General features: G+C 37.5%; 2 protein-coding genes across 5 annotated transcripts; one reads left to right on the top strand and one right to left on the bottom strand.

Annotated features, from left to right (window-relative positions):
* The first annotated feature begins 1,324 nt into the window (after positions 1-1,324).
* Positions 1,325-5,145, top strand: LOC122314144 (serine/threonine-protein kinase-like protein ACR4). Its single transcript, XM_043129560.1, has one exon. The coding sequence runs from the start codon at positions 2,069-2,071 to the stop codon at positions 4,784-4,786; it is 2,718 nt and encodes a 905-aa protein (XP_042985494.1). The 5' UTR covers positions 1,325-2,068; the 3' UTR covers positions 4,787-5,145.
* A 12,357-nt stretch (positions 5,146-17,502) lies between these two features.
* LOC122314154 (eIF-2-alpha kinase GCN2) lies at positions 17,503-85,363 on the bottom strand. Of its 4 annotated transcripts, none has more exons than XM_043129576.1 (31): positions 85,233-85,363; positions 84,719-84,924; positions 78,510-78,578; positions 78,359-78,418; positions 78,168-78,273; positions 77,534-77,638; positions 74,745-75,161; positions 74,099-74,227; positions 73,936-74,022; positions 73,777-73,863; positions 73,569-73,680; positions 69,065-69,182; positions 50,659-50,713; positions 50,233-50,402; positions 49,695-49,879; positions 47,678-47,826; positions 47,325-47,574; positions 37,109-37,388; positions 36,898-36,991; positions 29,739-29,819; positions 29,507-29,563; positions 26,986-27,117; positions 26,819-26,902; positions 26,568-26,676; positions 26,354-26,490; positions 20,489-20,596; positions 19,661-19,746; positions 19,456-19,558; positions 19,252-19,374; positions 18,336-18,477; positions 17,503-18,179 (listed from the first exon to the last, which is right to left on the bottom strand). In XM_043129576.1, exons 2-30 carry the CDS (start codon positions 84,853-84,855, stop codon positions 18,367-18,369), a joined length of 3,741 nt encoding a protein of 1,246 aa, XP_042985510.1. In that variant the 5' UTR covers positions 84,856-84,924; positions 85,233-85,363; the 3' UTR covers positions 17,503-18,179; positions 18,336-18,366. The 4 variants fall into 4 exon arrangements, with proteins under 4 accessions (XP_042985510.1, XP_042985502.1, XP_042985516.1 ...); XM_043129568.1 differs by having other exon boundaries at positions 85,081-85,318; XM_043129582.1 differs by having other exon boundaries at positions 74,745-75,158; positions 84,719-85,318.
* Between the last annotated feature and the right edge of the window lie 58,816 nt (positions 85,364-144,179).

The following is a 144,179-nucleotide window of genomic DNA, read 5'->3' on the forward strand; positions in this document are numbered from 1 at the left end:
ACTTGGTTCAATCTTGCTCTGACCTAAAACGGAGAAGACTCACGACTCTAATATAAGAAGGATGATGATATACTTACTACTATCTTATCACTTATTTATTACTTTAGTGTATTTGAATTTTTTTATTATTTTCTTTTAAATATTTTTTTAACACCCTTAACATTAAGAAAAAAAATTAAAAACTATACAACTTCACTAATAGTTACTTTCTTAACTATTAAGTAAAAAAAGAAATTAAAAATAATAAAAAAAAGGTGGTAAAAGAGTGGTAATATGATAATAAGCCTATCATTTTTCATACAAGAAAGTTTCAAAATTTTATAACATTAATATTTGAGTTTGTGCTTAACGGGTAGCGGATTTTGGGGATTAATTATTAGTATTTCTTTAATATGATGCTAATTATAATATAGCTATCGAACTCAACTGCAGCATAGGGAACACATTTTGCAAAACCCTAAGATGTCTTATTTAATTAAGATTTCATGTTCCCCTCTCTCCTTAGTAATATTTTATGCATTATTGATTCTATTTGGAGGACCAAAACCGTGCTTTAGGAACTATCAAGTACTAGTTGATCTGGACTTTAATATATATAATCCCAAGTACTATAGAATGGACCTCCAAGCTAGAGAACATAATAAATTATTAATATTTAAATTAACAAGACAAAAACTATAGAACAAAGATATATATGAATTAATTAATAAATGTGAAAGGTCGTCTGTACGTAAAACTGGCGTAGTTAAGGCCGGATCATCAGGGTGATTTATATTGATCTGTCACCAAATTAGTATAACCCTATGTAATTCAAAGGGAGTTTGCATGCTATACAAGACATGAGAGAAAATTAATTAATGAAATGGTCAAGATCACCTAAAGACATTAAAAAAATATTCTCGAAACAAAGAAAATAATTATAAAAAAATATAAAAATATATTCTAATTTAAGAAGCAAGTATCTTATAATTGGAAATAAGATATCATTTATCTTATAATTTGTCAGAAAAATATTTATAATCGGGTGATCATATTATTCATGTAATTTTCATCAGAAAAATGGGAGAAAAATTTTCAAATAAGATCAATTACTACGCAAAAAAATGAACGTTTTGCATGCAATAATACAGTGAAAATGAAATGAGTAATTACAGACAAAAGTAGACGCAAAGGTACGGAGGAAGAGCTGGAATTTATCAGAAGGAAAGACATTTCTACGGAGTAGAGATTGCACCACGGAGACTAGTAAAACAAAGAAAATTGAGACTGGTGGCCAAGCGACCAGAAATCCTGGCATGGAAAAATGAAATTGCATTAACTTTTCATTTAATGCCTTCACCTACACTTCGCCCGCATTCAGAAGCGATAGTTTTATGATATTTAATGCTCCTCTGATCTCTCTGTCTCTGTCTCTGTCTCTCTCTCTCCGCCTTCCTGCCTGCAACAGAAATATCCTTCAACTATCCATCCTTCATTTCATTTCATGCAATTTACCTCTTCACCAACTCTCTCCGAGCAAAAGCCACGCGGTGCAATGGAAAGAGACTATCAGGCATTTCCATATATATTTTGTAGATGAACCTGGGCGAAATGAGAAAATTCCATGGTTTCAAAGGTGATCTCTAGAGCTAGTAGTCGTTGTTCTGAAGTTGCTGAAATCTCTCTTGTATCTTTACTGGTAAGTATTTTCTCTTAGCAGATTCGGATAAAGGGCATAAAACTCTTCTCGCATTGTCCTTGAGAAAAATAGAAACAGAAGTTGAGTTTCTCTTTATGTTAGTATGGTTGGTATTGATAATATCCTGTCTTGGTAGGAAGTTCTGATCTGCGTCTTTGTTCGGCTGATCAGTTGCTTCTGATATGTGGGTTTTATCACGTCACTTAAACACTGCTGTTTTAACTTTTGGAAGGACTATGAATTCTTTATTCTAGCCAACATTTTCTGCTGCTTTTCTTTCTGCTACGGCACAGGTATGAGACTATATTAGTTGGGCAAACTATAAACTTTGAAAAGTTAGGTTGGCTTTTGTGGTGGGGGGTTTTGGGGAGGAGATTGCTCGTCCGGATCATGAATATGAACACGAAGAGAGCTGAATTTCTTGTCGAACTTATGGTTCTATCAGATTTATGGTGGTTAGTTTCAGGTCTAGGTTCCATGTCTTCCATTGCCATTTCTTATGGTGAAAAAGGTCCTGTTTTCTGTGGTTTGAAATCTGATGGGTCGCATCTTGTAACATGTTACGGATCAAACACCGCTATAATCTATGGAACTCCTGCTCGCTTCCCGTTCATTGGTCTTACCGCTGGCGACGGCTTTGTTTGTGGGCTTCTACTGGATTCTAACCAACCTTATTGTTGGGGTAGCAGTGGGTATATTCAAATGGGCGTTCCTCAGCCCATGATAAAAGGAGCTGAATATACAGAAATCAGTGCTGGAGATTACCATTTATGTGGTCTGCGGAAACCCTTAACTGGAAGGCGCAGAAGCACTTCTTTGGTTGATTGTTGGGGCTATAACATGACCAAAAACTATGATTTTGATGGTCAGCTTCAGTCCATTTCAGCTGGGTCTGAATTCAACTGCGGTTTGTTTTCTCTGAATAGGAGTGTTTTATGTTGGGGCGATGAGAGTAGTAGCCGGGTGATCAGCTTAATACCCAAGGGCATGAAGTTTCAGAAGATTGCAGCTGGTGGATATCACGTTTGTGGGATTTTAGAGGGGGTAAATTCTAGAGCTTTTTGTTGGGGAAGGAGTTTGGACATTGAGGAAGAAATTTCTGTGGCCTATGCTGGTCAAGGAAATGTAGAGTTGGCTCCAAATGTTCCTATGCTTTCTCTCGTGGGGGGAAAGTTTCATGCTTGCGGAATTAAGAGCTACGATCGTGGAGTGATTTGTTGGGGTTTTATCATCAAACCAAGCACCCCAGTTCCTAGTGGCATTAAGGTTTATGAAATCGCGGCTGGAAATTACTTCACCTGTGGAATTCTTGCTGAGAAATCTCTCGCACCCGTTTGTTGGGGCCTCGGATTTCCTACATCTCTTCCTTTAGCTGTCTCTCCTGGAGTTTGCAAGTCTACGCCATGTGCTCCAGGTTTATATGAAGTTGGTCGTGAGAATGCCCCATGCAAGTCTTCTGCTTCCCGTGTCTGCATGCCATGCAGCAATGGCTGCACTGACGAAATGTACCAAAGTTCTGAATGCACTTTGAAGTCTGATAGGCAGTGTGCATATAATTGTACAAGTTGTCTCTCAGCTGAATGCTTCTCAAATTGTACTTCATATTCCCATGCTACTAATGGAAAGAAGAATGAAAGGTTTTGGTCACTGCAATTGCCAGTCATCATTGCTGAGATTGCCTTCACTGTTTTCTTGGTGAGTGTAGTCTCTTTAACGGCACTATTATATGTTCGCTACAAGTTACGAAAATGTCAGTGCTCAGCAAAGGAATCAAAGTCCAACAAAAATAACAGGAGCGGTTCTGAATTCCAAAAGGACACAAGGAAGATTGGTCCTGAGTTGGAGGAGCTGAAGATAAGAAGGGCCCAGATGTTCACTTACGAGGAACTTGAGAGAGCCACAGGTGGGTTTAAAGAAGAATCCGTTGTGGGAAAGGGAAGTTTTTCATGTGTTTTTAAAGGGGTTTTGAAGGATGGGACTGTAGTTGCTGTTAAAAGGGCTATAACATCTCCCGACAAGCAGAAGAATTCCAAAGAGTTTCATACAGAGCTTGATCTACTTTCGAGATTGAACCATGCCCATTTGCTTAGTTTACTTGGATATTGTGAAGAAGGTGGAGAGAGGCTTCTTGTTTATGAATACATGGCTCACGGATCATTGCACCAACACCTTCATGGGAAGAGCAAGGCCCTGAAAGAGCAACTGGATTGGGTTAGAAGGGTCACAATAGCAGTCCAAGCAGCTCGGGGAATTGAATACTTGCATGGTTATGCTTGCCCACCTGTAATTCACCGAGACATCAAGTCTTCAAACATCCTCATTGATGAAGAACACAATGCCCGAGTGGCTGATTTTGGTTTGTCATTATTGGGACCTGCAGATGGTAGTTCCCCTTTGGCAGAGTTACCAGCTGGAACTCTTGGATATCTTGATCCTGAGTACTACAGGCTCCACTACCTTACAACCAAATCTGATGTCTATGGCTTTGGTGTTTTGCTGCTGGAGATTCTTAGTGGGAGGAAAGCAATTGATATGCAATATGAAGAAGGGAATATAGTCGAGTGGGCAGTTCCTTTGATTAAATCTGGAGACATTAATGCAATGCTAGATCCAGCTTTGAAACCTCCATCTGATCTTGATGCCCTGAAAAGGATCGCAAATGTGGCTTGTAAATGTGTGAGAATGAGAGGGAAGGAGAGGCCATCAATGGATAAAGTGACAACAGCTTTAGAGCGAGCGCTCGCACAATTAATGGGTAGCCCTTGCAACGAGCAACCAATTTTGCCAACTGAGGTAGTTTTGGGAAGTAGTAGATTGCACAAGAAATCCTCCCAAAGATCTTCCAATCGTTCCATATCAGAGACTGATGTGGCAGAAGCCGAGGACCAAAGGTTTGAGTTCAGAGCACCTTCATGGATAACTTTTCCTAGTGTTACTTCTTCCCAGAGGAGGAAATCATCAGTCTCGGATGCAGATGTTGATGCGAAAAACTCAGAAGCAAAAAATCAGGGAAATGCAGGAATAAATGGTGATGGATTGAGGAGTTTGGAGGAAGAGATTGGTCCTGCTTCTCCTCAAGAGAATTTGTTCTTGCAGCACAATTTCTAAAATTCTCTTAAGAACTAGAACTTCTGAAGCGGGGACATATTTAATTTTTTATTGGTCTTGGGGAATTTGGATTTAGTTTCTTAGAGGCTGATATGTAAAGTGAAGAATGTGAGGTTTGAATTTCCTGATTACTTGTGCTACCACCACCACTACCATCAATCACTGGATGACTTTCATCTAGTTTCTTATGTACTACTAATTTCCGACAATTTGTAGTTTCCAATCTCTATGACCCTAGTTTTAGCATCTTACTGCTTGCATTCTTTTCTGCCACTGCACTGCTTGTAATTCTTTCCATTTCATTTTTGGCTATTTCTTTGTTAAGCTTAACTAATTGGAGTTGTTCTGATTGTTGATTACCTGTCCGTCTTTTGGGAAAGAATGCGTTTGTGTGATGAACAAGTTGTAAGCATATCTGCCTCTCTCTCTCTCTTCTTCTTTCTGTGCCAAAAAGTTGTATGCATCTCAATTATGTGAAAACTGGATTATAAGTAGGCTGATGAAGTAGAGGCGTGCAGTTTTGGATGGTAAATTCCTCCCAGAATGCTTACAACTTTGAAGAATCAATTTAGCTTTGGTACCATGTGTTACTAACCACTGAGTTGCCTTTAGTGGTAAAGGCTTTAGATTTTGGGGTATGTTCTTCCAGATTAAAGTTTAAATCGTATTGAGTGCAAACAATCTTTAAAGTTCATCGGATTCGAGGATTTTTTTAGTCAGAATGTTCTTGGACTACTGGTGTCAATTTAAAAAAAAAAAAAAAAACGTGTTACAGCCCTCCCTTTGATTACACTTGGACTGTGCAACATTACTACTAGAAATTCTCTTAATTGCATTTAATAAAGTAGAAAATTAGTGCCAAACAAGATGAGATTGATTTGGAAATGCAGTTGAAGCAGGTGGGGTATCCTTGCATTTAAGACACAGAGAGATGCACGGACCAATTACCCATAAAAAAGGGTCTTAACAGTGAATATGAAACACCGACATGGATTTGGTTGAGTTTTCACCATTTTAAAACAATCCAAGTGACCCTATAATATACGAAGAGCGGTGCCATCTGCCTCTGGTCTTTCTTACTGTTAGTATATTTTAAGATTTTATTTTTTAGTTCTTCTTTTTGTATATTTTTAATATATTTAAATATTTTTAAAAAATAAAAAATATAATAATATTTTAAAAATCATTTCTTTAATTATTAAATAAAAAAATATTTGATGAGCAGTCGAATGGAATGATCACATTGGAGCGGCACGGTAGTTTTATTTATATAAGAAATAATTTATATAAAACCTTAAAAGCTATTCTTAAATATATATATATATATATATATATGTTTGATAAATTTATATAAAAAAAAAAATATTTTAACGCTTATAAAAAGTTGGTGGAAGTCGGGTCGAATATCCCCTTATAGAAATGGGCCCGACCCATGTTATCGGAGAAAACCACAAACCCAAAATCGAGAGCTTGCTCGGTAAATCTAGAGTTCGAAATGCTAAAATACATTAACGTGCAATTCAAATCAAAGCAGTATTAATAGCGATTAATTAGCGCAACGGATGAGCTATCTTGGAGACATACCCACCCATGACATTCGTCCATCATATCAATTCCTTCTCTGATTGACAATAGATTCGAAGCCCTAACAATCCTCCGTCTAGTAAGGATTAGAGAATGTCAAGCCTAAAGACACGCCATATAACTTTTGAACAGGTATAACTAGAGGTCAAAGAACAGGTATATAATAACTTTTGAACTATTTGAAAATTATAATATTCTCCGCACTCCATGCTAACTTAGGTATCGAAGGTGCTCCCCACCACATAGAACCTTCTCATCTTCTTGTTGTAGGTTAGTATTAAGTCACTAGTAGGAATACAACATATGTCCACAACATCCACTTTTTTAAAAATTACCAAATTGAAACTTTTGTTAACAAGTTCATAAAGATAAGGCTGCATTTTTTTTTTAAAATTACCGTAACTAACTTTAAAAGAACTTTAGATACATTTTTATATAAAAACAATGAAAAATAATTTCTAAAGGATTTGAATTAATTCATCAAAAATGCTAGGGACAAGCGGCATGCATAACCACTGCGCAAACATTGCCTAGGTGAAAAATGAAATGGTTCGTTTTGGGCTTAGATGAAACAGCTCGTTTTGGCTCCCATTCTCACTCCCTCGTTTTCCCCATTCTCCCCCACCTCCGTCTCTCCCCCATCTTTCTTCAAACCTGTTCTACCCTGCGAATCGTTCCTTGCCCCTACTCCCTTCCTTAGACTTGCCCTCCCTTTTCCCTCCCTCCGAATCGTTCTCTCCCCCAGCTCCCTTCGAAGTATAGAAAGTGAGAAAGTGACCTCCTTTCATCTTCAACAAACTCTTCCTCTCTTTGTCTTCCAGAAACTCTCCCTCCCTTCCAGAGACTGTCCCTGAATCGAAATCTCTTTTCCCCGTCATCCAAAAACCCTAATCCTTCATCCCGAAGCTGGTAATTAGTCACCCCTATTTAGGTGGAAGGCTTCAATCTTAGAGTATTTATGTATTTCTCAGATTATTATTTCATATTTGACTTAGAGTATTTCTGTATTTCAATCTGTATTATTTCAAGCATAGTCATTCTATATTTTATTGAAGAACATTGCAACTTTTTTCCAATTTTGCAATCTTACTTGATGAGTTAGGGAGAATAACTACTAATTGTGTTATTGTATCTAGTGACACTAGAATGACTAGTAATTTGGACCTGTAATGGAGAATCCCTTGTGTGGCTATGTGCACGCCAGTAGTGATTCAATTAAGAATGTCTAAATTAGCTGCATAACACTCAGTAGCTCTGTTTTCTTGTGATTAATATTAGCCAATGTGGATGCATTTCCACCAAAAGAATGTGTAGGTTTTGTATGATTTAGGTATACTCTAGTGCATGCTTTTGTTTAATATGCTATACTTAATAAAAATATTTTTCCAACTCTTCAATCTTATAGTAAGTTATTAATTCTTCAAAAGAATTAAATCTCATCCCCGACTTTGGTTCCTCAATCATATCACCACCATCCTAAGATGTCCAGCAGTCCCATCGTCGGTTTTCCGTGAATCTGATCTATCCTCTTTACTTGTTTCATCAACTCTAGAGGAGGTACATGGCGCTTTAGTTTCCATACCATCGGGTGTATCGGAATTACCAACTCTTTCGCCCGTTGCAGAGCTTGTAATGATGAGTGGAGTTAGACGTCTCATCCTATATTGAAATAGATAACCAGCATTCTGCTTAAAACATAAAAATGAAAGAAATTAAACTTCCAAAAAATGAAAACTTATTAAAAAATAAAATAAAAAACCAAGTTGCATCACCACTTGAATGTTGCTTAGATATTGGCTGCCATCTAGATACAGTAGAAAAGCCGTTGACCATACAGGCACTGGTCTATAGTAATCGTGCATGTAGTTTGCAAAGTTTGGAGCAATTTGTGGGATGTCCTAACATAAAAAGAATAATGATAATTAGCAATCATTTGGTTGATGTATTCAACCAAATTTTGAAAATAATATTAACATACTGCAGTTGGTGGATTTGGGCTATATGGTGTTGGCGGAGATGGATGTTTTTCACCTTTATCCATGATGATAATCCAAAGAAGAACTACATAAAATAGTTCTTTATTGTTTTTTGCAAAATTACATGAAAAAAAAAAGCAACTCTACAAAGAATCCAAAGATAAAATGTGTTTTGAGCGAGCCCGGATATTGCAGGATCAATTCAATGTGAGCATGAACAATGTATCCCACAAGTTAATACCACTGACATGTACATTAGCTTGTGGCAGATAAAAGAAACTTAAGAAGATCGAAAGTAGTAAGAAAGCTAACACAAAATAATCGTAAAGAAGACAACACTAACCATAGATTCACCTTCTAACTCATCTCATTCGTCACTGTAATGCTATAAAAATATTAAAATTTATTTGAAATTTTAATTAAATTTTATATAATTTTAAGTAGTGTGATGGAAGATAACAAAAAAATTGGTTTTTTCCTTCTACTAACAGCTATCAAAGCTTTCTTTTACACAATGAGATGTAGACATCTTACCAATGAACCTTAAATGAAGTTGCCCATGGAGAAGACCCACACGAAGCTCTTACCAGTTTGCACCAAATGTTCCAACAAGAAGAGATCTACCAAGTATGGAAACAGACGATGCTGAAGACAAAGATGACTTCCAAATCCAATTTTTCTCTACTTTGTTTCAATGCACAATGTGAAGAACACATGAAGAAGACGACCATGCTGAAACACACAAAGCCAAAGCACAATGTGAACAAACTCTGAATCTCTATTTGAAGAACAAGTCTTAGACCGTACGAATGTAAGATGGGTTTTGTATATTTCGTTTGCTTGAAGAACAAGCCAAAACCCATGCAGAATCTCTTTTCAGATTTCTTTTCTTGCATTTATTCTCTTTCTCTCTCTCTCCCCCTCTCTCTCTCTCAAAGCAACGTTTGACATGAGCCGATTGCCCACCATTTGCGCGGTTCAACTACCCTAGAAAAACTGTTTATTTATTTCATATAGGACATAAGGTGTTTAGCAAAAGCTTACTTTATTCTTTAAATCTCGTTTTTGGCTAACATGACAAACTAAATCTTTTATTGTTTAACTAACTCATAACCCCAAGATACTTTTATTTTTTTCTAGAAAGATAATCTCTGACTTCTCTCTAGAAAAAAAAAAATCATATTTCCATTCAGTTTTGCCAGAGGCTCTACCTTCCTTTTCATCTCCTTTTCCTTTTCCCTTTCATTTTCCTTTTCCTTTTCCTTTTCCTTTCCATTAGCCATATGTGAATATGCATATAAGGTAGTTTATTTTCGCCAATTCAGATTTTCTCAGATCTGTTGCATCCCGGCCATGAAAAGTTGACATGCGCCTTGTGATGCTCCCAAATTTCGTTTGGGATCGGACGGACATTTGAAGCGTCGAGACATGCAGCACAAGGTTACCTGCCCCCGTTCATGACATATAAGATGCAATGTTCCTAACATGCATCTAAAATTATGCAATATTCGCAGCAGATAAATTTTTTTCTTTAGAAATACTATGCACCAAATTGAAATATCTCAAATGCTTAAAACATCTTTATATATAAAGACCCATTGAATAACTAAGATCACAACACTGATCCAAAATAGTTGTAATCCAAAAAGTACTGGAGATGCAACTCCATCGTACAAGTAGTAATTTACGTTAAATACTATATTGACATTGACGTCGTACCGTCGCTCAGTCAACTGTGTCTAGTTGGTCAACTCCTGATTCTCCTTCAGGTCTTATAACAAGATCTATCATTTGGGAGGAATGGTAGTTGAGACTATCATAGTGAGATTTGATTACAAATCTCAGCAAGTTAACAAAAAACTTCCATACAGGCAAATGATGCATGAATGACAGTGAAAACATGAATGCAAAATTAAATTCATAAGTAGTTAAAGCATAACTTGACGTACAACATATCATAATTGACATAACTTAAATTGAAACGTGAGTTGAACTTGACTTGATATAAATTTGATCTGAAACTTGACTTAACATGAGCTTGTTCTGAAACTTGACTTAACATGAAAAATACATACTCCACAGTTGTTGTGGCTCCATGTGTTTTACGTGTAAATACATACTCCAAAGTTGTTGTGGTTCCATATATTTTATACGTCACAATGCAGTTAAATACATACTCCACAGTTGTTGTGGTCCCATGTATTCTATGTGTAAATACATACTCCACAGTTGTTGTGGCCCCATGTATTTTACGTGTCACAATTGCTGTGTCTCACGTAGTGTATGTGTCACAATTGCTGTGACCCCATACATAAGTAATCAAGATGAAACGTGACTGGAATACGAAATGACTGAAGCCCTGACGTAACATAATGTGACTTGAACATAACTTGAAATACATGACCAACTTGAGATAGAAACATTTCGTAACATGGCATAACATATAATAGATAACATATTTAACATGACATACTTGCAACAGTGAATATTACATGACTTGACATACATGTAATAGATGACATACTTAGCATGACGTACTTGTAATGTATAGCAATATATGACAGAATATATTATATAACAGATAAAAATTAATGACAGAATAAATTCTGTATAACAGACAATTACGTGATAACTTGGCATGGCATGACATATATGATAATACACATACATACACTATAGTTCCTTTACTTAGCACACACGCTAGACTGCTAGTAAGTTAAAAACTAACTTACCTCGATCTCCGCGTTTCTTATAAAACCTCAAGCACGATCACGAGGAACTGTAATTAGTGATTCTAAAAGTTAGAACTAAATCACTAATAATTTGAAATATGGAAAATACTAACTTAAAGAGTAAAATTTCCATTTTACTCTCTACATGTAGGAAAATGACCGTTTTACCCATAACTTAAGAATTTTGCATACTAACTCCAAAAGTTATCAAAATTTACATGTCTCATGTAAATTTTATCCTCAACTCAAATATCAATTTAGAAAAATTTAAAACTAATCACAACTATAAAACTCCATAGGGCCGAAATTCCCATATGCTATTTCCATTGATTTTTGTTTCTAACTTGTTTTGATTAATCTTTTGATCTATGACTTATAAAGATGTGATCTTCAAATCAAACCATCACATGATTTAAAAAGATGTCCTAAAACATATATAAGTTTCTAATTCAAGATAACATTGTTAAACATTAACCAAAACATAAATTGAGTCAAGAACATCCACACTTTGGCCTATCCGAACATCTCTTTGCATAAAATTTCATATCTTTGAAACTAACATAAAATATCTTCAAAATAATATTATAACATGTATATAAGAGGTTTAAGATCCTTCAATAAAATCATTAAAGCCATTGAAATAGGTTTAGACCACAAAAGAGTTAAATTTTTTCAAAACAGAAACTGTTTTTCCTCTTCCAGTTTCTAAGTTTCTAGATCTAAGAAAATATTTCATCATAATCTTTAATCATGCAACAAATCCTCAACCAATAATCATATACACATGTTAACAATACTTCATAAAAATTTCAGACCAAGATAATATCTACAAAAATCATCTCAAGATATTTTTTACCTAATAATATTCACGAAATTAGGTTAAGATATTTGTATCCAATAATATCCACAAAATTAACTTAAGATATTTTTATCCAATAATATCCATAATTTTAAACTGATGTTTCGTCCGAAAATATGAAAAAGTGTTATTACTCCGTAAGACCTTAAATGACCCTCCGAGTCTAATAGCACAAACCATAATACATTTTGACACTTCTAACTATCTCCAATAATCAAAACACACTTCTGATACCATAGTAAATAATAACACTAACTATGTAGTTAGACTAAAACTTATATAATTAATGGATTTGTGAAAACTTATAGAGTCTTCATGAGGTTCCTAAAGTCAATAGAAATTCCACAATTGAATTTCTAATGGGCTGTTACACGCCCCACTATGACGTTCCCCTACCGCCAATCTACTGGGATGACGTAGAGCCATGACCAAAATGTTGGTGCTTGGACCTCACGCGCATCTTGTTTTTGCACGTGGTCTTCACGCGTCATTGCCCTCTGACAACTCTGTCGGATACATGTGCCACACCAATAGATTCTCCTCCATTCGATCCTTCATATTGGGACGATCCCACCTCAATCCCACCAGCATGTAGCCCTCATGCGCCACTTCAGAGGCATGGGTTGACTGTCCCTTAGTCACAGATCTGTTCTTTCGATGCCAGTCTATCCAAATTATTGTTTTCCCTAACCCTTGATCTTGTTGGAGGGACCAAAGATCTCTCTAAAAAATTTCTCAAGACAACGGATTGCAGTGTATCTGCTTATACCGTCTCTAGCGGTAGCTTACCTTCAGACTGTCTCTTAAGACGGTAACTTCTTTCTAAGACTTGGGTTGTGACAAATAAATTGATATCAAAATCCCTTTCTAATTTTTTTTTTCAACTTTTGCATTGTGGTTATTGTATTGGGGTATTTTTTGGGGAACCACAACCCCCTAACACGTATCATCTTTTATTTTAATGAAATTTGATTGCTTAGGGGAAAAAAAAAAAACCTTATAAACTAACGTGTGATATGAAATATTTGTTCCCAATAGAATGTAGTTACGATCATTACTTGAAATCCTTTCACATATGTTATGATTGCTACTTCCAACGAATAGATTCACTGCTTTTCTTACTGAAAATTATCTGCTTTCTTCTTATTGCCATATTTAGTTACCAAGAATGTTTGGAAACATTGAAGATTTAAAATTGAAAAATGTTTGTGATTATAATATTTGAATATTGAATTAAGATGAGACCATCTTTCATTTCAAACTGGGCCTAAGTAATATTTGAAAAGAATAAAGTTACGAGAAAAGTTGATCAATGTTCAATAATTATTATTATTATTATTATTATTATTATTATTATTATTATTATTATTATTTGTAGCCAAACAAGGCTAGCATGTTTTGTTTATGTTAAGTTCTATAGGAAAATTATAAAGTCCAAACTATCTTTACTATCAAAAACTAATTCTGACAACTATCATTTTTCATATCTTTTGTTTAACTGATATTTTTATTTATGAACAAATCGTATGATCTAGTGAGGTAAGAACCCAAAACTGAGCTTCGAATGTCAATGGGTATGTCTTGCTTTCGTGGCACCGATCTTTGTTCTCAGTCAGACTGATATCTCTAGCTATTTGCTCCAAATAAAGAGATCCATGGACGAATTGGCAGAAGTAGAGTAAACTTGTATGGTTTTAATTTCTTATAACCTCTATTTCCATATTGCAGAGAACCGTGAAGTGCATCTATTTCGCTCTGCCATGACTCCTCTCACGAAGTCTCACAGTTTCCATCGCCTGCTCAACTTTTTCAAGATAATTCAAATTTCATCTTAAGATATGTGTTAGAAAGATTTGGGTATTGATGCAATGAGCAAATGAGTTACTTCCTGCTTGAAGGAGATGTCACTTTTTCAAGATAATTCAAATTTCATCTTAAGATATGCGTTAGAAAGATTTGGGCATTGATGCAATGAGCAAATGACTTACTTCCTGCTTGAAGGAGATGTCTTTACAACATATCAAAGCACTTTTTGTAAAGCCGAAAAGAAAGGGAGAGTGAAAATGTGATGGGCTCCAAGATGGACCTAGTCTTAAAGATCCATTGCAAGTTTTAGATAGACCTATTACTCGATTAAGAGGCAAGAAGATCAATGAGGTAATGCAAAGATTAATAAAATCTACTTGGGATGAAGCTAGCAAGAGTCTAACTCTGAAGATGGGCTTGAAAGGAGGAGAACCAGTTTTGATCAATTTTTATACAAGCTATGGAAGGAAGCAACATGACTTAAAGACCTTGGGCACTTGAAGGCTTTCAACTTGTTTAATTGATTTAAATAGCTTATTTTATTAGTTTAGAATAATTAGATTTATTATGAGAATGACTTAAGGTCATATTGGAAAAATTATTATTTTGTTGAATTAAGGTTTCAAGAAATTAATGTAGCACAACACTATTCACGATATTGTAGTGCGGCACTATTCACTTAAGGATATTTTTGGAAAAGGGTCTTATTTTGGCCTAGAGTTATTTTTGTTAGAGAGTATTTAAACATTTTTGGTTGCCCACATCAAGGTTAGACAATTTGGTAAATATTCATTATGAGTTGAGTTTTATCTCCTCTTATTCTTCTTAAATTTTTGAACTTATTAAAAGTAAATCACAACTTTTGTGACATTTCTGCTTTGTAATCTAAGTTTTTGAGACATGTTCTTCAATGAATCTAGATTTTAATATAATTTAGGTTCTTAAATCGAGTTTCTCAACTGGTCTAGATTCTTTCATCTATTGACTTGATTTTGACTTTTTTATATGAGCTTTTAAATTGATTGTAGGTTCAAAGAATTACAATTTTGTGGGTTCGTATCAAAATGTTATTAAAACATTTTTATAGTAGAGAAGGAAATAAAATGATTCAAAAGCTTACTAGCACTTTTTTACGCTGTGCCCTTCATATGAAAGAGTGATGACAGAGACGATCGAGTGCAAGAAAATCAGTGCGCGCGCGTTAGGGAAAAAAAAAAAAAAAAAAAAAAATTGTCAATATTATTATGCATTTAAAGTTAGTTAATGGCCAACCGCTGATCAAGATTTTCTAATTCTTGTACGAGAGGGCTATACGAAAAAGAGATAAATATATAAAGTAGAACTTGTAATATTTATTGATCTTTACACGAATCTTTAGTGTATTTTTACATATCTTAATAAATTATTTAGTATCTGTCTCTTCCTCTAAGCTTTTCGAGTGGGATAGAAACCATAGATGATCTCTAATCTATGATGCAGTTTGGTAGAGGGTTAGATTTTTTACTAATTGTTAGTGCTCTTCCTAATTAAGAGAAATACTACAAAATTGGTTCATGTTTAGGGCAGGTTTAGATATTAAAAATACTTCAAAATATAAATAAATAGTAATGAAATTCTTTTTGAGTTAAGATACTTTATTAAATTTCAAAAAAATAAGAAATAAGAAATTGAATAAAAATATTATAAAATTAAAAAAATTATTTAAATATAATTTCTTAATATTACTTTTGTTTTGAAACTTGAAAAAACTATATTGCTTTTTGTGTTATGTTTGAAAAAATTGTAATGATTAAATAAAAAAGTTAAAAATTTAAAATTGAAAAATATTCTATAGTTAAGTGAGGTTTAGAAATGAAATAATTGAGAATATCTTATAATACATAAAAACATTTGTGTTCCTAAACGGGCATTTACCTCGTTTATTTTTACATATGAGTTGAGATTTAAAGTTAAAAGTTAAATAATATATTATTAGAATATATTTTTTTACTATTATTTTTATTTTAAAATTTGAAAAAGTTAAATTATTTATTTTATTTTGTATGAAAATTTTAAAAAAGTTATAATAATAAGATAAACTGAGAGAAGAAAATAAACCAAGCCTTGAAGTCAAGTTGCTTTTTAAACTTCCCAGTTGAACCTTTTCTCTTTGAAGTAGTAGTAGTAAGATTGATCAAATTGGTCGCTTTATCAAATATATGTTTAATGTTAAACATAAAAAACCTAAAATCTGAAAAATGTCAACATTTTTATTAATAAAACCAAACTCTACATTTATTGAAATAACAAAAAATGATTTAAAAATTAAAAATTAAAAGAGCTACCACCTCATTGTCATTTATGCAGTGCATCTTGAATCCTAATCTGAATTTTCATTGTTATTCAAACTCATCCACAACAATCACCGTTAATTTTAATAGAAATATGTATGCAAAGACAAAAATACTCTTTATAAGACTCTCCATTCCACTAAAATTAAGGTAATTTCTTATATATATTATTTTTATAGCTTATTGTATTTAGTTTTTGTGTTATTGAAGTTCAAGAAAACTAAATAGATAACAAGAAAGTCAGTAAGCAAGATAATTATATTATTAAGTCCTGATGTTAAGAAGAAAATATACAAGTAAATAACAATAGAGTTTGTGTGCAATGTAATAATGTCAAGTCCTTATTCCTTATTCCCCCGAACACCCGGTTCCAATAAAAAATGGATCATACGAAGTCACGCTAGCTTATGAGTTAACTTTTGTAAAAAAATCTCTTTATGACTATATCATTTATAGAAAGAAAATAGAACAAATAAATGTACATAATAATTTTTGGAATCCCATTTAAATTAGCTATCTTCGAGGGAGGATAATTAACTCACTCTTATTTTCTTTTCTTAGTCAAATAAACCATGGACAATTTTGGAGCATGAGATGAAACACAAAATTCTCATTTAATTTTATTTTATCTCATATCATCTTATTCTCAAACATAATTTAAATACAAAATTTTCAAACTATTATACTTGAATCTTGTACTCTATGTATATTATACTTGAATCAATATTGAAACAGGGCTCTCTTTTTACGTTATGGAGTAAATTCACCTTTAGAGAAGTCTAACAAAGTAGCTCATCTGGTAACATGGTCATCCGTGCAGCCTCGATCAGTCAACATTAGTTTTCACAACTCAATCATGTATGATAAAAAATTTGACATTTTTGAACTCTGTCTAACTCACTAGGCTCGAGAAATAAAGAGAAGATGTGTACAAGTGAGATATCCACCAACAAGAAGAAGGAAAATGATTGAATAGAGGAACTCCCGCACATTTGGCAATCTCAAATGTGTCGAAATCAAACTTTTGAAAGTGTGGACTCTGGAATACACAAACCCCTAGGAGCAAAATAACCCCAGTTTTGAGAGTAATAAAAATAGCAGCACAACATGAGAAAAGTCGACACTGTATTTAAATTATCTGTCATCTCTCTGTCTCTGTCTCTCTCTCTCTCAAGACCTTTCTCTTAACCATGTCACACTGTACTAGCAAAGTCGAAGAAGAAAGAACCATGCATAGTGCAAAAGGTTAAACTATGAGGTAGTCATGATTACAACCAATGTACCTAGTTTATATATTCAGACAAAGTAAGGTAGAACTTTATTTATAGTGCTATCAACATTAATCCCATACACATCAACTTGGGAGAAGCTAATGTAATACTATTCTATAGAAAACAGTGATGAATCGAGGTAATGAACAGGGAGAACGGATGAAAATGATAAACTATATTGAAATAGTGTTGATAACTGCTTTCTTCAAGGGAGAGCGCCTCCACAAGATTCAGAACAAACTCTGGGAATAGTCTAGATACATTTTCCTCCCCCTTTACGTATTTAACTAGATTAGAAGTCCCCTTACAAACCGCCCGTGGGCCTCAAAACAAAAGCAAGAAAATAACTAAAGAAATGGTAGGATAAAATAAAGCCTTAGCCCTTCAGAGAGCCCGAAGCCCACTTGGATTATAAGCCTCACATCTGCAACATAGCTTCAGGATTACCCAAACCTCTCACGGCCTTTAACCCAGTTCAGTTCTTATTCTCCTAAATTTCCCTTCTTCCTGCCGACATGGTTCCTTCTTCCCTTTGTTCATCTCCCCACGACGATGTATTACAGCTTAGAACTATGTACATTAAGAAAGAAAAACCGTCCTAACTCACCAGCTAATCCTATTCAACTGACTACCGTAACATTTCATATTTACTCCAATAATATGTGGCTTTAAACTATGAAGCGGAAGAAACTACACATTCTTTAGGAGAAAACCCAAACAAACATGATTGCAACACTAATACGACTGATGTGGCCAACGGGAATACGACTGATGACTTCCGGTAATAGTCTGGCCCTCTTGAAACAGAAGGGGCTGTCGTAGAAAGAAGTATGAACTGTGACAGTGATTGCAACAGTAGATTAATTGATTATAATAAACTAAATAATGACTTCTCAATTAGACAACCGATAATGACAGTTCAGAAGACCATTAATATCATTTCAAAGCATTTTAAAATGAAAGAAAAAGAGAAGCACTGTGATTTACGAACCTGAAAACGTATTGCATTGAGAGAGACAGGCCTAATTCCAAATTGAGGGGTTTCTAAATTGTGTTGCCATCGCGGCCAATAGAAATCTGACTAGGATCTCTCTTTCAACCTTCTTCTCCTTTCTGAGTTCAAGATGACGAACCTGGAGATGCAATTAAGCATTATACATCTTCACAGGTATGATCATGCATATTTCTACTTAAAAGAAGCTTCTTAAAGTTAACATGAAAATAGTGAGAGCAAACTAAAGACCAACACGACCAAGATGGACTCAAGTCAAAAGAAAATCTCAGATGATTGGAAAGTTTGATAACTGGTGCATGAACATTTGGGAAGCAAGAACACCATCAGTGTGTCCGTTATAAAAAAGAGAGTTAACATTGCCTTGAAGGTTAGGCTGCACTTATCTCCTCTTGATCCATACTAAGAACTCTCAAAATTATTATTGCAGATTTTCATTGAAAAGGATCTAGAGTTCAATAAGCCATTTTAACCATTATGAAAATGTGTACTACTGCTAGTTGTGTGTCCGGAGGTCAAGGGTTCAAATTAAAGATGCTTCCATATATAGGTGTTTGCCGTATATTTTCCCAACTGATTTGTAAAACCACTCCAATTGAACTAGCTACCAACTTCTCACTCACCTCATCTCTAACACCCCAGCTTTTGTTCCAGCCTACAGTGCCAACAGAAAATAGAGAACGAAAGCCACGAGTTGCAATTCATGGGAGTCAAGGTAGAAAAAGGGGCGACCATTAGGTAATTTCAGGAAGTCATGACAGTTTGATGTTTATGCGATATAAGTAACAATATCCTTTCATTAAGTTAATTGACAGGCTACTCTGTTACATTACTTTAATGAAATATCATTACAAGATAGTAAATTCAGAAATGGACTTCCAGACAGAAGTATCACCTTGACAGAACCCGTTTGAGATACATCCGTGTCTGTTAGGATGACAAGACATTTTATATCATGCTCATTTGCATATTCATACTGCTCTGTAAGGCTTGGATCAGGTGCAGGTACAAACTCAGCCTGATTGACACAGCCAGAAAGCCAAAAGCAACAGTTAAGCAACTTAAAGGAGACTATTTTTCTTAAAGTTAATGTTCAAACCTTGATGTTCTCCTTCCACAATTCAGCAACAAGTTCCATGCGCTCTACCAACAGACCACCTCCTCCTCGTGAACAAACAAGAATAATGGTGCTAGAATCAATTCTGCAAATGTAAATACACCTTATATGATGAGCCAAGACTTATGGGCTAGTGGAAATGAAATAGACTAAGAGAATGTAATGTAAGAGGTAAAGGACATTGCACCTAGTTGGTTTAAAATCTATTGACGAATGCTGAATTATCGTCTCTAATGCAAGGCTAGTCCCAACAGCACCTGGAGGACTTGTTTTCTGGAATATGAAAAAAATGAGAAGTAACTAATGGAGCAGAGTTAATATAATTTTCAAATCAAAGTTTATTCAATATTTCAATATGGGTAATTATATTTTGCATACCCAAACTACCATCATTTCTTCAATTTACACTGTAAACCATCACATTTCAGAAATTTGCATCCTCTCTCTCTCTCTCTCTCTCTCTCTCTCTCTCTCTCTCTCTACCTCCTCCTACGTTAAATCAAACAGAATGAAAGTCTAAAGTAACCTCCATGTTGGTGACCCATAGCCAAGGCTTTGTCTGTCTATTAGCCATGGAGACCCGGAGCCGCCCCGGGGGGGAGAGAGAAAGGGGGGGGGGGGGGGGGGGAGTCATACATCCAGCCCAGCCTCTGCTGCCAGGCAGCAGGACCATGTATGGGGTTGAGCTTGATGAGGATGGCTGGGGTTACTCGGTTGGTGTGGCTGAGTCCAACCACTTCCTTGGCTTTCATCATTAACAATATATTGTATTTTTATTTGATAGTAGGGATAAAATTTGAAATTATGCAAAATCAAGAAAAAAAATTATGGTAGTTTGAAGGTGCATAATGTATTTCCTCCAATAAATTATTTCTACAATAGGTAGAACCAAAATGAGCATCTGAAAGAAAACAAAAATTTCTGTTTATACTGTGTGAAATCTGTGCGCTCATGCATACATACAGAATTCATGGAAAATACAAAGTAACCAAATAAACTAATGGTAACAACGTACATATTCATGACCCCACAGTTGGTGAAGCAGATAGTCATATCGGCCACCAGCAGCAAGCAATGCACCATCAATAAGTGATCCAGGATTGTTCTCCTTTATTAAATATACCTTGGCAATAAGAGTGCAACATAGTTAAAACCATATTCACAAAAAGATTCTAGTTTTTATATTGTTGTAAGAGATTTTGGATGCACAAAAAACAAAAAAAAAACAAAAATGTAAAATGCTTCATTTGTTAGGGAAAAAAAAAATTATATATTCGAGTATATGTAAATGCATGAGAACCCTAAACCAGAAGTGTAATATTCCTTGCGTGGTGAAAAGTTGGAATGACACTGTTCTATGGACCAATACTCAAAAGGAAAAGCATATCAAAATCTTGTAAGCAAAATTGTGCTTTCTGTTGCTGTAAATTAGGCTTGGGGGGAGAGAAATGCCTAGAACTATGCTGTAGAGTGCAAACATGATGGTATAGTTCTGCATGAGGTAAGCCTTTGCGTCAGAAGCTGATATAACCTGTAAAAGGACTGCAGAAAACTTAACATAACAGTTGGTTGCTACAGGGCTCACTTCTTACTAAAATCTTTGACAATAGCTGATTTTGAAAATGTCTATGTACTGATAGACAGTGCTAGTATGGCTGTATAGCCATGGTGTGTTTGATGTATGCATTTTCTTTCTGAGTCTGCGCCAGCTGGTTGTAGAAATTGCTGTTGTATTACACATCACTACTAGTCCTTTGCCCAACAAGGGCTGTGTTAATATTGCAGTATAACTTGGGATGCCTCTATGCTTTTAATTATTTTTGGTTGTTGATACACCTCCAAAAAAGCAGTTATGCTTACGGGTGTTTCTGTAAATAATATTTCGATGAAAGGCATAATCAAACAGTAAGAGGTTCTTCGCAGGTGTTGGCTTGGTTTCCCTTGGGTTTTTGACTGGCTGATGTAAAAGATGAACAAACAGACCAAATGCGGAAATATAGTTATTGATAAACAAAATGGGGCTAAAATGAACAAGCAAGGCCAAACTGTATACTCCTTTCTTATTTTGTGCAATCAACTCTTTAGTGAATTTCCGCTAAATCCTCATGTTCAAATCTGGATGTCATTATCTTCTATAATCATCAAGTAATTGTCTACAAAGGTGAAGGTTGACACCAATGCCAAAAACTCTAATTGCTATTACAATAATGTGCTTTTCATCATGCAGTAAACCATCAGTCCCGAAAGCTTAAACTATCAAGAAGGGATCCTTGAATGATAGGAAACACACACTAACACACTAATACTCCTCATCTTTGGTCTGCTCGGTAACAGTAAACCAGCTCCATCCCTTACACATGCAAAACAAAAAGTAACAAAATCGAGATCATCAAGACTTGTACCAAGGACTTCAAAGACAATAACATTTGATTCCATATTATAAAGCATCTGTACTTGAAGCTCGACTAACCCATCAGAAAGGGTGGCAACAATGTATATTGAACACAAACTAACATGCTTAACAATAACACATAAACATAAGATCCAAACTTTCAATAACTACATAAATTTGTTGCTATTCTTTCTTAGGAAATTATAGGAACCTTAAAATAAAACTGAATGAAATATTTTCATGTAGTCACTAAAGGCAAGCCTACTAGAACTAGATACCAGATTTAGGTCTGTCATCAAGCCAAGTTTGAGCGAGTAGTGCGTGGTCAAACTCGGCTCGACTATTAAAAAATCAGGCTCGAGCTGAAAATCAAGCTTTATTGGATTTTCGAACCCAACTCGAACAATACATTCTCATGTCCAAACTTGAATTGAGACTCGACTAAAAATCAAACTGAGCACTCAACTAGACTCAAATCATTTATTAATTTTTTTTAAAAAATTGAATCCAATAAAATAAAAAAATAAAATAACAAAACATTCTTATAATGTACAATTTGATACAAATTTGTTCTTAACAATCACAATTCTTCACAATTATTTACAAATACAATTAAATGGCTACAAGACGGCTACTTGGTTCTTATCCAACTCAAATCAATTATACTTGTATAAGATATCTGTATATTTATAGTTTATAACATTATACAATTATATTTATAGCATACTGAATTATGTATGCATACATATATTCATTACAACTACTACATATACCATATATATAGTGAACTATATACATATCTAATATGATGTATTTTTATATATTATATACATGTGTGTAAATATATGAGTGAGTTAATAATTCGAGCTGAGCATCATACGAGCATGTTCACTAACTTTAATCGAGTCGGGCAAGTTTTATACAAGCTTGTATCCTTTAATAATTGAGTCTAATGTCTTGTTCATGAATAGCCTATTTAATAATCGAATTGAGTGGAATTCGAGTCTGATCAAGCCGAATTCGAGCTGCCTATCATGTAGTATTGTTTATTTTAAGCCCTAACCAGATTACTGCACTCTGTCATATCCTCATTAACCTTCTTTCACTAAAAGTTTGCAATCAAATCTTCCAACTACTTTCTATTATAATGTGTGGCTTCAATTTAAAAGAGGCATTCTCTGGTACAATGGTTACTCTCAGGTTGCTGAAGGAAAGTGGATGGGTTTGAATACTGAGAGCTGCTTTTCTATACAGAAAATGCTTAAGGTGACAAGTGAAACAAACCACCCTTCCTGGGACCCCAGTTAAGTGAAATCAGCATTCCATGACGAATACTTCATGGTCTTTCTTTTGTGAAAAAATTATTGTCTTGTATGCTTGGCTGCTATTTTATCATGTGTTCATTTTGAAAACATAGACATCCAACTGACTCAATAAAAAACTATGTTCAGATTATTTTCATCCTCAGTTGAGATGTAGGCAGGAAATACATATGAACAATGCTAGGCTTCCCGCTGGGATTTTTTTTTATTTTTTATTTTTTACTTCGTGATTAAAGAAATGTTTTTTAGTAATGTTGTGAATTTTTTTTAAAATATTTAAATGTTAAAAAAATGCATGTAAGAAAAAGAAAAAAATAAAAAACACTCAAAATTTTACTAGCGGGAGCCCCATCGGTGGGAGTAGCACCACCCAATACACATTCATGGTCAGTAACATGCCAACTCATTACCAAATTATTTGCAACGTGAATGTAAGATCAAAGTGAGCCAATCCCAACTGTATAATACTGGCTAGTGTTTGGCTGGGCTTAAAAATAAAGCTTCAAATAATTATAATGACCATATTCAGCTTATGATTACTATAGGCTTATGCATACCCTTTTTTGCCTTCACCTATTGTAATTAAGTTCTAGTCAAATGCTATTTGCATATATCCAGGTTGAAAATAGATCTATCTATATGTTATAGCGATTATCTTAGAGAGAGAGAGAGAGAGAGAGACAGAGAGAGAGAGAGAGAGAGTAGAGGGCAAAGAAGGGATAAAAGTAGTTTGCCAAGATTAAAGAAGATGAATGAGTAGATAAGACAAAGGATGAAGCAGCCGATTACAGGCCATGTTTGGGAAGGGAGATGAGTTGAAAACATCTCATCTCATCTCATCTCATCTCATCTCAAAACTTCTCATAATTTCATTCTCAAATATCACTCAAACACAAAATACTTTTCAATTTCAAATCTTTAACATTTTCATCTAATCATTACAAATTTCAACTCAAAGCGAGCCAATCCCAACTGTAGAATACTGGCTAGCGTTTGGCTCAGTTTAAAAATAAAGCTTCAAATAATTATAATGACCATATTCAGCTTATGATTACTATAGGCTTATGTATACCTTTTTTTGACTTCACCTATTTGATGCTTCCAACTAAAAGGATCTTAGCCAAGCCTACTTAGTGCACTAGTATTGGTTTCTATGCATATGCAAAATCACATCTTTTGGAGATTGATTTTTCCATTCAAGAAAAACTCATGCATTAAATTATGATCTTTGAGCCAAAATAATAATAAAATATTCTTATTTCATTATTATTATTTGTTCTCTTAAAATTATTAACTTTTATATATTTTGTAATTATCACCTACTATATTTGTAAAATAACATTTGTAGAGTGAATAGTAAAATAAATTTGTGGAAGGAGAGAAAAAAAGTAGTAAAATAAGATTTTGGAAGTGAATAGTGCATCTTCAAATTTGTAGAAATATTGTTCATAGCTATGCAAATTTTTAGATATGCATAATCCAATGCAGTCAATTTAAGGTTATATGCAAATACGTAGATGTATATGCAAATGCATAATCCAATGCTAGTGCTCTTACCTAGAATTAAGTTCTGGTGAAATGCTATTTGCATATATCCAAGTTAAATATAGATCTATCTACATGTTATAGCGATTATCTCAGAGAGAGAGAGCAAAGGAGGGATAAAAGTAGTTTGCCAAGATTAAAGAAGATGAATGAGTAGATAAGACAAAGGATGAAGCAGCCAATTACACTAAGGCCATGTTTGGGAAGTGAGATGGATTGAAAACAACTCATTTCATCTCATCTCAAAACTTCTCATAATTTCATTCTTAAATATCACTCAAACACAAAATACTTTTCAATTTCAAATCTTCAACATTTTCATCTAATCAATACATAATCATTACAAATTTTCCAAACTTCCAAACAAAATACAAAAACCAATACAACATTTTTAAATTTCAAAACAACACTAATATTAAAATATTATATTCAAACAATTGTTTAACTTTATAATATTTTTATTCAACTTTTTTTTTCTCTTTTCCCAAAACCAGATAAAAACATCTTAACTTAAATCATTTCATTAGTATTTACAAACAATTTCACTACTATTCACGAAATTCTCATCTCATCTCATTACCGATACATGCCCCAAGAATTTTGCAACAACACAGCTTAGGTTTATTTTTTTTTTATAAGTAAGAAGTAATTTTATTATAAACAAATGTATAGGCAAAGCCCATGTAGATAGGAAGTATACAAAAGAAAACACCTAGATACATTCTATAAAACAGAAAGCAACAACAGAAAATCATGAACACTCCATTAATCTCTAAAGCAGAAAACTAAAGCAATAAAGAGTCCACAAAAAAAATCAGGATTTGGTCCAAAGTATGCTCCTTTGCATTAAAACACCGCTCATTCCTTTTCATCCAAATGCACCGCATAAGACACAAAAGATGGTTCCTTTGTGTCTTATGCGGTGCATTTGGATGGAAAGGAATCAGGCATAAAAAAGGATTGAGCACAATCGCTCACTAATAGGAATTGGGTTCCCAGACTTCTTCCACCATTCAAAATATACCCATTACAAACAAATCAGCATACTTGGAAAACAGCCAACATAGAAAGCAGACAAACTTCCAGAATCCACTTGAACCTAAGAAACAGACAAAGCTGCCATCCCCTCCCCCTCCACTGTCCCAATGAAAGAAAAAAAAAATCAAAGAAACGTATATCATAAGACTAGGCCAAGTAAATAACTATGCCATAAGAAAAAAAGGCCAGCACATGACCGATCCCAGCCAACTTTTGCCAGTGGTGTAGGCTGGGGCCTCATTTGTTTTCAAAATGAGATGAGATGAGTTGAGATTAAAGTTAAAAATTGAATAAAATATTGTTAAAATATTATTTTTAATATTATTTTTGTTTTGGGATTTGAAAAAGTTGACTTGTTTATTTTATTTTGTGTGCGAATTTGCAAAAGTTGTAATGATTAGATGAGATGAGATGAAATGAGTTAAGATGAAATGAGTTGAGAGGAGTTGTGAAAACAAATGAGGCCTTAGTATGAATTGAAACTTCACTTGGTTAGCAATACTGGCTTATAGAATGAAAGGGTAGCTTTTGAGTAACTGACATGATTTTCAAAAATAAAAAATAACAAACGAATATATTATACCTGAAAGAACAAATCTCTATGGTAACTCTCAGTTGGGGGCATTAATGCATCTATATAAACATGTTTCTCAATCCTCCAAATTCTCAAGTAGCTACAGAGGTCTGACAATTCATCAAGTGCCTTGCGTGTAGGTTTATCTGCATTAGAATTGTAGCTAATGACATGAATATAATACCTCATAAGATTTATGTAAATAATAAACAAAAAAATCTACCAGCTGGCAACGCTCCCCTCAATCTAGGAAGTGCCTGATCAGCAGCTCCGCAGAACCTTAAACTAACAGTCTGCAGCCTATTTACAACAGCTTCTGCTAGATTGAGCTCCTGTAAATGAATAAAAATCAAGAAGAATAAATAGATAGATCCCATCTGGTTAACTATATGTATAGGAATATTACTTTTAAGATAATGATAGTTGCAGGGTAACTATATGCATAGCTCTTTTTCGTGTATATTGTCCACAAACCTGCAAAAGCTGACGCCTTATGACAACCCATTTTGATTTCCGTTCAGAAGATTGAGGACGCAGAGAACCCATCATCAAAAGAAGCTTCATTTAGAGATGGAAGCATCTGTCAGGTCAAATTTCACATTCTAAATGGTGCAAATGTCATGCGTACATTCATGATATACCTCGGCTACTTTCTGTCTATGCTCTGCCTTCACTCCTATCCAAGACCAAATTGCATCCAGAAGGTCCACATGATTTAGATGAATGTCACATGAATCTGCATTGAAAAACTGAGCTATAATGTCCATGGTCACCTGCAACAGGAGCAACAGTACAATGAATAATAGTCCTCAACCAAAGCCAAAAAGCTGAGAGGTCTAAACTTTGGACACTTAATTAGTTCTTTCTACTTAGTTTTTCCACGAGTTTCTAAACTGTAAGAGCACCAATTATTTATAAAAATCCACATCATTTACCCACAAACTTCTTTCTTTGATAGGTCCAAGTGTAAAACATTATCAAATATCTCACTTAGTTGATATGGGGTTCAAAATTTTACAAATTCTGATGGGAGTTATCTAATCCACTCACCATTATATGGCTACTGGCTGGCCTCTACAAAGCCTGGTTTGATACATTATGTCATGGGCCAGAATAAACCCATGGGGCTACATGCCTTACCAGCCAGTCCATTTTAATCTCCCATGTCGTCCTTGCTTGTTCATTGACTAAAGTGCTAGGCCACCTGGGACCAAATCATTTTTATTGTTTTCTAACATCTTGCATGTATAGGTCATGCCATATACTTCCTAAAAAAATACTCATTTCCAAGTTTCATTCCTTATTTGTAACTCAGCACCAATAAATCAATATCTGACGTGTAATATGTTTACAACGATTCAAAGGCTTTAATTAAATGAGAAGATTCTTCTTCAACCTCTATTTTTCCAGATGTAATTGAAATGGGTACTATAGTGGTGGCCTTTTGGCATTTTTAGGTCATTTAGTTTCTTGCTCACTTATAATTATACACTTACTGAGACTGCAACAAATATTCAAAGTCTAAATGAATATACATAAATATGCACTCATGGTCTTGATCTTGACCATATTTATCTTCCCTTTGCTTTTATAGAATCTCTCCTCTAAATTAGGATAACACTTTTACACAACCAAATATACTAGCCAAAATTTAATTAAGAAAAAAGGGACAGATTGAAGGGAGTTAAATGCAAAATTAAAGGTAGAAAATGCAAAACACTAAATTTATAATATAATCCTAATATAAGTTCATCGATAAAAAATATAGCCAACAACACACTCATGGGCCATATATTTTTTTTTTCTTATATTTATATATACCTATGTTTAGAAGATAGAAAGAAAGAAAGCAAGATAGAGAGAAGAAAAAAATAAAGGGGAGAGGATACAGATCTTCTCCATATAATTGGATAAAATCAAGGGGAGAGGAAGATAACAGAGGGATTGCCTTTCTCACCTCATTTACTTCCTCTCAACCTGGGAGAAAGCAAAAGTACCTTTAGATTTGAATATGTACCCAAAAGTATTAAAAGTTGTGATATGTGACTTAAACTACTTTTCAGTTTCAATGTGTGCCCTACACAGCGATGCAGTATGCACCCTAAATTACCAATGGTTTCAGTATGTAGTCTAAACTAGAATTAATGCATCAGAAAGGAGGGTGCATCTTGAAAACGATTGGTAGTTTGTGTTACATGTTGCAAATTTTCATTGTTGAGGGTACATATTAGCTATGGGGCAGTAGTTTGATGGTGTAAAATGTAATTTCCGCCTAAAACTATTATGTGAATGCAAACTTCCTTATTAAGACAGGGCCTCCTTTCTTCCTCAAGGCAACCAGATAACCAGGGGAATGTTATCTTGATCATCCCTCCCTTACATTCCTTCTCTTCCTACCCTTTCCTTTCCTTTCCCTTCCCTTTTCCATTTGGGAACCACAAATGGCATATTCTTGAGTGAAACGGACAAGGAATAGGAAGCTTCTACAAATCAAAGGATGAAAAAAACATCAAGACTCTGAAGTCAAAAGCTTTCTCTCTCTACCTCTTTTACAACCTCTAGTATTATATCTGTTTAACAATACCATGTTCAAAAAGTATCATTCACTGAGTTAAGATTTATATATTTTTTCATTTATTATTTTGTTAAAGAAAACTCAAGCACTCTAAAATACAATTAAAAATCTGTACTTTAAAATTATAAGTTTCATATTATAGTTGTTAAATATGTATTAGATAAAGTAAAGACAAATCAAAAAATGCATAAAATACCCAGAAAAGCCAGCATTTCACAAATCTCTAATACAAAATTATGTCAGAAGTCATATAAACCACTTAATATATGAAAACTACATTGGGTGTTTTAGAAGTTATTGTTAGACTGAGAGCACCAATAAAGTAATGATGATTCATAATTAAGAGCAAAAGTGACAAGCCGTGAAGACTACAGGTAATGCTTAGCACATCTAAAACTCAAGAATTACAACATTAATTTGAAGAAACCATTTTAGAAAGGGACGAAAGGTATATCGAGAGAAAAGGGACACAAAATAAACTTCTTAATCACTGAAATTACAGGAGAGTTCCATTATTCAATTCCCTGGGGATGGATGGTTAGGGAGGAAGAGAGAGAGAGAAGGGTATAAACAATGGAATACCGCACCTTGATAACCTCTGCCTCCGTCAATGCTGATGCACCTCCAATAACGTCAAAATCTCCCTGTTGAAAACAAATGCTGTATAAACAAATTCACCTAAAGAGTTAACATGGAAGCACCATTAGGAATATTCCATATGATTTTTTTTATAAGGAACATTCCATATGATTCACTTCCACAAGATGAAAAACGAACGGGATACACCCCCATGACAATTTCAATTATTATAATGCACACCTGAAGGTAGCGATTTGGTGGTGAATGCCCGATTGCTCTTCTATAGACACACGATATTTCATATCGTTTGAATGAAGATTTCTACAGCATAGAAAGTAGAAACACAAATTATTCTTTGGAATGCAATTTTTTTTTATTTTTTTGAAATGACATTGTAAATCAACCACTCAAACTTGAACAGTAGTTCACTGTACTGACTGATCTACACCTTGGAAAATTGTAAACAAGGATCAAAACTAGTCATGATTACAACTTCAAAGTCCACTTGTCAATGATTGGTGGGATGTGGGCATATGCTTTAGTAGAAGTCAACTATTCAAACTTGAACTATCGTGGCCAAAGGAAACAATTGTCACATGTATGCTATACTCCAAAAGAACAAGTCAAAGTTCCCGTGTGGGACTTAGCACCAACCTTACAATCGACCCACCCAATGTGGGACTCATCACATATCTAGATAATACATGGTGTTGTGGGGTAAACGCTGGCAGTGAGCCCCACAATAATTAAAGGAAAAGCTTTCCAGAAGTTTGATTGGACAAAACATGCATGGAGCTCGGGGGAGAAAAAGGCGAAAGTAAACAAAAAATGCTGGCAGGAGCAAGGCAAGGGGCAGCAACAAAACATAGAGAAAAAGGGATCTTATTCTTCCTCTATCTCCAATGTAATAGAGAGCCATATTGAGGGTTAAGAGCATGTATAGAAGACCATTTTTATAGTGGGTTTCACACCCGAGACTAGTGGATGTAGGCCTCAATGCCAAGCTATGTAAAATCTTTGTATCCCTTTATCTTCACTTTCCGTCATTTACTAATCTCTGCAAGCATAGATGCACACCCCAAGCACAGCCACCATCAAAGCAAAGCATAGATCATGTGACCAACTATTGGACCCAACATCAGAAAAATGCACCAACGCAAGGTATCACATACACGACAACACATTATTTATTGAGTGCTAAAAAAAACTAGCCATGAATACAACTTCAAAGTACAATTATCTCCTGATTTCTGGTGAGATTTTGGCATCTACTTGAGCTCCTGATTAAATCCTAAATACCTATATACCACGTTGATCATTTTTATAGAATATTTCTCTGGATTTACATCTTTAGAATACAAATTATCCATCGTTTCAAAAGGTTAACTCTTAAAAGATGAATTTAGCTTAAGCTGCAAGATAATTTTAGGCTCCAACCAATTCTCCCATGTAAGGGCCAAATGGGTGGAGCACTTTGCCAAGTGATGAATCTTAGGACTTGCCTGTATTCCTTTCTTGGTACTCTTTCTTCTTCCTCCCTAGTTCTTATTCGATCCTTGTTTTTAGAGCAACAAAATGAAGATCTAGAAAATTTTCTTCCCAGTTTTCCAATTGACACAAAAACTAAATCCCATTTAAAAAATAATGAAAATTCAGAAAGAAAGAACTTTGATGGAATACTTTGTGACTTTCATCTGCAATTTGTCCTTTCCCATCATTATTCCTTACGCATCTATTTTGAGCCTCTCATGCACTTGGCAGCCTTTTGTGAACATTTTTTAGTAACTCTGTCAACCACTTAAAACTGAAATTATTCAGTACTTCATGACAAACAGAACGTATATATGAATATTCCTATGAGTTATAAATCAGCATTTAGACTCAAGTATCTAAGTTGAAAAGTTGTTTTTCTATATCAGGTTGAGACCCACAAATTGTAGCAAATACACGTAGCCTTTAAAAGAGTGAATATAAAATTAAAAATTAAAAAACAAAGCCTACACCCAAGTGGTAGTCTTGCCAAATTATTGTATGCTTAGCATAATATAGAAAATCAAGATAATTTTGCCAGAGAAACAAAAACTACGAGCATAATACATATAATGAAACACCTAGTTTAAATAGGAATCCAAATATTCATATCATGCTTAATAAATGTATAGACTGTTGGAATACATATTGTAATTAAATGTATAGTGTGAGGGTATAATGGTCACTACTTGTATATGTATAGTTGATTATGCATTAATAAAACACAATACAGTTTTCTCTCTCTCTCTCTTGTTTATCGACTACATGGTATCAGTGAGTGCTCGGTTGTGGTTGTACGACGGGTTAGTGGTGTTTTTCCGGCGGGTGCTGGTGGTTGTAGTTGGTTGTTGGTGGTGTTGTGAAATTTTTGGTTGAAGTTTCGGCCGGCAACCCCTTCCGAAGTGCTTTTCCGGTGACATAAGGGGTTATCTCCGGTAATGGACACCGGAATCGAGGTCGCTGGCGTCCTCTGTCCACTCCGGTGATTTTTCGTCTCCATCGACTGCCGGAAGGACTGTGTATCGCCGGCCGGAGGAACAGTCCAGGTATGTTTGGCTGCAAGTTTTTGGCTATTCCTGGTGTGTTTTGCTATCTTATCCGTGGTTGTGCATGCCCCCAATCTGGAATAAGAACCTATTCCTATCTGGAATAGCACTTGTTTGGCATCAGGGTTAGGAATAACTTATTCCGGGTTAGGAATAACTTATTCGCGTTTTCTGATTCATTCTTGAATCTGATACGCCCGAATCCAGTACCGGCCGATACAGGCCGGTTCCGGCGAAATAGAATCGGTTCAAACCGATACAGGGCCGATACAAGCCGAAACAGTCCGAAACAGGGCCGATACAGGCCGGTTCAAGTCCTAATTCTACTTTTCCAGACTGTTTTTGACCCGTACAGATCCGAGATTTGGGTTGTTAAGTTGGTTTCTATTTTTCCAGCGTGTATTTGTTCATTTTTGATCCATATTCTCGTGTTTTTCTCCATGGAAGCTAAGTTTGAGTTATTATCTATTGCACCAAACGTTAACATGCCTATGACTACGGTGAAATTGAATGGAAAGAATTACATACTATGGTCAAAATCTGTTGAAATGTTCTTGAAAGGTAAGGGTCTTTGTCGTACCCACTTGGTTGATTCAATGCCTGAGTCAACTAGTTCTACCTTTGCTCAATGGGAGCAAGAAGATGCTCAAATCTGCTCCTTGATGTTGACTAGTATTGAGCCTAATATTTGTGCTAGTTTAGTACACTTTGACACTGCTCAGGAGATATGGAGGCATCTCAAACAAATGTACTCGGGTGTTGGAAACACAACTCGTATTTATGAGTTGTGTCAACAATTTTTTGGATTGGAACAGGGTGCTTTGGGTCTAGAAGAGTATTATTCTAAAGTGATGGGTATATGTGAAGAACTCAAAATTTATCAACCTATCACTTCTGATGTTTCAATTATGCTAAAACAACGTAAAGAGTTCAACGTTGTTCGGTTTCTAGTTGGCCTAAAACCTGAGTATGAGTCAGTTCGCTCGCAAATTCTGGCAAGCCCACAGCTCCCATCCTTTCCTGATGTGTTCTCCCAACTCCAGCGAGCCACATTATCTGGACCTGGATCTCAGTTATCTTCTGACCAGAGTAATGAGAGATCCGCTTTAGTTGCCTCTTATGTTGCTCCTGGTGGGCATGGAGGCCGGGGTGGTAGAGGTGCACGTGGGGGACGTGATGCCAGAGGTAACCGTACTCGAGGTCGTGCATCTCGTAAGTGCACCCATTGTGGTCGTACTAACCACTCGGTGGACTATTGTTGGGATCTACACGGGAGACCATCTGGGTCCGCTAATCAGGCCATTTGCCAAGACTCTACATTATAGGCAACGAGTTCCAACTTGCCTCCAGAGATGATCAGCATATCGAAGGATGAGTATGATCCGTTTTTAGTTACACGAGCGGCTTCATCTTCCAGAACTACTCTTACCCAACCAGGTACAGCATCTACATGTCTTGTCTCGTCTGCCCAAAATCCATGGATCATCGATTCAGGAGCTAATGAACATCTAACTGGTTTGTCTCATTCCTTATCTGAGTTAGGTACTATGTCATTTCCCAAGAGTGTTACTCTTGCTAATGGTTCTCTTGCTAAAGTTACAGGCATTGGATCCACCAAGCTCACTGAGTCTATATCCCTGTCATCCGTTCTATATGCTCCTAGTTGTCCATTAGTAAAATCACTCAAAACCTTCAATGTTCTGTGACATTTTTTCCTTCTGTATGTATTTTTCAGGATCTCAAGATGGGGAAGAAGATTGGTACGGGGCATGAAACTGGTGGTCTATATTACCTTGACGTCGAGCAGTCACCCACTCGAGCCCTCACTTCCTCCTCCGCTTTTGAATGGCATTGCCGTCTTGGACACCCATCCCTTTCTCTTTTGAAACGTCAAGTTAGAGATCTTGGAAATGTGTCTCCCTTTCCTTGTGAAGCATGTCAACTTAGTAAACACCACCGTGTGTCTTTTGTACCTCGAGTTGATAATCGAGCATCTTCTTCTTTTGCATTGGTTCATTCTGATATATGGGGACCATTCAACATTGTATCAAACAAGTTTCAATATTTTGATACATTTGTTGATGACTATTCTCGTATGACATGGTTATTTCTGATGAAAGCAAGATCTGAACTCCTTTCCATATTCAAAGTCTTTCAAAAAGAAATTCAAACTCAATTTGGACAAAAAGTTCAAGTTTTGCGTTCTGACAATGCTAAAGAATATCAATCTAATGCCTTTGCTGCTTACTTAAGTAATAAGGGAATTATTCATCAAACTTCATGTTCTTACACACCCCAACAAAATGGGGTGGCTGAACGTAAAAATCGTCATTTGTTAGATGTAACTCGAGCTCTTTTACTGCACATGCATGTTCCTAAACGTTTTTGGAGTGATGGTATTCTTACTGCTTGTCACTTTATCAATCGTATACCTTCATCTGTCCTCGATGGCTCCTCTCCCTTCTCCATTTTGTTTCCCTCATTTCCAACCTTTGCTCTTCCACCCAAAATCTTTGGGTGTGTTTGCTATGTTCATAATCTTGGCCCAGGCTTTGATAAACTTGATCCACGTGCTACCAAGTGTTTCTTTGTTGGTTATTCCCGAACACAAAAAGGATATCGTTGCTATAGTCCTGCTCTTCGACGCTACTTCACAAGTGCTGATGTCACTTTTTTTGAGTCCATACCCTATTTCTCAGACACGTCTTCGGTTGTTGAGTGTGATCCTCTACCATTACCTACTCTAACCCTTTCTCCTCCGCAGTCACCCACTATTACCCAACCTCCTTCAGTGCCTTCTCTTGTCCCTCTACAGGTGTACTCACGTCGCTCACGGACCCCAGCTCCCTTGCCTCCACCAACTTTGTCTCCGTCTTCAGACCCTGAGTTACTCAGTGCTTCAGAATCTCCACCTATTGCTCTCTGAAAAGGTACTCGTTCTTGTGTTACTCAACATCCGATTAGCCAATACGTCTCCTGTCATGCATTGTGTCCATCTATTTCATCTTTTACTTCTCAATTGTCAAAATTTTCTGTTCCTAAGACAGTTCAGGATGCTTTATCTGATCCGGGATGGAGGACAGCCATGGAAAATGAAATGGATGCTCTTCACCATAATGGGACATGGGATCTTGTTCCTCTGCCGCCGGGAAAACAATCTGTTGGCTGTAGATGGGTATACACAGTCAAATTCCATCCTACTGGCGCTGTGGAACGTCTGAAAGCTCGCTTGGTAGCTAAGGGTTACACTCAAATTTATGGCATTGATTACGACGAGACATTTTCTCCCGTTGCCAAAATTTCATCTGTTCGGGTATTGATCTCTCTTGCTGCTAATTTGGATTGGCCCTTATTTCAGTTGGATGTTAAAAATGCATTCCTACATGGTGACTTAAATGAGGAAGTGTATATGGAGCAACCACCTGGTTTTGTTGCTCAGGGGGAGTGTCGAGATACAGTTTGCAAGTTAAAAAAGGCATTATATGGTTTGAAACAATATCCTCGAGCATGGTTTGAGAGGTTCTCTGATAGTGTAATGGCATTTGGTCTTCATAGATGCCAAACAGACCACTCGGTATTTCATTTGCATAGTGATGTAGGTCATATCTTATTGATTGTATATATAGATGATATTGTAATTACTGGGAGTGATTCAGCTGGAATCGTCAAGTTGAAACAATTTTTACATGATCAGTTTCAGACAAAAGACTTGGGTAAACTTAGATACTTTCTTGGAATCGAAGTTAGTAGATCTAAAAAGGGCATCAACCTATCTCAGAGAAAATATGTGCTTGATCTTTTGGAAGAAACTGGCATGTTGGGTGCATGGCCTATTGACACTCCTATGGATCCAAATCGTAAACTCTTGAAAGAGGAAGGTGAGTTGTTTGGAGATCCAGGTCGGTATCAAAGACTTGTTGGAAAATTAAATTATTTGACTATCACTAGACCTGATATTTCTTATGCAGTAAGTGTACTGAGCCAATTTCTACAAACGCCTAGGGTCTCACATCAGGATGCTGTAATCCATATTCTTCGGTATCTTAAGCGAGCTCCTGACCTTGGGTTGTTGTATAGACCAAATGGGCATCTTAGAATTGAAGTTTTTTCAGATGCTGATTGGGCAGAATCTCCTTTAGATAGAAGATCGACTACTAGATAATGTACCTTTGTAGGAGGTAATTTGATTACATAGAAGAGTAAGAAGCAAACGGTAGTAGCTCGATCTAGTGCAGAGGCCGAATACAGAACAATGGCTCACACTGCTAGTGAGCTGACATGGTTGCAACACTTTCTTCATGAGATTGGGTTTCCAGCTCCTGTCCCCCTTCAGTTATTTTGTGATAATCAAGCTGCAGTACATATTGCGTCTAATCCTGTATTCCATGAGAGGACTAAACACATTGAGATTAATTGTCACTTCATTCGAGATAAGATATTCAGTGGTGACATCTCTACACCCTTTGTGAAGTTTGCTGATCAACTTGCAGATGTGTTTACCAAACCACTTTGTCATAGTCGGCTAAAGTTTATTTGTTCCAAACTAGGTTTATATGATATATATGCCCCAGCTTGAGGGGGAGTGTTGGAATACATATTGTAATTAAATGTATAGTGTGAGGGTATAATGGTCACTACTTGTATATGTATAGTTGATTATTCATTAATAAAACACAATACAGTTTTCTCTCTCTCTCTCTCTCTCTCTTGTTTATCGACTACATAGACAATTGACTTGAAATCTAAATAATTTCATGTAAGTTGGCCAAAATCAATGACGAAGGAACAAAAGCTAGCACAACTCCCTCTGATAGAGTAAATACCTGGTGGGAGATCACCCAACTAACAAAAGGAAGACGCAGCTCACGACAAAGTTCAAGCTTATCTCCTCCATGGGTCAAAAGTTTGACAGTGTTCCTTCACATAAAATATAGAAAATGAATAGCCAGCAACAACAGAATTTAGGAACAAGATGTACTGTGGGATTTGTACTGCTGTAAAAAAGATAGCATGAAGCTTGATTGAAAGAGAAACCTATTGAACTGTGGAAAATCATCCAACAAACGCATGGGTACTATTTCCAGATGCTTAGCACAATGCTGCTTGAACACTTCCCTTGTGACTTCAACAACATAATCACGAACCTCAGTATCTAAATCTGTGTACTGAATAGAGGTCTCATCTCCAGCCAACCTTGGTCTACCAGCATGACGATGGAGGTCTTTTATGCTTAACATATCTTCATCAAAGATAGCATTGACAACTTTCTCGTACGTACTTCTGTCCTCTGAAGTTTGCATTGTTCGTAGAATATCTGAAGATATGGGCAGAAAGAATTTAATTAAGATAAGAAAAGAATTATATTATTAAAAGCCACACACTACCAAGCACAATAATGGAACTAACATCAGCCACTCTAATTTGCACATTTGAAATTAACAACTTAACATATAAGTAAGCAATAAAAGAAAAGATATAAATTAATATTGGATCCAGTGACATGTAATTAAGTAAGGCAACATCAATCATATGCTAACTAAATTTCTGGGGCCAGGTTTAAATGATTTAGATCTATCTCTTAAACACTGGTTTAAGCTGAGAGTAAAGAAAACATTATTGGGGTGTGATAATAGTATATCTAAAAAAGTGTTCTTGCATGTTAGACCTCTGTATGAAATTGATCTCTTCAAGCAATGAAAGCACCCAATGCATGTGAATAGCTAGTCCGCTACATGATAAAATATAACTCAATGCTTTTTTTTTAATAGTTTGTTAGAATACATGTTTGTAATTAGTATAAGTGTGTGAGGGTATAAGGGTCAATTGCATGTAGGGTATATATATGTTTGTACACAGTGAGTAAATACAGTTTTTGTCCCATGTGTTTGTACATGGTATCAGAGAGATCCCTTTTGTCAGACAGTGGTTCACAAATCTGAGTTTGCTGTTGTTTGAACTCTTCGGAGTGTTTTCCGATGCAGTATCCAAGCTCACCATGTTTGCCATCGTCTTCCGTGCAGCTTTCTTACTAGTCGGCGGCCCAAATTGGGTTTTTCAAGTTGTTTTTTCACGTACTTGAGTTGGGTTTCTAGTTTTCCAGATCGTGTTCCCCCGTTTTTTCATATTTTGTGTGAATTTTCATCTCCAAGTAGAATTGTGATATTTTGCTGCACATATGGCAACTAAGTTTGAGTCACAATTGCTTACATCAAACTTTAATATGCCTATGACTTCAGTAAAATTGGATGGGAAGAACTATATATCATGGTCAAAATCTGCTACTATATTTTTGAAAGGTAAGGAACTTTCTAGCCACTTGGTTAATCCAAAACCCGACTCAAATAACTCTACATTTGCTCAATGGAAGCAAGAGGATGCTCAAATCTTGTCCTTGATGTTGACCAGTAAGGAGTCTAATATTTGCTCTAGTTTGATTCATTTTTACATTGTCCAAGAGGTGTGGAGCCATCTCAAGCATATGTATTCGAGTGCTAGGAACACAACCTGCATTTATGAACTATGTAAGCAGTTCTTTGGGTTGGAACAAGGTACTTTGGGCCTGGAAGAGTATTATGCTCACGTGATGAACATATGTGAAGAACTCAAGATATATTAACCTATCACTTCTGATGTTTCACGTATGCTACAACAACGTGAAGAGTTTAATTTTGTTCGGTCTCTTGTTGATTTAAAACCTAAATACGAGTAAGTGCAGTCTCAAATTTTGGCAAGTCAACAACTTCCTTCATTTCCTAATGTGTTCTCCCGACTTCAGCATGCCATGTTATCTAGGCATGGATCTCAGTTGTCTTTTGATCCGATTAGTGAGAGATCCACTTTGGTTGCCTCTTATGTTGTTCCTGGTGGACGTGGAGGCCGAGGCGTAAGAAGTGCATGTGGGGGACGTGATGCCAAAGGTAATCGCACTTGAGGTCGAGAACCTTGTAAGTGCACCCATTGTGATCACACTAACCATTCGGTAGACCATTGTTGGGATCTACATGGTAGACCATTTGGGTCTGCTAATCAAACCATTTGCTAAAATGTTTGTAATTAGTATAAGTGTGTGAGGTATAAGGGTCAATTGTATGTAGGGTACATATATGTTTGTACACAGTGAATAGATATAGTTTTTGTGCCATGTGTTTGTACATAGTTAATGATAGAATTTTATTACCATGAATAGGAAAAGCCCAAGTACACAAGAAGTATACAAAGGAAATACCTAATTCACACTAGAAACAACAAGAGGCTAAAGCAAATCATGAAAGTTATCACCATTCAATACAAGAGCCTTAGCCCAAAAATACAAAGTACTAAAGAAAAAATCCCTAAGCTCTCCCATTGAGCGTTCTCTATCTTCGAAGCACCTCCCATTCCTATCCAACCATAAGCACCACATCAAGCACAAACGAATCATGTTACATATGGCAACAATACATTTTCTCCCCCTCAAAACCTTTCTAACATGCAAGAAGATCCACCACTTCCTTAAGCATCATCCAATCAAAACCCATTTGACCAAAAATCTTATTCCACAAAGTCTTGGCCACCTGATAATGAAGAAAAAGATGGTTAATAGATTCATCATCTTTCTTGCACATGAAGCACCAATAAACTACACACATTCCATGCTTTCTTAAGTTGTCCATGGTCAGAATTTTATCAAGAGACACCGATCAACAGAAAAATACCACCTTACTAGGTCCCTTCACTCTCCAAATGCTTTTCCGAGGGTAATCAAAGCCACAATATGACAGGTTAACGCCTAATAAAAGGAACTAACCGAAAATCTGGAATTTCCAGCATTGACCCACAGCAAACTATCCTCCCTTCCTTGGGCAATCTTCAAATTATAAGTCTTCCAAAAAAATCAGAAACTACATTCACTTCCCAATCCTTCACATCTCTAACAAAATCTACATTCCATTGAAAATTGTTATTCATACAAGAAAAAGAATCAGCCACTGCAGCATCTTGATCCCTAGCAATCCTATAAAGTGAATGCTGAATCCACATACCAAAAAAGCATCCTTGTCCCATCCCCTCACCTGAAATTTAAAATGATTAACAAACTCCCCCCAACCCATCCGAATGGTCTTCAACAAACTCATCCCATACACTCCTCGTACTTCATTTGAACACCAACCCCCCACTCCCATATTTAACCTCAACAACATTTTTCCATAAGGCATCTCTCTCGATATGATAGCTTCAAAGCCATTTTTCAAGAAGCGCTTCATTAAAAAGCCTCAAATTTTGCATCCTCAAACCCCACAAGAAACCCCTTGACAAACCTTCTTCCAAATAACCAAGTGAAACTTTTTTTCCTCTCCTTTAACTCCAAACAAAAAGTTCCAAAAATCCTCTCAATCCTATTTGCCACCCTTGCCGGCAAAGGGAAAAGAGAGAGAAAATATGTAGGAAGATTAGACAACGTGCTATTAGCTACCGTTTGGATCGTGAGTTGAGATTAAAGTTGAATAAAATATTGTTAGAATATTAGTTTTTAATATTATCATTGGTTTGGGATTTGTACAAATTGAATTGTTTATTATATTTTGTGTGGGAATTTGGGAAAGTTGTAATGATAAGATAAGATGAGATAAGATGAGATATTGTTGTATCCAAATGGGGCCTTAATCAAGGTTATTCTTCCACCTTTAGACAAATATAACTTTTTCCATCTAGCTAATCTCCTCTCGATCTTCTCAATCACCCCATCCCAAGTCGTAACAGATTTACGAGGAGCACCCAAGATACTTAAAAGGCAACAAAGTTACCTTACACCCCAAAATATTGGCCAGATCTGAAATATTTGAAATACAACCTATAGGAACAATTTAAGATTTAGATAAGTTGATTCTAAGTCCTGAAACAGCTTCAAAACATAACAAAAGGGCTCTCAAAAAACAAAGATGATCTTGATTAGGCTCACTAAAAATAATGTGTCATAAGCAAAAAGAAGATGAGACTTTTAAGCTACTTTGAGACTCATCTCCCACCACAAAACTCGACAAGAAACTTCCTTCCACCTCCGTTTCAATCATTCTACTCAAAGCATCCATAACAGGAAATAAAAAAAAAAAAGGAGATAGAGGATCTCCTTGTCTCAAACCACGAGAACTGTTGAAGAACACAACTAGAGAACCATTCACCAAGATGGAAAATCTCTAAGTTGAAATGCAATGCTTAATCCACAAACACCATTTCTGTCCAAAGTCATATCTCCCAAGTAAGTACAAGAAAAACTCCCAACTAACATGGCCATAAGTCTTTTCCATATCCAATTTAACTAAAATTCCATATTCACCCAACTTGATTCTATTCTCCAAACATTCATTAGCAATTAAAACTGAATCAAGAATTTGTCTCCCACTCAAAAATGCATTTTGAGACCTCAAAAATGCATTTTGCGATCTTCTCCATCACCACACTCATGCGATTAGTTAACACCATAGAAGTAATCTTGTACACCCCATTTACCAAACTAATAGGCTGAAAATCTCTCATCTCCACAGCCCCCACCTTTTTAGGAGTGCAATAAAAGTAGCATTGAGACTTTTCTCAAATTTCATAAATGAATGAAATTCAAGAAAAACCTTTATAAAATCTTCTCGCACTATGTCCCAACAAGCTTGAAAAAAAGTCATTGAAAAAGCATCCAGACCCGGAGCCTTGTCCCATGCCATTCCTCTAACCACATTAAGAACTTCTTCAAAAACTCGCTCCAACCATTCTACACATACCCGGTCAATAGAATCAAAAAACTGCCCATCTAACTTGGGTCAGCAAGAGAAATCTTCCCAAAACAACTTCTCATAAAAATTCACAATATCTTCCTTGATAACCTCTTGATCCAAAAGAATGTTATCACCTTCATGTAGGACCTCTATAGCATTATTTCTTCGATGAGAGTTCGTCATTTGGTGAAAAAATTTTATACACTTATCACCTTCCTTCAACCACAACACATGAGATTTTTGCCTCCAAGAAATTTCTTCCATTAAAGATATTGACTCTAATTCAGCAATCACCCCTATTTTTCTCTCCATTACCTCCATGGATAAATCCCCCAACAACTCCCTATCCTCCAAACACTGCAACTGATCCAAAAGAAGCTTCCTCTTACTGTCCAAGTTCCCAAACACCTCCTTATTCCATTTCTTCAAATCTTGTTTAAGCACTTTTGAGTTTTCTAGCCAGAAAAAAACTCGAAGAATCAGAAAAAGTGTACGAAGATCACCACATCCTCACCCTATCTACAAAGCCCTCATCCTCCAGCCACATATTTTTAAATTTGAGATACCTATGCCCTCCGATAATACCCCCACAATCCAGCATAATGGAATAATGATGAGAAAAAATTCTCAGAAGTCTTATCTGACTCAAATCTGGAAAATGAGCTTCTCAAGAAGCCAAAACCAAGAATCTGTCCAGCCTAGACCATGCCCTACCATATGACCACGTAAAATCCCCTCTTGCCATTGGTAAATCAATCAAATCTAACTTGAAAAACAGATCTGAAAAGACTGTCATAGCACAAGAAAAATGAGAATCCCCCCCTCGATTGCTAGGAATTCGAGAAATATTAAAATCCCCTCCAAAACACCAAGGGAAATCCCACCAACAGCAAAGACCCGCCATTTCATCCTATAAAATACTCCTACTACTATCCAAATTCAGATCGTAAACACCAGCAAAGGTCCATTCAAAACCATCACCCACACTCTTAAAATGGCACACCACCAAATATTCTCCCACATAATGATCAATCAACTCCACCACCCTCCTATCCCACATGACAATGATACCCCCCAATGCCTCTTTCGATACTAACTCGACCCATCCCACACACTGACAACTCCACAAACTATTAACAATAGATTGATTAACAAACTTCAGTTTGGTTTCCTGTAAAGAAATAACATCAACCCTCCACTTATGAATCAAATTCCTCACCCGGAGACGTTTTCTAAAATCATTAAGCCCCCGAACATTCCAAGAAATTTTTTTTTGATAGGTAAAACATTCCAAGAAATTATCTTAGGTTTCATTCATAACCATTGGCAGCCCTCTCCTTACATTTATTTCTAAAGGCTCTTCCTCCCCTACCATCATAATTAACGGAGCATGACAATCTCTCTTCAATTCCTTCTCCTTTTTTAAAGCAGATCTAGCCAAAGAAGGTTGACTAGCCTCAATAGCAATAAGGAGGGCTCTAAATTGTTCCTCAAAGCCATCACAAGAAACTCCCACACAATCCTTTGTTTCATCGAGCTTCCTCAACACCCAATCAGATGATTTATTCCAATCAATCCCTAGAGGATGAAACACAACAGATCAGGAGCATAATCCTCATCTGATTCAAACATTTCACCAAATTCACTTGCCTCAGAATCTTCACCTCGACAAAGAGCCAGCTGCATATTTGTATCATCAAACTGGGTTCAAGGGACCCTTGAATCATGTATCTCAACAGACCTAGGAGAGTTCACCCTCAGCCCCTCACCACAATCTGCCTCCTCCACTATCACACCCACTACCACCTGCTCGACACCACCATTACATAACTGAACAGACAATAATGATTGAATTGACTCCTCACTGCCCTTCTCAAAGATAAAACCAATCTGCTGCAACCCTCTTGCTGGACAAAATCTCATCATCAGAGAGCCCCTGGAATAATCTCCTACCGCCGTCAACTCTTTCTGAGTTGCAAGCCCATACATCTGAGTTGTCTGTGTACTGGGCTAAACCTCCACACGACAGGCTCTTGGATCTCTGTCGACGAAGTATTGCCTCCGTGGAACTCGATGCCAAAATGCCTCTTGAGGATTCGCTCACCGCCGTTGATCCATAATGTGAAGACAATGCTTCCATCGGAACCGCTTTCTGCTTGGGCTGAGCCTCCACCACACCTAATGGGCTTGAAGATTTATGCTGCCCATGAAGAATCTTAGGCCTCCTAGTGGACAGACCTAGTAACTAGGCCTCTATCCAGCCCAACTCCTTTCTTAGCAACCATAGGCCGAAACAACACCCCCAATGCCTTCTTATTTTCTTTAGAAACCACCAAAACTTGGCTCAAGCGCATGAGCAAGCCCAAGCCTCCACCTACCTTTTTCAGCAGAGAATTGAACTTCTCCTTCCAGCCAATTATCTCTGCCCGTATATGCCATGGAGACCCTTCTGCTTCTCCAAGTCTCTGCAACACCTCAGAAAGCCAACCAACAACTCCACCGTCAATTTGATTCCGCCGGGACTTTACAATTGAACCATCATTCTTATTTCTTCCTTCCTACACAATCTCCTACTTCCTTTGATATCCATTTCCACCCTTCTGGTGTGAACCAGAATGCCCAGACACTAGCTTCAACAATGCCAACACATAAGAAGCTTCACTATAACAGGTTGCACCTCTAGAAGTGGCTATAAGCACCTCTCTCTGGGATCCCATGAAGCAACACCATTGTTAAAATGACTCTGTTATCATGAGCAGAAACAAAGGAAGGTGAACCGAACATCCCTCTCATATTCCTCACAAAACCAGCCCATCCACTCCCTTCCTGCCCTTCAGGATTCACTAAAATACCCTCTCCTGTACCAATACCATACTCGATCAACTTCACAAACCTACCATACAAATTATGTCCTCCTTGAACCATGAAAACTCAGTCTCCCTACCTTCTAGTCTGGTAAGAATCCATCTTTCCCGAGTTCTTCAACCAATTCTCCACTACCTTGGCCATCCAAACAACTATCCCTCCAGAAAGATAAAGAGACTTCATTATCCTCCGGCTTTTTTCAGAGATACAGAAAAAGTTGCCACCTTTTCTTCAGAACACAAACAACTTTGCTTCTATCCAAAAACTACGATCCATCTTCAACTAAACTAAGGAAAATTAAGCAATCCCCAACAAGAAATTGCTAAAAGAAATGGAAAGAGGGTTCACAAACAAAATAGCAACTGATAAAGGATTAAGGATTAATCCTGGCGAGAAGTGCCAGGAATGGAAGACAAAAAAACATAGCAACGAGAGAGAGAGAGACATACCCTTGTAACAAATTATATGATTTGTGATTCTACCAAATTGCATCGCGAACCTTAAAAGATAATATAATTAACATTCTAGTGAAGAATTTATCTGAAATACGTAGAAAAACTTGTGCTGCCAATATTACAAAAGCGCATAACTCCATGCTTGAGACAGATAAGTCTTCACTGATTTTTTTGTCAGTTTGATTAGAGGGTTATGTATGCACTCTCCACTTCATTCTCATGGAGGGAGGATGCATCATTGGGAGAACTCAAAGGCAAGAATTCATAGACTTAAAGGATGGAAAAGGAAAAGGTAAAGGTGTTCTAGTTTGAATCCCTTATGTAACAATCTAATTGGTGGGATCAGAGTGTAAACTATTGGCTAATTTTCAGAAATGGATATCACACACAAACATACCTTTTTTTTTTTTGATAAATATCACACACAAACATACCTACACAACACCTAAATATTTTTATTTGGAAAGCCATCTAAATCTCTGATACCAGACTTTCCATTCCCCAAAGATAAATTTATTTATTTCTAAATTGACCATGCATATTATGGTAAAACAAAAAAAAAAGACATTGGCTAAGGGACAAGGGTGTATGGAATTTTTTTTTTTTTTTTGTAAGGGTATATGGAATATTTTATTCTAAATATTTTATTTCTTTTGGATAAGTATAATTGTAAAGTTAACCCTTTATCAGAACCAACTAAATGCAGGGATTGAGTTTGATTCGGTTGATCGGTTTAAGGACTTTAGACAATTTGAAAATTGTCTGCAAATACAGCTTGCAAACTATTCAGGTCTCAGTCAAACTCAAGGGTGGAGAGTTTTCTTCATTCTCTGCTAGTTTATGTTTCGTTCTTGGAGGCGAGGCAATGAAGACGGGCTCTGTTGCGTCCCTTCTAAGTGAGGGGTGTTTGATGTAAGATCATTTTCTAATGTCTTATGTCCTCATAATAGCAATTCTTTCAACCCCTAGGGGTTGGCTGAGTAAAAGCCTTGGGCTTGGTAAGGTTCAAATCCCTTGAGTGCAAACAATCTCTAGGGGCCATCAAACTTAGAGATTTTCTCCTTGAATTACCCAAGGTGCACTTGCAGGAAACTCCTTTCCAATGGCCTGTGCACCTTCGGGATTAGTCGGGACGTTGTTCCTAGACACCCGGTGCCAATAAAAAAAAGAATAATAGGAACTCTTTCCCATGAAAGAATATATGGTGGAACAATACTCCTTTGAAAATTTCTTTCTGTTTTGATAGCTGTTTATGGCAGATCCCAACAGTGGACAACTTAAGAAAGCGACATTCTATTGTGGTTGATTGGTGTTGCCTATGCAAGAAGAGTGGAAAACAGTCACTCATCTATTGCTTCACAACGAGGTAAGCTACAGCTTTATGCAACTCTACTGTAGGTTTATTTGGAATAGATTGGGCATGTGCTATAGAGTGGTCAATCTTTTGACATGATGAAAAGGCCAGTTTGATTATACTTAGTTGAGTCATGATTAGAAAACAAAAAAAAAAAAAAATCCCGTCATGTGGGATAATGTAATGTCTTCAGTAGAATAGGATGAAAGGAATTTTATGGATTGTAAAAAGATCGAGGATCTGAAGGAACTCAGGTCTCTCCAACCCTCTCTAATTGAACATTAGCTGATATGCGCTTTTCTATTTTTAGCTATTAGGATTTTTCACTTATAGAAAAAAAAGCTATTAGGGCCAAGTTTGGATGGCAAAAGCCTTCCATCTCATATCATCTCATCCCATATTTTCTCAATATCCAAACACCACAAACACAAACATTTTTCAATTTCAAATCTTCAACTTTTTCATCTAATCATTACCCAATCATTACAACTTTCCCAAACTTCCAAACAAAACACAAAAAACAATTCAACCTTTTCAAATCCCAAAAGAAAAATAATATTAAAAAATTATATTCTAACAATATTTAACTTTATAATATTTTTATTCAACTTTTTTTCTCTCTCCTTTCCCAAAACTCATAAAACATCTCAACGCAAACCATTTCACTACTATTCACAAACCATTTCACTACTTTTTTTCTCACCCTTTTTTCTTTTTCTGGTTTAAGTCTATTTTTTGGATACTGTTTGTGCATCTGGGTAGTGCTGAAATTAGATGATTTATAAAGTTTGATATATCAAAATAGATTTAATACAAGTATCTTAATTACTTACTATCTAACAACTCAGATTCCATCCGTGGAGGAAAAGCATGCTGTAAAAGTTCTGTGGCAGAGGGACGATCAGATGGACTTGGGGACATTAAGCGCCGCAATAAGGATTCCTGTTCAGGAAATTCAGCAACCCAAGATGGAGGAAGTTCTCCTTTCTGTTTCAGATCATTGAGAACAATGTGCCTCTCCATTGCTGTCCCAAATGGGTGCCAAAGCTGAAAGAACACAACTCCTAAGCTGTACATATCTGCCTGTAAACCAAGATTACAAAGTAATTTTAATGAAATATTTTGGAGAAAATTAGTCATAGCAGGAGCATCAGTAGAAAGCAAATAAAGAACAATCAAAATTCACCTTTTCATCAATCTTGGGCCATCCTTGCTCAATTTCAGGTGCAGTGTAAAAATAGGTGCCAACTTGACCAGTTCCATCAAGTGAAACCCCAGCAGTATCTGAAGGATAACCTGGATCCTGATCCAACTGCTCCAACTTCAAGAACTTGGCTAAAACGAAGAGGTAGGATAGTGTACCTTAGTATCCCATTTATATTAGTTTATAAGGCTAATTCAAAGGAGAAGCCACTTATCAAATGCCATCCATGATCGCAAAGAGTACATAAAGGTGATAACAAAACTTAAATTTTGCTCAGGTATGTTATAACTGCTATGCCACAAGCACAAAGTCTGGGTACACCGAGTGGCTTGAGAAGGCTCTGAATGTTAGTCTCAGAGTCCACCATCTAAATTAACTGAGTAGTCTATACAATCCAAGAACTTGACAGTCCAAAAGGATGATTACAGGAAGAATCAAAAGAGCAGCCACAAAAATTACACTAAAACTGGAGCAATCACCCCGAGAATAGATGCACAAGGTAATGTGGTTTTAAAAGATTTGTTCATTCCCCCAAAATCTTCCAGTAAATAATATGCCTTGCCAACCATATATACTTTGTGAAAAGTAAATTGTACACAATCCAACTGCAGTCAAATCTATGAAACCAGCATTCCAAATTCAGTTCTTGGAAAGATCCAGTCAAGGCATCAATTAAATGCAACTGCTTAGACTTGGTAATCTTAAAGTTATCCATGTGAACCAAACGGATTAACAAGTGGGGGAACGAATAAGGATCTTCAGAAGCTCAGTATAGACATAAAGACCTTAGTCACAAACTCCAAACTCTAATGGCTACACTAACTGGTGATTTCATGTGATTTTTCATCATTTTCAATGCCACCACCTTTCACTTAATCTCTAATTTATGTTTGCACCCACAGTTGCAAAAATGATACAAAATATGCTTTATGGTCTGACCATGAGACCTAGTTAGCTGGTTCTAAGACAAAATTATTGGGTATGCTTGGTTAAGGTGTTTAGTGTTTGGCATGAATAATTTCAAAGTATCCCATTATGTTCCTAATTCCAGCAGCTCTTTGACTGTTAAGGTTTTAATTAATGTATGAAATGCTGATTTTTCATATAAACGGAAAGTATTGAGCTTTTTTTTTTTTTTTAATGAATAAATATGAGCTTTTTCAAAAGAAATTGATTCTATAAGGAGTTATATGAATGAAGAAAACTTGTATCCTTGGAAACAGCTTCCAAAACAGAAATTTAGGACTCTAGAAACCCTATGGGCAGGCCTGTGCCAAACCTCTCAAAGAACCTAGGGAATTTCCTTATTTGCAAATAGTAAAAAAAATTTGATTGGCACTAGGGGTCCAAGAACAATATCCCGACTAATCCCAGGGGTGCACATGCCCTCGACAAGGAGTTTCCTGCAAGTGCACCTAGGGTAATTCAAGGAGAAAATCCACCAGTCCGATAGCACCTCAGGTAGAAAGCTTTCTAGAAAATTGGAAGCTTTCTAGAAGTAGTAAAAACCTAAGTCGTCAATCTAGGAATTAATTGTAAAGACTGCCAATGTTTTCTTATTACAAGGATTGTAAACCTCATTATTTCAGTTCAGCCATAATTTCCCCTTGATGCTCACCCTCTTCAGGCCCTAAAACTTAAAAAGAAAAATTCATGAAAAAAATCCAGTTGGCCTTTGGTGATTTAGTGATTTTTCTTCAAGTTTTCTCAATTACTTTCTCCAAAACGAACAGTTAGGAAAAATGAAGATCTCCAGTATACGAAACCGCACTTCCTTTCAAAAGGTGGTTTCTGGCTTTAAGAAGATATGAACACAACTTTATGAACGCATGTTCCCAATACAATCAGTAATACCAGTATGATGTGATAGGATACCAAGGAATACCTTTGGCTTATGATATACATGAGAGTTAACAAGAATCTTAGAAGACAAATAAACAATATAGAAATGCGAGAGTTCAAAAGGGAAACAAATCAAATTAGAAAATCTAGATCTTACCAAGGCCAAAATCTCCAATTTTGATATCGTTCCGGGCATCAAAGAATATGTTATTTGGGGTTAAGTCACGATGGATGATTCCTTGTCCATGAATGTGGGCCAAGCCTTCCACAATTTGACGAAACCAATGCCATGCCAACTCTTTGTCAAAATGACTATATGATTCAAAAACCTGACGGAGCGTCCTTAAACAATAGCAACGAAATAGAATATAAGAACAAGATATGGCAAACTAACACATATTAAAATAAAACCTATATAATTTTAAAGACTTATGGAGTTAAATTTTAAAAACCAATGATAAAACCAAACATGTTTAAAACTCAGAGGTAGCCAAATACATCAAAGAAAAACATGGCATATATCATGCAATCCAGCACTCATGATTGCCAAATGAGGAATGATAGAACAATCAAACATTCACTAAGCGTCATGGAGAGTGATTCTATGAATAATGTGTGAAGATAATATACAAAAATTAAATGCTTTACCTGGAGCATTCAAATTTGAAGATAATATACAAAATTAAATGCTATACCTAGGGCAATATTCCATTTGAATATATAGATACGTCGACTCAAGCTTGTTCTCATGCCCAAGGGCATCAACTGAGCTTGTGCCTAAGTAGCTGAAACTGGAGCTTGCTGCAGTCATTGAACCCCCAGTAGTGTCACCAAAAGAACTAACAACTCCTGTTTCAAACCATGCCTGGAAGTTTTTATGATCATTACAACCATCGTATAAACAACGAATCTTTCTAATTTTGTAAAAACATTCATAGAACAAAGGTTTAGGTATAGAAATTGAAGCATCTTATCAAATAATATGAATTATCGCATCTGAAAGATGATTTCATGGTAACACAAGAACAAAATGAAAATTAAAAAAGAAAAAAAAATCCAAAAGCAAGGAGAGGACACTAGAAGTTACGTAGATATAAATCAAGAATGAAGAAAGTTCTTACCTGATAGTACCGGACAACATGTTGATGCTGCAAACGGGAAAGAGTGGCTACTTCCCTAAATACCTCACCATTAAACAAATTTTAATCATATTGCAGTAAAGATATGAGGAAAAGAGTTATGATAAAAATAAAAAGCAAAAAATAAAAGAATAAGAAAAAACACTAGTTTTATGACCAATTTCCACAAAAGTGTGGTATTATAAGGAAGGTGTGGATGACAAGAAAACAATGGGATGAAAACAAAAACTACTTAGGCTGTGTTTGTTTCATCTCTTGGTCTGTTTGGAATGGCAGAAAAGAGAGGTTAATGAAAACTGGTTAGTTCATCAATGGGAAAGTCGTGTTCATGAGGTGGAAAATGACTTACCCCGCTCCAGGAGAGTAAGTCATCTGGCACCCCTTGCTTTAGGCTTTTTTCTTCACCTAGGCAATAAATAGACATTGTTTTTCGCTCAAATAAGATATAAGAATCTTTTTGCTGAAGTAATTTTATTATTGCAAACAGTCTTAAAGATTATTAGATTTGATGTTTTCTCCCCCTTACATGCTCTCCCTCTCTCTCTCCATTCTTTCAATCTGCATTTACAGCAAATCTAAAAAATGATATTATAGCAAATAAAAAATCTTAAAAATTGCTAGGTTGATTTTCTATTTTTCTAGAATTAAATTTTGGCATGATATTTGGTGTGGAGATTGAGCCCTTAGAGCATTCCCATCCGATTCCCTAAAAGGGGCTTTTCCCTAAATTATAGCTTTTGTATTCCCCAAATACACCCTCCATCCCGTTCCCCATTTTAGGGCTTGCTATCGGGGATGCTACAGTGATTCCACATCCCCAATCCTTTCCCTTTCCTTTTCGGTTTCAACCCGTGCCAACACCCCTACTTCAAACCTTCATCGCCTCAACCGTCGTTCGCCTTCCCATTCGGCAACCCCTCCGTCGTCATCTCTAGTAAGACCCACGTACACACAGTCAAATTCTCTCTCTCTCTCTCTCTCTCTCTCTCTCTCTCTCTCTCTCTCTAGCATATACGATGCTCTATGGCGATACTATTCGTGATTCCATATCAATCACCTTGCATGCTTCATTGTTTATCCCTTGATGCCGTGCTGTATCTGTGATTTCCCCCCCTGATTACTCTATGATTTATCAAATGGAGATGCCGTGGTTTCGATGTTGTTGGGTCTAATTTTACTGGTTCGAAATGACTTGTGATTTGGGTCTGATTTTGCCCAGTGCTCTGCCACTCGAACATGTAGCACCAACCTCTCTATTAAGCAATATTGGGGCTCTGATTTCAGGAAAATTGGTCTCTCACGATCTAGGGTTTCTAATTTGGGGAAAATTGGCCCCTCACAAGTCTGTGATTTTGCATCTAAATTCTGAGCTTGCTATAAATATCTGCTGCCATTTGGGTCTATGCTTTGGGTGAATATACTTGCTGCCATTTTCTTTGTGATGTGCATTCTTCGGGTTTGTGATTTGCTGCCATTTCTCTATGATGTGCGTTCTTTGGGTCTAAACTTGCTGCCCTTTTCTCTGCGATGTGCATTCTTTGGGTCTATGATTTGCTGCTATTTGGGTCAGTGATTTGCAGCCATTTGGGTCTGTGATTTAGCTGTCATCTGATTCTCTAATTTGCAGCCATTTGGGTCTGTGATTTGCATCCCTAGTTTGAATGATTTGCATAATGTGACTTTGAACTAACTCTTAGTGAATCTGCTGCTCAGTTTAGGTCTTTAATTTGATAGCCACTTTGATGCATTCATTATCTTTGTTGGGAATTGTGAAGGTTTAAAACCAGTAGTGAAACCACAGCAATTGCTTATGGTGTTGGGAGTTTCATGATATAGAAAAACTTTGTAACAGTAAAAGCTAAACAATAGCTGTACATGCTATACAAAGAATGATATCTATACATTCTATAATTAGAACTAATCAACTCCTAAACTTCAGCCATTTGACCTCAGCTGCAGTGAGTGCTAAGGCTCTATATTCGGATTCCACAAAAGACAGAGCTACGGTGGACTGCTTTTTGGAGGTCCATGAAATTAAATTATCACCAAGAAAGATTGCATAATCAGATGTTGATCTACTTGTATCCGGACAGCCAGCCCAATCAGCATCTAAGAAAGCCAAGATGTTGAGGTTGGTTGATAGACTGATGTGGAGACCGAAATGCATGGTTCCTTTAACATATCTGAGGATCCTCTTTACAACTTGAAAATGTTGTTCTCTTGGTGCATGCATGAATTGGTTCACTGAGTTTACTGCATGTGTAATATCCGGCCTTGTGATTGTGAGATATTGCAGTGTACCAACTAAGGATTGATAGGTAGCTGGTGAATGGAAAAGAGGGCCATCAATATTTCAATAATAGGAGACAATCATAGGTGTTCCAATTGGCTTTGAATCAAGTAAATCAGCTCGAATTAGAATGTCTCTCACATAATTCATTTGACTTAGGAACATTCCTGTTTCAAAATAAGTCATTTCTAGGCCCAAGAAATAATTTAGAGTTCCGAGGTCCTCCATGGAAAACTCTTGCCGTAGCTTGTGAATGAAAATGTCAATTAGAGACACATTGCTACCTATGATGATAATATCATCGACGCATAAGAGTAAATAAATGATCCCGTTAGCTATTGAATGAACATATAAACTGGAATCGGCTTTGCTACAATTGAAGCCAATTTTGATTAAAAAATTGCTAAACCGATGGAACCATGCTCTCGGTGCTTGCTTCAAGTCATATATTGTCTTTTTGAGACAACAAACATGATTTGGATTAGAAGAATCAATATATCCCGGTAGTTGTTCCATTTAAACCTCTTCTTGTAGAAGACCATGCAAGAATGCTTTTTTTAAGTCAAGTTGACGTATGTTCCAGCCACGAGATATTGCAATTGAGAGAACAATACGAACTATAGAGGCTCGAACTACTGGACTAAATGTATCATTAAAATCAAGTCCATAGAGTTGAGTATAACCTTTGGTAACAAGGCGTGCTTTGAGCCTATCAATGGAACCATCCGAGTGGCATTTTACTCAGAAAATCCATTTGGGTCCAACCACATTAGTAGCAGGTGGTCTTGGAACTAGTCCCATGTTTGATTGAGATGGAGAGCACGAATTTCATTTTCCATTGCAGCGAGCCATTCTGGTGACTTGGTAGCACTCTTAAATCCTTTTGGTTCCTTCATTACTAATAGAGATGAGAATAAAGGAGATGCTCGAACTTGACAAACATAATTGGAATGTTTGGACTTTGAGATGCCAGCTTTTCTACGAGTTAACATGGGATGCGAATTCTAAGTCAAAGCTAGTGCCATCTGTATTTCGGGAATTGGCTCAACTATTGGAGGAGGCATAGGGGGCAGTGAAATTGATTAACTCCAAGATGTGTTCAACTCCAAGGCACATGATTTACACGGCTTGGATGGAGTTACCGATGGTAATGGTTGTGAACCTGCAGAAGGGTTAGTGCTAGGCAAAGATGTATCTGGTGAAGTGGGATCATGAAAAAAAATAAAATCTGAGAGTGCAGGTGAAGGTTGCAAATTTGAAAGAAGATGAAGGAAACACATTCTCATCAAACCGAGCATGTCGAGTGACAAAAACTCTTATGTGATACAAAGTCAAGACACCGAAAACCTTTGTAGGATGAGTTGTACCTAAGAAAAATGCAAGGTAGGCTTCTTGGTTCAAACTTGTGTTTGGCATAATCTTGCAGATATGGGAAACATAAACATCCAAAAATTCGAAGTGTAGCATAGGTAGAAGACTTACCATACAGAATTTCAAATGGAGATGTCCCATTTATGACCAATGTGGGCAAGCAATTAATTGTAAAGACTGACATACTGAATGCTTCAACCCAAAGATGAAGAGGAACATTAGCATGAAATAGCATGGTGAGGCCTGTTTCTGTGATGTGCTTGTGTTTTCTCTCGACTCTACCATTTTGAGAGGGTGTACAGGGACAAGATATTTGATGATGAATGCCACATTTGGTTAAGTGAGAATGGAAATTTGTATTCATGAATTCATCTCCCCCATCACTTTGAAAATTTTTTATTTTTGCCTAGTACTGATTTTCAACAAGAGTTTGAAATTTTATGAAGGTCTAATAAAAATCAGTTTTATGTTTTAATGGGTAGAACCAAGTAAAACAAGAGTGATCATCGATAAAAATAACATAATATCGATAACCTGAGATTGAAGTTATTGGTGCTGGACCCCATAAGTCGCAATGTATGAGACTGGGTACTGTGTTTGATCGACTTTCACTTGTTGGAAAAGGAAGTTTATGGCTTTTAGCCTTTTGACAATTAGCACACAATGATGGATTCGGCAATATAGAAGTGAGAGATAGAGAGCCCTTTTTATTAAGCATGGAAATTATTTTGAATGAGACATGGCCTAAACGGGCATGCCAAATTTCAAAAGAATTACAAAGATTTTGTTTGCTAATGACAATAGAGAAAACTTGGTTTCCACGCTTCGGGACATAGAGGCCATCTTTACAATTACCGCTTGCCACCACCTTTCAAGTTTGAAGATTTTGTATGGTAAAATCATTGTTAGTAAAAGAGACAGATAAAAGATAATCATTGGTTAGTTTGTTGATAGAGAGCAAATATTTGGTTAAATTTGGTACCACAAGAACATCATTTAATTGAAGAGTTGGAGTGGGAGAGCAGGAACCCATGTGTGTAATTTAATTCAATGGATAGCCTTGCTGTACAAAATTATCTTTCCTTAATTTACGTAATCTCCATGGTCAACTTTGTAGGCTTGTACAGTTAGCTAGAATGGACAGCTTTGCTGTACAAAATCATCTTTCCTTAATTTACGTAATCTCCATGGTCAACTTTATAGGCTTGTACAGTTACCTAGACTGCAGAAATCACTAGGCAATTAAAGTTTATATATGATACAGAGATCACTAAAAGGCGATGTTCAGCCATTCAAACTTATTTTAAAAAGGTATTAGAGCCACTTGATTTTTTTTCTCTCGGTGCTCCTAGTTGCAGTCGGGTCTCTCTCTCTTGGTGCCGTTAGAACTTGGCTCTCCAGTAGCTTGGCCATTTTATTTGGGGCACTTTTGGCACTTCTACGTGGGTATCTCTTTGTTTATCTTTGATTTGTCTTGTGTCGGAATTTATTTCTTTGTGATGGATTCTGCCCCTGTGTGTGTCAAGTTTACGGGTACAAACTACTCTACTTGGGTTTTTCAGTTTGAACTTTTCCTCAAGGGAAAAGATCTTTGGGATCATATTGATGGCACAAATGTCGATCCAAAATCCGCTACTAAGATCTCGGGCCTTCTCCTTCATGGGCTGTACTAGATGCTCGGATTATGTCTTGGCTTCTTGGTTCAGTGGATGCACATATTATTACAAACTTGCAGGCTCATCATTCCGCTCAACCCATGTGGAATTACTTGAAGAAGATTTATCATCAAGCTAATGATGCTCGTCGCTTTTAGTTAGAACATTCAATTGCCATGTTTCAACATGGTAGTCTTTCCATCCAAGACTACTACTCGGCCTTTTTGACTCTTTGGCATGACTATGCTAATTTGGTTACAGCGGATGTTCCTATTGCCGCTCTTTCGACTGTTTAGACTCTTCATGAGACTAGCGAGCGTGATCAATTACTTATGAAACTATGCCCAGAATATGAATTTGTTCGCTCCTCTCTATTAAATAGATCTCCTGTTCCTTCTATTGATATTTGTTTTGGTGAGTTACTTCACGAAGAACATCTTAGTGCTCAAGCTATTTTGGAACAATCTCATGGCAGTTCCGGGACGGCGACTGTGGCTTATGTTGCCCAAGGATGAGGATCACCTATGACTTCTAAAAATTTATAGTATTTCTACTGCAAGGAATATGGGTATATTGCTGCTAATTGTCCTAAGAAATATTGTTCTTATTGTAAGAAGAAGGGTCACATTATCAAAGAATGTCGTATCCGCCCCCAAAATCGCCAGGTCCAAGCATTTCAGACTTCTGTTAATGTTCCTTCAACAGTGACTTCTGTAGCACATGGCTCTTCCTTAGGTGTTTCCTCTGATCTTGTACCTCCTGCAACAAATTACTGCACACCAGAAATGGTGCAACAGATGCTCGTTTCGGCATTATCTGCAATGGGGTTTCAAGGTAAAAATTCTACTAAACTCTAGTACGTAGACTCGGGGGCTTCTAATCACATGACGAATACTCCCACCGCTCTGTGTTATGTTCGGCCCTATGCTGGTTAATCTGCCATTCAGACTACCAATGGAAATTCTTTGCCAATAGCTGCTGTCGGAGATGCCTCTTCTAAATTCATTGATGTGTTTCTTGCTCCTCAACTTTCCATGAATCTTATTTCTGTTGGTCAATTAGTTGAAAACAATTGTTCTGTTAATTTTTCTGGTGATGGTTGTGTTGTGCAGGACCAGGTAATAGGGGAGCCAATCGCAAAGGGATCTAAAGTGGGGTGGTTGTTTCCACTATTTTTACCTCTTCTAGCAATTTCTCCAATATTGCCCTTTAGTGATCTCCGTATCATATATAAACTTTAATTGTTCAGTGATTTCTGTAGTCTAGCTAATTGTACAAGCCTACAAAGTTGACCATGGAGATTACATAAATTAAGGAAAGATGATTTTGTACAGCAAATCTGTCCATTCTAGCTAATTGGACAAGCCTACAAAGTTGACCATGGAGATTACGTAAATTAAGAAAAGATGAGTACAGCAAAGCTGTCCATTCTAACTAACTGTACAAGCCTACAAAGTTGACCATCGAGGTTTGCTTGCTGAGCTAGATTTTTCTGAGACTGATCCTATTTCTCTACATGCTGATAATACGAGTGCTATTCAGATCACGTCCAATCCTGTCTATCATGAGCGTACGAAGCATATTGAAGTCGACTGTCACTCTATCCGTGAAGCATTTGAAGCATGTGTTATCACTCTTTCACATGTATCTACTGAACTACAAATTGCTGATATCTTCACCAAAGCTCTCACTCGCCATCGACATTGCTTTTTAGGTAGCAAATTGATACTTGTTGATCAACCTGCATCAATTTGAAGGGGGCTGTCAATGGACAACTTTGTTCTACAAAATCATCTTTCCTTAATTTACGTAATCTCCATGGTCAACTTTGTAGGCTTGTACAGTTAGCTAGAATGGACAGCTTTGCTGTACTCATCTTTCCTTAATTTATGTAATTTTCATGGTCAACTTTGTAGGCTTGTACAGTTAGCTAGACTACAGAATTCACTAGGAAATTAAATTTTATATATGATACGGAGATCACTAAAAGGCGATGTTCAGCCATTCAAACTTATTCTAACATGTAATGGGTAGAGAGGATCCATTACCAACAATAACTTTGTCCGTACCAGTGTAAGGTTCCACCTTATCAAGTTTCGGAGGCCATGTGTGCGGATGCTCCCATATCAGTATACCAATATGCAATGTCATTGCTAATGGTGCAGTTGGCAAGAGCTTCAGCAAGGTTTGCATCAGATTTAATGTATCTATTTTTGCAATCCATGGCATAGTGTCCTTTTTCATGGCATATTTGACAACGAGGGGGACATTATAGTGCTGCTTGCTACGGTTTCCTCCCTTTGATTGTCCACCTTTATATTTGTTTTGATAGTTGTTTGCCCTTGCATTTCAATTTGAAGGTGCAGGAGAGGAATTTGCCACATACGCGGAGACACCACCTGCATTATGATCAAAAAGATCAAAGCTCTTTCCTTTAGGAACAATATCTTTGAAGCTTGGGATAGGAGTTAAGAGAGTTGAGTGGTGGAGAAAGTGAAAAATTCGTGGCCTAAGCCACGTAAATACCAGTGCACTTTATCAGTGTCTTCAACTGGACATCCCATTGCCGATAGTTGATCACAATGAGTTTTGAATACTCGAGAGTATTCAGAAACACTACGAGAGCCATTCTTCATGAGATGAAGTTCATCTTTGATTTGAAGTTCACGGACCTTAGATTTGTGGCTGAATGCAATCTCAAGAGAGTGCCAAAGACATCTTTTGATGTTGTAAGGCCAATAACAATAGAGAGTGCTTCCTCTGTGAGAGAGGAAAGAATGAGGCTCATGACTAGTTGGTCATTTTGCTTCCAAAGATTGTGGGCTGTGGGATCAGCGGTAGCAGAGGGCATTGGAGTTAACCCATCAATATATCCATAGAATTTTTGGCATTGGAGAAGGGGAACTATTTGCCAAAGGAGAAAGTTGGTGGATGATAGCTTGATTGTAACCATGTGAACCATGGTGTTGAAGGAGGGTAGAAGGAGAATTTTCGGAGGCCATAGAATCAAGTGGAGATTAATCCTGTAGTTCACCTAATACCATGTGAAGGTTTAAAACTAGTAGTGAAACCACAACAATTGCTTATGGCGCTGGGAGTTTTATTATATAGAAAAAATTTACAAGAGTAAAAGCTAAACAATAGTTGTACATGCTATATAAACAATGATATCTATACATTCTATAATTAGAACTAATCAACTCCTAAACTTTGTACAACGTCTGTAATGCCAATATTTGTCATGCTTTCATTTTCACAAAGTATACTTACCATATTGTTCTGATTTTGCATGCTCTGATTTTGGGAAAAATATTTGTATAACTGCTACTCTATTTGTTCTTGATTTCATGTTCAGTTTTGTTCAAATACTTACCATTTTGTTTGTTATTTAGAAACAGGTATTTTATGTCTTTGCATGCTTTGATTTGGCTCTACTAGTTTGTGATTCTGGTAATGTAAGTAGTTGATGACAAAACCATGCATATTCGGCAACATTTGGTGAATTTGCATTTCAGATTTTGCATGCTATGATTTAGTTCTACCTTCCTCCTTTAAAGCTTTTGGTGTTGATTTAGGCGTATTGAGTGGTGTGATGAGTGGGGTTAATTCACAAGTGTTGAGCCATGGGGCTCCATTGATATGGCAAGGTAATCCAAACCTTGATGGCCACCAAATATTTTGTGGTAGTTTTCACAAAAGGCAACTAGGGTACACGGTTTTGCAGCCATTCATGCAAGGCTCCTGTCTTATGCATGCTGTTAATTAAAAAAATTTGTCTGAGCCCGCAAATATTACACAGAGACTTTAGGGAACCGGATGGGAATGCTCTTGTTCATTTACCACATCCTCTTTTAATCCATGTATTAGAACATTCTCTTTTAATCCATATATTCTTGTCTCATTTCTGTTTTGACCAAACCTTGTGATATTTGCATGCTAATTTCCTGTTGTTTGGATTTTGGAAACTAATGATGCTGATTTTGCATGCTAAATTCCTCCTCTGACATACATGTGACAGTTCCATTTTATTCCTTTATATTCTGTTTTAATCCATATATTACCAAATGAACATGCTGTTTTTAAGGTTTTATTCATTTGAATGCTGCCCAGTTGTTTGGATTTTGTAAATTATATTTCTTGTGTAACTGCTGCTCAGTTTAGTAACATTGCTCAGTTTTTTGTTGGAAGCATTGTTGAGCTTGGATTCCACTTCTCTAACCCCCTCGATTGTGATGATGACAAATCTTAGTGGGGACACAGGATATTTGGCACACACCTCCACGGCATGATAACCCAAATGGCCAATAAGTAGTGACAACCAGTTGTTGCAGCCATGAGAGTGAGGGTGCCCAATTTCCTATATGTTACCATAGGGTTCCTGAGCCGCCAACCAAAATCACTTAGTAATATTGTTCTGAAGTGTCTAACATCTCTACCAACTGTTATGTGTCTACAATTTCTTAGAAATGGAATCACAAGACCATGGAAATATGTACTTCACCAGCCTCCTCACTTAGGAGCCTCAAATTGACCACATTTACGTTGGTCAAAGTCAACAATCTCCTATGAATTTGAATGACTCTCCACCCCCACCCCAAGTAGAGCCTTTGTCCTAAAAAAAATCAGCCAAGGGTGTGAACTTTACCCCGAAGAAGACAAGTTACTTATTTCAGCATGGCTGAATACTAACATTGATGCCACCTAGGGTATGGACCAAAAACACGAACTTTGGAAAAAAAATTAGTCAATACTTCAATGAGAAAAGAGAAACTACAAAGGAGCGGAGTGTTAGGTCCTTAATATATTGGTGGTCGGCCATTCAAAAAGCGACAAACAAATTTTGTGCTAAACTCACCCAAGTTGAAGCGTTGAATCAAAGTGGCATGACTGAGCAAGACAAGGTATAAGCATCCACTTGGTTATTCTGCTCTGATTTCACATCCATTTTTATGTGTTATGTTTATTTTATCTGTTGGGTGGTTAATTTTAATACACTTTTTTTCTTGAACTAGAAGTTTGACAAAGCGAAGATCATGTACCAATCCTTTGAGAAAACCTCATTTCAATTTGAGCATTGTTGGTACCTGTTGAAAGACCAACCAAAGTGGATTCAGCATTGCACAAAGGACGAGACAGTGAAGGTCAACAATGTCCCCGACCCCGACGAGTACCTCAGCAATTGCACCTGATTCAGTTGGTTGTACGAAGGCCGAGAATGTTGTGGACAATGATGTCATTGAATTGGAAAGGCCAATGGGAACGAAAGCTGATAAAGGAAAACGTAAGGGCCAAGGCAAGCCATCAAATAAGCTTGTGGATTTGAGAAAGAGAAACTAGAAATCGCCTGGAGGGAAATTGAAGAGAGAGCAATTGGAAAGAGGAGAGAATAATGTTGCTCGATGTGAATCTCTCGCCTGGAGTTCAATTTCCAGCAACTTCAAAGGGAGATCTTGGCGAGACGCAATGCCGAAGAAAACTAATTTAGTTTTTTATGTAACTTATTTATTATTGAGTAGGACATTTGTATAATTTGCTTGGCATTTTAATTGAGTGTTGAGACTGAGGTTGAGGGTTATTTTTAAACATTTGGCACATTTGTGTATTTTATACTTTTTACACTATCAAGTATTTATTCTAGCAGATTAAATATGTGGACAATCCGTTTTTCTAACATGGATAGAAACTATTGATTACTTTCAGCATTACAGATGTATAAACTATTACTATTAATGAAAATATTACAGTAATAATCAGCATGTTCTTGAAGAAAACATGTTTTTTGGAATGGAAATTGAAGAAACAGGAATACATAGTCACTACTAACGAGGAGAAAATATCCAAGAGAAAATTATCTTCTATTGTTGGGAATAAAATTGCCATTGATGTTTAATTAAATCTGCTTGGAGCTAATGATGTGCCGGTTGTCTCTAATTTCATGATATCGCTGAATGAAGTTGATAAATTCGCTTGTTGGATTGCACGACAATTCTAGAATATCATCATTAACTTGATCATACTCCATGTTCGGACCCTGACTATCATCACACTCATCCTCAATGATCATGTTCAAATACTTTCATTATATTTGTTAGCTCCCTAACTTTGAACATTTGTGAAAGTCCATGAACAATTGCAAATCATTGCTGAAGTACCCCAAATGTATGCTTGACATCTTTTCTTGCGGATTCTTGTGCTACAGCAAAATTTTTCTTCTTATTCCCTTGTGGAGATGGAATCATCTTCACAAACATTGACTACTTTGGATAAATACCATCTGTAAGGTAGTACCCCATAGTATAGTCAATGCCATGGATTGAGTACTTGACTAGAGGAGCATGCCCTTGACCAAGTCCCATGAAAATAAAATATCTTTCTAGCACATTAATATCGTTATGTAAACCGGACATACCAAAAAATACATGTCATATCCAAAGATAATATGAAACAACCACTTCTAAAATAATAGTTGGTTCACGGATAGGGGTGTACAAGAAACCGGAAAACCGGCCGTGACCGACTCAGACTGGCCGCCGGAGGCCGGAACCGGCCGAAACTGCCAAGGAACCGGTCGGCAGGGGGCAGCGTTTTAGCAAAACCGCCTATCGTCGGTTCGGTCGCGATTTGAGACCGGCTCAAACCGCTGAACCGGCCGATGTAATATTCCTCTTTTTTTTTTTAATTTTATCAATATGAAACGACGCCATTCCACTTAAGTTTAAGTAGAACGGCGTCGTTTTACTTTTAGGTCTGTGTTTTACACACAGATTAAACGACGCCGTTTGTTATTAAACCAAATGGCGTCGTTTTGTCTACAAGGTGAGTAAAAAAATTAGAACGGCGTCATCTGGTATTAAACCAAACGGTGCCGTTTAGATATAACCCATCGTCTTCTTCCTTTCTCCTTTCCGTTTCTACGTTTATAACCCTCTCTCCTCTGCAGCTCTCTCTCTCTCTCTACTCTCTCAGACGAACGACGCCGCCGGAGGGAAACCGAGAACCGACTGTAAACCGCCAGAGAACCGCCGGAGTCGATACGGCCGGTTGTTCTCCTCCCCGTTGACCGGTTACAGTCGATCCATCCACCGTTTTCCCTCTCATCGGTCGGCGGCGGTTCTGCCCAAAAACCGCGCCGAAGGGGTCGGTTTTCACCCCTAGTCACGGATGTAGTCAGAGTACATACCTTTCTAAACAGAGAGACAATTTTTCCACTTCCAATACATGCAATCAATGCTTTCCAACATTCCTAGGAATCCCCGTTGTCCACCAAGCACAAGTAATTGAGCAATATTATTGACATTTGGAGACCACAGATATTCATCTAAAAAAACACTTACGATTGTCTTCACAAATTTTTTGAGGCTCTCCATTACGGTGCTTTCTCCAATATGTATGTATTCATCCATAAAATCTCCAGTAACCCCATATCTTAGCATTCTAAGTGTTGTGGTTATCTTTTGCATAGAAAATAAATCAAGTCTTCCAACATTATCTCTTCTCTAGACAAAGCAGGGCTAAAAAGCCTCTACCTCATTTAGAATACAAAGAAATAGGGGACGAGTCATCCAAAATCTCATTCGAAATAGATTTGAGAGATATATTGGATTTTCTACCAGATAGTCGTGAAAAAGACGTTCATGCCCTTGAATATGATCATGATAAATAAACTTACGATGTTAGTGATTGCCACAATGCCTTGATGACTCTCCATTGGCCTCATCATTAAGAACAACATCCAACTCATTTTCAAAGGATAAGAATATGAGCAATTTGCGAAAGAATGAATGAGCCATTTGATGAAGGGAGTGGGAGATAAGGGGGGAATGTTGAATTTCTAGATCAAATTAAACTTGGGTTTCTAAGAATGTGCATGCAAGCAGGAGTATTTATACAAGAAAAGGTTACCGTTGTATAGGAAAAAAATGTTACTATTGGAGAAAGGACAAAAGATGTTACAATTGGAGAAAGGACAAAAGATGTTACCATTGGATAAATGATTAAAAGATGTTATTGTCCATACGCGGATAGGTATTACCGTTAGAAAAAAGGAAAAAAAATATTACCATCATACATACAGACAAAATCATATTAAAAAAATACCATCGCGTTGGAAAATGCACATATTAAAAAAATTATTATTTTTAATACCGATATAGGTTTGAAAACTATTACTATATCCGGGAAAAAAAACGTATAGGTATTTATAAAATTAGTAGAATGTGATATTTAAAAAGAAGATAATAAGACAAAAGACTTCATAGTTAAGAATGGAAATAAAAGTGAGAGAAAAAAGTATTAAAGAAATAATAGAAGAATATTATTCTAATAGAATAAAGAAATGATAGGGAATGTGATGTAGGGGGTTTTTTGAAGATGAGTAAAATTTAAGATAAAATTATAGAGTGTCATTTCTAGCTAAAATTTAGGAAAAACTTTAAGGAACCGGATGGAAATGCTCTTAAGGACACATTCCCTACAGTTTTCAGGATTATATGTGAATAGGAGGCATTAGTGGTGAACCCAATGGAGATGTCAGGTGGCTCATGTTGAGTACTGTGGAGTCTGGTCCACACCGCTTGAGCGAAGTCAAGCAAATTCAAACGCTCGATGTTAGCTCAACAATGAGCTCGAGCGGATGCGGAAGGAAATTCGCTCGACGCACGCTCGGCACGCCGCTCGAGCGAACATGCATTTTACACGGATCTAGGGTTTTTTCAGTCGTTTGACTATATATATGATTATTATATCATATGGTCGTACTGCAGAAACACTGTAGACGTATAGTGATTGATCCATCATTATAGTGTGATATTCCTCAATAATAAAATCCTCTGCAGCTCCCGTGGACATAGGCAATTTGCTGAACCACATAAATCTTGTGTTATGTGTGATTGTTTTTCTCATTCCATATTCTTTTCAATTTATTGTCATCGTTTTTCACAACAATTGGTATCAGAGCCAGGTTCGGGTCTGAGAAAAAACGATGATTGGATATGAATTGAAGGCATCGGTGATCGAGAAGTTTGATGGCACGGATTTTGGATACTGGAGGATGCAAATAGAGGACTACCTCTATGGGAAGAAACTTCATCTTCCACTGTTGGGAAAACAACCGGAAAAGATGGATGATGCTAATTGGAACCTGTTGGATCGGCAGGTTCTGGGGGTTATTCGATTAACCCTGTCGAGATCCGTTGCACACAACATCATCAAGGAGAAGACGACTGTGGATCTCATTGCGGCTTTGTCAGGTATGTATGAAAAGCTGTCAGCAAATAACAAGGTACATTTGATGATATTCAATTTGAAGATGGCAGATGGTACATCTATTGCACAACATCTGAATGATTTTAATACTATCACAAATCAATTGTCGTATGTTGAAATTGAATTTGATGATGAGATACATACACTGATACTATTGGTTTCACTGCCAAATAGTTGGGAAACCATGAGAATGGCTGTCAGTAATTATGCTGGTAAATCAAAATTGAAATATGATGATATTCGTGATTTGATTTAGGCTGAGGAGGTGCGCAGGAAAGATTCAGGCGAGACCTCGAGTTTGAGTTCAGCTCTAAATGTTGATTCTCGAGGGAGATCACAAGACAGGAACTTAAATAGAGAAAGATCAAAATCAAAGTACAGGGGCAAGAGCAAGTCGAGGCCTGGACAGCAAGCAACTTGCTGGAATTGTGGCAAAGCTGGCCACATAAAGAAGAACTGTGAAAATCCTAAGAAGACCGAGAATGATAGTGCTAATGTGGTAACTGAAGAAGTATAGGATGCACTATTGCTTGCAGTTCATAGTCCAGTTGATGACTGAATACTGAATTCAGGGGCTTCCTTCCATACATCTTCCCACCAGTAGCTAATGCGGAACTATGTTGCAGGTGATTTTGGGAAGGTGTATCTGGCTAATGGAGAGGCTTTGCACGTAGTGGGGATGGGAGACATTGATATTGCACTCCCTGGCAAAAACAAATGGACCTTACAAAAGGTCAGGCACATTCCTGAGTTGAAGAAGAACCTCATTTCTGTTGAGCAGCTCGATGAGTGTGGTCATTCAGTGGTGTTCTCAGATAGCACCTGGAAGGTCACAAAAGGGGCATTGGTACTCACTCGGAATAAGAAAACTGGTACACTATATATGACTACTGGTTTGATTGACACTATTGCTACTACCGTTGTAGAGAGCATAGCAGATTTGTGGTATTGCAGGCTTGGACATATGAGTCAAAATGATATGAAAGAACTTCTGTCTAAAGGCAAGCTACCATAACTGAAGTCAGTTGATCTCAGTATGTGTGAGAGTTGTGTTATAGGGAAACAAAAGAAGGTCAGCTTCTTGAAAAGTGGCAGGACGCCTAAGACAGGAAGACTGGATCTTGTGCACACAGATGTGTGGGGTCCTTCCCCAGTGGCATCTCTTGAAAGTTCTCGCTACTACGTCACGTTCATTGATGACCATAGTAGGAAGGTATGGGTTTATTTTTTGAAGTCTGACAATGGTGGTGAATATGTCGATGGTGGATTCAATGAGTATTGTGCAACTCTGGGTATCAGAATGGAGAAGACCATTCCTGGGACACCACAGCAAAATAGAGTTGCTGAACGTATAAACAGAACCATTAATGAGCGTGCTAGAAGCATGAGGTTGCACGCTGGACTACCACCCACTTTCTGGGCAGATGCAGTCAACACTGCCGTTTACTTGATAAACAGAGGGCCATCAGTTCCACTGGATTGTGGATTGCCTGAGGAGGTTTGGAGCGGGAAAGAGGTCAAATTTTCTCACCTTAAAACTTTTGGTTGTCTTTCTTATATGCTTATTGATTCTGATACTCGTAGTAAACGCTCGATGTTAGCTCGACAGTGAGCTTGAGCAGATGCGGAAGGAAGTTCGCTTGACGCGCGCTCGACATGCCGCTCAAGCGAACATGCATTTTACACGGATCTAGGGTTTTTTCCATCGTTTGACTATATATATGATTATTATATCATATGGCCGTAATGCAGAAACATTGTGGACGTACAGTGATTGATCCATCATTGTAGTGTGATATTCCTCAATAATAAAATCCTCTGCAGCTCCCGTGGACGTAGGTAATTTGTCGAACCACGTAAATCTTGTGTTGTGTGTGATTGTCTTTCTCGTTCCATATTCTTTTCAATTTATTGTCATCTTTTTTCACAACAGCTCAAATACAATGAAATGTGAACTTTATTAGGGCCAACCATGATTGGGAAATTGGCAGGTTTTCTGATTTTTTTGGCCTCTTGTACTCCATGAGGTTGAGGACTCAAGGAACTGATAAGATGTGGTGGGACCTGCTAGAAAAGGTACCTTTCTGTTCGTTCCTACTATAAGACCCCTATAAACCTGCAGAACAATCATTTTCCTCGGAAAAGCATTTGGAGAAATAAGGCACCACTAAAGGTGGTATTTTTCGCTTGGACAGCTTTTTTGGGCAAGATCTTGACTATGGACAACTTACAAAAATGCCGGGTGATTGTTATTAAATGTCGCTGTACGTGCAGAAGGAATGGTGAGACTGGCACTACGGATCATCTATGACTCCATTGGGAGGTTGCCACGGCATCATGGGATGATGTCTTTAGAAGACTCGAGCTAGCTTGGGTCATGCCTGCAAATGTGGTTGAGCTTCTGGCCAGCTGGAAAAATATTGGTGGTATTCCACAAATTACAGTTTTGTGGAAGATGGTTCCTATTTGTATTTTATGGTGTATATGGAAGGAACGAAATAAACGGAATTTTGAAGATAGGGAGTGCTCATTGGAGGAGATTTGACTGTTCTTTGTTAAAACTTTATTCCTATGGGCTAAAGCTGTCAATTTCAATGGCCTAAATTTTCATGATTTTCTTGTTTCTATTTCTTCCTCTTAACTAAGAGTTACCTCTTGTATACTCCCTATGAACTTGGGCTATACCTATTTTTATTAATATGATCTTTTACTTATCAAAAAAATATTATGAAATAAAATTGTTAGTATATGAAGTCATATAATACAGTCATCATTTTTAGTGCAACCAGACTCCAGAAATTTTTTTTCTTATCATAATTTTCAAGGTGTCAACCAGACATCGGAAAATCAGTAATTCTTCCAGACTCACAATTTTCATCATTTTACATTGAAGCAAATGCAGCCTCATGCCTCACTTTCAAAACCATCAAGAAAGAAAAAGAAGAAAAAAATTGGTGTGAAACAAGTTGTTAGAATGTTGACAAAGATGTGGACAGCATTTTGGGGAACCAGCAGAATGACAGCAATAGGCAAACAGGCAATACATGAAAGGGGAAGGAAGAATATTATATTGTATTCAAAAGCTAGATAGATAAAAGTATGGCTATATCAAGGTTATATGAACATTCCAAATAGAGTCAAATACCCATTTGGAATGTGTTAACTCCAGCACTTCTCAGATTCATGCAGCACAACACCTAATTTACGGGCACACACCCCCACATGAAAGCAAAAAAATATAAACATCAAAATCATCGGTTCTTGTTGACCATGAACTATGATTAAATTTACATGTATGAAGCTATGCTTTCCATAGGACCTGTGATCAATCAAAGTTACTCAATGGGTTGTGCCATCACTGGATCCTTGGTAAATTGACTCCTAGACACCTGAATACAACAGCATTCACACCCAAGAAAGCTGCTTTACTAGAACACCAATCTGGGACAAGGAAAACATAGACTTCAACCAACCAATGAAGTACTCTGTATGTGCAAACTGGCAGCCATTTAAATAGAAAAACATTTTACATGCAATAGATAAATGATGCAAACTGCAATGGCATCCAATTAAAGTTTCTACTATTAGAAACTTCCTCACTACAAAAGTAAGAACAAACGGCAAGATTTGGTTTTTAATCTTCACAGAAAACCCTTAACAGTTACTGGTAAAGTAACATAAAATTATAACTCACTTAATATTATACTAAATTCAAAAGGTTACGCTGAAATACTTTCACTATGATAATTCATAAAGCACATGATTTGTAGGTAAATGAGCATTAGATTTCTATCTAGTCAGTAGTTACCTCAATATTCGGTCATTAACAGGCAGGATTTTGTCCTTGAGGCGAATTTTTTTCACTGCATACTGTCTTCCATCTAATTTATTTTTGCACAACACAACATGACCAAAACCTCCATGACCTGTTTTTGCAAAGTTAAGACTCCCAAGTGTTGCAATATTAAAAGAAAAAAAGGCCAAGCCAATCAACAATAATAGTATATTTAAAACCTATGAAGAAAACAACCTCCAAAAGAAAAATAATCAGCGAGGTTTGGTGGAAACTGATCTATCAAACAAGGGATTGAGAAAGTAACTAGTATCCAATAAAATAGCAGTTTCAAATTAGAGTCAAGCAGTTAACCTTTTACAGATACTAACAACCTATAGATGAGGAACCATTCAAGTTTTCCTTTAATGATGAGCGGTGAAACTTCCACTTTAAGCAACTCAATCCAGTATCTTTCCATCTATTGTTCCTATGATTGTATAGAATCTCTCAGCAGTGTCTACAAGACATACAGTCTCTTCTCTCACAAACACAAGAGGAATTAGCCCAAAAGCTAATGCTGGTTGCAGATCTTGAGAGGATCATTCTATTATAAGAGACTTCGTGGCAGCAAAAGTCTAAAGCATTATGGTTGAAGGAAGGAGACCGAAGCACAAAGTTTTTTCAAAGGGTAGCCAACTCTCACAGGAGATCCAACAACATTGAGATGCTGAAAATTGATGGGGTTAATTGTACGGATGAGCATTTGATTAATAATCATGTAGTTGGTTTTCCGAACAGCTACTAACTGAGCAAGAGGGCTGGCGGCCTAAGCTTGATGGGTTAGTTTTTTATTCTATTGGGCATATGGATGGTAACCGCTTGAAGAGGCATTTTGAGGAGATTGAGGTTTTCAATGTGGTGAGGAAAATGGCTAAAGACAAGGCTCTGAATCCTGATGGGTTTTCTATGGGTTTCTTTCAAACATGTTAGGATGTATTAAAAGATGATCTCATGAAGGTGTTACAGGAATTCCATTCAGTTGGAAAATTTGAGAAAAGCCTAAACGTCACTTTTCTTACTTTGATACCAAAGAAGGTTGGGGCTGCAGAGATTAAGGAGTTCCGACCCATTAGTCTAGTAAATTGGGTATACAAGATTCTTTCTAAGGTACTTGCAAATCGCCTTAGCGAGGTAGTGGGAAAGATAATCTCAAAGCCTCAAAATGCTTTCGTAAAAGATAGATTTTAGATGCAGTTCTCATTGCAAATGAATGTCTGGATAGTAGATTGAAGGTTGGCAATGCAGAGATTATATATAAGTTAGACATGGAGAAGGCATATGACTATGTTAACTAGGATTTCCTTCTTGACCTTCTAGGGAGGTGTGGTTTTGAAGAGAAATGGCGATCATGGATTTGTTGGTGTATATCTACGGTAAAATTTTCAGTTCTAATAAATGGAAGTCCAACAAGTTTTTCAATATCACACGAGGTCTAAGACAAGGAGATTTTCTGCCACTGTCCCCTTTTACACTTTGTTATTGTGATGGAGGCTTTGAACAGAATGACCTCGGCTATGGTCTCCAATGGGCATGTGACTGGTTAGTCAATTGGATCCCCGAGAGGGAGATTTATTAATATTTCTCATTTATTGTTTGCAAATGACATTCTTATCTTCTGTGAGACAGACCATAACCAGGTTCGAGTATTGACGGCTCTCCTACTTAGTTTTGAAGCAATTTCGAGGTTGAAAGTGAACTTGGACAAATCAAAGATAGTGTCTGTTGGAAGTGTCCAGCATCTAAGACAGCTGGCTAATACTCAAGGGTGTAAGATTGCCTCACTCCCTATGACATACTTGGCCTTCCGTTGGGGGCCACCTCGAGAGCAACTTCTATATGGGATATAGTGGTTGAGGAGGTAGGAAGCATGCTGGAAGAGAATGTACCTGTCAAAAGGTGGTAGGATTACCCTGATAACGAATAATACATTATCTAACCTACCGACCTATTTCTTTTCCTTGTTCCCCATCCCAGCAAGCATGGCGCTTCGTATTGAGAAACTATAAAGAGACTTCTTGTGGGGTGAAATAGACAGGGAATTTAAATTCCACCTAGTCATGTGGGTGAAGGTATGTATTCCTCTCTCTAATGGTGGTTTGGGCATTAGAAATATGAGAATCTTTAATCGAGCATTAATTGGAAAATGATTGTAGAGATACCATAAAGAACCAGAAATCATATGAAAGTTGGTGATTGAGAGCAAATATAATGGCTTATAGGGGGATGGTGTACCAACGAAGTGAGAGAGGTATATGGAGTGGGGTTGTGGAAACATATAAGAGGATGGGGGGTCTTCTCTCGCCACTCAAGATTATGCTTAGGAGATGGGGTCAAGCTCAAATTCTGGTATGACTCTTGGTGTGGTAATGGTGCTCTAAAGGATCTATTTCCTACACTTTTAAGGGTTGCAAATGCCAAAGATGTTTTAGTGGTGGACATCATGGTGATAGCAAGGGAACAAATCCAGTGGAAAATCAATTTTAGTTGGGCAGCAAATGATTGGGAGCTTTGCAGCCTTTTTAGTCTTTTGTACTCACTCAAACCGAATAACCAACCTACTGATTTATTGTGGTGGATACCTACAAGTAAAGGTGTGTTCTCTGTTTCCTTCTTCTATAAGTCTCTTTCACATGAGCTCCCTATTCAGTTTTCTTGGAAAAGACTTCGAAGACATAAGGTGCCTCTCAAAGCAACATTTTTTGTGTGAACCGCTTCCTTGGGTAAGATCCTCATAATGGATAATTTGAGGAAATGAAGATTGATCATTACAGATTGGTGTTACATGTGTAGAAATGAGGGTGAATCTATGGACATCTTCTATTACACTATGAAGTAGCTCGAGGGTTATGGAACGAGATATTTAGTAGACTAGAGTTGGGTTGGGTTATGCCTAAGACTGTAGTGGCGGTTTTGGCCAGCTAGACAGATCTAAGAAGCAATCAACAAATCAAGGCTACACGGAAGATGATTCATATATGCACCATGTGGTGTGTGTGGCAGGAGACAATGGACGTTCGAGGACAAAGAGATCGATGGAGGAACTTAAAAGCTTTCTTTTTTAGAACACTTTGTACTTGGGTCATTGCCATTAATTTTAATGGTCATGATGTCCATGATTTCCTTGTATCTATTGTCCCAATGTAGTTAGGGCATTCTTTGTACTACACATAGCTTTGCCTATTCTTTTATTATATTTACTTATCAAAAAACAAAAAAGAGATTGTGATACCCCATATAATAAGGATAAAGGTAGGTGGTGTATGGGATCCCACATGCTTGGGAATGAAAAGTTCTTGCTCTTTATAAGGTTCTAATGGGACTCCAATTGTATCATTGACTAGTTCTTTTAGAGTATAGGTCATGTGGTTTGAGCCTCCATTGAGGCATTACAAGAACATACCCTAACAATGATACCCATTCATAAGGACCTAAGAAAAATTCAAGCCACATATAGGCTTATATTCCAAAAGGACCAATCAAGATTGTACTTGGAAGCATTTTGGAATCATTATAAATCCAAGGAACTCTCTTGCAAATTGCTCTCAATTTTTTTATTCCTTGGACCCGCCATATTTAGCCTTTTCCTTCTTATATAAAAAGACCACTCTTGCATACTTCTCATGTTATTACTATACCCGCTTCATGTATTTGTAGTAAATTTTTACTCTTAAGAAAAATATTTAGGGATCTCATCTCATCTCATATAATCATTACAATTTTTTCAAACTTCCACACAACATATAATAAACAATTCAACTTTTTCAAATCACAAAACAAAAATAATATTAAAAAATTATATTATAACTATATTTTATTCAACTTTCAACAAAATATCTCATCTAATCTCATCTCATCCGAATTACGTAACCAAACGAGACCTTATTTGTTGTTGGAGCGAGATCTATCCCCACCAATGCAACTCTCTGAGAATAGCGGGTGTTGAAGAGGTCATCTCCTTTCATCCACCACCACCATTTTCACCCAAAAAAAAAAAAAAGAAAAAAAACCTCCAGTGCAAGAGAAGGGAAACAGCAAAGCAAAACACAAAGGAGAGCTTCCTGATCACAACAATTATACTGTTCATTTTCACTACACCCCAAATAGTAGTGAATGTTCTCTAAAGATTGCCACCACTTTTGGTTTGCCCATGAACCCCAAATCCCTGGGACATTGAAGAGGAGCATTCTAGATCACTAAACAACACAAAGCCAGATCTCCTATCACACTCATTATGAATACTAGATAAATGGGTAAGTTAAACTGAAAATTAAATGTTTAGAGATCAAGAATCATTAAAGCCATCAAACACAAAAGAACTCAGTCGTAGTGTTCTTTCTTTTTTTTTTTTTAAATAAACAATATAAAGAAAAAAAAAGTTTAATATCAAATGAAACCCACATTCAAACGGAAGCAATTGCACCACCTCAAGTGGCTGTAAATTAAGTTAAAACTACATGAAACATGTATATGCATTTACCGAGGGGTTTTAGCTCCTCAAAGTCACTGAGAAAGCGAGAGCTTGGGAGGGATGTGCTTGGATCTTCAAAATCAGTGGTGGGTTTCCAAAATTGAGATATTCTCGATGAAACCTAAGCAAAATTATTGAAACAAAAGAACAACATGAATCAGATTTTGAAGCTGAGTTCTAGTTGCATGAAACAAATTTAAATAATGGGATAACTGACCATCTGTTTTTGGAAAACATGATCAAATGTTTTGTTAAAAATTGAAGATGGTTTTGAAGCCAAATCTCGGGCCCATTCTGAAATGATCTGAAAGCCAAATTAACAAAGATCAGGCTCTGTATGACGACGTATCAAACTTTGATAACTTCAACCACACACCCCTTGACTGTACAATTCTGTGGTTATTTGTGGCAAAGCTTCATCCAATGGCCCTCTAGAAGCACAAGCGAGGTGAAGTAGATGAACCTAATGTAAAAGACATACAGACAAATTAGGATTCACTCTAAACAGGACAAAAGGAAAGGCAGAAATTAAAATTTACCATTATTAGATCACGTTCAAACATTTGAGATTCTTGGTCATTACCCACAGAAGCAGAAGGAAGCGACCCTGAAGCCTCACTGCCAAATTCACCATCATCATCTTCTGTTGTCTTCTCCATTTCCATAAACTGTTTTTTTTAGGTATGTCATAAGCATAAACTTAAATTATGTATGTTCAGGTAACAAAAAACTTACACATATATATCTCCCATACAGCAAGAAGAACGTCCAAAACTATGTATGTTCAGGTAACAAAAAACTTACATGTATATATCTCCCATACAGCAATAAGAACATCCAAAATTTCTTATAAAATTGAAACTCATTCTTTATCCACCAAAGGAGTAATCCCCTTTCACAACCTTTGCATATTAATTTATCCCCACCCCACCCCACCCAAACACCCCCAAAACAGTATGCATGTAAAAAATAAACTGACATAACCTTGGGAATGAGTACATTCCACTTCTGGTAAGAGAACATTTTACCTATAAAGAAAAACAGAAAAACTAAGTACACAGTATGCATGTAAGAAGCCCCTACTAAAATCATTACTTACCAGGTCCAAACATGGCAATTTAAAAAAAGTCAAGCATCTAATCTTGTAAGACTACACAACCCTCAGTTAGGTCCAACATTACTTACGTCTCTCTCATCATCAATAGCATCACCAGCCAATTCCTCCTCTGGAGACCCACTTGAATCAGATGATGATATGCTCTTATTGCTATATTCAGTCTCTTCATCAAGGGTATCCAACTTGGCAGTAGGAAGAGGCAATAAACCTTGCTTTGTATCCTGTATTTTCGATGGCTTTAGATTCTTATCAAGTCCCTTTTGCTGATAGTCATATCCAAGTTTTGAGCCCTCTAATGTATGGGGTTGCACTGAAGAGTTCAGCCCACTTTTTTCGTCCATTTCAAATCCCCAATTCCATGACTCTCCAGAGCCACTGAAGAGGTCCATAAAACCATAAACAAAAGGTCCCCTATTGTTACTTGAAGCTGTGATTTCCTTCTGTAAGAATTCGCCACCGCCATCCATGGTTGAGCATGCAACCTTCTATAAAAAATGGATCAAACAGATAATATTGCATTAAACACAGCCAACTGTAAAAAATAATAATAGATAACTCAGAAAGCTATTGCCTTGACTTTGTCCATGTCAACTAGCAATTCAAAATGGTACATTGTTGTGTTCATTTGTGAACGGGACGCTTGGAAGGGAAACCACCCCCCCCACTCCCCCCCCCCCCACAAAAAAAAAAAAAAAAAAAGTCTGAACAAATTTGAAGAAGGAACACGTGAGAATCAAACAGTCAAATCCAGAAATGGCAGATGATGAGGTTGGTATTGGAACTAAGCAGCAATGAATAATGGCACACGTAATTCCTATCAGATCCAAAACAAGTTAATCTAAGAAAATGACCAGCAAACAAAACAATTTGGAAAAAAAAAAAAAAAAAACACCATCAATAGTCTATATATACTATATAATTTTCAAAACAAAAACATTGCTATCATGAAGCCAGATCATCCACTATCTCATTTTATTATCATTAAATGAAAATGATTCCTATAAAGCCACATCGTACCTCCTATTATATTATGTTAAGAGGGCTGCTAGGACCACAAAGGGATCCAACAAACTCACGTCATCTAAGTTATTACCTTTTATTTTCACTTTTTCTGTTTTTCATCTTTACCCCTACATTCCACCCCACCCTGAATGTCCCTCCCCACTCCAATTCCCAACACCCCAGGCCCAAGCTCATGCTATCTCTGTCGACGGTGTCAACACCGACATCGCTACCAGCCCAATTCCGCACTGCCAGTTATTTTATTGACACATACCCATCTCTTATTCTCTCTCTCTCTCTCTCTCTCTCTCTCTCTCTCTCTCTCTCTCTCTCTCTCTCCCAATTCAACCACTCCTAATTCTCAGACCCATCTGATCTATTTGCCTCTGAGCTCATCAACAGTTCCTAAAAGGTTATTCTTTTTCTTTCCCAGATTTTAGTTTTTTTTTTTTTTATGAAAAATAAAGTGATTTTTTGGAGGGTAGGTGAATTTGCTTTGGATCCAAAGATTTGTGGATAGCGTGAAATTCCTAGCTTCATTGTTGGCAATCTAGCTTCGAGAATGATGGCTCCACAGTCAGTAATATTGAATCAGAAAGATATGGTTGCAGAGACAGAGTAGGAAAATTGCTGACTTTTCCAAACCTTCAATATTTTATTGATTGGGGACCTAAGAAAGGAAGGGAAAAAAAGGGGGGGGGGGGGGGGGGAAGACCTCCGCTTGGCAAAACCCAATTAAACTCTCGTAGCTTATTTTTCTTGCTTAGCCACAACTTTCTGGATAGCCAAACAGCGGATCAAAGATTCCAAAAAACATCAACCTTTAGACCTTTCTAAATTATTGAGAAATGCAAAATAATATGGCGAATGGCGGCGGTGGGGAGATGGTACAGTGCCGATGGGGTTGGTGGTATGGAAATGTAGGGGGATGCAAGGCTTAGGGGGCCTCTGTTCCATGGGGAGAGGAGACATGGGGCTTGGGGGAGAAATTGACAATAAAAATAAAAATAAAAATAAAAAATAAAAAATGAAAGATGACGTGGCACAATACCATGTCAGTTTGTGGGATCCCTTTGTTTCTCTAGTAGTTTTCTATTGTTAAATGAAAAATAAACCACTATGTATTATAGATACTGAGAAAGAATATAGAGACATGACTGAATTCTTTATCTGATGATATTACAGAAAAAGCTGGGTTCACAAAGATGGGGTATGTTTGGTTATAGAAAGTTTTGAGAATGTTTTTGAGATGTATTGTTTATTGAGTTTTGGGAAAGGAGAGAAAATTTGGAATAAAATTATTTTTAATTTTGTATTGGGGTTTGTGAAAGTGGACAGATAGAGTTGAAAAGATATTTGAATATAATTTTTTATGAGCAGTCTTTGTTTTGGTATTTGTAAAAATGGTTTTAATTTGTGTTTGGGTAATGATTGGGTAAAAAGTTGAAAAGTTGAAGTAGTGTATTTTTTTTTAGATTTAAAGATGTTTGCTTTGAAAAATCTTGGGTGACTAAACAAGGCGCCATGGAATCCTCAACTGTTTTCTTTATTTTTTGTAGTGTATGTTATAAAATGAATCTAAAACATTTTATGCATCTTTAAAATATTTAAATGTATTTAAATAGGTTAAAATAAACATTTTAAACATATAGATATTATTTTTAATTAAATATCTTAGATTATTCCTGCGCATTGCATGGGTCTGTGACTATGTGCAATTAAAAACAAAAACAATGAACACTCCTAATGTGTTAGATAAATAAGTATTTAACATTAGATTGATAAAAAGTTACTTATCAAAAAGCAAATTCATAAAAAGTTGAAACCCTAATAATGATTAAATTTAATAACTTACAGATTCATGTGATTGACCAACTGGAACAGTTTCAGATAGGAATTCTTGAGCGGCCTCCACTAAATTGAAAATCATCACCCGTCCTTCTCGAGCATTAGTGTTTGCCTGAGATAAATCCATAATAAAATAAACTTCAGTAGGTAAAAACAACTCAAGCACTCATATAGGATATCTCCTAACCTCATCCTCCACCCCTTTGTTTAAGGGAAGAAAATACCATTTGGTCCAAACACAATTGGCCATAACAACCATGTCACTCCAGACAAATAATTACCTGCTGACTTGCCACGTGTGCAGACATAAAACAGCAATCTAATCAAAATTTCATGTCTCATTTTGTTTCATTTCAATTGATGAAACACTGATATTTTGGGGAATATATGTTTATAAATTTGCAATCACCTCGCTGCCGCTATTGTGGCAGCTCATAAGCCAATAGCAGCTCACAAGTCGCAGCCTGAGAAGTATATACACCTATATTTGCACGCACCTGGACCTTGTGTCCGGTAATTGACTTAAATAGTAAGTAAATTGAAAAAAGTTCACTTAGAAAGAAACTTGAACTATTTTAACAGCAACAGAATTCTTGATAAGCATAAGATTATATGAAAGCAGGAAAAATGTCAACTCATACCTGATCAGAGAGGAGAGCCAGAAGCTTATCAGCATCGCTCTTTGACAAACCATTCTCTGGAGTTATCTGCAACTTTGGACACTTGTAAGGATACCCAGGTAAGCACCTAATAAACAGGAAAAAAAAAAATCAATTACAAGGAACATGATTTGATTTTTGATGGAAACAAAACAGGGTATAACCTTACTAACCTAACTAAAAGAAGAGCAGAAACATTTAGATCCTCATAACCCATGTCCTTTGAGTAAGGCCTGCACAAATTTCATGTAAAACTGAATGAAATTATGAAAGAAATATTATAGCTCATTATTGAGACTGATGCAACATCAGAATGGCAGAAACCTGAGCTTAAGTATTATTTGAGGAGGTGATCCAGGAATTATTTTGCAGTCCTCTTGAAATATTGCACACCTAAACATCACAGTAAGATGGCAAGGTACAATCCAAGTGTTAGCTACCATGGTCACTGACAAACTTGAATGCATGTGGTTACTATCGAAGTAAATTGAGCCAGTAATGACCCATATACAAGTACATATTTAATAATTGCTTCCGTGGTCAAGTGAGACATCTTCCCTCCTAATAAAGGGTGGATCTTGTGTTCAACCTGTGCCATGTAATTTCTAAAGATGGGACGCATTAACATTACAAACAAGATGGGAGGATTTGTTTGAGCCTCTCTATGACCACTATTAAAAAGGAAAATAGTTGGCATAGAAAACATAGGATTTAAGAACAAAACACCCAATAATGTAATATCTCCAGATCTTGAACTTAAAAGCCTCATAGTACAATAAGCAAGAAACGTACAGGATGTGTGCAAATTATGTAATTGAAAGACCATTACGCTTCTTCCTAGGGCTAGCTGCATTATATCAAGTTGTTCACAACATAAGTTTTGACTAATATTACTGAAATTCAACAAGAGAGGGTTTATTTTCATCATCTATTTGTACATAGGACGATTTCATGAGAATACAATGTTTTATTTATTTCTGTTGTTCTAATATATTCTTTGCTAATTAATTGTTTTATCCTTAGTATCAGCTATAACTGCATTGATTAAAAGTCTAAAAAAAAATTATACAATGAACGTACAGAAAACTTCCGATTCCTAGTCTTCATCCACAGCATCATGTCCACCTCATAATTACCAAATTGCAAGGAATGCAATAAAATGTAAAAATAAGAAATAGATCCAATTTCCCAATCATGAACAGCTCTATTGAAATAAACATTCCACAAAAGGAACCCACTAGAACAATCTAGCAACTCAAACACCGAAGCCTCCTTATTAAGAGCCAATTGAAAAAGAGAGGGAAATGTGGTCTTTAGGGCTGAATCACCACACCATATAAGTCATGCCAAAAGTTGATCCTCACACCATCACCAACCTCGAATTTAACAAACCGAGTAAAATCCTCCCATCCATTTCTAATATACTTCCACAAACCAACACCATGCACACTTCTCACTTCATTTGAACACCAACCCCCTTACAAACTCCCATATTTCAAATAAATAATAGTCTTAAAAAAGACTCCCCGTCTTGGCGTGCTAGCTAGATTAAAAGTTTTTTTATCAGTAGACACATTTTATTGATAGAATAGGCATAGTTCAACTACACGGGATATATACAAGAGCAACACCTAGTCATGATTGTCTAGTGATACAAGGAAGCCACGGATGTTAAGACCATTGAAATCTATTACAATCGACCAATGGAATAAACTATTAAAAAATAAAGTTCTAAGGTCTTTCACCAGCCTCAAAATCTTTCAAACTTCTTTTTTTATATGCACCAGGTATTTGGAACAAAATCCTAATTAATACCAATTGTGACAAGCCCTCGACAAGATATTTCCCATAAGTACACCTCGAGTAATTTAAGGGGGAATTCCCTCAATCCGATAGCTCCTAGAAGTTGTTTGCACCCAACGGTTCAAAGTTTAGACTTGGAGGGAGCATAGCACCAAGACCAAGGCTCTTACCATTTGAGCCAACTTCTAGGCGTTTAAAACTTCTTGCATTCCTTTCATTCCAAGACACCATTATATACAAATGGGGGCTATATTCCATATTGCTGAAATTTTCAAGTTACCACTTAATCATATCAAACTTGCTAATTTTGGATGGACAACTCAAATCTAGAGAACCCGGGTTACTTCGCAAATTAGACATGGGGAAAGGCTATGATCAAGTAAACTGGAAGTTCCCACTTTATTGCAAGATGTGGTTTTGAGGAGAAATAGCAAAAATGGGTAGAGTTTTGCATCTCTACAGCTTGATTCTCAATCTGGGTGAATGGCTCTCCGGTGGGTTTCTTTGACTCCTCCCGTGATTTGAGATAGGGAGACCCGCTCTCTCCTTTACTTTTTTTATTCGTCATGGAAGCTTTTCATAAGATGATTGTGGGTCTTGTTGAATGTAGCTTTCTCTATGGTTTTTTAGTAGGGAATGCTAATTACGGTTCAATTGATATTTTTCACCTACTTTTTGCTAATGATACTCTTACCTTCTGTTGAGCAAATTTTGGGCATATCCAATCTTTGAGGGCTCTACTCCTTAGTTTTGAAGTTGTCTCGAGCTTGAGAGTTAATCTCTCAAAGTTTGAATTGGTGCAGGTGGGGTTGTCCTTGAAGCGGAAAATTTAGCCTCTATTGGGATGTAAGGTATCATCTTTACCTATATAGTATGTTGGCTGACTATTAGGAACTCCCTTTAGATCAAAAAGGATGCAGCAATAGCTTATCTCTTGGTCTTTTCTAGTGGCTCCCCTCAGTGAAATGTAGAATTCATTAGGGCAACCCGACTAGGAGATGGAGACCATCACAAAGTTCTATGAGGCATTGTATTCTGTAAGCACGACAGAGGATACCATAGATAAGATGAGTTGGAACCCCTCCAGGAAAGGTAAATCCATGGTCAGATTGTTTTACCAAGTTCTAACGAGCCCTAGAATGACTATGTTCCCATGGAAGAGTATATGGCAGACAAATGCTCCTTCAAAAGTAGTTTTTTTCATATGGATAACATCTCTGTATAAGATCCTCACCACAGATAATTTAAGGAAACATCAGGTAATGGTGGGAATAGTGTTGTATGTGTAAGAAGAATGGTGAATCAATAGATCATTTGTTTTTGTACAGCAAGGTGGTCGGGACAATGTGGGATGATTTTTTTTCGCTAGAGTTGGATTGTTATGGGTCGTGCCTCGTAGACTAGCGAATTTCTTTGCAAGCTAGAGAGGCCGAGGCAACTCACAAGTGACAACGATCTGGAGAATGGTTCCCATATATTTGTTGTGTATTTGGCAGAAGAGAAATGATAAAAGCTTCTAAGACTGTGAGAGAACAATGGATGAGCTTAAAGTTTTCTTTTTTAAAACTTTATTCTTATGTTGTTTCTTTTTTTTCTTTTGTTTGGGGGGGGGGGGGGGGGGGGGGGGGGGCACTATTGTTTGTAATGGGCTAAATGTCCATGATCTTATACTTTTGATTGTAAACTCTAATTAGATTATTCTCATGTATATTCCATGTGTACTTGAGCTTTGCCTACTTCTATGAATAAAAATTATTGATTACCTATCAAAAAAGTATCCAACTTGCTAGGAACTCAACTACCCTTTTTGGCACCACTCAGGCCTCGTTTCATTACGCAAATGAGATGATATAAGATGAGATAAAAGTTCAAAGTTGAATAAAATACTGTTATAATATAATTTTTTTAATATTATTTTTGTTTTGAGATTTGAAAAAATTGAATTATTTATTATATTTTGTATGGAAATCTAGGAATGTTATAATGATTATATGAGATAAGATGAAATAGTTTGAACTGTGTAACCAAACCAAGACTGAATCTAGTCCAACTCTAGCAAAGAAACCGTAGCATAGGATCGTGGCAACCTCGCAAAGAAGAAGTAAATGATTCACCAACTTCTAGACAGATTAATATTTGATGGCTTGTGTTAGCGTGTAAGTCAATACCTACAATTGTAGAGCTTTTTTGGTCATCACCTTTTTGGTATATTTTGATTGAACCATCTACTTTAATTTGATTATGGCTCTCAAATATCATAGATGTGTATATATACTAAAGCACAAGAGAATTGTTATGTTTAAGGCCTTGTTTGGGTAACAATGTATTCTCAAATATTCTCAAAACTTCTTATAATTTACTTCCCAAGTATCACTCAAACACAAAACATTTTTCAATTTTAAATGTTCAACTTTTTCATCTAATCATTACCTAATCATTATCTAAACACAAAACTCAATACAACTTTCTCAAACTTCCAAACAAAACACAATAAACATTAAAACTTTTTCAAATTTCAAAATAAAAATTATATTCAAACAATTTTTTAACTTTATAATATTTTTATTCAATTTTCCCTCTCCTTTCTCAAAACCCAAGAAAACATATTAACTCAATCCATTTCACTACTATTCACAAACTATTTCCTTACTACTTAGCATTCTGAGATATTCTAATTGTCCAAACGAGCCCTAAGTTTTATCTTATTAGTTTATTACTTGATTTTCATGTTCCATCATACTCTAATAAATTGTGCTAATAGGCTAAATATTTACCATCTACCTCTTTATATCTTTTTTAGCATATTTTATGGATTTTTTATTATCATACATCATCTTTAAAACTATGCATTTTACTTCAATCAGGCACAAACTTGAGCTTTGAGCTTTGTGCCTAGGCTCTATCCAATGTTTGCATTCAAGTGCGCCTAGTGCTTCCGCCAACAATGACTTTAGTACATGCAACACCACACTCACCAACATCAGACTGCTCGAATAGGTATATGCTAATAATTTAGACATCTTGGCAGTTTGTGCATCTATATAATGAAATACATACTTATAATACTTGAAAGTTGTCTTAACTACAACAAAGCCATCAACCCATGTTTTTGCATGATGACAAATATCTAAGAGTGAAGTTGCTTTTATCTCATACACACACAGAGTCTCATGTTCTTAACATAAACCATCCCTGAAGACTACATAAAACATATCATGATCAAAAGGTTAGTCGCTGACTCGCTATAGGACAAATGCTTCCCTGGCACAGATATGGCAACCAGGAAGGTTGATATCAGGCAAAGAGAAAAGCTGCTAAGGTTCATTTCAAAAAATAATCTTAATTCAAGCAAATAAGAGACCACAAGAACTATATTGAGAGTAAAGTCGTAAGAGAAACTGCAAAGAAACTGGTCATTCCAATGTGAAAATGCAATCTGAAATCCATGCATAATAGTTAATGTATTAGGGTAATTTAATTCAAACAGACTCATTTCATACTGGAAACATTGCAAATTTATGACAACCCTGGGGCTAAACATTGATTTTTGGTTTCTGCTCTTGATACTTTGGCCATGGTCCTAATCTGCAAGTTCATGTTTCACAGACAAATCACCCCAGCCCAAATCCAAGTTTGAAAGAATTGCAAAACTATTGTGGCACATGTGCCTGGGAAAGGCCTTGAAGAGGTAGAGAGGGTTGTTGGGGTCACTGAGTTGCTGTGTAAGAGAAGGAAGTAATGAGAATACTGCCATGAGTGGGTTAATGAAATGGGGAGTTTTTCAGAAAAGGGGGAGAGCGTTTTGTGCATTGGGTTGTGCGTTTTGGTGAAGAGTTTAATGAAATAGTTCGTTTTGTAGTAGACTGTGTTGCGTTTTTATTGTTTTAGCTTATGTTTTGGATTAAACGATGTGTTTTGATATTCTGTAGTTCATTTCTGCGAGTTTATAAGCAAAGGTGAAGGTGCTTTAGGTCCCATTTGGAAGTTAGACTAAATTGAAATCAACTCAGTTCAATTTAATTTTAAGTTGAGTCTAACATCTAAACATCCAACTCTCAAATCACTAAACTCATCTCAACTCAAAACCTCTTTACATGTGAAACCCACAACCTTTTTCAACTAAATACCTCTTTACACATAGGACTCACGACCTTTTTCTACTTCACATAAATACATCTAAACTCATTTTAGGTGGGCGTCATAAAATTCACTCCACCATCTCAACTCACTACTATTTATAAAGAACTCAACTCATCTCAACTCAGTTTAACATCCAAATAGGGCCTTAAAGTTTTGAACAATTCTGAAGTCAGTTCTTGGAGTTTCTTGGAGGTTGAGAATTCCTCGAAATTTCTCTACAAGATTTACAATGAAATCTTGATCATTCTGTTGTCATCCTTGTGTCATTCTTTCCTTGTGTTCTTGTTGGTATCTGGGTTTTGTTCTGGTTCGTGATTGCAGGAGAGTAGCAGTTCCTTACATATTGGTTTATTCTAAGCAATCAGAGAGTTATTAATATTGGTTCTTTATACCAAGTTCCTAAATTATATATCCAGTTTTTCAGCTAAGCAAAACAAATCCCTCCAAGGTGATTATAATTCTTTTCCCCAAATTCAGCCACAACTCATCTAGACTTTAAGATACAGCTATTGAGACGTATCATGAACCTAGGGTAGCAGATACCAAAAACATCAAGCAATAAAGTCACTTGGAGACCAAGAATCACTTACAAGGCAGTAATCTCCTCGGAGAGAAGCTCATTATCATCGCCACCTAGATGAGATGTATTATCTTTCAATGGGGTCCTACCCTTGCTCCTCCTCCCACTCCCTCCTCCTCGCTTCTTCTTCTTCGAACTATGCCCCATTCTCACAAACAACGGCCAACTGTTTTTTGATAGACAAGAAAACAACCGCCAACTAATTTACCTTCTCCCCTAACATTCAGCAACCAAGGCCCAATTTAGTCAGAGTTCAATTGCTTGATGGGAATTCAAGACCAAGATCAAAGGAAAAATGGCTGAAAATCAAAAACATTAATAGGAACATATGGGTTTTGAAAAAAAAGAACCCAGAAAGGATTGGATTGAAACCTGAAAGGTTAATGGGAATGAAAGCAGGTTCTGGTATTTTATTTTATTTTATCAGGATCTGAGAGTTTGAAAGCTATCTGGAATAAGTTGATGAATAGCAATTTGAAAAGTTGAGAATAACAAGTAATAAGAGATTCGGTGAAAATGGATACCCAAGAAGGATGAAGTGAAAGTCAGAAGGGACGATGGTGGCGCTGAAACATTGATTTTGAACAGAACGATGCTATTTTATGTTAGCAAGTGGCGCCAGTGGCGTGGCTCGTTTTAAATGGATACGCGAGCAATGCCATGGCGATGGCGTGGCGTCTCTTTTTTTATTTTTTATTTTCAATTTTTTAAGAAAATGGCGTGGCGTGTCTTTAGTAGAAACGATACTAGTTTTTTTTTTTATTATTATTTGTTCTAAGAGTCCAGCTACACCTCTCAAGGATGTAGGTTGAATTGCCACCTAAGAACGTAAATTTTTTTTTACTCTTAAATATTTTTTTCTTAAATATTTTTTAAAAAAATTCGGAACATCATTAAAAAAATATTTTCTTGATCATTAAATAAAACAAAACTTTTAGAATAGTAATTCGGATCCAAAATATTTCTCTTATTCTAAATGGAAACGATGCTATTTGATAGGACCAATGCTGGTTTATTTTATCTTGCCATCCATTTAAATGAAAATTTATCTACCATATTGTAGGTGGAGTGATATTTACCTATCTATCTATACTTTTTTGATAAAAAAAAAAAAAAAGATAAAGACAATAGACCTTTTGTTCAAGATATTCAAAGCTACATAGAAATCTAATCTCTTTTCTGTTTTCTCTCTAGGTTACGGGGGTTGAGTTTTTGTCTGGGTTTCTTCTTTTCCTTAAGGGTATCGTTGGATCCCCTCTTGGGATCTCAAGTTTTCAAATAAAAACTCTACACGAAGTCGACTTCCACTACAAGAAATCATATTTTTCCCGACGAGTTTATAATCACCGCAAAATAAAACGCTGCCATATATATACATTTGGCTGCGATTAGAAACATGCTGAGCAGTTCTAAAAATAAGCTGGCGCCTTCTAATTAAAAGCTTTTCAGCGGCGATTATAAGAGGCTTTTACAACAACAATCCGCGTCGCAACTTTTATTATTTTCGATATCCGTTTGATTTAGTGTCGACTTAGGAGGGAAGGGCGCCAAAATCACTTCTAAGTTTCCCCCCAACTTATTTTCCCCGCCCTAATCTACACACGACCACCTTCGGCACTTGGAACCAGAGCACCAATAGTGACCAAGCTCGTCGCCGGCAAGCTCAGGTGACTGAAACCCCGCCTCATTTTGGCCCATTTTCCACTCATCATTTCCCCACACTGCCTTCTCCTTTCTGTTCTTTGTAATTCTGCTTTCACAGTCTCAAAAATTCCACAAGATCAAAAGACCCTCGTTTGCACACGACCTTCTCAGCAAGGGGAAGTCCAATCGTTTCTCGTTGACGCAGCACCACTCAAGGCAAAGAGAAGCCATTGAAGCTGCTCAGAGATGGAGACGCCTTAATGCAGCCGAGGCCAAACTCATAAGTCCCTCCTCCTCACTTACTGTTAAGACCCCCAAAATTAACATTTACAGTCCTCTCTCGTTGACCTCCCAACCCCAAAGCTCCCACCTTTCTTCCTCAAATCATTCTACATCTACCCCCTTTGTGGGTTTTTAATTTAATTTTGCTGGTCTTGAGTGGTAGTTATGTAATTTGCTTGTGATTAATTTTTCAAGCTTGGCAGATTGATTGTATGGATAAGAAAACACATATTTCATCTGGTTTATTAGGAATTCATAAATTATGCTCTGTTTCTTTCTTGTTAATAAAATCGCCCCGTTTCACTTTGCATTTGGTTTTCATCGCAGTAATTGAAGACTAAGGATTCGTAGCCATTTGCATCAACACGCACATCCTATTAGTAATTCTGGAACCTAGATTGGTAAGTATGTTTCAAATTGGATGGATTGTGATGTTGGTTGAATTTGTATATTTTTCTCAATTCTGTCATCAAACGCAGTGAGAGGGGAAAAGATTTTATTGACTATAGGCTCATAGGCTCATAACTGTAAAGTCTTTTTATTGACTATTGAATAGGACATATACAATCACAGAACCTATTTTAGGAAACAATTACATATGTACGGTTTGCTGTAAAATTTGGCAATAATACAATTCACAATTGTTTGGAAAAGTTTATTGTAACAGCTAGGATTCTAAACTTGGCATTAAAGAATTCTCAACTTGGACTTTGTGTAATTGAGTTGATTCTTGATTGTATGATTTCCTTTAAAAATAATTTCTCTAGCTGAACACTAAATAAAGTCAGACCAGACTTAGAGATGTACAATAAATCAAGCTTTCTGCACAATAAACCATCTAACCGCAAATTTAATTAATTGTTACATAAAGAACAGTCCAGCAACGCTAATTGGCGTTAACAATTAGGTCCAATAATCTCCAGGAGCCTAGAAGCCATCTATTTTCTTGACAAGGTTGGAAAGTAAAAAATTTATATTACACAACCCCAAAAAAGAACATAGAATTGCTGTCAATGAGAACCTCGTGCATTAGAACAAATTGCGAAAGACCAAACTGAGACTAGGAAATTAATAAAAACAAAGTGAGAAAATCACATAAATACAATCCTCAAAGGAGCACAAGTTTGAAGGTTTTGATGAAAAGCTTAAATGGAAACTGAAAATCTAAGATGGAGAGAGCGTCTCATCCCTTAGCCTACTGTGTTTGTGCAGAATGTACATAAAGCTGAACTTTTGGCTTTATTATCTTTTGTTTTATTCTTTGATGCCAGATATAGGAGTTTAATTTTGCCACCTACTGGTTTTAAGAAATATATAGGTTACTTGTTTGGATGTATAGAGGATGACAAGAGAATCCAACCAAATAGAATTTCCTTCTTTCATTTACTGCACTCTACCTGTTCAATACTTTTATCCTTATACTTTTCTTATAAGCATGAAAGAAAAAGAGAGAAATATAAAAATTTTCCCATCTCACTGCAAGAAAAATAATGCACCAGCAACTATATACAATATAGTTGTTTTCTCTGTTTCAAGCTCTGAAACAATATATATATACACATTTTTATTATATAGATTTATGTTTTGAAGTGAGTTTAGTATAAATTATCCATCTTCATTAGTACTCTTCATAGATGGAATACATTCTAACTTACAAATTTACAATTTGTATGAGCACGTGTTGAACAATATTTGATCAAGGGATAGGCAACACATGTTCCTAGAATGTTAAATTATTCCAGCTTTTTCCATCTTCATTGAACGTTAAATCATATATTTTATTTCATGGGAGTATCTTTTGATATATTTTCTTCCTATCTATGATTGTAAATATATATTTTTCTATTATAAAATCCAAGACGATGCAATTGTTCATTCTCTGATCATTTCTCTCCTTCTTGTAATTTTTTTTTTTTGTTACTTTTGTTTTCAGATTGGTAGCCATCCCAATCTGAAAACTGGACAGAACCCCAAGTGTCAAAGGCTCGTGAACATCTGGACAATGAGGTTTGCTTATAACTATACCTACTATATTTTTCTCTTCCATAGATTTGGATGAGTCCTAGAGCTAGTCTAACTCAGTTATATACTCTGGTATGAAACCTGAGTCACGTTCACATGCACTGAAGTGCAACTTGTTGGATGCATGGAATGGTTATTGAAAATTTCAATATTCTTCCAACCTTCTTATTAGCAAAAGAATTGCTTATTACTAGTAATAGGATCAATTAGAGATTGCTTAGTAATAGATAAGGAAATTGCTAATTTACTTTTAGCTGTTCTCAACTTAAATAAATGAATATCAATTCTTTTTATCTAAATCTGACTTGTCTACTATTCTTAATTAGGTTAGTTACAACATATTTCATTTCCACTTGAATATTGCTCTCTTAGTGCCAAAGCATGCTGCACCAAACTCTTTCTTGCTCATGGGTTCTCATTAGGAGTTTTTCTTGTAAACATGTTAGTACAATTTTAGTTATTTTTCAATGAAATTGTTATTAGTGTCAATTTGAATCTCCAAGGTTTGTATATATATTTTTAGTCTTATATTAGACAAGTTTTTATTATTATTTTTTGTGTTTCCCATTTTCCCACGACTTTGGCCTTTTGTGGGATAAATATATTTCTTATTTATCAACTTATATCTTACAAGCGATTACGAAGGAATAAATTTGCTGGGTTTAGAATTTTTCCCACAAATATGATTCTTAATGCCACTAAAAAGAATTCATATTTGTGGGAGCATCAGAAACTTTTCTCATAGTGAGCTTTATCCATATGATTTAATATGATTACAAATCTTTATTATATTTTCTTCCTATCTATGATTAATTTAAATATTTTTTTAATTAAATCCAGGGCGATGAAAATTATTGTAATCTTTAAACCAGTGCAGTACGTCCTTTTGCTAATTGCACGCTAAAGATTGGATGCAAGAAGTGGAGGAATTAATTTTAAGCAACATCCTCGTGAACATGAAATGCCAAACATGTCTAAATGTGGAAACTCATTGTAAGTTACACTCCATGTATTTTCCATTCATTTTTCTTGACCCCCTTTGTGGGTATTTAATTTTATTTTGCTTCATCTTGATTTGGTGGTTATGTAATTGGTTTATGATTAATTTTGAATGATAATCAGATTGATTGTATGGATCAGAAAATGCATTTTTCATCTGCTTTATTAATATTTCATAAATTATTATCTGCTTGAACTAAGAAATAAAATCTGATCATTTTACTTTGCATTTGGTTTTCATCGCAGCAATTGAATGTCAGTATTCGAGGCCCTTTGCATCTTTGAGCACATTCTGCCGTGATTCATCCGGGTAAAACTAGGTAAGTATGTTTGAAATTTGTTTTACTGTGATGTTGGTTGAATTTGTATATTTTTCCCTCTCTTATCATCAAACGCAATGAGAGGGGAAAGGATTTTAAACTTTTCTCCTCTCTTATATCATAGGCTCAAAACTGTTATTGCCTTTCTAATCTATTGAATAAGACATATTCAATAGAGAGAACCAATTGAATATAACTAATACATATGTACGGTCTTGCTGTTAATGATGCTAGAATGCAATCTACAATAAATGGAAAGATTTATGCTAACAGCTAGGATTCTAATATTTGATTCCACTAGAATTTTGAACTCTAACTTTGTGTAGTTGACTTGACATGATTGAATGTCAATATTGTCAAAGATATATCTCTAGCTAAACACTAAATGAACTTCATCAGACTTAAAGATGTACAATAACTCACGCAGCTCACAATAATACATCTAACCGCAAATTATATTAAACAACATATACAACAGACCAACAATATAGTATTTGGCCACTTTAATTGATGCTTAAACCTCTAGCCACGTTAAATACCTCATTTTTGTGCCATACCAAATTTCACTTGATATGTGTATACGTTTTGGTCATAAATATATGTACGTAACTATTAATCGATGATCCCATGCATGCATCATGCTTCCAGTCGTGGAGATCAAATTTATATATTCTGGACTGCTGCAGGAGCCAACTTTATATTATATAGCCTAATATGATCAGATAATCTATCATGTATGACTTTAAACTAGGTAACTTAAAACCAGTGGTTACCTTTGCAAGTGGTTCTTGCCTCTTTAAGAATCAACAACTCCCATTTCTTCATTTCCTGATAAAAATAACTTCATTTATTTTAGGGATTTGTGCCACACCTTTCTTACCACATCGCATAACTCATATATATTTGATTTACTTGATTGATTGAGGAGCAACTTAGATCCATAGGCTTTACTTTGATGTCACAAATTGTCTCACCAATCTGGAAGACTTAATTTTTTGGTGAGTGAATTAACACATTAAGTGATCACTTTCAGCTAGAGTTTGTTTATATATATGTATATAGCCAGCTGCCATTAAAATTTGGATTACATTCAGATGATATATAATTGATTGGATATAAGATTGCCTTTTCTTGGGTTTGAATCATTTTTTGACTATGTTTAACCCTTTATCTATATGTGTTAAACCTGGTTGGAGATGAGATTGTATTTTTTCAACTATTTTCTTCAATTATTCTAGCCTTGGGTTATCAACCAAGGATTTTTAACATACTAGGGTGTTCAATTGCAATTTTTGGGAAACCTTGAGCTACTCTTGCTGGTTATGCTATAGTTTCACAAACACAAGACGTTTCTTCTCATGTTTTCTTCAACTTTAGTATGCTTGGTTTATGTAGTTGAGAAGACTGAGGTTAAATGAGAGATGTTTAAGAGAATTGCTTAGTACTAAAGCACCTAGCTGTCCTAATGATTGTGGTGAATATTTTGCTATGCACTCTGTTTTTGGTACTTCAGAGATTTACACCCCTCATGTTCCCAAATAATTAGGTTAATGTTCATGAGCTTGTGCTTGTTTGCTTGTTTCCTTCTTTCATTGGTCTGATTTTCTCATTTCCTTCTTCACTCCTATACCTCCACATGGGTTCTTGGCTTCAAGTCCCCAAGCTCCCTCATATATGTGGGCAGTTCAGGTATATGGATTGAACTGCAGGTTATTTTTCTGCATGTTCATGGATAGAATTATTGTAGCATAATTGACCTTTGATACTGGTTTTTAGACTTCTAAGAATGGAAACGTGTGGCTACAATGTTAAGGACCTAAGTTGTTCACAACTAACAACTATTGGCGTGTGAATTTTACTGACAAAATGCAAGTTATATTCGTAATCTTCATGGATTTAATATTAATATGTCTTTCTCTCCATCTTTTAAAAGCATCAATACTTTCTCCCAATATCTGCATGATGTCTTGTTCTTTGTATAACTTTCTTTCTTTCTTTTCTTTGCATTTTTTCATTACCTGCCTCCAAAATAAAATACATTGGCTTCTCTTCTTCTTTCTATTTTGATTCATCTTTCTTTCTACAACTACAAATATGTTCAACAAAGCTTTACATTATTTAAACTTCAACTTTTGGCCTACTTGTAATGGTTGCTTTGATATTTGGAATTGGTTTAGTATGAAGGATAATATAGGTGAGTCGAAGCCTGTTAAAATAATGGGCAAAAAGCCAGACACAAATGTCTGTTGTGTAGCATGCTTATAAGAAAATTGTTATAAATGAATTGCAGCTTAAAATGGCTTTGTCATCAAACTAAGCACATATAGTTTTCTGCACATGGGTTCTAAGTATTAGTTAAAACCCAAATTAAGCATCAAACTAAGTACATATCACATCTGCACATGGGTCCTAAGTATAGTTAAAACCCAAACTTGTATTGAAAACTAAGCATCAAAATAGAAAGTTTTTTCAGCTGTAGTATAGAAGGTTCATAATCAGCTAACCTCAAATCAGTTTTTTTCTTTATTCAAATCAGCAATATGATTTGAATATTTTAGAAGTGGTGGTTGGAAGAAGAGAGAGAGAGACAAAACAACGAAAATTACTCCTTTTTAAAGCACTTCTAGGTAGATGTATAAACAAGATTCAGCAAAAGTAAAGATCACAGTCTTGATCAACAAATAGGATTTACCTACAAGCATATACAGGAAATCCCAGGAAGTCCATAACTGCAGCCGAGCTGCAAGAATCGGAGAGTTTTGCTATATTAACATCAAATACGATTAACAGCAGCGCATACGTGAAGGAAGTTAATGTAACCATGCTTAAGGACATTAACCTTTAAGATCAATATAAGTGCTGTCGCAAGATGTTGAAAAAGAAGTCCAAGTAACCTCTAAGATCAATATTATTATTGTATGAAAACTTATTACTTGCACTTATGCAAGTAATAAGTGCTTATCAATTGCATAAGTGCAAGTAATAAGCTTTCATACAATAATAATATTGAGAAAGAAGTCCAAATAAAAAACTAAGCATCATTTAGAATCATATTTGGATTACTTGTCTATATATACATGAACATTGAATTAATGTAACCATGCTTCTTTGCATGTGGTCATGAATAAGACAATCCCAACTGATACATATGTTTTGCCGTAAGAAAACACCATGGAAGAAATACTTTAAATTATTTTCCGGATTAGGACTGAATGTTACCCAGGAAAAAAATAAAAATAAAACCTCCTCCTAAAACAACAGTTACTTTTGGGATAAAAAATCTTCAAGCTTCAGAACATTAAAAACATGTAAGAAATGAATGATTTTTTTTTTTTGTTAACTTTTTGATAGGTTAAGGAATGCAATAACATTGAAGCATGAAATAGCTACTCATGGAATTCCCTCTTTAAATGAATTACCTCAAGTACCCTTTTGCCTCTAAAACAATTTTGTCCATCACGAATCTAATGCTTAAGGACATTAACCTTTAAGATCAATATAAGTGCTGTCGCAAGATGGCTTTATAATTACAGCAATTACAGATCTAAACAGCTCTGCACATAACCATTCTACACTATAAAAACAAGAATAAAATATCCGGAGGGTGAGGTATCATCATAGAATGTAGAAATTACAAGTTATAACCATAATAAGGAGGTAGTTATTGAGGGAAAAAGAAACATACAGAAAAGCAATACTGGTTAAGAGAATAATACTCAGTGATCAAATGCGAATTTGATCCACAATACAGAGACATGCTTATACTACCCACTTCAGAATAAAAATTAGGGCATTTAATACAAAACCATAACAAGCTAGAAAACCTCAAAAGATAGCTATTAGAATCAGGTTTCAGCAGTTAGAACCAGAGAGTATGCAGGACACGTATCTCATTGAGCATCCAAATAGCCAGCTAGTAAAAATTTCACAAAAATCTTTGACAGGTAAAACAGAAGTGTTTTCTCTATTTTTGTTTCATACATAATAATGTTAACTTCCAATCATTAGAACATTCTTATAGTCCTTTTCATCATGAATCTGGAATGTTTAAAACTCAATGTCCTTTAGTGGACAGCAAGCATGCTATTAATTTCCTCACACAATTCCTTTACCATGATATCCTATAAGGAGTTTTAAACATTTGGCTTACTGCTGAATGTATGGACAGCAAGTTAAATGGGTTGAGGTTGTAAATTCATTGTTTATTTTCCCCAAGTGAAGAGTAGGTAAGGAAATTAATGGCAGATGATTTTCCCAACTTGGTTTATGTAGTCCATATTGTGATAACAACAATCTTTGTCTATAGTTTTCTAGTGTATTTTTTTCCTATGAATGAAGTGATAAATATATTTTGGTTCGCCTTGAAACTGAAAATGACTTGGATTTTCCCTTGTAGGGTGCAATTGGACGTCGAGTGCTTTTGAGGCTACAAGGCGTTCATTGAGCCTTTGAGAATTGTCATTTGTTGATCCATTTCAACCAGGGGTGAGCCGAAACTGAACATAGTCTACTGGTTATTGAAGGTAACGCCAGCATGTGCATCTGCTGGTTCCTCATTTTACTTTCGTTTCCACGAACTCTAATTTCATATATGGATGTATGCTGCCTTTGTGAAATAAATAGAACCATGCTTCCTTGTTATAACTGACATTGGGGTACCTACGTTGTCAATTCTTCTCATAATTCTCTATCTACAACGAATAAGCTTCTCAAATTTGAAAGGGAATTGGCTTGTAGTTCTCATATAGGGATTGTTTCACAGTTGTACTCATTACTTATGATAGTTTATAAAAGTTCCAGGATATGTATTACTATACATATACAGATATATATATATATAGTTATACATATATATATATATATATATATATTGGTATATCCCTACTCGTGAGGGTGGTGGACATGTAGTTGTTTCAGATAGTTTATACTATCACATTTCCACATGTATTTTCTTAGTATTGACATGTGATGAATTATCTTACTTCATGGCTTGATCTAAATTGTCATTTGTTAATACTTTATCTTATTATCTATTACTAATTATTTTGTGTATACACGGTAGTGTTGGCCATAGCTTAAGGGTTGACCAGCCATGAATATACTATATTCATGGAAAAATGTCATTCCATGAATTTTTAAAAAAAACCCCTATATGTACAACTACAGACTACGTAGCTAGCGTTATTCACACTTTTTAACTGACCTTAATGCAGATGGCAACTTATCCAATACCACCCTTGACATGTGATAACAACAATGTCATAAACAAGACCCATTTAGATTTTTAACTGCCCAATTGCTTGATTATCTTCATCTGGTTCATTTCTATTTAGACTGTCAATTATCCTTGAACCATACATGACTATAAATGAAGACTGTGTCCTTTAGCATCCCCTGGTAATAAATGTTAGGGAAGTTGACGGAGTTTTGTTTATCTAAATCTCTTGCCCACCATATTACTTGTCTTAGATGGATAAAAGTTGGATGAACGAGCCCAATAGACTCTTATCACCTGTATATGCCGAGGGTGTTAAAAATTTCCTCACACAAGCACGAAATCATGCTTGTGGACGGGATCGAATTCGGTGTCCATGCCGTACATGCCTGAACAATATGTGGCTGCCTATATTTGAGGTGGAAACGCATTTGTTTATCAAAGGGATCAATCCAAATTACACGCAGTGGATATTTCATGGGGAGGAGGAGACAACCTCGTACGCCAGTGACGATGATATTGGTGACGAGGTTATACCAGAAGATGATTACATAGATGACATGCAGCATATGTTGGATGACATCCGACCAGGGACCTTTATTGATGTGGCCCAAGACAACACTGTTGTGCCAAATATGCCACCAGTACCTGAAGATTCACAAGCAACTACTTTTGACAACCTATTGGAGGATGCCCGACGTCCTCTTTTTGAGGAGTGTACAAAATTCACGAAATTGTCATTCATTGTCAAGTTATTACACATCAAATCAATCAGTGGATGGTCAATTAAGTCATTTGACATGCTACTTGATCTACTGCGGTCTGCCTTCGCTGATGCACTCTTGCCACAATCATATGAGGAGTCAAAGTCTTTAGAGCGCGGGTTGGGTTTCAATTATCACAAAATCCATGCATGCCCCAACGACTGCATCTTATTTTGGAAGGAAAATGCCTCTCTTAATGAATGCCCTATATGTAAGGCTTCGAGGTGGATGCCAAATACACACGGATCACGAGTTATACCCTAAAAAGTGTTGCGCCATTTTCCATTGAAACCAAGATTGCAGCGTCTCTTTATGTCTGCGAAGATAGCAGGTGATATGAGATGGCATAAAGATCAACGGCAGATAGTCGATAGCAGCCTGAGACATCCGGCTGACTCTGAGTGTTGGAAGAAATTTGATGAACATCATAGTTGGTTCGCTGTGGATCCTTGCAATGTTCGGCTCGGTTTGGCCTGTGACGGTTTCACTCCCTTCAACAACTTGGCAAAACCTCATAGCATTTGACCAGTGATCCTTATCCCATATAACTTGCCGCCGTGGTCATGCATGAAAGATCAATTCTTTATGACATCTTTGATTATTCCTGGTCCAAAGTCACTAGGGAATGAGATTGATGTTTACTTGCAGCCATTACTCGATGAATTGCTTGAACTTTGGGAATGTGGGATCCCTACATATGATGCAGCAACTAAGGAGACGTTTATGTTGCATGCTGCATTGTTGTGGACAATAAATGACTTCCCTGCCTACGGGAATCTTTCTGGTTGGTCAACAAAGGGGAAATTAGCTTGTCCATCTTGTAATGCTGACACAGACTCCAATTGGTTGAAATACAGCCGAAAACATTGTTATATGGGACATCGTCGTTTCTTACCACCTGATCACATGTGGAGAAAGAGGAAAGGGTTGTTCAATGGCAAGGAAGATCATCGCATGCCACCAAGGGAAATAGGAGGATACGATATTCTAGGTCAATTGCAGATGATTGGGGATGTTCAATTTGGCAAATCTCGTAGGAAGAGAAAATGTACTACTGAAGAGCTGAACTGGACAAAGTCTAGCATATTCTTCACGTTACCTTATTGGTCAACACTTCGACTTCGGCATAATTTAGATGTTATGCATATTGAGAAGAATATTGCTGAAAACATCTTATTCACTTTAATGAACAGTCCAGGAAAAACTAAGGATAATATCAATTCAAGGCGTGACCTTGAGATTTATGGCTATAGAAAAGAATTACATTTGAGGCGTGAAGGTGATCATGTAACAATGCCACATGCACTGTACACATTACACGGAGATGAAAGGAAAAAATTTTGTGAGTGGCTGTCCGATATCAAATTTCCAGATGGGTTCTCTTCCAATATCTCGAACTGTGTTTCTCTACGTAATTGCAAAATCAGTGGGATGAAAAGCCACGACTATCATGTTTTCCTTCATAGACTACTCCCAATTGCTGCTGGGGGGTTTTTAAGAAGTGACATTGCCTTGGCTTTGACTGAACTTAGCACTTTCTTCAAAGAGTTGTGCGCTCGAACACTGGATGTGAATCGCCTGACCCAGCTCCAAACTGATATCGTGACCATTCTATGCAAATTGGAGATGATATTCCCTCCATCTTTTTTCAATGTCATGGTCCACCTAGCTGTTCATTTGCCCCGTGAGGCCATACTTGGGGGTCCAGTACAATATAGGTGGATGTACCCATTTGAGAGATATCTCGGCAAATTCAAGTGGTATGTTAAGAATAAAGCCCGACCAGAAGGTTCAATAGCCGAGGCCTACATTCACGCTGAATGCCTGACATTTTGCTCCATGTACCTCCAAGATGTTGAGACAAAGTTCAATCGAATGGACCGAAACATTGATGCTGATGAAGAGGGAACTATAGATGGATTCTGAATTTTCAACCAGAAAGTCCGTCCCTTGGGTATAGCTTCTAATGTGCAATTAGAAGACAAACTCTTTAAGGCAGCCAGCTGGTATGTGCTCAACAATTGTCCGAAGATTGGACCCTATATACAGTAAGAATCAACTAATTTACCTGATCATCTACTTCCATTTCGCCATATACAAAATTTTATACATTCAATGCCCATAACTTCAAATATTTTGCTCATCGATTTTGTGCTCCATATGTAGGGAACACACTACGAGAAATGTAAGGTGCAACACTCAAATTGCATCGATCGCACGCATCAAGCTGACTTTCCAACTTGGTTCAAGCACCGTGTAAGTTATTTTCCAACCTTATCTATGTACTGAGAACATATAGGTTTCCTTGATATGTTTTTTAACGAAGAAAATATACGTTGTGAATTTTCAACAATTTTGGTATAGATCCAGGAACATCGTATCAAGAATCCACATGATGTGTCCAATGATCTTTATGCGTTAGCTTGCGGGCCTGACCGTTGGGTTGCATCATATGCTGCAAGCATAATAAATGGAAAAAGGTTTCATACGAAGCAGCGTGAACTTCGCCGTCGTACGCAAAATTCTGGGGTGTTGGTGACTGGGGACGAGGACACGAATAACGCCGGCTTTTACGGTGTTATTAATAATACCATAGAGTTACGCTACATGGAGTGGCGTCGGGTGTACCTATTTCAATGTGATTGGTTTGACGTTGGTGATAAAAAATGAGGGGTGCGGGTGGATGACCATATGATTAGTGTCAACATGAACAAGACTTGGTATAAGGATGAACCATTCGTGTTGGCCTGTCAGGCTGATCAATGTTTCTACATAAGAGATTTAAGGGCGAAAGGGAATTGGGGTGTTGTGCAGAACTATACAAATAGAAATGTATACAACATTCCGTCAGTGTCAATTACTATAGAAGATATTAATGATGGCGAATCAAATACTAATGAGGCCGATCATGAAAATGAGTCATCATATTATTATGAACCAGTGCAGAGTGATAATGAAAATCCAGTGTCAACTCCACTTGATAGGCTTGATATACCACCTATCCATATTGATGCACGAGAAGTCATGGCTAGTGATGATCAAATGGCATCTTCATCCGGGTTTATTAATGATGAGATTTTTACTTCTGGTTCTGGAAATGCGGATAGTGAGGGGGAATATTCAGATGAGGATGGCCTATCAACAGACGAAGAGTCTATGTCAGATTTATAATCAAAAGCTAGAAACTAAACATGGCTCGAGGTTGGTACATTCATTTACCTATTCCAAATTGGTGCTAGTTCATAGACAAGTCAATATTCATTTGTATGAAATACCAATTTCTGTTTTACTTGCTTAAAACCATCAAGTATCGGATGTGCCAATTCTAGGACTGAACTAATATGTAGAACATAACATCAGTGTTTTCTTATGTTTAATACCTAATAAACTTGTTTGACTTATGATGTGTTTGATTATATTCTTGGTTAGGTTACAAGAAAATAAAACTGTGTTGCCATCTTCAAGCTGCACAATTAATCATGCAATCCCATCTTGACGCTGGAGGCATGAGGAGCACTATTAATTATCAAGGTATATATGTTTGATCAATAAGTTATTCATTTCATGTCTATATTATGCTCATAATGTAAGGGTTAGTCTAGCCAAAAGTAAATAAAAATGTAGGATATTTGGAGTTATTCGAATCCTGTCTGTGACATTCAGATTATTTTATGGAATGATATTGATTTTTATTACAATCCTCATAACTCATACACATGTAGGTGACCGAGCGGGACCCAGTTCTAGAGGTGGAGGGAGAATCCGAGGTATTCGTGCAAGGCGCCATGTACCGTACTCAGCTCGCCACAACCGACCACGGGGAGCGAAAATATCCTCATATCATAGCCCTGAGGAGTGTAATCAAGAGTCCTCGGATGATTCCACACAGCCCCCAAGCCCCCCACCATCCACCCCCCCAATTCCCACACCAGCGCCTATTCGAGAACCCTCACCAGTGCGGGAACAATCACCTACTAGAGAACATGCCCCATTGGAAGACTCATGCATACCCAAAACTGGTGGGTGTTTTTTCAATACATATATTAATGGGTTGACATATTTAAACCCATTTGTAAGAGTTCATGTAATTTATAATTACATGCACTAATCCTCTGTTGATCATTTTGCAATATAGCCACAGACGCCCCCACGGAGCCCGTATTAACACAGCAACAGAGGAAATGAAAACGTGGGCCCGCTCGATGCATTGAGTTTGAGAAGGTGAGAAAGAATGGGAAAGTACTTTTAAAGATAAACGATGGTGAGACTGCCCCTTGTTGTGATCATGCTTCTATGTTCACAACACGTGTATCATGGATTGTTAAACAATATTGTGACATGAGTTATGCGCGATGGACTGATGTCCCACAAGCCATGAAAGAGGAGCTAATTGACCGTGTTCGGGTAAGTTTTATGTGTTAGTAGTGAAATGTTACTATGGAAGTGTGTTATCTAGTATAACCGTAGCACATATACTAATTCACCGATTATTGTAGGCTGACTTCGTGTTAGACTGGGAACGGGAAAACCACCGGTTGACGGTGACGAAGGCACTTCGTAAGCGCTTCAACTCCTTCCATCATGACTTGCATAAGATTTATCAATCCTTTGGAAGCCATGAAGAAGCTTTAGCTAATGGCACAAGCTTGGTGGACCCACTTGTATGGATCAAGTTGTGTGGCAGGTGGGGCAGTGATGCCTTTAAGGTATATATGCTCTTCAACTATATAAACCATAAATCATTCCATTAAATAATGGAGCAATATAGTTGAGGCAAATCCGGTTGTTTATTATTGCTAACATTGGGTGTGCGTGCATCACAGAAAATGTCATTCCAGAACCGGGAGAACCGAAAGAAGCAGGCAATTAATCACACCTCAGGACGTAAATCATTCGTCCGAATACTTGAGCAAAAGTATGAGGATGCCGCCCTATATAAATAGCTACACTTCACTACACTTGTCCAAATATCCGAACTCATAGGCCACAATAAATATTGTCATCAAATCCAACCAAATTAGATTCCTTTTTTTTCCCAATATTATTTCCTAATTGATTGGGTAGTGGTGTCATTTTAATAATATTGAGATTAATTTGCAAATGACAATCACAATAAATTAATTTTCCAAACTTCAAACATATTCTGAATCTTCATATGTCACACATGTAGCGCGCTGAGAATGGAAATTTGGTGGACTTCTATAAGGAGACACGCTGGTCGAAGAAGAAGAATAAGTTTATGACAGATGCTACTGAAGATACTTGCGTGAGTAGTACACTAGTCCTAGTACTAGTACAATAGTAGTTGTACTTATAGTCCTGGCTACTTGATCTATGTTTATTTATGATAATAATAAATAAGAGCATAAGGTTGTGTAGATTGTTAATAATCTCCAAGGTTTTGCATTTGTGTAGAAGGAGATGCAAGGTAGATTGGATGGCCTAGAACCAGAGGAACGAAGTGGTGAGGCAGCAGCGACGGTCTTTAGGGAGGTCCTCGGACATCGACCTGGATATGCACGAGGACTCGGGGATATGGTCATCCCCGAGTCAAGTAGACAACGTGACCAAGCTAAAATGCAATGCTACCAGTCTAAGATTGAAAGATACAAGAAAGATGCTGAACAACATAAGAAAGATGCCGAAGACTATAAGAGTTAGCTGGATGAAGTGAGATCAGAGGTGCGGGCTCTTAGGCAGCATGCGATTCAAACTGACAGGCTGCTGCAAGCTTTCTTTAAGGATCATCCCACATTCACTGAGTCATATCGCCAAACTCAGTGTAATGATTCCCCCGACCCATAAGGGGGGGTCGAGTGTTTTTTGACATTTTGGGTGCTTTTTTGTTAGTCAAAAAGACAGCTGGACAATATATCTATATATATATATATATATATATATATAAATATTAAGGGGTATATGTCAACACTAGGGATATAGAGAAGTTTTGGCCCGACGATTGGATCGTGAGAAGTTTTTGAGGAAATGGTTAACACTCCAAGACACATTGATATTTATTCAATGGTTTCAGTTCCTCATGGATTGGCAATTTCGAAAGACTTCAAAATTTAGAGGTAAGTACTCTCTAAATACAAATCTTCAATTGGCCGAGTTGGCCACAACCCTAGTTTTAAGGATTTAAATGTGAATTTTCTGCACACTAATTAATTTTAAGTTTATTTGTTGGTCTAGCCCTTTCTTTATAGATAAGAAATATAAATTTTAAGACAAATAAAATAGGTAACACAGATTTCTTTATAGCCCTTTGATCATATGCTAAAAAAATTTATAAGAAATTTATACTAAGACAAGTACATAGGCATAGCCCAATTACTTGGTTGGGGGATTTTTCTGTAGGGAAGGCCTCAAAAGTTTTAGAGAAATATAGGATTTTAGCGATCAAAATAAAATTTCCTGAGATATGCTAGCATGATGTTCCAGTTGACAATCAGAAGGACACGGAAGCAACCAACAAAACAGTTTAAGCTATATAGGTCACATTTCTTTATATAGGTGAATTTTAGGGGTGATTGCAAAACAGCAGCCATTAAAATTTTGTCCCCAAATCTTTGGTCAGCCATTGACATGTTATAAGTAAGTGATAATCTGTGTTACTTACTGATAACTAACAGGCATATCTGAGTATTATTATAGTCCAGTGTACTTGAATGTAACTAGATATATATCTTGTCCAATTTAATATATATCAAGTTGTTTGTGGACAACTGATTTTTATTGTTAATCGGTTGTTCACTATCTGCTGCTCACATTTTAAATTGTTAAGACATCAGAATATTTTATGATGTCTCCAAGTTGTATTAGTAAAAAATTTGTTTTACTAGATAACAATATATATTTTTTCCAGATATGGAGCTTTGAAATATCATCGTAAGTGTTGTAAGCATGAGATTGTAAAAGTCTAGCAACCATGATGTCATCAGTGGGGCACAAAAGAAGACTGATGATGCAGCATCCTTTGAACTTACTATGGATGAAGGTTGGTTTGCAATTCTTTTTATAGCAGTTTAATTTAATATCTTTAAATATTATCTTTAATATTTAAAGATAATTGAAGGGAAAAAAGGGATAGATGGAAAGAAATCAAGAACTACAAATTTGAGCTGGTGCTTGATGCTAAGCTTTTCACCATGCTTTTTGATTCGTTGTTTCTGTGCTGCTCACTTTATGATGTTCTTGAATGAAGGATATACTTATCTTGTGTTGGTACCTGTTTTTAGTCGAGGAGACAAAAAATTAATGGGATTCTAATGATTTTGGTCCCTTTTTTCCCCTTCTTTGGTGAACTGATAACTATTTTGTTGAAAATAAATGAGGATGGATAAATTGAGAAAGCAACCTGTTACTGTAATGGACTGGTGTTTCATGTGCAAAAGGGGTGGTTATTCAGCGGATCACCTTCTTCTCCATTGTGATGTGTCGAAGGCTTTGTGGGATAAGGTTTTTGATAACTTTTTGGCATTGCTTGGGTGATGATTAAGAGGGTGGTGAACCTCCTGGCATGTTGGAAAGGGAATAAATGCAATGTTTGGAAGATAGTACCTCTTAGTTGGAATGTTGTATTTGGAATGAGAGGAATGGGCACTGTTTTGACAATTTAGAATGCTCTGTGGGAGGGATTAAAGACTTCTTAAATCATACTTTGTTGTTTTGGGCTTCGATTATTGTAATGGATGGAACCTATAAAAATAAAAAATAAATTATTGTAATGGAGATAGTCTAAATGACTTGTGCTCATTTCCACTTGAGTTTGTAATTAGGCGTTTTTCTCTTGTATACTTATTGTGTACTTGAGCTAGTTAAATTATGTGGTTTAATAAAATTTTACTTATCAAATAAAGAAATGAGGATGGAAATGGGTCCTTAAATTTTATTTATGTCCTACTCTTATCAAGGAGAAAATAATGATGACCAAAGAAATCCTGTCCCTCTGCAGTTCACAAGCAGAGGGATGTTGTTCCGCTTGATGTGAACTCTGGTGTTGGGGAGCCAGATGAAGAAGAATGGCTACCTGTCTTTGATCTCAAGGTTTGTGCTTTCCCAGAGTCATTACAGAACCTTCTGAATCTGTGGAAACCACATGTGAAATAGAGCTTGAGGCGAAAGTGAAGGAATTAAAAGACAACCAATGTTCATATGATGATGTGTTAATTGTAGTGAACCAACTTTGGAAGTGGAGGTTGATTCTTGATTATCATGTGTCTTTGCACACTCCTTCTCTAGTCTATATGAATTATGGAGTTCCCATTGAGACTTAAATTTATTTTGTTAAACAGTTAGTTGATGAGTTGATTCTTCTTGGGGTAAGAGATGGGGCTGGCCGCATTGCTTTAGAATTTCTGGACCATGCTGATCATTGTCAAGGAGTTATCCTCAAAAGTTTTTTTTCATTGTCAGATTTATACTCCAAATATATTCTCTTAGTGAGAGTGCTATAGGTTTCACTTGAGTTGTAGGAAAACTTTTGAGTGCTTTATCATGCATGAGTTAAAATATAGGTTGCTTTTGTTTTTGTTTTGTTATTGTATTATACATAACACTGAAACATTAAACACGTTAAGGCACTGCTTATAATTTTAGATTTTGTTTGAGCGAGCATAAGCATTAAACAGGCTGTGGCATTTCCATTGATATTTGTTTCTGTTTCAGGTCATCAATATTAATGTTAATATTGCTTGTAGGGTGTCAATGGTGACGAGGATGACGACAGCGATATCAGTGAGTTTCAATTCATAACTGGCTTTGCTGCAAAAATTAAGAGAAGATGGTTTGCGATTGGATTACATTTGGTTGTTTTGAGTTAATGATTGGTGATGGACAGGTGAACTAAATTGCAAGAAAGATTATTAAACAATTTCTTTTTTTTTTTTGAAGAAGGGGGCTTTAAGTTGAAATGAGAGAGATTGTTGACATATGTGACTATGTTCTGAGAGTTAGTTGTTTTTTAATGGATCAGGTTGTGTACTTCTTGTAACTCAACGCCAAAATTGAGTCTTTAGCCTCTTGGTTTCAATAATATATTTATATATTGGAGACTTTGTGAAAGGAAACAATATAGTATCTAAGATGTGATTTTAAGGCCTGCACTAAAAATATAAATTTGGAGGCTATTATGCAGTTTAGCTATATTTCAACAGAAACTGAAACATACTCTGTTTGAACTGCAAGTTACTTAGGGGTTCCATAAGGCTGGTCTTGCTGTTAATACAGAAATTGGATGTGGAAGAGAATCAAATCTTGCATCTGTCTTTGATGGAGATGGCTATGTAAATGCCCGGAAATTATTGTAATCTGCTTATGCCACATTTTTCTCAAAATGTGAGCTTGTGGCAAGGTGACAAATCACTGTAGACTAAGGTAAATAATTCTCTGTTGTACAATCTTTGAAGGGTGGGGAGTGCAATTTATTTATTCATATGAGCTGAGCACTATACCATAAAAAATATATAATTCAGGAAAACAGCTTCACAAATATAGGCAACACTAGCACAGTGTAAGTCTCATATTTCAAATCGACCAAACAATTTAATTTTAGGTAACTATACAATATCAAAGCCCCCTAATGACATTTTGAATGAGGCTTTTAATATGGTGTGAATTATTGAAAGTAAGAGTTCTGAGGTTTCTGAGGTACTTCCATCCCAAATAGTTTAATTGAGAGTTTCTACTTTATTTATCGATATATGCCTTCAGTGTTCAGTCATATTCCAACTTATCGATATTTAAGAGATTTGTACTATAGTTTTTTGCAAGAAAGAACAATTTATGTCATATAGGGTGCTTATGAGTTTGTCTTTGTTTCGCTTATTTTAAACAGATGGGAACATTCTTCAAAACTTAAGTGTTGTTCATTGGCGTGCACTGAAGGCACCAACAGACAACTTGGTAGCTCTTTGATTTTGGATGTAGTAGAGGCTTGAACTGTATTAATATTAGTGATGATTAATCTCTTCACATAATATGTAGCTCAGCTTGTACTTGATATGATCAACATAATGCACCACCCAGTGTAAAAATATATATGACTTTGGTCTCATTGACGACTTCAGGTCAAAAGAAATGATATTTGATAAATTTGTTGATGTATGGATAATTAATTAGCTACTCATATCAATCAGGTACATTTGGATGAATGAAGGGAAAATATTTGATTTTCATGATTAATGAGTGAAAAATGAGACCCAGTATTCTTATTGGGTGTCATTTAAATGAGAACTCATTGGTCTCATTTAAATGAGACCTTTGTAGAAATACTGGGCTATTAAAATTTCTGATTTTTAGGATTTTCCAGCGATTTTCAATCGCCGCCAAAAACTTACAAAGCAGAATAAATAAAATTGCAAAAAAAAAAATTGCTGGTAATTCAATTTCCGGCGATATTAAAATCGCTAGTAAATAGTTTAATGCCACTATTTTAACACCCAGCGATTAGGACATCGTTGCTATATCAACTTCCAGCGATTTCTCAAACGCCGGGATATAAATCACCAAACGATATTTTAGATACCGGCGTTTTTATACTCGCCGTTACGTTATTTAACAGCGAATTATTTATCGCCGTTCTATACGTTAAAAACGGGTAAGTTATTTCGCGGCGTTTACGAAATCGCCGGAACATAGATTACTGTTCGGAAATTTATTTCCCGGCGTTTTATAAATCGTTGTTAAATAAACTAGCGGCGATTCTTAAAACGCCGGTAAATAACTTCATAATCTTGCTATAGACACCGGCGTTAAACAAATCGCTGTAAAATCATTTAACGGCGATTTCTAAAAAGCCGCCAATTAATATTCCGGCGATTTGGAAAACGCCGGTATCTAATTTTCATGGTGTAATGGATATACCGGCGTTTGTGAAATCGCTGCCTATTGATTTAACAGCGATTTCGTAAACGCCGGTATATAATTTATCCGTTTTAGAAATATATTCCGGCGATAAATAATTCGCTGTCAAATAATTTCGTGGCGATTCTGAAAACGCCGGTATCTAAATAATATATTTTCCGGCGTTTTATTGATCGCCGTTAAATTATTTACCGGCATTTCCAGAAATGCCAGTATGTAGTTCTAATATTTTAACTATTTGGCGGCGAGTATAAAATCGCTGCCAAATAGTGAACATTCTGCGGCGATTTTAGAATTTCGCTGCAGTATAGATAAAGTGGCTTAATAGTAACGGCGATTATATAATCGCTGGTAAATAGATTTGCCGGTGAATTTTTAATTTTTTGCAGCGATTTAAATTTGCCGGAAAAAGTGCTTTTTCTTGTAGTGTTCACACACCCCTTGCACACGAAAATGACATGGCATGGCTGGGTTAATGAACCCCTGCGCAGTGACATAGGTGGGAGATGAAATATAAAGGCAAAAACTTGAGTTCCAAAGCCTACTGCAACAAGCTGAAGAAGAGTTTGTCTTCAACCACGAGATGGATCTCACAATACCTTGGGAAGAAGTTGTTTTCCAATCTCTAACATCCATGCTTGGATGAAGATTAGGTCGTGCACTAGGTTTGATTTTTCTTTTTTCTTTTTTTGGAGAAAATGGCTAAAGATGAAGCTGCTTCATTACTTCTACATTCCAGATTACTCTTTTCATCTCTTTTTCCTTATATTGTAAAGGGATCTTATTTTAGACTGACCCAAAAACTCATGAATATTGCGAATCAGGGTTTGGATTTGTAAATATGCATAGTTTGAAATTTTTGTTACAATGGTGTGGAGCTGTACCAATGTACCTTGTAATAGCTCGCTAAAAATTTAATGGTGGAATTTCTATAAACTTTAAAAAACTCGTGAAAACCTCATAAATTTTCATGAATCAACTGACTGTATAAATTTTAGCCTGTCAATATAGTCAATGTTATCTTTTACTATAGTGCAAAAAATGCGATTTTAATTATTTGAGATAATTAGAAGTGTCATAATGCATTATGGTCTGCACCATTAGACTCAGTTGATTATTTAGGACTTCATGGTGCAATAACTCATTTTTATATTTTCAGACAAAATGCATGTACGAAACTATGAATTTATTTTTAGGGGCACTTAAAAGTCAAATTTCAGTAAATGATTTTCATTGTAGGTTCATATGAATATTTAGAAATTTTAGTATTAAGTTTATTATTCATTTTTTTAGAGTAGACAGTAACCTCGAGAAGTGCACCAAGTGTAGTATTTTTAAAATCACAGTATAGAATGTCCAAATTATGTTAGAGAAGTTTTATTTGAATACTTGGCAAAATCTTAACCATACATAATGAATAGTATTAGATACTGAGCACCATGTGAAACATTGATGGATTTGAAGGAAGGTGTGAGATTATGTTACCTAAACAAAAACCCTATTCCATTCGACCAATCAAATTGTGCCAAATCAAAGAAGATTTATACCCTAGTAAAATCCTATATGGTTGGAATCCAATTGAGAATCCAAAAGTATGGTTAAAACCAAAAACTTAAACGATTTTATCCAAATTCTAAAGTTGACCTCAAAATCCTAACTGAATCGGTTTCTAGTATTGTGTTTAATTACTTGATTAAATTACTTCCACATACTATCAATCCTTCAAATTTATGTTAGAACATCATTATCCAACCTTTTTAACTTTGGATATTTGATTAGACCAAAAGAAATTGGATTTGGGTTTAATAACAACCCAAACCTTCTTAAAATCTCAAATTGAGACCTATTCAGTTTAGACCTATTAAAGCCTATGAATTTGGCTTCATTAGCAAGTACCCCCACTTGGCTGACCAGATCTTTCAAAAAGGGGCCTAGAAGATTCTAGAATAGATAAGATAAATGGGCCACCTCACTATTTCAACTCAACACTCCACCTTGAAGAAATATCTAGGGATAATTTTGTCCCTTTTTTTTTTTTGGGTTGTCAAGAGCAACATTCAAGCTCACTCTCATCACTAGCTTCATCCCTCATTTATCCAAGAAGTCTTCCAACCTATTTCATAATCATCCCACCTCTTTTTCTCACATTCCTTAGAAAGAAAACCAAAGACTCTCAGATAGTTTTTTAGAGTTCTTTTATACGCTCATTTCAAAGCTCGTGTAAGTGTTGTCTCAAAAGTTTCGTTTATAAAAGTTATTTCTTTTTTAGTCTAGTTTACGTGAATATCTTATTTGTTCCATTTGAAAATCATTTAATCAGTCACATGTTATTTGAACCCCAGAAAGGTCATTATAGGCAAGAAACTAGAGGGAATGTTATATTTTGAAGTTTTTGACCAAACTGATGGATAAATCTTTGTCCAGAATTTTTATGAAGTATTTTTACCATGTGTATATAATTATTGGTTGAGGATTTGTTACATGATTAATGAAATATTTTCTTAGATTTATAAACTTAGAAACTGGAAGAAGAAAAACAGTTTATGTTTTGATAAAGTTTAAATTTTTTGTAGTTTAAACCTATTACATGGCTTTAATAATTTTATTGGAGGATCTAAACCTCTTATATACATGTTAGAATATTATTTTAAAAGTATTTGATGTTAGACTCAAAGGTATGAATTTTTGTGCAAGGAGATATTTGAATAGGCTAAAGTGTTGGTGTTCTTGGCTAAATTTATGTTTTGGGTATTTTTAACCATGTGATCTTGAAATAGAAGTTTAGATCTATTTTAGGACACCTTTTTAAAACATATGATGTTTTAGTATGAAAATCACATCCTTATAAGTCATTAATCAAAAGGTTGATCAAAACAAGTTAGAAACAAAAATCTATTTTTAGAACTTGGAAAGAAAAAAAATTCCAAGTATTGTTTTAGTGATTTTGATGACCTTTTTGATGATTCAAAACATGATTATTCTTAAGAACATGTTATGAATATGTTAGAAGAAATATTTAGATTTTTGAAATTCTTGGAGATGCTTGGAAATAGATCAAATCATTTGATCCAATGGTTTGTCTTTTTAGTTAAAATGTTTGAATCCTTTTTCTAAAAGTTTGGTAGCGATGATTAGCATATTTTTAGTGGGTGTTTTAAGTATGTTTTTAAACTTAGGATATGAATATCTCTGTTGCAAAAATTTGGTTTGATCCTGAGTTTTGAAATTTGTAGAATTCCAACAAAAGTCAAGGAAAAAGCCTATACAAGTTTCGACCTCTATAGAGTTTTATGGTTGTGTTTAATTTTAAATTTTTTTTTATTTAATATTTAAGTTTAGGACAAAATTTCTATGAGGTATGTAAATTTTGGTGATTTTTTGAATTAAGATGCAAATCCTTAAGTTTGGGATAAAATGATCATTTTACCATATGTAGAGGGTAAAACAGTAATTTTTCTCAAAGTTACTATTTTTCCATATTTCTTATTGTTAGTGATTAATTTCTAACTTTTGAAAATCACTATTTTCAGTTCCTCATGATTGTACTTAAAATTGATTAGAAAATGTGAAAAACGAGGTAAATTAGTTTTTAACTTACTAGCAATTTACTGTGTATGGGTGATAAGTAAAGGAACTACAATATATGTATGTATGTTATCATATATGTAATACTATGTCAAGTTATCACATATTTGTCTGTTATACAGAATTTATCTTGTCACAAGTTATTCATTTGTTACACAAGATATTCTATCACGTATTGTTATACATTACAAGTACGTCATATTAAGTATGTCATCTATTACATATATGTAATGTCATGTAATATTCACTGTTGCAAGTATGTCATGTTAAATATGTTGTCTATTACATGTTTATGTCATATTATGAAATGTTTCTATCTCAAGTTAGTCATGTCTTTTGAGTTATGTTTAAGTCATGTTATGTTACATCAGGGCTTCTATCCTTTCGTATTCCAGTCACGTTTCATCTCGAGTACAATTTTTGTATTTTGATAACAGTCAAGTCAAGTTATTATGTCAATTACGACCCTAAGTGCTATAATGGAGTAATATCCTGGTGAAACTCATTTATTCACGCATGAGTGTTTAAATATGTGTGAAATTTCTTGAGTTGATGAAATACTATCAACGAGTAGCGAGCAGGGACCTAACTAGCTCGTCACTAGAGCGCACCAGGCACTAACGTCGATAGAGTCACATTTCATTTCAATAATTCATGAGGTCACAACAATTTTGAAATATGAGGTATGGGGTTACAGCAATTGTGGTGCATATACTACGTGAGATATAATAATTATGATACGTAAAATACATAGGGCCACACTGACTGTGGAGTACGTATTAATGTACTCACAACTGATCCAGATACCTGTGTTGTGATGCGGTAATCTGTAGAGACACATGGCTCTAGAGGACGCATGTAGCAATCAAGAAGTTGAGTTTAAGCAATTAAAGAAATAAGATTCCAAGTTCATGTTAAGTTAAGTTTAAGATCAAGTTCATGTCAAGTCAAGTCTCAGATTAAGTCCAGTTCAGTTTAAGTAAGTCAAATTCAGTTCACGTTTTAGTTTAAGTAATGTCAGTTATGCTATGTTGTATGCCAAGTTATGCTATGATTGTTTATGAATTTGATTATGCATTCATGCTTTTACTGTCATGCATGCATCATTAACCTATGTTGAGGTTTTCTGTTAACTTGCTGAGATTTGTATCTCATTGTGGTAGTCTCAACTACCATTCCTCCCGAATGGTAGATCTTGTTACAGGATCTGAAGAAGAATCGGAGATCTGACCAACAGGACACAGTCGACTGAGCGACGGTGCAACATTAATGTTAATTTAGTAGTTAACTTAAGTTACTACTTGTTACTATAGAATTGCATTTCTAGTACTCTTTTGGAAAGTTTCATGTATATGCAGTCTTCCTGCTTCTATTTTTTATTTATTTATTTTTTCTTCTCACTTTAACTTCACATTAGCTTCCAATGTTTTTTTTTTCCAATTCCTATTCTCAATAGAAGTCTATCTCTTTGCACATCTCAACCTATATTAATCTTGAAATATAATTCTTCACCACTTCAATTCAAAAACCTACCATCCATATCTACAACTGAAAATTCAATCAATTAAAAACCAATTCTCCTTTTAAATTTTAATACAAATTTCTCCCATATCTACTCAAAATCTAGAATTCTTAGCTGTGCAACCTTTCAGCTGGATTTAGAGCGTCAAAGAGACACATTTTGGAGTTGGACCCTTCACAAAAGTTTTAGATCTCATTCTCAGCTTTCTAATGCATCTAAGTTTGCTTTATCTTGACTTCCAGAACTCCAGATACAGGCTGAAAACTAAAATAGGGTCTGGCAGCAGTAAACTTCTAGACAGATTCGGACTTCTTCATCCTATTATGTTTTGAACTTTAAATGGTAGAATTGGGTTTTGGGCACTCATAAAAATTTTAGGTCTACATTTCAGCTTTCTAGCAAGCCAAAAAACACCTAAAACTGAGGTATGTAGCTCTAGTTAGAACCTAAAAACCAAAATCTTCTGGTTTAACTAGACCCGACCAACTAGGATTTGCTTTATAGGCCTAGCTCGATTTCTACCTCTTCACTTCATTTCAATTTCAATCTAATTCAATAATTAAACACTTGTAAAATACCAAGAATTTCTAAGAATTAAATAAATATAAAAGACACCTAAAATTCTAGACAACCAAGTTAAAAAACATACAAAACACTTTGAGTCAAAATAATTAGGATTAAGAAAACGTGTGAAATAAACTATCACATCGCATACCCTCATGTTTGGCCCTTGCAAAAATTGTGTAGATTCCATGCTATATGTTGTCTATTAGTATATTAACTGACTCAATCTCTTATTTGTGAACAGTTAAAAAAAGCATATGTTGGCTTCCAACAATGTCTCCTATGACTTATACTCATTGGTGTGTGGTCCTGACCCTTGAGTTGCGTCATATTTGGGTTGTATAAACAATGGAATAAGGTTTCACACCAGACTGTGAAGCAACCCATTGCACCTAGTGTTCTGGTGTGATGGTTAGTGGGGGCCATGATGGGGGTATAAAGGACTACTATGGGGTGCTCACAGATATATTGCAGTTGCGCTACATGAGTTAGTGTCATGTATATCTATTCAAATATGATTGGTGGGACATTAGTGATCATAGGAGACTATGTCTTGATCCACATAATACGAGTATCAATGTATTGCATACAAGGTACCAAGAAGACCCATCATGTTAGCATCCCAAGCACAACAAGTCTTTTATCTTAATGATGCTGGATTGGAAGATGATTGGAAATTAGTGCAAAAAATTGTCGACGGGAATGTGTATGATGTTTTACCGTAAAACATTGAAGATGAAGAACAAGCTAAGGCATGTCAAGAAATGGAATCTTCATCTATGTATCCAACCCCTAGTGCCATAGGGTCTAACTATGTTATATTATGTAGAGAAGATGTACCACCCGTCGTAGTTGTTGAATCTGCCATTCCATTAGGTGATGATAATGTATACCTGTTAATTTTACTAATGATCAAGATAGCGATGAAGATTGTGAGGATGAAGAGGAGCACTTCCTCACTGAGGATGACTCTGATAGTGGTAATGATAATCATGATATTCTGTAATATTGAGATAAGGCTTGGAGGCATGACTGTATGTGAGGTATAGATAGGTAAATGATCATACATTTCTTATACATTGTATGAGTATTTATTCTCTTCACATGTGTTACCTAGTGTATTAAGTGAACGACAAACAATTTGATGGAGACACAACAATTGAGCTATATAAAATTCAACTTAGAGAACAATGTTACAAATAGTTCAAACTCCAGCATTTTATCGATTCAGATCCCCACACTAATAATGTAACTTCTTACATAAATGCCTCACCTTCCTGTAACTCGGCCATCTTGGACTTAAGTTGAGATAGTTAGTCCTGTATGGAAAACAGTTGGCACGATATTTCTGAGTCGTTTGTCCACAGGGATGAGGTCTCACACGATCTCTTGCCTGTAGAGGCAGGGTTGCTTGACCCTGGTCCTACGATTAACTAATTTCGTCTCCATCTCTGATTTTGGGGCCACAAACTTTCAAACAGTAAGTTTAGAGAAAGAAAATTGAGGTTTTTTACTAGGTTCAGAAGTGTGAATACTCACAAATAGATGACACAAAAGTCAAGTAATCAATACCCTATAAGGCAAGTTAGTTGCTTTCTTGTTAAAGACCCCTACCATTATACTAATGGCAAAAGATGGAAAACAAATAATATCACCATTGAGCAATGCATAAAGGATCATGGCTCTTTGAATGCTAATGTTAGAACGGTGGTTGATAGGATAAATATTTTGAAAAAGTATCCATGCAAGTGAACACACTGGATTTCACATATCAGCCAAACTGAATGAACAATCCTATTCACACCAATAATGAGGCTTATCTACATGCACAAACTTTGTTGACATAAGTTGTTTTAAGGGAGCATCCTCCTTACTATAGGATTATCTATTATAGGAATGCCAATAACATGGGAGATAAGTTCAGGTGTTACCTCAACTTGAGTGCCTCTAATAAATGTAATAAATGTTAGGGGATCCTCAATCACTGATGTGAAATTTGCATAGAACTTGCAGACGAGTTCACACAAATCAACCTTGGTTCGGAAGTGAAGTACCCCCAATATCGAGACTGAAATATCTATGATATGAAGTCCATTTGTTAGATCAGTTAACTTAACAGCCCATTCACATAGTATTAGGGATGCTACCCGCACTACCAGCACTCTACAGGGCGGGTTAGCCAGTTCCTGCCCCTTTATCTGCAGGGGCGAGGGATGGGGTTTTCCACCCTGGCACCCACTCTTAGTGTGCAACGGCGACCCTATTCGAGTGCAGGGGTGCAGGGACATACACCCCATCCATCCACCTACCTGAGTGGGCCATCGGCCCAAAAGCTATTTTTGGACCTAAGATGGCCTAGAAACAGCTAAAATAGGCCCAAAATGGCCCAGGGCCCATAAATTAACTAAAAAAATACAGATAAAAAAAGAATTTATGGTGAACAATTTAAAATAAATTTTTTCCTAAAATGAAAATACCATGTAAACATATCTAGCTCACACTACTGTTTCTATTCAAATTTCTCTCCAAAGCCCCATCCTAGGGTTCCATTATTCTCCCCTCGAAGAACGTCCCTCACGAGATTCCCCTGAAGGATCGAACGGTTATGAGTCTCCCTATTCTAGGCCCTAGTTGATTTTAATCTTTAATGCCTCTATCCAGGTTTGGGGGTCATTGTGGTTTTGGGGTTTTGAGCTATTGTGGAGTGGGCTTTCATTTCAACCATCGGTGCCCAATTCTGGTTTGGGATTCAACCCATATTACTCTAGCCACCGTTTATTGAAATTGTGGTTTGGGAGATTTTGTTTCGACGTGAGATTGTGATGGGTTTTTGGCATCCCATTGACGAGGGAGGGTTTCAAAATTAACCAATTGTCTCCATATCGAGTAAAGGTACGAGCTTTTTAGTCCTCCTTCCTTATCTTCAAGCTATTTGAGGCTTTAATTGCATAAAGCTCTTGGTAAAGTGGATGTAAACATTTGCATATATATATATAGGATGTTAATAGTTTTTGTTGGTTTATATTTGAAAATTTATACAAAGGCTTGTGAAGAACATGGTAGTGAAGTGGAATATATATTTTGGTATCAAGGGGTGATTCATCATAGTTTTTACAACACATGAACTGTTCATGTGTTGGAAGTATGGCATGAAACATAATTCTTGTGTTGGGATGTGCATCAAGGTGGAATTGAGTAGCTTAACATGTAACTAAGTACATGTCTTTAATTATACTTAAATTAATAATAATTCACACATAATATAAATTACAATGTATGAGGTGACATAACTTAATGTGGTGCTATTATATGACAGCTTTCTCAACAAATACTATGTATATTTAAGCATATAAATGGTATGTTAGGTGACAATGCCAGTAGGGGAAGAACTACTATGATACCCCGCTTTTACGTGTATTTTCACTGAACGAGTTTTTTAATTTAATTAATATATTAGTTCTTTTATTTTAAATTATTGTATTTTAAATTGGTTTTATTTTATTTGATGTGGTGTTTAATTTATTTTAGTCGTTTTATGGTTTTTAAAAAATCGTTTTCGTCGGGTCAGTTTTTGGTTTCCAGAAGTGAGGATTGGACCTCATTTCTTTTCCCTCATCTTTTCTTTTTTCATTTTTTCTTTTCTCCTTTCTTTTTCTTTCCCTTTTTCCTTTTTCTTTCTTTTTCTTTCTTTCTTCTTCTTTTCCTCCTCTCCTGCGCGCTCGGGCTCTCAAACTACTGCCGCCGGCTGGCGTGGCCGACACCTCCCACCCAGAAAAACTCTCCTCTGGCCGGTGAACACCCCCACCAAAAATCACCTCCATCCGAGCCGCCGATCACCACCTAGAGCCCCTTCTTTCCGCACGGTTTTGAGTTGTTTCCGGCGCCGTCGCTCCACCTCCGGCCACCACCTCTCCGTTGCCGGAGCAGCTCCCACAAGCTCAACTCCATTCAGCTCCTTTTTGCACTTCCACGCCGTTTCCACCGCCACCCACAGCCAAAACTCACTTCATTTAGTTTCATAAATATCTCAAGGTCATTCCCTATCAATTTCGTGTCTTGGTTTGTCCCCGTTCGAAAGTGGGTAATTTACTACCCACGACCACAGTGTAAAATACACTGTTACGTTACTTTTTATCCGCCGTTTGCAACGCTGCGAGCTTTTAAAAAATACTGTATAGCGCTTTAAGTATTTTCTAAACTCTACTTTTAGATTTAAATATATTTTGCTCTTACAATAATTATCTGACTGCTGGTTGGTTGATTCCGGACTGAGTCCGAGGAGTTTGGGGGTCGGATGGATTGAGGACGGAGTTAATTGGTTTTGTTGATTTGTGATTGATTGGTTATTTGTGCCTTGAGGCGTGCATTACATGGAGCATACATGTGCATTTTATTTAAATTGAGAAAACCCTGTCTTATTTGTGTAAATGGATTTTCGGGTACGTGTGTATCACGAACCCAACCCGGGATGAGGTATTATCTCGATGGAGCTCCTATGGTCACACGGGAGCGTAATATACTGAGTGACATCCCCTGAGTTATCGCTGGGCGACAACGAGAGCGGGCGGGATGGTAACGCTCTCGTACCGACTTTGTGGCTCTTCGCTGACGAGGGCTAGAGGATGCTTGGCTACAAACGCACGGGGCGCGGAACTGGGCATCGCTCATTTAGGTGTCACACGCGTGGTCGTTACCTACAGTGTAGTACAGGAGTCAGGGTGTGCGGATGACCCCTAGGGGAGGTCATGGTGCATTCGGATTAATTGGATATTGTTATGAGTCAGATTTGGGCCATTATCTGGGATAATGGTGAGGACTGGTTTTAAAGGTTATGTTTTTGGGCCAAATGAGATTTTGGCGTGCGTGGAAAAAAATGTGGTTTTTGTGGGACATGTGCATTTGCATTCTTTCATGTATATTGTTGAGTTTAATATATTTTTATCTTGTGGCGTTTGGATCTTTACTTATCTGCGGCACCATTTTGGTACTGTAGATTTTGGTGCAGAGATCGAGGAGGAGGAGGAGGCTGAGCCCGAGGAGGCGGCTCCGCCGGAGTTTTGAGTTGGAGTTTATGCTTTGTACTTAGTTTGAAACTATGTTTGTGATTTGTAATATTTTATTAAGTATGTTTTGAACAGCTTTGTATTAAACCAAGAAAAAATTCTGGTTCTTAATTATATGACTTTATTTATCTGCTGCGTGTTTTCTTTTGCACATTTGTTGCTTATACACACACTTGGCACTTGGCAATAGGGTGGTGACCCGTGATGTCATCATCTGGACGTCTCGATTTTCCCGTGTTCGTACGTGGGATTTGGGGGCGTCACAAGTGGTATCAGAGCGGTTTGGCTCTGGGTAAAACCACATGTCCTGTAGGTAGTACCAGAATGTTTTTAAACTTGTGTTTTAAAATTTATTTAAGTAAAGTTGCTATTTGACATGTTTTCTTTGTTTTGAATTTATTTGAGCTTGTTTGCTTGTATTTATTTATTTGTTATTGCATGCTTTTTGTTTCTTGTTATGTGGTTTGGTTTGGTTTGGTTTTTGGTTTTATGTTGTTGGTTTTATTTGTTTTCTTAAAGGGGGTGAAAGGTTGTGTTGTGACAGGAAGATGGTGAGACCAAGAAAGTCTACTCAAGAGCCTCGGGACGATACGCCGAGGGATGATGCTATAGCCCAAGCGATAAGGCAAATGACTGAGTTCATACAACAGAATTTTAGGTCACAATAAGAAGGGCCTTGGCCACAACAAGGAGGGCTTTGGCCACAACAAGGAGGGCCTTGCCCACAACAAGGAGGGCCTTGGCTATACCCAGGAGGGCCTAGTGGCATAGTGCAAGCTAGATGCACCTATGAGCCCTTTCTAGCGCATAGAACTCCACCCTTCATGGGAGAAGAGGATCCACTACGGGCTGGAAAGTGGGTTAGAGATTAAGAAAGAACTTTTGAAGTATGTGGTTGCACTGAGGCGCAACAAGTACTTTATGCCAGCTATCTGTTGCAAGGAACCGCTTCTGAGTGGTGGGATACAAAAAGAGTAATGCCGGAGTTAGAATTGGGGTCTTTTGCCGCTGTGACTTGGCAACGCTTTAAGAAAAAATTTAATGACCGATTCTTTCCCACTTCTGTGAGGCGGTAAAAAGCAAGAGAGTTCTCAAGCTTGGTCCAAGGGAGTATAACCGTGGAACAGTATGCCCGAAGATTTATAGAGCTTGGGCGATTTGCTCCCCACCTCATCGCCACGGAGGAGATGCAGGCCGAGCGTTTCCAGGAGGGCCTACGTCCTGATATACGCTGAATGGTGGTCTGCCACCGGATTTCCACTTTCCAGGATTTAATGGACTTGGCCACTCTTGTAGAGCGAGAGAATAATTTGAGTATGGGCTCCCCTCCAGGACATAAGAAGTGGAGTTTTTCTGGTGAAGGAAGTAGTTCAGGTTCGCCTCAAAAATTTATTCAGCGGACTAGGACCCGACCACAAGCGGCCTCAGGTGTACGTATGGGAGGATGGGTGCCAATTTGCGGAATTTGTAATAGAGCTCATGAGGGTGAGTGTCGACTAAGTGGTGGAACCCATTGTTACCGATGTGGCCAAATGGGACATTTCGCTCGTGAGTGCCCCGTTAGAGTTCAAGGAAGCCGTGGAGGTAGACGTGGTGGAAGAACAAATCAAAGGCAAACAGTGCAAGCTTGGGTTTATGCTGTTACACCCGGAGATGTTGATGATGAGGCACCAGCGACCCATGATGCTGGAGTAATTACAGGTATGGATCTAATTTAATTTAATTTTGGATTTGATGTGTGTTTTGGTTCCTTCTTTGAATTTGGATTTCATGGGTTAATGTGTTTGGTTCAGGGAGAGTCTGTTTATATGAATTTTATGCTTGCACTTTGTTTGATTTGGGCTTAGTCGTTTGTGTCTTTCACTTTCGTTTGGATGTGTAATCTGGTTACGGAACCTTTGCCAAAGTCATTGGTAATGGCTCTACCAAATGGTGAAGTGGTGTGGTGTTCCAAAGTTGCTTTGGGTTGCCCATTAAATTTTGATGAAAGGTTTTTGGATGCTGATTTGGTTGTGTTTAAGCTGCTGGGTTTTGATATTATCCTTGGGATGAATTGGCTATACCGATATTCTGCGAGTATTAATTGCAGAAGTCGGGTAATTAGCTTTCAGCTTCCAGATGGGGATTATTTGGAATTTGCGGGAAGTAAACTAAAAGAAAAGCCGGTAGTTATATCGGCAATTCAAGCAAGAAGAGAGATTGCATGTGGAGAGATTGTCGTCTGAGAAGAAATCATTGGTAGATATCCCCGTTGTGGAAGAATTTCCGGACGTGTTTGTGGATGACTTGCCTAGGCTACCCCCTGTTCGTGAAAAGGAGTTTGTTATAGACTTGGAACCTGGAGCAACCCCTATACATAAAGCTCCTTACCGCATGGCATCGGTTGAATTAAACGAGTTGAAGACTCAGTTGCAAGAGCTGATAGATAAGGAGTTTATTCAACCAAGTACTTCACCGTGGGGTGCTCCAATGCTATTTGTTAAAAAGAAAGATGGAACCCTCCGTATGTGCATCGATTATCGAGAATTAAATAAGGTGACCATCAAGAATAAATATACTCTCCCACGGATTGATGATTTGTTTGATCAGCTTCAAGGAGCAGCTGTGTTCTCAAAGATTGATTTGAGATCAGGATACTGCCAGTTGAGGATAAGGGACAAGAATATACCCAAAACTGCTTTCAGATCGAGATATGGGCATTATGAATTTAAGGTGATGCCGTTTGGGTTAGCCAATGCCCCTGCTACTTTCATGGATTTAATGAATCGGGTATTTAGACCTTATTTGGATTCCTTTGTGGTAGTATTCATTGATGATATTTTAATTTATTCCTGAGACTTTGAAGAGCATGTTTATCATCTTCATCTAGTTCTTGGGAAATTAAGAGAACACCAGTTGTATGCCAAGCTCAGCAAATGTGAATTATGGTTGGAGGAAGTCAGATTTCTCGGGCACGTGATTTCCCGAGACGGAGTGGCTGTTGATCCTAGTAAGGTGGAAGCCATTTTGTCATGGTAGCGTCTGACTACCATGCGCGAGATCCAGAGTTTCTTGGGACTTGCTGGATATTACTGTAGATTTGTAGAGAAATTTTCTCGCCTATCCGGACCTCTCACAGCTTTGACTAGAAAGAATGCAGAATTTATTTGGTCAGATAAGTGTGAGAGAAGCTTCCAAGAATTGAAGAACAAGTTGACAACTGCACCAGTGTTGGCACTTCCAGAACCGCACAAGTCATTCGTATTTTTCAGCGATGCGTCTAAATTTGGATTGGGTTGTGTCCTTATGCAGGAGGGACGGGTTGTTGCTTATGCATCCCGTCAGCTAAAGGATCATGAGAAGAATTATCCGACGCACCATTTGGAATTGGCTGCGATTGTTTTTGCTCTTAAGATCTGGCGGCACTTTTTGTATGGGGAAGCTTGCGAGGTATACATCGATCACAAGAGCTTGAAGCACTTGTTTTCCCAGAAGAATCTGAACATGAGGCAGAGGCGATGGCTGGAGTTAATCAGTGACTATCAGTGCGAGATCAAGTATCATCCGGGGAAGGCAAATATAGTTGCGGATGCTTTGAGTCGAAAGTTGCACTTGGAAGATGAAGCTGAATCGTCAGAATTGGATTTTTTACTTTGCGGGATGAGAAGACTCCTCATTGAAAGTTCACAGCAAGAGGAGATATTATCTTTAATTCTTGATATTCGAATAGCTGATTTTGAGGAATTAAAGACTCTTCAAAGGAAGGATCCGAACCTATTGGATATAAAAAAAAGAGTCAGAAAATCTCGAGGGCCATTACATTATAGTATGGATAAAGATGAAATTCTTCGGTTCCGAGATCATAGAGTGGTCCCCAAAGATTCAGAATTCAAGGAGCGGATCATGGCAGAAGCTCATGTGGCCCATGTGGCCCCTTATTCAGTCCATCCTGGTAGTACGAAGATGTACCAGGACTTGAAGAAAAATTATTGGTGGGATGGAATGAAGAAGGATAGTGCCTTGTATATCGAGAGATGTCACACATGTCGTCAAGTTAAGGTCGAGCATCAAAGACCTGCCGGTATGCTTCAACCCCTCCCTATTCCTAAGTGGAAGTGGGACGACATCACGATGGATTTTGTAGTGGGCTTGCCGAGGACTCCTAGTGGGAAGAATTCGGTTTGGGTGATTGTTGACCGGTTAACGAAGAGTACTCATTTCTTGCCTGTTAATAACACTGATTCCTTGGGTAAGTTGACTCGCTTGTATGTAAAAGAGATAGTGCGGTTGCACGGCATACCGAAGAGTATTGTGTCGGATTGGGACCCAAGGTTCACATCTCAGTTTTGGAAAAGTTTGCAGGCAGCTTTGGGTACAAAGTTGAAGTTTAGTACAACATATCACCCTCAGACGGACGACCAATCAGAGCGCACCATTCAGACCCTTGAAGATATGTTGCGAGCATGTGTCATGGAATTTTAAGGGAGTTGGGAAAATCACTTGCCACTCATAGAATTTGCGTATAATAACAGCTTTCATGCGACCATCCAGATGGCTCCTTATGAAGCTCTTTATGGGAGGAAGTGCATTTGTGTTGGGATGAAGTCGAGGAGAATAAAATAATTGGGCCCGAAATAATTTAGGAGATGCAAAGCCAAGTTCGGATCATCAGGGATAAAATGACGGCAGCTCAGAGTCGTCAGAAAAGCTACGCAGATACCAGGAGGAGAGAGTTATCTTTTGAAGAAGGTGATTGGGTTTATCTCAAAGTCTCTCCCATGAAAGGAGTTAAGCGTTTTGGTAAAAGGAGGAAACTGGATCCGAGATATGTTGGCCCTTTTCAGATTTTGGAGAATGTAGGGTCCGTCGCTCATAGAGTTGCTTTGCCAGAATATTCTGGGGATATTCATGATGTCTTCCATGTATCATCCTTGAAGAAGAGTTTTGAACAACAAGAGCTACGCTTTGTCAACCCAAAGCATATTCAGTTGCAACCAGACCTTACTTATGAGGTTGTTTCGTCACAGATCATGGACTGGAAAGAGCAACAGTTGAGATCCAAGACGATACCTCTGGTAAAGGTGGCATGGGGGGATCCGTTAGCTCAAGATTTCTCTTGGGAGAGAGTAGCTGACATGATGGAGCAGTACCCCTACTTGTTTGAGTAAATGACGGTACGTTTCTTAAACTTGATCTCAATGGAATTATGTGGCTTGCTTCAAGTTGGTGTTTGATTTTGCAAATTTCGAGGACGAAATTTGTTTTTAAGGGGGGAGGATGTGATACCCCGCTTTTACATGTATTTTCACTGAAGGAATATTTTAATTTAATTAATATATTAGTTCTTTTATTTTAATTTATTGTATTTTAAATTGGTTTTATTTTATTTCATGTGGTGTTTAATTTATTTTAATCGTTTTATAGTTTTTAAAAAATCGTTTTCGTCGGGTCAATTTTTGGTTTCCGGAAGTGAGGATTGGACCTCATTTCTTTTCCCTCATCTTTTCTTTTTCCATTTTTTCTTTTTTCTTTTCTTTTTCTTTCCCTTTTTCTTTTTCTTTCTTTTTCTTTCTTTTTCTTTCTTTATTCTTCTTTTCCTCCTCTCCCGGCTGACACCTCCCACCCAGAAAAACTCCCCTCCGGCCAGTGAACATCCCCACCAAAAATCACCTCCATCAGAGCCGCAAATCACCACCTAGAGCCCCTTCTTTCCGCACGGTTTTGAGTCGTTTTTGGCGCCGTCGCTCAACCTCCGGCCACCACCTCTTCACAACTTCTTCCCCTACCTCTTGCCGACCTAACCCACCCATTTTCGGCCTCGATCTGTTGCCGGAGCAGCTCCCACGAGTTCAACTCCATTCAGCCTCTTTTTGCACTTCCACCGCCACCCATAGCCAAAGCTCACTTCTTTTAGCTTCATAAACATCTCAAGGTCATTCCCTATTAATTTCGTGTCTTGGTTTATCCCCGTTCGAAAGTGGGTAATTTACTACCAACGGCCACAGTGTAAAATACACTGTTACGTTACTTTTTCTCCGCCGTTTGCAAGGCTGCGAACTTTCAAAAAATACCGTATAGTGCTGTAAGTATTTTCCAAACTCTACTTTTAGATTTAAATATATTTTGCTCTTACAATAATTATTTGACTGCTGGTTGGTTGATTCCGGACTGAGTCCGAAGAGTTCAGGGGTCGGATGGATTGAGGACAGAGTTGATTGGTTTTGTTGATTTGTTATTGGTTGGTTATTTGTGTCTTGAGGCATGCATTACATGGAGCATACATGTGCATTTTATTTAAATTGAGAAAACCCTGTTTTATTTGCGTAAATGGATTTTCGGGTGCGCGTGTATCACGACCCCAAGCCGGAATGGGGTATTATCTTAGTGGAGCTCCTCTGGTCACTCGGGATCGTAATATACTAAGTGACGTCCCCTGAGTTGTCTCTGGGTGACAACGAGAGCGGGCGGGATGGTAACGCTCTCTTATTGACTCCGTGGCTCTTCGCTAGTGAGGGCTAGAGGATGCTTGGCTACGAACGCGTGGGGAGCCAAATTGGGCATCGCTCGTTTAGGTGTCACACGCGTGGTCATTACCTGTGGTGTGGCACAGGAGCCAGGGTATGCGGATGACCCCTATGGGAGGTCATGGTGCATTCAGATTAATTGGATATTGTTATGAGTTGGATTTGGGCCATTCTCTGGGATAATGGCGAGGACTGGTTTTAAAGGTTATGTTTTTGGGCCAAATGGGATTTTGGAGTGCGTGGAAGAAAATGTGGTTTTTGTGGGACATGTGCATTTGCATTTTTTCATGCATATTATTGAGTTTAATATGTTTTTATCTTATGGCGTTTGGATCTTTACTTACCTGCGGCACCATTTTGGTACCGTAGATTTTGGTGTAGAGATCGAGGAGGAGGATGAGGCTGAGCCCGAGGAGGCGGTTCCGCCGGAGTTTTGAATTGGAGTTTATGCTTTGTAGTTAGTTTGAAACTATGTTTGTGATTTGTAATATTTTATTAAGTATGTTTTGATCGACTTTGTATTAAACCAAGAAAAAATTCTGGTACTTAGTTATATGATTTTGTTTATCCGTTGCGTATTTTCTTTTGCACATTTGTTTCTTATACACACACTTGGCACTTGGCGATAGGGTGGTGACCCGTGATGTTATCATCCAGACATCTCGATTTCCCCGTGTCCGTACTTGGGATTTGGGGGTGTCACAACTACATTCCATCGAGCGCAACTTAGTGTATGATGAAAGCCACAAAAGAGGTCTTATGTTGTGCGGCACATTACAAGGCCACAAGTAGCGAGTGTAGGCACTGCAAACGATGAGTGAGCATCTGCAACATCAGATCATGACTCAACAGAGCCATCTGATTTTTTTTTAGAGTAACTTAAATGATGCTCCCTTGGTGGAAGCTACCACCACAAACCCCATAGTGAGCCCGCTAAGTACATTTAGTTCGACATTCTCCAAATATGTGGATAAATGGAGCATGATTTACATATTATTGATAACTTGTATAGAGATATTCATATATTTATTCTAATAAAACTTGATTGTTTTGTGTTCTTATATATAGCACAACCAATAAGCAGTAAGGTCGTCATGGGGTAGTGAGTGGGAGGATCTCTATGAAACTTCATTCTATGGGGCCCATTCCACTAATGATTCTTGAGGGGCATACATCGCCGTTATGCGATAATGCAAAGGTTTATAACCAAAGAGTGACATGGATTGTGAAGCACCATGCAAACATGATGCATGCTAGCTAGAGGTTTGTTCCAGAAAAGGAGGACGGTGAACTAATTCAGCATGCAGGGTGAGTATAGTCATGCCTATATTCAATGTGACACCCCATTTTTTATGTGTATTTTCATTGAAGGAATATTTTCATTTAATTAATATAATAGTTCTTTTATTTTAAATTATCGGATTTTAATTGGATTTTAATTGCTGTTGAATTTAAATTGCTGTTTAATTTATTTTAGCTTGTCTTTGGATTTAAAATTAAATAGTTTGTTTTTACTAGTTAATTATTATATTTTATCTTTACGTTGTGTTTAAAATATTTTCTTAGTTTTATTGCTTTTAATCTTATTTTCGTTGGATCAGTTGTTGGACTCCAGAGGTGAGGATTGTACCTCATTTCTTTTCTTTTTTTTTTCTTTTTCCCTTTTTTCCTTTTCTTTTCTTATTTTCTTTCTTCTCTTCTTTCTTTTCTTCTTCTTTTTCTTCCCGTTTTCCTCCTCTCCCACGTACGCACAGCTGCCCCTTTTTCTCATTCTCGTCGCCGCCACTTTGACCGGCCAGTTCTCCACCGTCCGACCACCGTTTAGTGCACCGCCACCACCATTCTCTTCCCCTTCCACCAGAGATCATCCCCACCAATTTTTAGAGCCATCGGACCAGCCGTTAGCCTTCGAGAGCCGCCGGAAGTCGCTGCACCTGCTCTATTTTTGCCCCTGTTGCCGGTTGCTTTCGCAGCCCAGAACCGCCGCTCACCGGCGGCGTGGCCTACACCACCCACCCAGTTTTCTTCCCCTCTCACCAGTGAACATCTCCACCAAGTTTCACCTCCATCTGAGCCACCGTTAGCCGCCACGAGCTCCTCCAAGCCATACGGTTTTTCACCGTTTCCGGCGCCGTCGCACCACCTCCGGCCACCATCTTTTCACAGCTTCTTCCCCTACCTCTTGCCGACCTAAACCACCTATTTTCGGCCTCGATCCATTGCCGGAAGCTCCCACGAGCTCAACTCCGTTCAGCCCCTTTTTGGCCTTCGACCGCCATTTCCACCACCACCCACGGCCAAAACTCATTTCCCTTAGCTTCATAAATATCTCAAGGCCATTCCCTATCAATTCCAAGCCTTGGTTTGTCCTCGTTTAAAAAGTGGGTATTTTACAACCCACGGCCACAGTGAATTTTCACTGTTACGTTGCTTTCCTTCCGCTGTTTGCAACGCCGCAAGCTTTCTAAAAATACCGTATAGCGCTGTAAGTATTTTCCAAACCCTATTTTCAGATTTAAATATATATCACTCATTCAATTTATTTTATCTGCTGGTTGGTTCATTCCGGACTGAGTCCGAGGAGTTCGGGGGTCGGATGGATGGAGGATGAAGTTGCTTGATTTATTGTATTATGGTTGGTTGTTTGTTTTGTGCATTGATAATTGCATTTGCATGGTGCATGCACGTGTATTTTATTTTATTTGAGAAATCCTGTTTTGCCAGTGTGAATGGATTTTCGGGTGCGTGTGTCTCACGAGCCCAAGCCGGGATGGGTTATTATCTCGATGGAGCTCCTCTGGTCACTCGGGAGTGGATAATACTGAGTGACGTCCCCTGAGTTGTCACTGGGCGACGACGGGAGCGGGGCTAGAGGATGGCCTGGCCAGGTACGCGCTGGGCGCGAGTCTGGGCATCGCTCTACTCACCGACTCCGTGGCCCTTCGCTGGCGAGGGCTAGAGGATGGCCTGGCCAGGTACGCGCTGGGCGCGAGTCTGGGCATCGCTCGTTTAGGTGTCACATGCGTAATCGTTACCTGCGATGTGGCACAGAGCCAGGGTGTGCGGATGATCCCTAGGGGAGATCATGGTGCATGCAAAACCGGATTGTTTTTATGGTTTTCGGATGTGGGCCATTTTCTGGGAAAATGGCGAGTTTTGGTTTCGAGGCTTTTGATCCATTTTCTGGGAAAATGGTGGTTTGGGCCATTATCTGGGATAATGGCGAGGCTTGGTTTTGAGGATATGTTTTTATGGGCCAAATGGGTTTCTTGGCGTGCGTGGTAAAAATGTGGTTTTGTGGGACATGTGCATTGGCTTTTCTTGCATCCATGTTACTTGAGTTCTATGTGTTTTTATCTGGTGGTGTTTGGATTTTACTTACCTGCAGTACCTTTTTTTGGTCTGTAGCTTTTGGTGCAGAGTTCGAGGATGAGGAGGAGGAGGCTGAGCCTGAGGATGCGGCTCCGCCAGGTTGCTGATGTTATGCTTTATATTTGATTTTAAAACTATGTTCGTGTTTTGTAATATTTTATTTAGGTATGTTTTAAATAGCTTGTATTACGTTAAGAAAAAATTCTGGTACTTAGTTATGGCTTTCGTTATCCACTGCGTGTTTCTTCGTGCACATATGTTACTTTTGCACACACTTGGCACCCGTCGTTAGGGTGGTGACCCGGGTTGTCACCATCCGGACGTGTCGATTTCCCCGTGTCCGTGCGTGGGGATTTGGGGGCGTCACATTCAATATATAATTTGTTACGTAACTATTGTTTCTTACGGATACTAGATTTGATAGAACACTTCCATCCCCCACTTTTAGAGAGAGAGTCTACATTGTCTCTAAAACTTCCCAAAACATGAACCAGGCTAGAGGGGGAGGAGCTTCGGCTCCTTCCTCTCTCTTGTCTCCCTCTTCTCTCTTATTTTTCTTTTCTTTTTCATTGTTTTTTCAGGTCAATATATGGTGAAAGGCTGATCTATTGCTTTCTGGCATCTAGCAACCACCACGCGCCCCACCATAGAAATCCCAAGGCTCCGATCATTCATATGGGTGAAGAATTTCGTCGAAAAGAGTAGTGTGTAAGCCACATGCGCAGTCCAAAGTTGGCATGTGAGATCCACGTGGCTCTGCCAAGGGTGATCTATTACCACCACGTGCGGATTTTCTGGGTTCAAGGCCACTGAATTCTATAGTGTTGACTATTCAGCATACGTCCAGGGCGGCACGTGTCCCTCACGTGCCACCTCTGCTACTTTGTCTAGTGTTTTGTTTTCCACCAAGGTTAAAGATACAAATCTATAGCATTTCAAGCTATAATTCATTATTTTCTCATGTATTTTTAATTGCTGTAATGTTTGTGACGCCCCCAAATCCCCACGCACGAACACGGGAAAATCGAGACGTCCGGATGATGACATCACGGGTCATCACCCTATCGATGTGTGCCAAGTGTGTGTATAAGCAACGAATGTGCACGAGAAAAATGCAGCAAAAAGCAAAATCAATAACTAAGTACCAGAATTTTCTTAATTTAATACAAAGCTGTTCAAAACATATATAATGAAATATTACAAAACACAAATATAGTTTTAAACCAAATAACAAAACTTTAACTTTAACTTCAGCACCCCGGCGGAGCCGCATCCTCGGGCTCAGCCTCCTCCTCCTCATCCTCGATCTCTGCTCCAAAATCTACAATACAAAAAATGGTGCCGCGGGTAAGTAAAATCCAAACACCACCGGATAAAAACATATAAAACTCAAACAATATGCATGAAAGGATGCCAATGCACAAAACCATAAAATCATATTTTTTCCACGCACACCAAAAATCCCATTTGGCCCAAAAACATAACCTTTCCAAATATCATGCCAAAAGTCACATTTGGCCCATTTCAAACTCAAACTGTTAACCAATTAATCCGTATGCACCATGACCTCCCCTAGGGATCATCCGCACACCCTGGCTCCAGTGCCACACCACAGGTAACGACCACGCATGTGACACCTAAACAAGCGATGCCCAATTCTGTGCCTCGCGCGTTCGTAGCCAAACATCCTCTAGCCCTCGCCAGCGAAGGGCCACGGAGTCAGTGCGTAGAGCGACGCCCGGTTTCGCACCCGGCGTGTTCGTAGCCAAGCATCCTCTAGCCCCTGCTCTCGTCGTTGCCCAGCGACGACTCAGGGGATGTCACTCAGTTTCTTACGCTCCCGAGTGACCAGAGGAGCTCCACCGGGATAATACCCCATCTCGGCTTGGGGTCGTAATACACACGCATCCGAAAATCCACTTACGCCAATAAAACAGGATTTTCTCAAATTAAATAAAACGCACGTGCATGCACCATGTAAATGCAATTTCAATGCACAAAACAATCAACCAACCATAAATCAATAAATCAAGCAACTCTGTCCTCCATCCATCCGACCCCCGAACTCCTCGGACTCAGTCCGGAATCAACCAACTAGCAAATAAATATATATTGTATGAGCAAAATATATTTAAATCTAAAAGTAGAGTTTGGAAAATACTTACAGCACTATATGGTATTTTTAGAAAGCTCGCGGCGTTGCAAACGGCGGAGGAAAAGCAACGTAACAGTGAAATTTCACTGTGGCCGTGGGTTGTAAAATACCTACTTTTGAACGTGGATAAACCAAAGCTCGGGATTGATAGAGAATGGTCTAAGGAAGTTTATGAAGCTAGTGGAAGTGGAGTTTGGCCGTGGGTGGCGGCTAAAATGGTGGTTGAAGGGCTGAAATGCCCAAATTGGAAACTAGCTCGTGGGAGTTGTTCCGACGACTGTTAGAGGCCGGAAATGGGTGGGTTACGTAGGCAAGGAGTCGGTGATGAAGTGGTGAAGAGGTGGTGGCCGGAGGTGAAGCGACGGTGGCAGATTGGAGTAAAAATCGTGTGGCTTGAAGGTGGTTTTCCGGCTAAACGGTAGCTCTATTGGCGGTGGAAATTTGTGAGGTGGTTCACCGGAGGGAGGGGAAGAAAATGGTGGGGGTGGTGTGCCGCACGGTGGCCGGTGGCGGCAAGTCTGGGTGATAGAGGCGTTCGGTGTGAAGGAGAGGAGAGAGAGAGAGACGGACGGGGGAGGGGGTTCGCGCGGGAGAGAAAACCGGGGAGGGGAAAAAGAAAGAATAAAAGAAAAAGAAAGAAAAAGAAGAAAAAAGAGAAAGAAGAAAAAGAGAAAAGAGAAAAAGAAAAGAGAAAAGAAAAGATGATGGAAAGGAAATGAGGTCCAGTCCTCACTCCGGAAACCAAAACAGATCCGCCGAAAACGATTTTAAAAACCGTAAAACGACTAAATAAATAAAATACAACATCAAATAAATTAAAAAAATTAAAATACATTAATTTAAAATAAATAAACCAATATATTAATTGAATTAAAAACAACCCTTCAGTGAAAATACACGTAAAAGCGGGTCATCACATCCTGCCCCCCTTAAAACAAATTTCGTCATTGAAATTTGCAAGATCAACCACCAACTTAAAACAAGCCACATAATATCACATAAGACTAAGATACGTACCTTCATTACTCAAACAAGTATGGGTACTGCTCCCTCACGTCTGCTACTCGCTCCCAAGAGAAATCTTGAGCTAACGGATCTCCCCATGCCACCTTAACCAAAGGTATCGTCTTGGACCTCAACTGTTGCTCCTTCCAATCCATGATCTGCGACGGAACAACCTCATAAGTAAGGTTCGGTTGCAACTGAATACTCTCTGGGTCGACAAAGCGTGGCTCTTGTTGTCCAAAGCTCTTCTTCAGGGATGATACGTGGAAGACATCATGAAAATCTCTAAAATATTATCGCAAAGCAACTCTATAGGCGACAGACCCTACCTTCTCCAGAATCTGAAAAGGGCCGACATACCTCGGATCCAGTTTCCTCTTCTTACCAAAACGTTTAACTCCTCTCATGGGAGAGACTTTGAGATAAACCCAATCACCTTCTTCAAAAGATAACTCTCTCCTCCTGGTATCAGCGTAGCTTTTCTGGCGACTCTGAGCTGCCGCCATTTTATCCTTGATAATTGAACTTGGCTTTGCATCTCTTGAATTATTTCGGGTCTAATAATCTTACTCTCCCCAACTTCATCCCAACATAAGGGCGATCTGCACTTCCTCCCGTAAAGAGCTTCATAGGGAGCCATCTGAATGGTCGCATGGAAGCTATTATTATATGCAAATTCTATGAGCGACAAATGGTTTTCCCAACTCCCTTGAAATTCCATGACACATGCTCGCAACATGTCTTCAAGGGTCTGAATGGTGCGCTCTGATTGGTCGTCTGTCTGCGGGTGATATGCAATACTGAACTTCAACTTAGTACCCAAAGCTGCCTGCAAACTCTTCCAGAACTGCAATGTGAACCTTTCTTTTACGTACAAGCATGTCAACTTACCCAATGAATCAGTGTTATTAACAGGCAAGAAATGAGCACTCTTCGTTAACCGGTCAACAATCACCCAAACAGAATTTTTCCCACTAGGCGTCCTCGGCAAGCCCACTACAAAGTCTATCGTGATGTCATCCCATTTCCACTCAGGAATAGGGAGGGGTTGGAGCATACCTGCGGGTCTTTGATGCTCGGCCTTCATTTGACGACATGTGTGGCATTTCTCAACATACAAGGCAATATCCCTCTTCATTCCATCCCACCAATAATTTTTCTTCAAGTCCCGGTACATCTTTGTACTGCCGGGATGAACTGAATAAGGGGCCACATGAGCTTCTGCCATGATCCGCTCCTTGAATTCTGAATCTTTGGGGACCACTCTGCGATCTCGGAACCGAAGTATTCCATCTTTATCCATACTATAGTGCAACGGCTCTCGAGATTTTCTGACTCTTTTTCTGATATTCAATAGTTTCGGATCCTTCCTCTGAAGAGTCTTCAATTCTTAAAAATCAGTTACCCAAATATCAAGAATTGAAGATAAAATCTCTTCTTGCTGTGAACTTTCAATAAGGAGCCTTCTCATTCCACAAAGCAAAGAATCCAATTCTGACGGCTCGACTTCATCTTCCAAGTGCGATTTTCGGCTCAAAGCATCAGCAACTATATTTGCCTTCCTCGAATGATACTTGATCTCACACTGGTAGTCACTGATTAACTCCAGCCATCACCTCTGCCTCATGTTCAAATTCTTTTGGGAAAACAAGTGCTTCAAGCTCTTGTGATCGGTGTATACTTCACATGCTTCCCCATACAAAAAGTGCCGCCAGATCTTGAGAGCAAAAACAATCGCAGCCAATTCCAAATCGTGCATCGGATAATTCTTCTCATGGTCCTTTAGCTAACGAGATGCATAAGCAACAACCTGTCCTTCCTGCATAAGGACACAACCCAATCCAAATTTAGACACATCGCTGAAGACTACGAATGGCTTGTGCGGTTCTGGAAGCGCTAACACTGGTGGCGTCGTCAACCTGTTCTTCAATTCTTGGAAACTTCTCTCACACTTATCTGACCAAACAAATTCTGCATTCTTTTAAGTCAAAGTTGTGAGAGGTCTGGATAAGCGAGCAAATCCCTCCACAAATCTTCGGTAATATCCAGTAAGCCCCAAGAAACTCCGGATCTCGCGCACTATAGTCAGACGCTGCTATGACAAAATGACTTCCACCTTACTAGGATCAACAGCCACTCCGTCTTAGGAAATCACATGCCCAAGAAATCTGACTTCCTCCAACCAGAATTCACACTTGCTGAGCTTGGCATATAACTAGTGTTCTCTCAATTTCCCAAGTACCAGACGAGGATGATACACATGCTCTTCAACATCTCGGGAATAAATCAGAATATCATCAATGAATACTACCACAAAGGAATCCAGATAAGGTCGAAATAATCGATTCATTAAATCCATGAAAGCAGCAGGGGCATTGGCTAATCCAAACGGCATCACCTTAAATTCATAATGCCCATATCTCAACCTGAAAGCAGTTTTGGGCACATCCTTGTCTCTGATCCTCAGCTGGTAGTATCCCGACCTCAAAATCTTCGAGAACACAGCTGCTCCTTGAAGCTGATCAAATAAATCATCTATCCATGGGAGAGGATATTTATTTTTGATGGTCCCCTTATTTAATTCCCGATAATCAATGCACATATGGAGGGTTTCATCTTTCTTTTTAACGAACAGCACTGGCGCACCCCACGGCGAAGTGCTAGGCTGAATAAATCCCTTATCTACCAGCTCTTGCAACTGAGTCTTCAACTCTTTTAATTCAGCCGGTGCCATGTGATAAGGAGCTTTATGTATAGGAGCCGCTCCAGGTTCCAAGTCTATAACAAACTCCATTTCTCGAACAGGGGGTAGTCCAGGCAAGTCATCCACAAACACATCCGGGAATTCTTCCACAACTGGAATGTCTACCAAAGATTTCTTCTCAGATGGCATGGACACCATCTGGACTAAGAATGCATCTGCTCCCCATGCAATCTCTCTTCTTGCTTGAATTGCCGATTTAATTACCGGCTTTTCTTTTAACTTACTCCCCGCAAATTCCAAACAATCACCATCTGAAATTGGAAGGTAATTACCTGACTTCTGCAATTAATACTCGCAGAATATCGGTATAGCCAATCCATCCCGAGGATGATATCAAAACCCAACAGCTTAAACACCACGAAATTAGCATCCAAGAACCTTCTATCAAAATTTAATGGGCATCCCAAAGCAACCTTGGAACACCACACTATTTCACCATTGGGTAGAGCCACTACCAATGACTTCGACAAAGGTTCCGTAACCAAATTACACATCCGAGCAAACGTGGAAGATACAAATGACTGTGAAGCACCCGAATCAAACAAAGTGCAAGCATAAAACTCATATAAACGAACTCTCCCTGAACCAAACACATAACCCATGAAATCCAAATACACAAAGAAATCAAAGCACAACAAAAATAAAATCCAACATAAAATTAAATTAAATTAAATCCATACCTGTAATTACTCCAGCATCATGGGTCGCTGGCGCCTCATCATCCACATCTCTGGGTGTGACAGCACAAACTCGGGCTTGCACTGCTTGTCTTGGATTTGTTCTTCCACCGCGTCTACCTCCATGGCTTCCTTGAACTCTGATGGGGCACTCACGAGCAATATGTCCCACTTGGCCGTATCGGTAACACTGGGGTCCACCACTCAGCCGACACTCGCCCTCATGAGCTCTATTACATGCTCCACAAATTGGCACCCGTCCTCCCATACGAACACCTGAGGACGCTTGAGATTGAGTTTCGGTCCGCTGAATAAATTTTTGAGGTGAACCTGAGCTGCTTCCTTCACTAGAAAAACTCCGCCTCTTATGACCCGGAGAGGAGCCCATACTCAGATTATTCTCTCGCTCTACAAGAGTGGCCACATCCACTAAGTCCTAAAAAGTGGATATCCGGTGACTGACCACCATACGGCGTATATCAGGGCGTAGTCCCTCCTGGAAACACTCAGCTTGCATCTCCTCTGTGGCGATGAGGTGGGAGCAAATCGCCCAAGTTCTATAAATCTTCGGGTGTACTGTTCCACTGTCGTGCTCCCTTGGACCAAATTTGAGAACTCTCTTGCCTTTTGCTTCCTTATAGAAGCGGGAAAGAAGCGATCATTAAACTCTTTCTTGAAGCGCTGCCAGGTCACAGCGGCGAAAGATCCCAATTCTGATTCTAGCATCACCCTCTTGCTATCCCACCAATCAGAAGCGGTGCCTTGCAACAGATAGCTGGCGTAGAGTACTTGTTGCGCCTCGGTGCAACCACACACCTCAAAAGTTCTTTCCAAGTCTTTGATCCACTCTCCAGCTTGAAGTGGATCCTCTTCTCCAGTGAAGTGTGGAGTTCAATGCGCCAGAAAACGCTCATAGGTGCATCCGGCTTGCACCATGCTACTAGGTCCTCCTGGGTATAGCCAAGGCCCTCCCTAATGTGGCCAAGGACCTCCTGGTTGTGGCCAAAGCCCTCCTTGTTGTGGACAAGGCCCTCCTTGTTGCGGCCAGGGTCCCCCTTATTGTGGCCAAGGTCCTCTTTGTTGTGGCCAGGGCGCTGTCTGCTATGGCCTAAAATTCTGCTGCATAAACTCCGTCATCTGCCGTATTGCTTAGGCTATGGAGTCATCTCTTGATGTATCGTCCCGTGGTTCCTGAGTAGATTTCCTTGGTCTCGCCATTTTTCATGCCACCACAACCTTTAACCCCCTTTAAGAAAACAAAAACAAATAAAACCAACAACAAAAAAAAAAAAAAAAAAAAAAAAAAAAAAAAAAAACAAAAACCAAAGACCGACACCATATAACAAGAAATGAAAAGAAACCAGCTTGCAAAAACATAACCAAATAAATAAAAACAAGCAAACAAGTTCAAACAAATAAAACAAATTAAATAGCAACTTTACTTAACATAATTTTTAAAACACAACCTTCAAAACATTCTGGTACTAGCTACGGGACATGTGGTTTTACCCAGAGCCAAACCGCTCTGATACCACCTGTGACGCCCCCAAATTCCCACGCACGAACACGAGAAAATTGAGACGTCCGGATGATGACATCACGGGTCATCACCCTATCGACGTGTGCCAAGTGTGTGTATAAGCAACGAATGTGCACGAGAAAAACGCAGCGAAAAGCAAAGTCAATAACTAAGTACCAGAATTTTCTTAATTTAATACAAAACTATTCAAAACATACATAATGAAATATTACAAAACACAAATATAGTTTTAAACCAAATAACAAAACTTTAACTTTAACTTCAGCACCCCGGCGGAGCCGCATCCTCGGGCTCAGCCTCCTCCTCCTCATCCTCGATCTCTGCACCAAAATCTACGGTACCAAAAATGGTGCCGCAAGTAAGTAAAATCCAAACACCACCAGATAAAAACATATAAAACTCAAACAATATGCATGAAAGGATGCCAATGCACAAAACCATAAAATCATATTTTTTCCACGCACGCTAAAAATCCCATTTGGCCCAAAAACATAACCTTTCCAAATATCACGCCAAAAGTCACATTTGGCCCATTTCAAACTCAAACCGTTAACCAATTAATTCGTATGCACCATGACCTCCCCTAGGGGTCATCTGCACACCCTGACTCCAATGCCATACCGCAGGTAACGACCACGCATGTGACACCTAAACGAGCGATGCCCAGTTCCGCGCCCCGTGCGTTCGTAGCCAAGCATCCTCTAGCCCTTGCCAGAGAAGGGCCATGGAGTCGGTGCGTAGAGTGATGCCCGGTTCCGCGCCCGGCGTGTTCGTAGCCAAGCATCCTCTAGCTCCCGCTCCCGTCTTCGTCCAGCGACAAATCAGGAGACGTCACTCAGTTTATTATGCTCCCAAGTGACCAGAGGAGCTCTACTGGGATAATACCCCATCCCGGCTTGGGGTTGTGATACACACGCACTCGAAAATCCACTTACGCTAATAAAACAGGATTTTCTCAAATTAAATAAAATGCACGTGCATGCACCATGTAAATACAATTTCAATGCACAAAACAATCAACCAACCATAAATCAATAAATCAAGCAACTCCGTCCTCCATCCATCCGACCCCCGAACTCCTCGGACTCAGTTCGGAATCAACCAACCAGCAGATAAATATATATTGTATGAGCAAAATATATTTAAATCTAAAAGTAGAGTTTGAAAAATACTTACAGTGCTATATGGTATTTTTAAAAAGTTCGCGGCGTTGCAAACGGCGGAGGAAAAGCAACGTAACAGTGAAATTTCACTGTGGCCGTGGGTTGTAAAATACCCACTTTTGAACGGGGACAAACCAAAGCTGGGGATTGATAGGGAATGGTATAAGGATGTTTATGAAGCTAGTGGAAGTGGAGTTTGGCCGTGGGTGGCGGCGAAAATGGTGGTTGAAGGGCTGAAATGCCCAAATCAGAAACTAGCTTGTGGGAGCTATTCCGGTGACTGTTAGAGGCCGGAAATGGGTGGGTTAGGACGGCAAGGAGTCGGTGATAAAGTGGTGAAGAGGTGGTGGCCGGAGGTGGAGCGACGGTAGCAGATCGAAGCAAAAATCGTGTGGCTTGAAGGTGGTTTTCCGGCTAAACGGCGGCTCCGTTGGCGGTGGAAATTTGTGGGGTGTTTCACCGGAGGGAGGGGAAGAAAATGGTGGGGGTGGTGTGCCGCACGGTGGTCGGCGGCGGTGGGTCTGGGTGATAGGGGCGTTCGGCATGAAGGAGAGGAGAGAGAGAGACGGACGGGGGAGAGAAAACGGGGGAGGAGAAAAAGAAAGAAGAAAAAAAAAGAAGAAAAAAGAGAAAGAAGAAAAAAAGAAAAGAGAAAAAGAAAAGAGAAAAAAAAAATGATGGAAAGGAAATGAGGTCCAGTCCTTACTCCGGAAACAAAAACAGATCCGCCGAAAATGATTTTAAAAACCGTAAAACGACTAAATAAATAAAACACAACATCAAATAAATTAAAAAAAATAATTAAAATACATTAATTTAAAATAAATAAACCAATATATTAATTAAATTAAAAACAACCCTTCAGTGAAAATACACGTAAAAGCGGGTCATCACAATGTTTTTTTATTTTAAGACAAAAAAACACATTGTTTCTTGCACTTATGTCCATAGAGTGTGTCCTCTAAATGTGTCATCTGCTCTGTCTTAGACAAAATATGTGGTTTGTTAACTCTGTCTTGGATAGAGTTGTGCTATCTCTCAAACTTTGGATCTATAGAGATATGCAGTATGGACTAGATGACCATGTTAGTATATTTATGTACTGGTGAGCTATTGATGTTATAGTTGGCTTGTAATATATGTTTCAGGTCAAATTTATAATGTCTGTTATTAATGAATGCAATATGCTTTTATCAACAAAAAAAAAAAAAAAAAAACTATTGTTGCTTAATCCCCCACAATAATTGAATACAATATGTTATTAAACATATTTCATCCTAGATTGGGAGAACTAGAATCATAGAGAACGAGTAGAATTACAGTTGCAAAGTAGTTAGAATGCCTTTCACCATCAACTGTACTTTTTTTAAGGTAAATACTCTTCTACCATTCCATTATAAAAATGATGATATACATGGAGAAGCTTCCTCCAATGTTATATAATTAAATATGGACTAGTAAGAGCATCTTTTGCTAATAAGTGGGCTATAATATTGTCATTTCTCCTAACATGAGAAACTTCCCACTTTGCAAAATATGAAAGACATGACCTTGCTTCACTCATGTACAAGCTAGAGCTACACCATGCTTCTTTTCCTTCTTGTGAGGCCTTTGTGACTTGCAAAGAATCCCCCTCAATGATAACCTGTTGCAAACCGAGGTCTAGGCCAAATTTAGCTGCTTGTAAGGTTTCCCTTACAATAACATTAGGCTTAGTGAATTCCTTGTTGAAGAAGTATGAATTCCTTCTCCACCAAAGTTTCCTTGCCACCGCCACAAATTCCTAGATTTCTTCTTCATTCAGCATCTTGGTTAATGAATCAAGAAACCACAACATGGGTAGTTGCTTATTGGAGCCATTTAGAGCATTGACTCCACACATCCATTGCTGATGTACAGCTCCACAAAGGATGGAGAACATCTTCCTCTTCCCTACAATAGATAAGGAATAGGGGATCATTGACCACTCGTAGCTTAAACAATTTAGTTTGAGTGGGGAGGGCGTCGTGGCAGGCTCTCCATAGAAACATTTTATCACCAGGAGTTACTCTAAGCTGCCAGATCTTATTCCACACTTCTTGATGTATGTTACTTGTTGAAGCTTGGCCTAGGCTTGCCATCTACCTTGATTTCTCCATGTGATATGCACTTTTATAGAGAAGGATCCATCCTTGGTTCCATGCCATATGATTCTATATTTGGTTTCCATAGAGCTAATAAGAGTTTGCAGTATCAACTTTGTTTCCCCCTCTTCGAAAGTGTCTTGTACTAGTTCAACTTTCCACATATTTGTTTTAGGACTGATCAATTCTGCAACCTTAGCCTTGCCTTCTAAATTTTTAATTGGGCTAGTGACTTTGCTAGGATTGGAAGAGCCTAGCCATTTGTCCTCCCATATGTGTATTTCACATCCTATTCCTAATCTCTAGACAACACTAGCTTCTACAATTTGTCTTATTGCTAGAAAGCTCTTCCACACAAAGGAAGGCTTAGCCCCAATTTTGATGCTTGAAAATTTGAATTAGGGTAGTATTTGGCTTTTAAGACTAGCAGCCAAGGAATTACCAACATTGCTTGGAGAGCATAGTTTTGTTGAAGCAATCAAGATCCCTAAACCTAAGACCCCTTATTGCCTTAGCTTGCCCCATTTTTCTCCAAGATTCCTAGTGAATTTTGTGTTCCTTCTCTTGTTGGACCCACCAAAATTGCTGAATGACACTATTGGTGGATTGAAGGAAGGTGGTGGAAAGTTTAAAAACACTCATGGTATAGGTGGGAAGTGCTTGGATCACTGATTTGAGATATATTTCCTTCCCTACCTGAGATAGTGTTTTAGTTTTATGGTAACTGAGTCTCATTCTGATTTTATCCAGAATGTCTTTGAAAGATTTGTGCTTGTTTCTTCCCACCACAGATAGTAGTCCTAGATACCTTTCATAAGGCAATGCAGACCTTATGCCAGCAATTGACAGGACGTACTCTTGAGTCTATCTTGCTGTGTGTTTGCTAAATATGATGGAGGTTTTTTCAAGGTTTAATCTTTGGCCAGATGCCATTTCATATATTCTCAAGAGGTTTATCATTCTATTCCATTCCATTGCATTTGCTTTACAAAACAAAAGACTGTCATCTGCAAAAAAGAGGTGAGAGACTCTTAACTGACTCTTCCCTACCGGTATCCCATTAATCAATCTACCTTCACCAGCCTTATGAATCAGATTACTTAGTGCTTCTACACACATGATGAATAGATAAGGTGACAATGGGTCACCTTGTATTATGCCTCGAGTGGGTAGAAATTTTTGTTGAGGGTCACCATTCACTAAGAGAGCATAGGAGGCAGATTCAATGCATCTCATCACTAGTTTCACCCATTGGTTGCAAAATCCCAGTTTGTGAAGCATAGCTCTAAGAAAGCCCCACTCAACTCTGTCATAAGCCTTGCTCGTGTCTAATTTTAGGGCCATGTACCATTCTTTTCCTAACATTTTACATTTCATAGTATGCAAAGCCTCAAAAGCAACAATAACATTATCAGTAATTGGTCTATTAGGGATAAAGGCAGATTGAGAAGGAGAAATGATACTAGGTAGCACCGTCTTTAATCCATTGGCTATGCATTTAGAAATGAGTTTATAGAGTACATTACAGAGAAAGATGGGCTTGAATTATGTGACTTTGGTGGGGGCTTTCTTCTTGGGAATGAGGGCTATGAATATGCTATTGATGTCCCTTAGACTGCCACCCGAATTAAGAACATTTAGAACAACATCACACACCTAGAAACCCACTACTAACCAGTGCTTTTAATAGAAAATTGCAGGGAACCCATCTGATCCTAGGGAGCTTAAGTCATTCATGTTAAAAAGAGCTTCTTCCACCTTTTGTTTGGTGAAAAGATTGGTCAGCATGGAGTTTTGTGTTGCAGTCACTCGAGCCTCCATTGATGCTATGCATGCTGCTGGATTACTGGGGTTAGAGGAGGTAAAAGGCTCTGTGAAGTATTCTTGGAATAGATTGCAAATTCCTTCTCTCGAGCTTATTGCTTGTCCATTGCTATCCACCAATTTCCTAACCACATTTGTTTTCCTCCTATCTGAAGCACATTGGTGAAAATATTTTGTATTTCTATCCCCCTCAGACAGCTACTTCTGTTTGGCTATTTGTTTCCACTTGATATTTTCTGCCTCAAGAAGTTTATCTACTCCTTGTTGCACTTGTTTTATCTCCTCTATTAGCTGGCTTGTGTTCCTCTCTTGTAATTTTGAGAGGTAGTCAATTTGAGCACTGACTTCTCTCCTTACATTGCCAAAGGTTTTTACTCCATTGAGTTAGCTTAAGTTTGCAACTCTTGAGTCCTTCAGTGGTAGCTTGCATTTTGTTCATAGCTTGTCTAGGTATCCTCCAAGCTTCCTCAACCAGTTTACAGCTTTCTTCCTTTAGTAACCAGCAGGCCTCATATTTAAAGGGCTTTTGTTGTCCATTTCTAGGTGGCTACAATTGCTCCATAACAATCCATATTGGATTATGATCTGAATTAAGGGTCATGAGTATAACTACTTTTGAGTCATTAAATAGATGTGCCTAGACAGAGTTACTAAAGTCCCTATCAAGCCTTTCTTTGGTGAAGGCCTTCCCTTGTCTTCCATTTGACCATGTAAATTTACTTCCAAAGTAGCCCATATCACTCAGTCCACATCTGTTTACAGCATTCCTGAATGCCTCCATTTGTTTGTATGGTCTCCGTGATCCTCCCCACTTCTCAACATAGCTTAATATTTCATTAAAGTCACCTACACACATCCATCCTATCGAGCTTGTAGATTTAAGAGCTTGTAACAGGTGCCAACTTTCTTGTCTCTTTGTTGTCATTGGGTTGCCATAGAACCCAGTTAAGTGCCAGGGGACTCCCTCCTTCATACCCTTCACTAATAGTGAGATGTGATGCTGGGTATACGACACCACTTCTACTTCCGTGTCCTCTTTCCAAAGGAAGGCCAGCCCACCACTAGTTCCTCTCTAGTTGAGTACAAAACTATTTTCAAAATTTAGTTTCCTCTTGACAACTTCCACCTTTGTTCTGTTGCTTTTTGTTTCCATCAAGAAAATAAATGTTGGGGACTTATTTTGCACCATAAGATGTAGCTTATTCACTGTCCTAGGGTTTCCAAACCCTCGACAGTTTCAATTTAGACAACTCATTGCATAGGGTGGAGTTGTGCAACAGCCACCGCCACTTCATTTCTGTTGGGGCTTGCATCAAGCACCACCACTTTTTTCATCTTTTTTTTTTACATAGACTTCTTTTCCTTCAGTGTTCTGATTGACTTCCCTCTTAGTCCCACGTAGGAGTCTTGCATTGATCTCCCTTGATTCTGTTACTTGACTAACTGGTTTGTTTTCCCTGACTTTCCTCTTCCACCTTGCTCTTGTTTTTATTTTCTCTAGAAATTGGTCCTGGTCCGAGACAAAATGGGTTAAGGATTTAGCCTGGGCTCTTAGGTCCATGCTATGCTAGTCATAGGGCCCAGAGTTGACTTCTGGTCTATACCTGTATAGTTATTGACTGTTAGACAATGTGGTGCCTCTATTCCTTGCGTGAGGCACGCTCCTCCTACATGAAAAGGTTTCTCAGAACCATCCCAAACTAGGTTGGTCAAACTTTCCTTAAAAGGCTCTTGGGTTGGTTCTGTAGAAATTCTAGGAGGATGTTGGATGTCAGATGGCAAAAAGGAGCTTGCATTGTCTACATCTTCCATATCACTTCCCTAGATTTCCTCTCTTGACTCAGGATTACTATTTTTCCCTTCATCCTGTCCCCCCTCACTGCCTCCATGGCTGCTCTTTCGAGATATGTTGTTTTCCTTCTTCCCCATATTTCTTGTTTGTGTACTCCCTATCCTTCACTACTAGAGCTCTCAACCAAACCCATATTGCAGCTGGTTAATACCCATAGAGCTGATGGAACAGCCCTGTTTAGAGTGCTTAACAACCCCACATCTAAAGCAGAAAGTAGGCAAACGCTCATATTTTATGGGGATCCAAGTCTTCTTGCCTTTGAGGGTTAAAAACATCCCTCTGATGAGAGCTTCTGTAATATTCATTTCCACCTTTATCCTCAAGAACTTCCCCCATCCAATACCTCTATCATCAACTTGGATTGTTATAAATCTATCAATCTTTTCATTAATTTGAACTCTCACATCATAAGTCATACTTGCAAAGGGTAAGTTGTAGGCCTGCACCCAAAACTCTTCCTTGTTGAATGGGACCTCATTGATGGATTTGTTTCCTTTAAAGGCTTGAAGGCAAATCAGCCACCTGTCAAAGGACCAAGGTCTACCACTTAAAACATGTTTGAGGTCCTTTTCTTGATTAAACTCGATCAAAAACTTATTCATACCAACTTCTGAGAATTGAAACCAACTCTCACATCTCCACACTTTGGCCATTGTAGTTTGAGAGCTTCTCGGTTCACCTGTCTTTCTACTATGATCATGGCTAATAAACAATACTTGCCATGTTGTCTTACTTTGTGATTGATTTGGTTGGTAAAACCACCTCCTTTTGTTCCTTCTTAGTAAGGCATAGGCCTTCCCACTGTCTCTAAGTCCTCCTCCATTGTTAACTCTTCAAACTAGCCAAGCTAGCCCAAGAGACCTCACCCTTCCCCGAGAGGAGAAAAACCTCACCCTGCTAGGAGAGGACTGAGAGTAAAGTGTAAATGATAACTATAACTAAGTCCATCATCAACTATACTTGGAATATAAAAGAAGCGCTACACATGCAATAGCCTTGGCAAAAGGGTCAACTATGGTGTATGCACCAGTATGGAAAAAAGTTGTGTGAACGATGGATATCTCATGCCTTTCAGGTAAAACAATAACTATATCATTTTTAGGTTAGTTTAAATAAATTAGTCAAGTGGGAATAATATCCCAATTTAGGGATTGCATTTGTATGGATGGTTTTGTTATACATAAACATGTATGATGAAATGTTAATACGTGATCACTAGTATACTAATTCATTTCCATTGTTTGGATGACCTGGAAATTATTGGGTCAAAATAAGATGAATAGGGAGAAGGCATGATCAAATCATGTAGCTAGGTCGAACTCATTTATTAGGTTGATAGCTGAGAATGTAAGGAAAGAAATTATTTAGTGTCATTAGCTAGTAAAAAAGCATATATGAGAATTATAACTGTAATGACTTTATTACTTACTTTGCAGCATGACACAGTGGATAACTTAGTAGATTTTCGTAAGTCATCCTGGTGGTTTGGGAAGAAGGGAGGATTTGTGACAGAGCACAGTCAAGAAAACTATGTGAGCAACAATAACACTATTATCCATTTAGTTTATTCGTGTTAAAAAAAATATTTATTTACATAAAGTATCTGTACTTTTGTACAATAAAATCAAATGGTCTGCTTATCGAAAGAGA

The sequence above is a fragment of the Carya illinoinensis genome, chromosome 1, assembly GCF_018687715.1.
Source record: "Carya illinoinensis cultivar Pawnee chromosome 1, C.illinoinensisPawnee_v1, whole genome shotgun sequence".
NCBI lineage: Eukaryota > Viridiplantae > Streptophyta > Magnoliopsida > Fagales > Juglandaceae > Carya > Carya illinoinensis.

Excerpts from the sequence above, each read along its gene's own strand:
- LOC122314144 (XM_043129560.1), top strand. The coding sequence starts at position 2,069 with ATGAATATGAACACGAAGAGAGCTGAATTTCTTGTCGAACTTATGGTT.
- LOC122314154 (XM_043129576.1), bottom strand. The coding sequence starts at position 84,855 with ATGGGGCATAGTTCGAAGAAGAAGAAGCGAGGAGGAGGGAGTGGGAGG. Across the intron at positions 74,228-74,744 it reads CTATTGATGATGAGAGAGAC|TTTATGGAAATGGAGAAGAC; the intron begins GTAAGTAATGTT and ends TAAAAAAAACAG. Across the intron at positions 37,389-47,324 it reads GGAATCTGAGTTGTTAGATA|ATATTCTACGAACAATGCAA; the intron begins GTAAGTAATTAA and ends CCATATCTTCAG.